The sequence below is a fragment of the Mustela nivalis genome, assembly GCF_964662115.1.
Source record: "Mustela nivalis genome assembly, chromosome: 1".
In the NCBI taxonomy this organism is placed as follows: domain Eukaryota; kingdom Metazoa; phylum Chordata; class Mammalia; order Carnivora; family Mustelidae; genus Mustela; species Mustela nivalis.
The window spans coordinates 209,446,850-209,591,028 of record NC_139020.1 but is presented as its reverse complement, the minus strand read 5'-3'; the positions used below and the strand labels follow the sequence as shown (position 1 = coordinate 209,591,028).

General features: G+C 40.1%; 3 protein-coding genes and 2 pseudogenes across 5 annotated transcripts; 2 read left to right on the top strand and 3 right to left on the bottom strand.

Moving 5' to 3' along the window:
• Nucleotides 1-8,795: 8,795 nt before the first annotated feature.
• Nucleotides 8,796-9,732, bottom strand: LOC309865739 (olfactory receptor 7G3-like; annotated as a pseudogene). The gene has a single exon. The product of its transcript is annotated as an olfactory receptor 7G3-like (transcript).
• Nucleotides 9,733-50,860: 41,128 nt separating this feature from the next.
• On the top strand, nucleotides 50,861-51,796 carry LOC309865740 (olfactory receptor 7D4-like; the record flags this gene model as incomplete). The annotated part of the gene is made up of 1 exon (XM_082732480.1): nucleotides 50,861-51,796. The coding sequence occupies one exon, from the start codon at nucleotides 50,861-50,863 to the stop codon at nucleotides 51,794-51,796; it is 936 nt and encodes a 311-aa protein (XP_082588606.1).
• An 11,821-nt stretch (nucleotides 51,797-63,617) lies between these two features.
• LOC309865829 (olfactory receptor 7E178-like) lies at nucleotides 63,618-64,538 on the bottom strand (the record flags this gene model as incomplete). The annotated part of the gene is made up of 1 exon (XM_082732676.1): nucleotides 63,618-64,538. The coding sequence occupies exon 1, from the start codon at nucleotides 64,446-64,448 to the stop codon at nucleotides 63,618-63,620; it is 831 nt and encodes a 276-aa protein (XP_082588802.1). The 5' UTR covers nucleotides 64,449-64,538.
• A 23,595-nt stretch (nucleotides 64,539-88,133) lies between these two features.
• LOC309843272 (olfactory receptor 7D4-like) lies at nucleotides 88,134-90,684 on the top strand (annotated as a pseudogene). The gene is made up of 2 exons: nucleotides 88,134-88,930; nucleotides 90,457-90,684. The product of its transcript is annotated as an olfactory receptor 7D4-like (transcript).
• Nucleotides 90,685-93,003: 2,319 nt separating this feature from the next.
• LOC309843266 (uncharacterized protein) lies at nucleotides 93,004-139,519 on the bottom strand (the record flags this gene model as incomplete). Its single annotated transcript, XM_082688594.1, is given in 6 exon segments — nucleotides 93,004-93,340; nucleotides 93,342-93,604; nucleotides 93,607-93,927; nucleotides 112,768-113,704; nucleotides 125,272-126,118; nucleotides 138,601-139,519. Coding segments are annotated over 6 exon segments (3,534 nt in total). The 5' UTR covers nucleotides 139,430-139,519.
• Nucleotides 139,520-144,179: the final 4,660 nt, after the last annotated feature.

The following is a 144,179-nucleotide window of genomic DNA, read 5'->3' as shown; positions in this document are numbered from 1 at the left end:
CAATTGCTGGGTCATAGGGCAGTTCTATTTTCAACATTTTGAGGAACCTCCATGCTGTTTTCCAGAGTGTTTGCACCAGCTTGCATGCCCACCAACAGTGTAGGAGGGTTCCCCTTTCTCCACATCCTCGCATCTGTCATTTCTTGACTTGTTAATTTTAGCCATTCTGACTGGTGTGAGGTGATATCTCATTGTGGTTTTGATTTGTATTTCCCTGATGCCGAGTGATATGGAGCACTTTTTCATGTGTCTGTTGGCCATCTGGATGTCTTCTTTGCAGAAATGTCTGTTCATGTCCTCTGCCCATTTCTTGATTGGATTATTTGTTCTTTGGGTGTTGAGTTTGCTAAGTTCTTTATAGATTCTGGACACTAGTCCTTTATCTGATATGTCGTTTGCAAATATCTTCTCCCATTCTGTCAGTTGTCTTTTGGTTTTGTTAACTATTTCCTTTGCTGTGCAAAAGCTTTTGATCTTGATAAAATCCCAATACTTCATTTTTGCCCTTGTTTCCCTTGCCTTTGGCGATGTTCCTAGGAAGATGTTGCTGCAGCTGAGGTCAAAGAGGTTGCTGCCTGTGTTCTCCTCAAGGATTTTGATGGATTCCTTTCTCACATTGAGGTCATAGGACAATTTTTATTATTAATTCGTTACTACTATTATGACTCATTTTTACATATATATTTTTAATTATTATATAGATAATTTTTTAACCTATTAACCATCACAGTGAGATGTCCAGTACATCAAATTCCATAATAACCTTCTAATCTGAACTTTTTGATACATACACCTGTGTTTTCCTTTTGCATTTCTATTTTTTTAATTTCTTTTTTTTAAATTTTAGTTTAATTTAGTCAAGTTTATTCCTTTTTTTAATTTTTATTTTCTAATATTCATATGTAGTTAAACTTCAAGGTAATCCCCTTTCCCCAATCAATGCTACCCCTATTGGTAAACCAATTCTTAACCCCCCTTTATCCTGGGAAAGTTGAGTCCTTTAACAAAGGTATCAGGATACATCCAGGAAGAATCAAAGCAACCTTCCTCGCTCACGCTGAGAATTTATAACCACTCTCCCATCTTTTTATTCACCAGAGTTTCTGTGCTTTTGTGTTTGTCCTGATAGTATATAAATCTTACACTTGGGGTTCTTTTTGACGAGGTTCTTCCTTTATTTGCATATACATATATAATTTGCATATATATGCATATATATTTTTTTTCTCTTGCCATATACTTTTATCAGTCTTTTTCTTTGTCTGTTTCTGTTTGTATACTTCATAAAACTTACCTTGGTGCCCATTTGGGCTGAACCTTCTCTTTTATCTCACCTTTCATTTCTGTCTCTCTCTCTGTTTTTTTTCTTTTCCTTTTCTTTTTTCTCTCATTTGGGTGGGGAACCCTTATTGCTCAGGGGTGTTCCAGGGTGCACCTTGACTGCACCACGGTCAATATATCCAGCTACACCCGTTCAGCCATCTCTCACCAAAATGACTAAGTAGAAGAATGCCCAACAGAAAAAAAATACAGAGGATGGGCCTTCTGAAACAGAGCTAATGGCTATCAACATAGACAATATGTCGGAAAGAGAATTCAAGCTAACAATTATCCAAGCAATAGCTAGGTTGGAAAAAGCTATAAGTAACCAAACGTAATTGATTAGGGCCGAACTGAAAACGACCAGAGATCATGTTTTCAATGTTAGGGAAGAGCTAAAAGCTACCAGGGATGACTTCACAATGGTCTCAATGAGTTCCAATCTAATCTAAATTCTCTCAAAGCTAGAGTAGCTGAGACAGAAGATAGAATTAGTGATCTGGAGGACAAACATGTAGAGTGAAGGGATCAGGAGGAAGCCTGGAACAAACAGCTTAGAAACCACAAAATCAGAATAAGGGAAATAGATGATGCCATGAGACATGGCATCCAACATCAGAACTATTGGAAACCCTGAAGGGGAGAAGAAAGAAAGAAGTCTAGAAGATATAGTGGAACAAGTCCTTCATGAAAATTTTCCGAATCTCATGAATGAAACGAGCGTTCATGTACTAGAGGCTGAAAGGTTTCCCCCCAAGATTACAGATTCTTGAAAGTCCTCGAGACGCCTAATAGTAAGAATGAAGAATTATAATTGTAGGTGGAACCACTTGAAAGCAACTAGGACAAAGAAGCTCCTTATGTACAGAGGAAAACCCATCAGAATAACTTTAGACCTGTCCACAGAGACCTGGCAAGCCAGAAGGGGCTGGCAAGATATATTCAGGGAACTGAATGAGAAGAACATCAGCCGAGAATACTTTATCCAGAAAGACTGACATTAAAAATGGATGGAAAGATAAAGAGTTTCCGTCTACGGCCATACCACCCTGAACGCGCCCGATCTCGTCTGATAAAGAGTTTCCAAGACCAGCAAGGCTTAAAAGACTATGCAACCACCAAGCCGATATGGCAGGAAATATTAAGGGGGGGGGGTTCTATAAAAGAGGAAAAAGCCTAAGAATAGCATTGAACAGAAATATAGAGACAATCTACAGAAACAAAGACTTCAAAGGTAAAACGATGTAAATAAAAACGTATCTATCAGTAATCACTCTCAATACGAATGGCCTAAATGCGCCCATAAAACGGCACAGGGTTGCAGATTGGATAAAACGACAGGACCCATACATATGTTGTCTACAAGAGACCCATTTTGAGCCTAAAGATACACCCAGACTGAAAGTGAAGGGATGGAAAAGCATCTTTCATGCCAATGGGCCTCAAAAGAAGGCTGGGGTAGCGATTCTCATATAAGACAAATTAGAGATACAGAAGGACACTACATCATTCTTTTTTTAAAATTAATTTATTTATTTTCAGCATAACAGTATTCATTATTTTTTCAGCACACCCAGTGCTCCATGCAATCCGTGTCCTCTCTAATACCCAAACCTGGTACCCAAACCTCCCACCCCCCACCACATCAAAACCCTGAGATTGTTTTTCAGAGTCCAGAGTCTCTCATGATCACCTACCCTTCCAATTTATCCCAACTCCCTTCTATCTCTAACACTACATCATTCTTAAAGGGACTATCCACCAAGATGATCTAACAATTTAAATATCTATGCCCCCAATATGGGAGCAACCAATTACATAAGAAAACTGTTAATCAAGATAAAGAGTCATAATGATATGAATACACTAATTGTAGGAGATCTTAACACGCCTCTCTCAGAAATAGACAGATCATCAAAGCAGAAAATCAATAAAGAAACAAGAGTATTGAATGACACATTGGACCAGATGGACCTCATAGATATATACAGAACATTCCACCCTAAAACAACAGAACACTCATTCTTCTCAAGTGCATACGGAACCTTCTCCAGAATAGACCACATACTGGATCACAAATCAGGACTCAACCGATACCAAAAGACTGAGATTATTTCCTGTACATTCTCAGATCACAATGCTTTGAAACTGGAGCTCAATCATAAGGAAAAGTTCAGAAGGAACTCAAACACCTGGAAGCTAAAGGCCACCTTGCTTAGGAATGCTTGGATCAACCAGGAGATCAAAGAAGAACTGAAACAATTCATGGAAACCAAAGAGAATGAAGACACTTCGGTCCAAAACCTATGGGATACAGCAAAGGCAGTCCTAAGGGGGAAATACATAGCCATCCAACCCCTCAAAAAAATTGGAAAATCCAGAACACACCAGCTGTCTCTACACCTTAAAGAACTGGAGAATCAACAACAAATCAAACGAACTCCACATATAAGAAGGGAAATCATCAACATTAGAGCTGAGATCAATGAGTTAGAAACCAGAGGTACAGGAGAATGTATCAATGAAACTAGGAGCTGGTTTTTTGAAAGAATCAATAAGATCGATAAACCATTGGTGACACTAATCCAAAAGAAAAGAGAGAAAGCTCAAATTCATAAAATTATGAATGAAAAGGGAGAGATCACAATGAACACCAAGGAAGTAGAAACAATCCTCAGAAGTTACGATCAACAGTTATATGCCAATATACCAATATGGAGACCGAAGTGTCTTTATTCTCATTGGTTTCCATGAATTGTTTTGGTTCCTCTTTGATCTCCTGATCAACCTAGATGAAATGGATGCATTCCTGGAAAACTATAAACTCCAAAACTCATACCAGGAAGAAATTGACAACCTGAATAGACTGATATCTAGCAACAAGATTGAAGCAGTGATCAAAAACATCCCAAAAAACAGGAGCCCAGGACCTGATGGATTCCCTGGGAAATTCTACCAAACTTTCAAAGAAGAAATAACACCTATTCTCCTGAAGCTGTTTCAAAAAATTGAAGCAGAAGGAAAACTTCCAGACTCTTTCTATGAAGCAAGCATTACCTTGATTTCCAAACCAGGAAAAGACCCTACCAAAAAGGAGAATTTCAGACCAATATCACTGATGAATACGGATGCTAAGATTCTCAACAAGATCCTAGCAAACAGGATCCAACAGCACATTAAAAAGATTATCCCCCATGACCAGGTGAGATTTATTCCTGGACTACAAGGATGGTTCAACATTTGGAAATCAATCAATGTGATAGAACAAATTAATAAGAGAAGAGAGAAGAACCACATGGTCCTCTCAAATGATGCAGAAAAAAGCATTTGACAAAATCCAGCATCCGTTCCTGATTAAAACGCTTCAAAGTATAGGGATAGAGGGAACATTCCTGAACTTCATCAAATCTATCTATGAAAGACCCACAGCAAATATCATCCTCAATGGGAAAAAGCTTGCAGTCTTCCCGTTGAGATCAGGAACAAGACAAGGATGCCCACTCTCACCACTCTTGTTCAACATAGTATTAGAAGTCATAGCAAAAGCAATCAGACAACAGAGAGAAATAAAAGGTATCCAAATTGGTAATGAAGAAGTCAAACTCTCTCTCTTCGCAGATGACATGATTCTTTATATGGAAAACCCAAAAGACTCCACCCCCAAACTACTAGAACTCATACAGCAATTCAGCAACGTGGTAGGATACAAAGTCAATGTACAGAAATCAGCGGCATTCTTATACAATAATAATGAAAATACAGAAAGGGAAATTAGAGAATCAATTCCATTTATTATAGCACCAAGAACCATAAGATACCTGGGAATAAACCTAACCAAAGAGGTAAAGGATATGTACTCAAGGAACCACAGAACACTCATGAAAGAAATTGAAGAAGACAAAAAAGATGGAAGACCATTCCATGCTCTTGGATCAGAAGAATAAACATTGTTAAAATGTCTATACTGCCTAGAGCAATCTATACTTTTAATGCCATTCCTATCAAAATTCCACCGGTATTCATCAAAGAGCTGGAGCAAATAATACTAAGATTTGTATGGAATCAGAAGAGACCCTGAATCACTAAGGATATGTTAAAAGACAAAAAATAAAATGGGGGGGCATCACGTTACCTGATTTCAAGCTTTACTACAAAGCTGTGATCACTAAAACAGCATGGTACTGGCATAAAAACAGACACATAGACCAGTGGAACAGAGTAGAGAGCTCAGATATGGACCCTCAACTCTATGGGCAAATAATCTTCGACAAATAAGGAAAAAATATCCAGTGGGGGGAAAAAAAAAGTCTCTTCGATAAATGGTGCTGGGAAAACTGGACAGCTATATGTAGAAGAATAAAACTCGACCATTCTCTTACACCATACACAAAGATAAACTCAAAATGGATAAAGGACATTAACGTGAGGCAGGAATCCATCAGAATCCTAGAGGAGAACATAGGTAGTAATCTCTTCGATATCAGCCACAGCAACTTCTTTCAAGATATGTCTCCAAAGGCAAAGGAAACAAAAGTGAAGATGACCTTTTGGGACTTCATCAAAATCAAAAGCTTCTGCACAGCAAAGGAAACAGTCAAAAAAACAAAGAGGCAACCCACAGAATGGGAGAAGATACTTGCAAATGACAGTACAGACAAAAGGTTGATATCCAGGATCTATAATGAACTCCTTTAACTCAACACCCACAAAACAGACAATCATATCAAAAAATGGGCAGAAGATATGGACAGACACTTCTCCAATAAAGACATACAAATGGCTATCAGACACATGAATAAATGTTCGTCGTCACTAGCCATCAGGGAGATTCAAATTAAAACTACATTGAGATATCACCTTACACCAGTTAGAATGGCCAAAATTAGCAAGACAGGAAACAACATGTGTTGGAGAGGATGTGGAGAAAGGGGAACCCTCTTCCACTGTTGGTGGGAATGCAAGTTGGTGCAGGCTCTTTGGAGAACAGTGTGGAGATTCCTCTCGAAATTAAAAATAGAACTTCCCTATGACCCTGCCATTGCACTCCTGGGTATTTACCCCAAAGATACAGATGTAGTGAAAAGAAGGGCCATCTGTATCGCAATGTTTATAGCAGCAATGGCCACAGTCGCCAAACTGTTGAAAGAAGCAAGATGCCCTTCAATGGATGAATGGATAAGGAAGATGTGGTCCATATACACTCTGGAGTATTATGCCTCCATCAGAAAGGATGAATACCCAACTTTTGTAGCAACATGAGGGCCTGGAAGAGATTATGCTGAGTGAAATAAGTCAAGCAGAGAGAGTCAATTATCATATGGTTTCACTAATTTGTGGAGCATAACGAAAAGCATGGAGGACATGGGGAGTTAGAGAGAAGGGGGTTGGGGTAAATTGGAAGGGGAGGTGAATCACGAGAGATTATGGACTCTGAAAAAAAATCTGAGGTGTTTGAAGTGGTGGGGGGTGGGAGGTCGGGGTACCAGGTGGTGGGTATTATAGAGGGCACGGATTGCATGGAGCACTGGGTGTGGTGAAAAAATAATGATACTGTTATGCTTAAAATAAATAAATGAAAAAAATATTACATTAACTGGATATCCAGTTGAAAATGTCATGCACATTTAAAATGTCTTAAAGTATTTAACATATGAAAATCCATCTGTGTAACTATTTATGTAAAAAAGCTTTTCCTAGTTCCTTGGCAATGTGAGCTTCAGTTTCTATGTCAGAGCTTAATAATCACAAAATTTGGTGCATATATTCAATAAATTTTTTATGAAGAATAAAAAAATAAAATAAGTTTTAAAAAATAAAAATAAAAATAAATTTTTAAAAAGACAATTAACACTAGTTTTCTGTAATTACCCCAACAGTTATTTACAAATGAAGAATTTGAGGCTGCTTAGAGATACTAAATATCCTGTTAAATGGTAAGGTTAGGGTTCAGACATTGGAATCTGCTGAGGCCAAATCTAGTGATCACCAAGAGGGTTTAACAGTCCTCAAATCAATGTAAGACATTTTTTGCTCTCAGTTCAGAAGAATCTACCCATTCTACCCAATCTGGCTTAACCAGTAAAGGATGATTTGCCCTCTCAGTTCCCTGTTGTCAGGAGTCTTTGGGGCCATTTCCTGGTCTTATCCTTAATCTCTAGGTTCAGGAAATTCCTCTCCTGGTCTGTGCAGATCTGGCCTCCAGCATGTTCACCTGGGGCTGTTCGGAGGGCTCAGGTTTGAATAGGGCCCCTCTCCTATGTGGCTCCATTGGTGCCCTGAGTTAGCTCTGGAGAGGCACTCAGCTAAATCTAATTTACCATAGCCTGTTCAATCCTCTCTAGCCAGTTTTTCCAAACCTGTCCTGCTGGTAATGGAGATCCTTCCCCTGTGCCGTCCCCCTCATTCCATGGCAGTATGAGCTATTGTAGTTAATAGGGCTAAAGGGAAGAAGAGTGTTCACAATCTCTGCACCTTTTCATGGCCAGTAAAGACTTTGGTGTCCCTCATGGATCATGATGGCTGACATGTACTGAGTGCTTATACCAGACACTGTTCTGAGCACCCTTAAGTGTAACATTTAGTCCCCACCAGAACACTTCAGGAAATGTATTGTCATCATTATTACAGATAAGGACATAGAGGCACAGAGATGTGACTTGTGTAAGATCACTCCACTGTTAATGATGGCATATTTGAGCCCAGATTCCTCTTGGTCACTGAATGCTGCCCTTCAAAATATGGCAAGTTCCATGAGATTTGGACTTGTAGGAAGCTGGTGGAGAGTTTTGATTTGAAGCCTGATTGTGAGAAGGAGTCGGGCACGTGAAGACTTGGCAAAGCGTGTACCAGGCAAGGAAGATGGCAAGTAGATTGTTTCTTACATGGATCAACAAAGGCCAGCATTCTCTTTCCCTTAAAATAGATACCACAATGAGTTTCCTAAAGAAGCTTATTATTAACATCCCAAGTATAGGTCAATGGCCACCACAAAAGCAAGATTCAGTATGTAAGATTTTATGGAGTGAGGGAGATCAGTATGAGACTGCCCAGATAGATAACGGTTTCCACACTGAGACCAGGGAGACCCATGGTCCAGCATTCCTGGTGCTAAAAGCCAGAATATAACTGAGAGGAGTAAAGTCGAATCAGTAATGTGAAATGCTTGTCACTCCTGCCCCCCTTCTCCCCAAAGCACTCCTCAATTTACCTTCTCCTCCCCTGATACTTGCTTACAGGAGTCTGTGTCCTGGAAATAACATATTTTCATGAGAAGTTTAGTTATTGGTTGACCATTCTTTTTCTTGCATGAACAGTAAGACTTTTGGCGTGCTGCTTCAAGCTTGTCTTCAGTTTAGGGATGTTTTTCTTCTAGTAAATCATGAGTAGTATTTATGTTTTGTCTTCAGATTACATACTCAGGAACACCAGCTATCAGCACTTTGGATCTCTGTTGTCTGTCCTTAGCTTTGGTTATCTCACTGAGAGTAAACGCCTCTCCTGAAAAGTCTTCTCAGAGCTCTTTTCATGTCCTTGTTCCTCAGACTGTAGATGAAGGGGTTCAGCATGGGGGTGATCACCGTATACATCACTGAGGCTATTGAGCCCTTTCTGGAGGGATGAGTTGTTCCAGAAGTGAGGTAGACTCCAAGGCCTACCCCATAAAACAAGGAGACAACCAAGAGATGAGACCCACAGGTGGAAAAGGCTTTATACTTCCCTGCCACCGATGAAATGTCCATTATGCAGGAAATAATTCTATAATAAGAAAAAAGGATCACAGTCAGGGGAATGACACCCAGCAGGCCAGTTACAAAATACAGCAGGATGTCATTGGCAAGGGATTCAGAGCAGGCAAGCTTGAGGATCTGAGTATGTTCACAGAAGAAGTGGGGATTTCTATCTCTTTGCAGAAGGACACCCTCAAAAACATCAAGCTTTGCAACAAAGAATATGTCAGGCAGATGAACCAAGAAAGCAGAAGCAGGAAACCACAAAGGCGAGGGTTCATAATGACTGTATAGTGCAGGGGATGACAGATGGCCACAAACCGATCATAGGCCATCATCATCAGTAGCAAATTATCTAGTCCAGCAAAAATCATGAAAAAACACATCTGGGTAAGACAGCCTTCATATGTGATGGTATTGCTCTGTGTCTGGATGTTCACTGGCATCTTGACGACAGTAGTGGAAGTGAAACCTATGCAGTGAGGGACAGGTTGGAGAGGAAAAAGTACATGGGCGTGTGGAGGCAGGAGTCAGAGTTGATGGCCAGGATGATGATAAGGTTCCCAAGCATGGTGACCAGGAACATGGATAGGAACAACCCAAAGAGGAGGGGCTGCAAGTCCATATCTTCTGAAAGTCCCAGAAGGATGAATTTCAAAACCACTGTTTGGTTCCCAGCTTCCATATGACTTATGGAAATTGCCTGGAAAGAGGCAATGTTAAAACAATGACAAAAGAAGAATGTGCCATTATATTTCAATCTCATGAGGTCTTGTGTCTTACATAAGAATTGTGGTTGTGATTTCTTTAGTTGACCAAAATCTCTTCAGTAACACCACCCCCCTTCCTGTTTTTATCACTACTACCAGGATCACCTCTTTAAAATGAATGTCCCAGGGCAGCCAGTAGGCTTAGTTGGTAGAGCATGGGTCACTTGATCTTGGGCTTATGAGTTTGAGTCCCACATTGAGTGTGGAGTTTGCTTAAAAATAAAATCTTAAAAAAATAAAATAAAGGGCTCCTGGGTGGCTCAGTTGGTTAAGCTTCTGCCTTCAGCTCAGGTCATGATCTTAGGGTCCTGGAATTGTGCCCTGCATTGGGCAGAGGGTAGACTCCCTGCTCAGCCCAGCCTGATTCTCTCTCTGCCTGACACTTTACCTGCTCATTCTCTCTCTCTCAAATAAAGAAGTAAAATCTTTTAAAAATTAAAATGAAACAAAACAAAATAAAAAAAAATGTTCCACACCATGTGGGGGTCTCCTTTATATCATCCCTCATGCATGGGTGTCCCACCTCGGCTGTATAATTCTTATGAGAGGTCCACTAGCCTCATGAGAATCTCCATTCTGCCTTGTGTTTGTGGTCTCTTTAAGTCCAGGGAAACAGAGAAGAAGGAGATCATCGAGACTTGCAGAATTTAGTAATATTTTTTGTTCTCATGCCGCTAACCAGTGTGTGCCTGGTATCTAGGAAGAGCACATTCTCTGTGCTGTTTGGTTCCAATAAGGATACTGTGCAAAGATTTTATAGATAATTATTTAATTATTACAGTAGCTCCTCCATTGCTGTCCTAATTTGTCCTTCTATCACCATTATAATGATCAAGGTACCACAATATACTTCAATTCCAAAGAGTAAATCAGACACCCTCCCCACCCCCGAACCATACATTCTAATTATTCTCTGCAAGTTCGTATTGTAGTTCCTTCCATTTCTTTAGGTTAGGACAACTCTGCTTTTTCTATTTCATTTTCATTTCATATCCCAATCTCTTAACACAGTATCTGGTACTCTCTGTATATTTTGGTTGAGTGAGTAACAGAAGAAATTTTCAGGGTATAGTAAAGACAATTCATAATCATAAAATCCTCTAACCAGGTAGAGACACCATTATCATGAAGGTTTTTCAACTGAAAATAAAGGGAATGCAGGCCCTACCTTTTATTTCACCTGTTTAAAAAAAAAAGTAAGAAGCCTTAGTTTATGTTTGGATATTAGGTCGCTGTGACAGGAGGGAGTTTCTAAACTCAGAGTCAGTTGTCTTCAATTTTATATACATTCAAAAAATGTATACAAAGTTCCTAAGCAGAATAGTGAAAGATTATAAAGAATTAGATCAGTTGTTTAAAGTATATACAATAAATTATGGTTTTAACAATAATACCAAATGATAGGGTGCCTGGGTAGCTCAGCTGGTGGGGCATCTACCTTCAGCTCAGGTTGTGATCCTGGGGTCCCAGGATAGAGCCCTGAAACGGGGCTCAGTGGGGAATCTACATCTCCCTCTAGCCCTCACCTTCACCCCACTCATGTTCTCTCTCTCAGGTAAAGAAATAAAATCTTTTTTAAAAAATAATACCCTATGACCCTGCAATTGCACTACTGGGTATTTACCCCAAAGATACAGATGGAGTGAAAAGAAGGGGCATCTGTACTCCAATGTTCACAGCAAATGGCCACGGTCACCAAACTATGGAAAGAAAACCAAGATGCCCTTCAACGGACGAATGGATAAGGAAGATGTGGTCCATATACACTATGGAGTATTATGCCTCCATCAGAAAGGATGAATACCCAACTTTTGTATCAATATGGACGGGACTGGAAGAGATTATGCTGAGTAAAATAAGTCAAGCAGAGAGAGTCAATTATCATTTGGTTTCACTTATTTGTGGAGCATAATAAATAACACGGAGGACATGGGTTGATAGAGAGGAGAAAGGAGTCGGGGGAAATCAGAGGGGGAAATGAACCATGAGAGACTATGGACTCTGAATAACAACCTGAGGGTTTTGAAGGGGCAGGGGGTGGGAATTTGGGTGAGCCTGGTGGTGGATATTATGGAGGGCATGCATTGCATGGAGCACTGGGTGTAGTGCATAAACAATGAATTCTGGTACACTGAAAAGAAATTTTAAAAATTAAAAATCAGAAAAAAAATTTTAAGTCATCACACACACACAAAATAATAATACCAAATGGCATTAAAAAGCGATTTGTGAAACCATGTCATTTATGACAATATGAATGAAACTGGAGGGTAATATGCTAAGAAAAATATGTCAGAGAAATGAAAATATCATATGATTTCACTTCTAGAAAGTAAGAAAAAATATCTAAAAAACAAAACAAATGAACAGAGAAAGAAACCAAGAACAAATAAGCAAATAAACAAAACTGAGACCCTTAAATACAGAAAATAAACTGGTAGTTGTCAGAGAGGCAATGGGGAGGTTGGGTGAACTAGATGAAGGAGACTATGAGGAACTAAATTCCAGTTATAGAATAAATAAACCTAGGAGATGAAGAATACAGCATAGGACATGTTACATACATATTATCACAAACATTATTACAATAGTGTTGTAATAATGTTGTAGGGTGACAAATGGTGAATAATACTTATTGTGGTGAGCAGTGAGTGATACATAGAATTGTTGAGTCAATATATTGTACCCTATAACTAATAGTGTGTTAATCACAATTTAAAAAAATACACTGGTATGAAGTTAGAAAAAAAAAGCGAATTAAAGTCTGAGAGAGGGAAAAATTATAAGGAAATATAAAAGTACAGTTTAATATATTATAAAACTTTTAAAAACATTATGAACTTATTACCCTCAACACCCAAAAAGCAACACAGTTTAAAAATGGGCAGAAGACATAAATAGATATTTTTCCAAAGAAGACATCCAGATGGCCAACAGACACATGAAAAGATGCTCAACGTCATTCATCGTCAGGGAAATACAAGTCAAAACTGCAATGAGATACCACCTCCCACCTGTCAGAATGACTAAAATCAACAACACAGGAAACACCAGGTGTTGGTGAGAATATGGAGAAAGGGGACACTCTCCTACTGGTCATGGAAATGCAAACTGGGACAGCCACTCTAGAAAGCATTATGGATGTTCCTCAAAAATTTAAAAATATAAATCTGGTTATTCACAGACCTGTACCCCTGGGGATAAAAATATATTTTATGTCTATAAAAAATAAAAAATTTAAAAAAAAAGAAAAAAAATTTAAAAATAGAGCTACCCTATGACCCAGCAGTTGCAACACAGGGTATTTACCCAAAGGATACAAAAATACTCATGCAAAGGGACACATGCCCCCTGGTGACTATGGCAGCATTATCAACAAGAGCCAAACTATGGAAAGAGCCCAAATGTCCATTGTCTGATGAATGGATAAAGATGTGGTGTATACAAACACTGTGATATTACTCAGCCATAAAGAGAATGAAATCTTGCCATTTGCAACAGCGTGGATGGAGATACAGTATATTACACTAAGTGAAAAGTCAGAGAAACAAATACTGTATGATTTCACTCCTATGTGGAATTTAAGAAACAAAACAGATGAATATGGGGAGGAAGAAAAGAGAGAGGCAAACCGTGAAACAGACTCTTAACTAAAGAGAACAAACTGAGGAGGCTGGGGGATGGGCTAAATGGGTAATGGGCCTTGAGGGCACTGGTGATGAACACTGATTGTTATATGTAAATGATGAACCACTAAATTCTACATCGAAAACTATTATTACACTGTACGTTAGCGGGGATTTAAGTAAAAACTCAAAACTACAAAAGAACTACAAAATAAAAAAAAAAAAAGCAGTAAGAAAAGGTTATATTGGCCAAAAAAGAGTTAGGTATGAGACTGTTGATAGCATTGCTGTTTATGGTATAGAATCACTGTAGAGTCCCCTGTTCAATCACATTATTTAGAATATTGGCATCGGAGTTCTGCTATTGGAGTAGAATATTTGTCAGGTGTTGCCAAGTTAGAGTATGCTGTTGGAAGCATTGCTGTCAGACATAATGTTTATAGTAGTGCATATTTTCAAAACCTAAACAGGACAGTTAGGAAACCTTAACTAACATAACAAAATGTCCATGGTAGAGTGGAACATAGAAAGAACAGAATGAAATGAGAAGACAAAAGAGACATTCACAGAACAGGGGCCATCCAGAGGTGAATTGTAATGGAAAGAAACTCACCAGAGTGTCCACCTTGCTTTTCCTGAGAGGTAAGAGTCTAGGGGCCTATTTTCTCTTTTTTTCCCTCTTTTCTATGTCTTCTTAATTTTCATAATGAGCATATATTACTTTGTGATTATAAAAAAAATTATGGAGAAATATATTCATATATTTGAGCAGATTTCAGGATAGCCCGTTCTTCTTCCTCTTCCCCTGGGCAGGTCAGGAACACAGTAATCCCTGAATAAAAGATAGCATGAGCCATTATGCCAGGTGGACAGAGGGAATGGAGTTTGGAAGAGGGAAGAAAGGGGAAAGCAGGAGTAAAAGAAACAAAAATCCAGAAATGAAACTAGGGGAAGAAGCTATAAAATAAAGATTCTCCAGAAACACAGAACCAACAGATCTGCAACCGGTATTTATAGGTGGAGCCTGAAGGCCTGAAAAATCAGAGCTGCTGGCATGGTTTCCGGTCTGAAAAGCCTGGCAGACTTGAGTTTTGCAAGGGGGCAAGCCAGCGAGAAGGCAGTCAGACAGACGGAATGATCTCTTACTCGGCCTTTTTGATCTCTACAGGCCTGCAGTAGCTCTGATGAGGCCCACCCACATCAGAAAGGGCAATCTTCTTTGCTCTATCTAGGGGTCTGAATGTCCATCTCCTGGACAGAAATACCCTCACACACACATATACCCAGAATTGACCAAATATTTCCCATCACAGAAGCGTATGGATTGTATCTGATGATTGCAACTAAAAGGTAACAGCCTGCAGAACTAAAACCTCTCCACTGGGATGCAACATTAATGAGTTTGATGGTGAACTGGGAATAATGTTCACCATCTGCAGGCCAGTGATGGAAGGTGGACGTGCTGATGTCTCCGGCAAAGTGCTGGAGATCCATGCTTTGATTCTGAGTATGTGCTCTCAGTTGTGGTGGTGGTGGTGGGGTGTGCATGTGGCAGGCATGCAGAATGAAAGATTCGATTTAGGGCCGATTCTTCAGATGTGAGAAGAATATAATTAGCCTAGATAGCAAATGCAAATTTGATTGCTTTGGGACTCCATGGATAGTAGGAAGAAAAATGAGAGGAACTTTGCCAGTAGGGGCATGGGAGACCTTCCAGGAGATAGGACATGAGGAGTCAGGAATGGGTAAGGATGGCTGTGATGCAAAATTTATCCTGAAGATCAGAATTTTGGGAGAATCTGGCTGTCTTTGGTATCAAAATGGCAACAAAAATTTTCACTGAACACCTTCACTCACCAGTGGGGCTTTAATTCAGGTCCTTATAGCTTCTCATATGGGCCACACATGGACTGGCACCCTCATTGCCCATTATGCAGGAGAGGTCAGCATGGTTCCCACCTCATCATTGTTCACATCTTTTAAAAGTCTTTCAGTGGCTCAGTATCCCTCCAAGGCAAGGTCCTAACTCCACTCCCTTCATGGTTTGGCCCCTGTCTTCTTGCTCTGGCCTCATCACTGATTCCCCCAATCCCCTCCTGTCTTCTGATCCATCCTTTGTATTAAGGAGGAAATTACCCAAAACTTTTAAATTACTCAAAAGGATGGCTGCATTTCTTTTGAACACTACCTTGAAGTATTGCAGAATGGGCCAACTTAATTCTCCCATTTAAAAAAAAAGATTTTATTTATTTATTTGACAGAGAGAGAGATATCACAAGTAGGCTGGCAGAGAGAGGGAAGCAGGCTCCCTGCTGAGTAGAGAGCTGGATGCGGGGCTCCATCCCAGGACCCTTAGATTATGACCTGAGCTGAAGGCAGAGGCTTTAACCCACTGAGCCACCCAAGCGCACCTAATTCTCCCATTTTCTGAGGGAACGTCCCTTCATTGGCTTGAGACCTGGACTGTGTGACATCAGTGCTAACACACAGGAGATTAATAAACTTCAAGTGATTTTTGTCTAGTAGAGATGCAAAATATTTCTGTTCAGCTAAGAAGATCACCCTAAAGGTTATTGTTCCTTGCCCTGTGGGACAATGAATCTCTATCTTGTAGAGAAGATAATGCCAAAAGCTACAGGGCTTTTTAAAAAAAGAATTAAAGATTTTATTTATTTATTTGAGAGAGAGAATGAGAGAGAGCATGAGCACATGAGTCAGTGGCAGGGGCAGAAGGAGAGGGAGAAACAGACTCCCTGCTGACCAGGGAGCCCCATATGGGGCTCCGATCCAAGGACCCTGAGATCATGACCTGAGGCAAAGTCAGACACTTAACGAACTAAGCCACCCAGGTGCCCCAATTTTTAAGAATTTAAACAAGGTGCCAGGGCCTCACATCATTTTTATGGCAATGCCCTATCCCCTTTTTATGAGCTCTTTTTTAAAAAATTATTTATTCATTTGAGAGAGAGAAAGAACATGAGCAGGGGGAGAGGCTGAAGTAGAGAGAGGAGCTGAGCAGGGATCCCAATGCGGCGCTTGATCCCAGGACCCTGAGATCGTGACCTAAGCCAAAGACAGATGCTTAACTGAGTCACCCAGGTGCCCCCAAAGCTACAGTTTTATTTTCCTGTATTTCTGCATCCAGCTTGGAAACCTCATTTCATTATTCCTTTCCTACCTATATAAATCCCTGTTCCTCAAATGCTCTGCAAACTAGCTTTACTCTCTCATTAATAAATAAGTCTTTGACAAATACTCACCATATATTTGTATGAGAGTCACATTTTTATCTATCGGAAACTAAGGCTTTGACATCAGATACTCGACAGTTCTTATGATTCTAGGTACATCCTATGCAATTTTGTAGCTCTGGACCGTTGCATTTACCTTCCCCTGGAGACTTCTTCCTGCCTATTCACCTGGGAAAGTCCTATGTCTCCTCCCGTGCTCTGTCCTGAAATCCTGAAATCTTCATTGACGCGCCCCAGGCAGTGCTGACCACTCTCTCTTTGCACCTCCTCTGTACCTTCTAGACACCGGCCACATGTGGGGCAAGCTGTCACAGTGCCTGCATGGGTTTGATCCTGAGGCTTTCATCTTCTCAGGGAAGCAAAGCATTGTAGTTTCCTCCTTATATGCGGTACCTAGCTCAGTGTTAGGCATAAGGGAGACACTTCCTACATGTGTCAAGTTCCCTCTAGAAAATAAAAGGGAGGGATGCTCAAGTGGGTAGAGACCGAGGGGGAGACCGAGAACTAAGAGGCAGCGAAAGGAGAACAGAGCTGGAGATGAAGTGAGGACATAAAGTGCAGTGGGGCTCTGACAGTCCTGTCCAGAGCCAGGGACTTTTTCTTGATTTGGGTGGGCTTTTCCTCTCTGCATTTCTACCTATGTGCCAGGAAAGCATGCAAGTGAAGTCTTCGGTCCTCGTCTTACCTCTTTGCCACTGCAGTTTCTGAGCAACGCTAGGGCAGCACAATGGTACTGCTGATGATTTGGGCTCTGTTATATTAGCTTCTCCCAATGGAAGACAAATAAGGGCAGAGAAGCAGGGACCACTAAGCATGGGGGCCCAGGACCAGAATGACACCTGGCTTGGCCCAAGGGCATTTCCTTCTGACAAGGGAGAGGCGACCCTGAGGTGAAGGGCACAGGAGGATTCTTTGGGGCTGAATTCCCTCCCTTCTCATTAAATAAATTGCTGTTTTGATTGTTTCTGGAGACTCCCCACCCCCTCTCAAGGGGCAGGGAAGTGAATTACTGCCATGTCTACACCCTGAGAGCAGAGTTGGAGCCACATGTAGGATCTGTACAACTTCCACCAGCCCCGGTTCCCCCCGCCCCTGGACATACATGCACGTCTTCCAGCCCCACTCCTCAGTCCCTACTGGGATGTTTTCTCCCTAAAATATTCCTCTCCTCTTGAGTGTGGCCTCCAGGGTACACAGCCTCCCTTAAGGAACATCTCACTTCATCTCCAGTTTCTTTACAAATCTAAGGATTGAGAAACATCTTTAGTCAAGTCTTTTTTTAAAGATTTTATTTATTTATTCATGAGAGGCCAAGAGAGAGAAGCAGAGGCAGGGAAAGGAGTGCAGGCTCCCCCACAGAGCAGGGAGCCCAATGCAGGACTCATCCCAGGACTCTGGGATCACCGCCTGAGCTGAAGGCAGATGCTTAACCCACTGAGCTACCCAGGCGTCCTGGAATAATTTTTTTAAATGTTTTTCCAGCATGATCTCATTTATATAAAGGCCCAAAATGGACAAAGCAAATCTCTGGTGATGGATGTTGGAATAATGATGATCTTGGGGAGTAACGTATATTTCTGGGGTGCTTGAATTGTTCCAGAGCTCAATCTTGTTGGCAGTATGCAAGTATAACCACCACAGAGCATCATCAAGCTGTATAAACTTATGATTTTTTTATTCTATCTGCTATATTTTAATTAAGACATTCACTTGAAAGATTTCCAGGACACACCCTTAGTTCACACATGCCCTCTTAAGTTACAGAACCATTATTCCTAGACAGATTTCAAGGATAATTTTGATTTCATCCCTTAATAATAACAAGATGCTGTTGATAGCAACTACTTTTTTAATGGGACAACACGTGTATGTAATTAACAGTAAAAATGAACTATTTTCACTTTTATGCCCTGGGTGGCTCAGACAGTTAAGAGTCCAACTGTTGATTTCAGCTCAGGTCGTGATCTCAGGGTCCTGAGATCAAGCCCCACGTCCTGACTCCTCACTCAGTGGGGAGTCTGCTTGAGATTCTCTCTCTTTGCTCTTCCTCCTGCTCTCTCTCTCTGAAATAAATAAATGTATATTTTTAATTTTTTAAAAGAATTTATTTATTTCTTTTGATGGCTGCATAGTATTCCATTGTGTATATATACCACATCTTCTTGATCCATTCATCTGTTGATGGACATCTAGGTTCTTTCCATAGTTTGGCTATTGTGGACATTGCTGCTATAAACATTCGGGTGCATGTGCCCCTTTGGATCACTACATTTGATTCACAGACCTGTACCCCTGGGGATAAAAATATATGTTTATAAAAAATAAAATATTAAAAAAAAGAATTTATTTATTTATTTGAGAGAGAGAGAGCACAAGTAGGCAGAGGTGCAGGCAGAGAGAGGGGGAAGCAGGCTCCCTGCTGAGCAGAGAGCCCGATGTGGGGCTGATCCCAGGACCCTGAGATCATGACCTGGGCCTAAGGCAGAGGCTCAACCCACTGAGCCACCCAGGCAACCCATAAATAAATATTTTATTTAAAATGAATATGCATCAATTTTAGAAGTCAGACAACTTCTTATATATATATATATATATATATATATATATATATAATATATCATTATATATTATATATATGTGTGTGTATGTATATATATTATATGGTATATCATATATATGCACTACAAATTCCCCACAACTTCACCAAATCACTCTTTCTATTATTTTCCATATTATTTTGCACACACTATATTATATATAGTATATATAATAAATATAATATATATTAATAATTATATATAAATAAAAATATATTAAAAGTTACCATTTTAACCACTTTTAGTACACAGCTCAGTGGCATTAGGTACATTCACATTGTTGTGCAACCATCCCCTCCATCCATCTCCAGAACTTTCTCATCTTTCCAAGCTGAGACTCTGTACCCATGAGACAATGACCACCCCCACTCCCTGCCCAACCCCTGGATCCTGCCATGTCCTCTCTGTCTCTCTGAATTTGACTACCCTAGGAACTTCCCGTAAGTAGAGTGATACAGTTTCTCTCATTTCAGGAGTGCCCTATTTCACTTAGAACAATGTCTCCAATGTTCATCCATGTCATAGTGTATGTCAGAACCTCTTCCTTTTTTAGGGTGAATAATATTCCCTGTATGTTTACACCACATTTTGTTCATCTGTGAGTCTCACAGTGGATACTTTAGTTGCTTCCAGCTTTTGTCTATGTGAATAAACTTCTGTGAACATGGGTGTATAACCAACAGATCTTTTAAAGCCTTTTTTTTTCCAGATTTGTTCTTATAACTTTGGTCAGCTGCAGGTATTGTCAGAAAATAAAGAGAAAGATTTTTTAGATGGATGATAAAACATATTTTTTCAGTTATCAAAATTTTGTTAGGAAAATATCAGGAAAAGTCTAAAAAGGATATTTTTAACATAGAAGTTTCAACTGAATAATTGTCCACAGTCTAAATAAAGACCTCAATGTGAGACAGGAATCCATCAGAATCTTAGAGGAGAACATAGGCAGTAATCTCTTCGATATCAGCCACAGCAACTTCTTTCAAGATATGTCTCCAAAGGCAAAGGAAACAAAAGTGAAGATGAACTTTTGGGACTTCATCAAAATCAAAAGCTTCTGCACAGCAAAGGAAACAGTCAAAAAAACAAAGAGGCAACCCACGGAATGGGAGAAGATATTTGCAAATGACAGTACAGACAAAAGGTTGATATCCAGGATCTATAATGAACTCCTTTAACTCAACACCCACAAAACAGACAAGCATATCAAAAAAATGGTCAGAAGATATGGACAGACACTTCTCCAATCAAGACATACAAATGGCTATCAGACACATGAGTAAATGTTCATCATCACTAGCCATCAGGGAGATTCAAATTAAAACTACATTGAGATATCACCTTACACCAGTTAGAATGGCCAAAATTAGCAAGACAGGAAACAACATGTGTTGGAGGGGATGTGGAGAAAGGGGAACCCTCTTCCACTGTTGGTGGGAATGCAAGTTGGTGCAGGCTCTTTGGAGAACGGTGTGGAGATTTCTCAAGAAATTACAAATAGAACTTCCCTATGACCCTGCCATTGCACTCCTGGGTATTTACCCCAAAGATACAGATGTTGTGAAAAGAAGGGCCGTCTGTACCCCAATGTTTATAGCAGCAATGGCCACGGTCACCAAACTGTGGAAAGAACCAAGATGCCCTTCCATGGACAAATGGATAAGGAAGATGTCGTCCATATACACTCTGGAGTATTATGCCTCCATCAGAAAGGATGAATACCCAACTTTTGTAGCAACATGGACGGGACTGGAAGAGATTATGCTGAGTGAAATAAGTCAAGCAGAGAGAGTCAATTATCATATGGTTTCACTTATTGGTGGAGCATAACGAAAAGCATGGAGGACATGGGGAGTTAGAGAGAAGGGGGTTGGGGTAAATTGGAAGGGGAGGTGAATCATGAGAGACTATGGACTCTGAAAAACAATCTGAGGGGTTTGAAGTGGTGGGGGGATGGGAGGTTGGGGTACCAGGTGGTGGGTATTATAGAGGGCACAGATTGCATGGAGCACTGGGTGTGGTGGAAAAATAATGATACTGTTATGCTGAAAATAAATTTAAAAAAAAAAGAAAAGAAAATTATATAAAACAAAAAAAAAGAATATCAGGCGACAGTTGATTCAAATTTTGAAAATATGCACATAATTTTCTTTAACTGAGTCTTGTGGTATGAGAGACCCTGTCCAATTAATGTTTTGATACATTTTTGTCTCAAAGAATTTCTAAATTTATTAAGTAATGTGTTCTGTTCATAGTCTAAAAATATGAATTCATGTCATAGGTTTTTTGAATCTTGCTATTATGAAGTTTTTGCTCTCTAAGACTATTTACTAAAAGGGATGAAGAAATTTCCCAGATATTATTTGAAGTCTTGTAGTTATGGTTCCAATGGCTGTTGGGTTATACCACTGAGATTACAAATGCTTGTTAAGTTTTATATATATACACATATGGTAGAAAGCTATTTATACTTGTTGACAGGAAATTTCATCTACTCACTAAAGTTGTGTTAATAATACATTTGACTTTGATTTCATCATTGCAGTTTTAATTTACTCAACTAATTAAAAATGATACATTTCACTTATAATTAAGAATAAATAATTTTTAAAATAAACAATTTATTCATTTTTAAATTTTTTTTAAGTAGGTTTCATACCAAACTCATGGCTTGAACTCATGAACCTGAGATCAAGACCTGAGCTGAGAACAGAGTCAATGCTTAACAAACTGAACCACTCAAGTACCCTTTATTAATTCATTTAAAAATATATGGCAGAACTTGTTTTTATGGTAAATCATGGAATATCAGCTGAATTTTTTACAAATCAACTGGAGTGCTTCCTTTGTCATTTATTTTCTCATGTCCAAAATGAACAAAAAAAAATACACGGTATTACCCTCCCTCTATTGAGAACATTCTTGACAGATGTAGAGGTCACTTTTCTGCACTCAAGAGGTCAATTTTCTCACTGCTGAGCCACCTTCCAGTCCCTGAATAAGCAGACTCCTCCCCACCCCTTCACCAAATCACTCTATCTATTATTTTCCATGTTAATAAATCCAAAGGACATTGTTCAGCCTTTACTACTTGACCTAGTGTCATCATTTTACACGGTTGATCCTCCCTCTCTTGAAGCAGGACTGTTTATCTACACACCGTGTTTGATACTATATTGCCTATATATTGCCTATATATATTGCCTATACAGTCACAGTATGGTCTCACGAGATTCACTGAGTCAGGTGCATCTTTCTTTCTTCTGTGTTACTTTGAGACGGGCCCTAAGTACTGTGGCTATGGGGAGATGGGTCTTTGCAGCAAGGACACATTCCTGAGGGGGAACCTCTTTTCCTCAAAGGCAAATCCATAGTGATGAAAGCTCTTCCAAGAAGGAATAAGCCCACGGGGGCTGAGAGATCCATCTGGCTCCAAAGATGCCTTCCTGGAAAACAGAATTAGCACACATGGGTCTGTTCTGCCACTTTCTCATTACCCCAAAGGTGTTGAATGACTTGAAGAATAGCCCATCAGAGGAACAATTTGCTTAATGAAGAGCAACGAGAAATCATCCCCCCAGGGACTCGAGAAAGTGTAAACACTTCCCTAGCATCCTCACCCATAGTTCAGTGACACCTGACCAGGAGGAGACCACCCGGGTGCCTCTCACGGATATGACTTGGTGACAGGTTCTGTCTCCCTGCTATACTCTGGTATAGAATCTGTCATCCACATCTAATAGAGGAGAAAGAGGTTGGACCAATATTTCTTTATGCAGTGCCAGCCAGTTGAGTCACACTGTCCTATTGAGTACTGGGTGTGAAAAGGAGGATTAAAAATCGGTTGGGGGAAGGAGGTAATAGGATAGATAATGACTCATGGCTGTTTTTTTTTTTTTAACCTCTGGAACTTATTTCCCTTGTTATTTTTGTCTTTTTGGATTCTGCTGCTACTATTTTCTGTTGCCGGCAGCTCTAATGGGCTCTCATTCTGGAAACTAGCGACTTCTCAGTGTCACTGGCATGGGCACTCCCTCAAGTGGACTCCTTTAAAGAGTTTCAAACCCACCTGATCATGGCTTCCTTGTGCTTCTCTAGTGTAGTAGCTCTCAAAATGGGGTTCCTGGAGTAGCCGCAGCAGCATCTCCTGGGAGCTTGATAGAAATTCATCTTCTGGGGCACCTGGGTGGCTCAGTGGGTTGAGCCTCTGCCTTCAGGCTCAGGTCATGATCTTTGGATCCTGGCATCGAGCCCCACATCTGGCTCTCTGCTCAGCGGGGAGCCTGCTTCCTCTCCACTCCCCCCCCCCACCTGCCTCTCTACCTACTTGTGCTCTCTCTCTCTCTCTCTCTCTGTCAAATAAATAAATAAAATCTTAAAAAAAAAAAAGGAAATGTTTTTTCCCAGTCCCTGCCCAAGACCTGCTGAAAGAAGCTCTGGGCAGGAGACCCAGAAATCTGTTTTAGCAAATCCTCTAGGTGATTCAAGTTCGTGCAATAATTGAAGAATCTCTGTCCAGAAGGATATCTGCGTCTCCACCCCACCACCACGACTTGGTTTCTGCCAGGTTGTATACACTCTGTGATTCATGAAATACATACTGAATGCTCCCCCCCTGCCGGGTGTTATCTATGTTGTCACTGCAATTGTGAACAGGCCTTTCTCTTGTCTTTCCTAACGGTTTTTTACAGATCCATAAGAGGTTAATGACACTGATTCATCCTCATTGTGTTTAAGTTGACTTTCTTCAGTGTTGCAGCAGCTGACAGCGGCCAGATTTGCTTCTGATTTCCTAATATATTGAATTCACTTTTCTGTCTTAGGGCATTTCTTTTGAATAATTGGAGACAATGTTAAATAATTACAACAACAGGCATCATTTCCCCTTTCAGCTTTTTGTTTCCTTGGTCTGTTTCTTAGGGTTTAATAACGGACCTTGGATTAACCCTTGCTTTAGCATAGCTATTCTTGATCACCTTTTGGCAGTATTCTTGATTCCCTGTGACTAAAATTTTACCCTGTTCCCTTCCCATCAGTAACTGTTAGATTTAATTAAATGTATTTTTATTTCTTTTGAAGCTATACTATTTTCTGCATCAATTGATTCATGCTCCATGAATCTTTTTCTTTTTCAGTTTGTTGCTTCCACAGTCAATATGAGATCAACCTTTAGCTTTCTAGTTTGTAATATATGTGATCATTTTTGGTTTCAGCCTTTATTCCACTTTCCATGATGTTTGAGTACAAAGCACGGGGAGAATGTGAGGAAAAGTAAATTTTGTAACATGTGATCTGAATTTGTGTGGTTTATGATTCATGGTGAGAGGGACAGATATTAAAGCATTCCATAAGTAAATGTGAATATATATAGTTATGATTTGTGCAGCGAAGAAAAATTCAGGAGACTATAAAGGCATGGATTAGGGAACTACACATGGTGGGCAAAGAGGGAGGGCTCAGAGAAGGCTCCTCTGAGGAAGTGATGTTTCCTCTGAGAAATAAGGATAGGGATGATCACAGGAAAGACAAAGGCATGCAAGAACCCTGGCAGGTAGGGCAGTACTCCACAGGCATGGTTAGGGGAAGAATCACAGCATTTTTAGAATTCCTAAGAAGGCAGAAGTGTTGGTGCTTCAGAAGAGAAGGGCTGGTGTAACCCTTAATAAGACTGGGAAGCTGGGAGAAACCAGCATTGACAGGCAAGCATGGAAAGGCTGCTAAAAGATGGAAAAATCTCAGACCAATCTCCCTTGCGGACACGGAGGCAGACAACCTCAAGTGAAAGCTCTTTCCAAGAGATTTGTGTTACTTCTGCCTGAGACCTAGAATGTCTTTCATCTAGGACCACGTTAGACTACTTCCCCTGGCTGAGGTTTCTAGGGAAGTGGGAATGTGGGCTCTAAACTGTGAATGGTCACCTCACCTGCAGTGTTCTTAGAAGTTTGACTCTTTCCTGACAAGATCTTATGGATGGGTTTTTATGTTGTCGGTTTGTTGTTTTGTTTGTTTCTTTGTTTGTTTTTGGTTTTTTTTTGGACTGTGCATTGTGTGAAACTGCTACTTTTTTTTTTACATTGTGAATAATTCTTTTAATGTGTTGTTGAATTCCATTTGCTAGCCTTTTTAAATTGAGATTTTTTTTACATCTATGTTCATCAGTGACATTGGTCTGTAATTCTCCTTTTTTAAATTTTTTTATTTTTTATAAACATATATTTTTATCCCCAGGGATACAGGTCTGTGAATCGCCAGGTTTACACACTTCACAGCACTCACCAAAGCACATACCCTCCCCAATGTCCATAATCCCACCCCCTTCTCCCAAACCCCCTCCCCCCAGCAACCCTCAGTTTGTTTTGTGAGATTAAGAGTCACTTATGGTTCGTCTCCCTCCCAATCCCATCTTGTTTCATTTATTCTTCTCCTACCCACTTAAGCCCTCATATTGCATCACCACTTCCTCATATCAGGGAGATCATATGATAGTTGTCTTTCTCTGCTTGATATGTTCACTAAGCATGATACGCTCTAGTTCCATCCACGTTGTCGCAAATGGCAAGATTTCATTTCTTTTGATGGCTGCATAGTATTCCATTGTGTATATATACCACATCTTCTTGATCCATGCATCTGTTGATGGACATCTAGGTTCTTTCCATAGTTTGGCTATTGTGGACATTGCTGCTATAAACATTTGGGTGCACTACATTTGTATCTTTAGGGTAAATATCCAGTAGTGCAATTGCTGGGTCATAGGGCAGTTCTATTTTCAACATTTTGAGGAACCCCCATGCTGTTTTCCAGAGTGGTTGCACCAGATTGCATTCCCACCAACAGTGTAAGAGGGTTCCCCTTTCTCCACATCCTCACCAGCATCTGTCATTTCCTGACTTGTTTATTTTAGCCATTCTGACTGGTGTGAGGTGATATCTCATTGTGGTTTTGATTTGTATTTCCCTGATGCCAAGTGATATGGAGCACTTTTTCATGTGTCGTTGGCCATCTGGATGTCTTCTTTGCAGAAATGTCTGTTCATGTCCTCTGCCCATTTCTTGATTGGATTATTTGTTCTTTGGGTGTTGAGTTTGCTAAGTTCTTTATAGATTCTGGACACTAGTCCTTTATCTGATATGTCATTTGCAAATATCTTCTCCCATTCTGTCAGTTGTCTTTTGATTTTGTTAACTGTTTCCTTTGCTGTGCAAAAGCTTTTGATCTTGATGAAATCCCAATAGTTCATTTTGCCCTTGCTTCCCTTGCCTTTGGCGATGTTCCTAGGAAGATGTTGCTGCGGCTGAGGTCGAAGAGGTTGCTGCCTGTGTTCTCCTCAAGGATTTTGATGGATTCCTTTCTCACATTGAGGCCCTTCATCCATTTTGAGTCTATTTTTGTGTGTGGTGTAAGGAAATGGTCCAATTTCATTTTTCTGCATGTGGTTGTCCAATTTTCCCAACACCATTTATTGAAGAGGCTGTCTTTTTTCCAATGGACATTTTTTCCTGCTTTGTTGAAGATTAGTTGACCATAGAGGGTCTATTTCTGGGCTCTCTACTCTGTTCCATTGATCTATGTGTCTGTTTTTGTGCCAGTACCATGCTGTCTTGATGATGACAGCTTTGTAATAGATCTTGAAGTCCGGAATTGTGATGTGATGCCACCAACTTTGGCTTTCTTTTTCAATATCCCTTTGGTTATTCAAGGTCTTTTCTGGTTCCATATAAATTTTAGAATTATTTGTTCCATTTCTTTGAAAAAGATGGATGGTACTTTGATAGGAATTGCATTAAATGTTTAGATTGCTTTAGGTAGCATAGATATTTTCACAATATTTATTCTTCCAATCTAGGAGCATGGAACATTTCTCCATTTCTTTGTTTTCCTAAATTTCTTTCATGAGTACTTTATAGTTTTTTGAGTACAGATTCTTAGCCTCTTTGGTTAGGCTTATTCCTAGGTATCTCAGTTTGGGATGCAATTGTAAATGGGATTGACTCCTTAATTTCTCTTTCTTCTGTCTTGTTGTTGGTGTAGAGAAATGCAACTGATTTCTGTGCATCGATTTTATATCCTGACACTTTACTGAATTCCTGTACAAGTTCTAGCAGTTTTGAGTGGAGACTTTTGGGTTTTCCACATATAGTATCATATCGTCTGCGAAGAGTGATAATTTGACTTCTTCTTTGCCGATTTGGATGCCTTTAATTTCCTTTTGTTGTCTGATTTCTGAGGCTAGGACTTCTAGTACAATGTTGAATAGCAGTGGTGATAATGGACATCCCTGCCATGTTACTGACCTTAGTGGAAAAGCTTTCAGTTTTTCTCCATTGAGAATGATATTTGCGGTGGGTTTTTGATAGATGGCTTTGATAATATTGAGGTATGTGCCCTCTATCCCTACACTTTGAAGAGTTTTGATCAGGAAAGGATGCTGTACTTTGTCAAATGCTTTTTCTCAGCATCTATTGAGAGTATCATATGGTTCTTGTTCTTTCTTTTATTGATGTGTTGTATCACAATGACTGATTTGCAGATGTTGAACCAACCTGGCAGCCCTGAATAAATCCCACTTGGCCGTGGTGAATAATCCTTTTAATGTACTGTTGAATACTATTGGCTAGTATTTTGGTGAGAATTTTTGCATCTGTGTTCATTAAGGATATTGGTCTATAGCTCTCTCTTTTGATGGGATCCTTGTCTGGTTTTGGGATCAAGGTCATGTTGGCCTCATAAAATGAGTTTGAAAGTTTTCCTTCCATTTCTATTTTTTGGAACAGTTTCAGGAGAATAGGAATTAGTTCTTCTTTAAATGTTTGGTAGAATTCCCCCAGGAAGCCGTCTGGCCCTGGGATTTTGTTTGTTTGGAGATTTTTAATGACAGTTTCAATCTCCTTTCTGGTTATGGGTCTGTTCAGGCTTTCTATTTCTTCCTGGTTCAGTTGTGGTAGTTTATATGTTTCTAGGAATGCATCCATTTCTTCCAGATTGTCAAATTTGTTGGCGTAGAGTTGCTCATAGTATGTTCTTATAATAGTTTGTATTTCTTTGGTGTTAGTTGTGATCTCTCCTCTTTCATTCATGATTTTATTTATTTGGGTCCTTTCTCTTTTCTTTTTGATAAGTCGGGCCAGGGTTTATCAATTTTATTAATTCTTTCAGAGAACCAGCTCCTAGTTTCATTGATTTGTTCTATTGTTTTTTTGGTTTCTATTTCATTGATTTCTGCTCTGATCTTTATGATTTCTCTTCTCCTGCTGGGCTTAGGGTTTCTTTCTTGTTCTTTCTCCAGCTCCTTTAGGTGTAGGGTTAGGTTGTGTACCTGAGACCTTTCTTGTTTCTTGAGAAAGGCTTGTACCACTATATATTTTCCTCTCAGGACTGCCTTTGTTGTGTCCCACAGATTTTGAACCATTGTATTTTCATTATCATTTGTTTCCATGAATTTTTTCAATTCTTCTTTAATTTCCCGGTTGACCCATTCATTCTATCGAAGAATGCTGTTTAGTCTCCATGTATTTGGGTTCTTTCCAAACTTCCTCTTGTGGTTGAGTTCTAGCTTCAGAGCACTGTGGTCTGAAAACATGCAGGGAATGATCCCAATCTTTTGATACCGGTTGAGTCCTGATTTAAGACCGAGGATGTGATCTATTCTGGAGAATGTTCCATGTGCACTAGAGAAGAATGTGTATTCTGATGCTTTGGGATGAAATGTTCTTAAAATATCTGTGATGTCCATCTGGTCCAGTGTGTCATTTAAGGCCTTTATTTCCCTGTTGATCTTTTGCTTGGATGATCTGTCCATTTCAATGAGGGGAGTGTTAAAGTCCCCTACTATTATTGTATTATTGTTGATGTGTTTCTTTGGTTTTGTTATTAATTGGTTTATATAGTTGGCTGCTCCCACATTGGGGGCATAGATATTTAAAATCTTCTTGTTGGACAGGCCCTTTGAGTATGGTATAGTGTCCTTCCTCATCTCTTATTATAGTCTTTGGCTTAAAATCTAATTGATCTGATATAAGGATTGCCACCCCAGCTTTCTTCTGATGGTCACTAGCACGGTAAATTCTTTTCCACCCCTTCACTTTAAATCTGGAGGTCTCTTCGGGTTTAAAATGAGTTTCTTGGAGGCAACATATAGATGGGTTTTGTTTATTTATCCATTCTGATACCCTATGCCTTTTGATTGGGGCATTTAGCCCATTAACATTCGGGATAACTATTGAGAGATATGAATTTAGTGCCATTGTATTGCCTGTAAGGTGACTGTTACTGTATATTGTCTCTGTTCCTTTCTGATCTACCACTTGTAGGCTCTCTCTTTGCTTAGAGGACCCCTTTCAATATTTCCTGTAGAGCTGGTTTGGTGTTTGCCAATTCTTTCAGTTTTTGTTTGTCCTGGAAGCTTTTAATCTCTCCTTCTATTTTCAATGATAGCCTAGCTGGATATAGTATTCTTGGCTGCATGTTTTTCTCGTTTAGTGCTCTGAAAATATCATGCCAGCTCTTTCTGGCCTGCCAGGTCTCTGTGGATAAGTCAGCTGCCAATCTAATATTTTTACCATTGTATGTTACAGACTTCTTTTCCCGGGATGCTTTCAGGATTTTCTCTTTGTCACTGAGACTTGTAAATTCTACTATTAGGTGATGGGGTGTGGGCCTATTCTTTTGATTTTGAGGGGCGTTCTCTGAACCTCCTGAATTTTGATGCTCATTCCCTTTGCCATATTGGGGAAATTCTCCCCAATAATTCTCTCCAGTATACCTTCTGCTCCCCTCTCTCCTTCTTCTTCTTCTGGAATCCCAATTATTCTAATGTTGTTTCATCTTATGGTGTCACTTATCTCTTGAATTCTCCCCTCGTGGTCCAGTAGCTGTTTGTCCCTCTTTTGCTCAGCTTCTTTATTCTCTGTCATTTGGTCATCTATATCACTAATTCTTTCTTCTGATTCATTTATCCTAGCAGTGAGAGCCTCCATTTTTGATTGCACCTCATTAATAGCTTTTTTTATTTCAACTTGGTTAGATTTTAGTTCTTTTATTTCTCCAGAAAGGGCTTTTATATCTCCTGAGAGGGTTTCTCTAATATCTTCCATGCCTTTTTCGAGCCCGGCTAGAACCTTGAGAATTGTCATTCTAAACTCTAGATCTGACATATTACCAATGTCTGTATTGATTAGGCCCCTAGCCTTCGGTACTGCTTCTTGTTCTTTTTTTTGTGGTGAATTTTTCTGCCTTGTCATTTTGTCCAGATAAGAGTATATGAAGGAGCAAGTAAAATACTAAAAGGGTAGTATGCTTTAACCAAATCAGAAGAGATCCCAAATTGTGAGGGGGGAGAAAGGGGATAAAAAGAGGTTCAAAAATAAAGAAAAAAAATTATAAAAAGAAAACGAATAAAGGAAAGTATAAAAAAGAAAAAATATATATTAGATAAACTAGTTTAAAAACGTTAAAAAAGAAAAGGGTAAAAATTTAAAAAAATTTTAGCAAAAGAAGAGAAAAAAATGAAAAAAAAATTAAATTAACTGTAAGAGTAAAAAATCACAGGGCTAAAGCCATGAGTTCCGTGCTTTGCTTTCTCCTCGTCTGGAATTCTGCTGCTCTCCTTGTTATTGAAACCACACTCCTTCATAGGTGAACTTGGTCTCGGCTGGATTTCTTGTTGATCTTCTGGGGGAGGGGCCTGGTGTAGTGATTCTCAAGTGTCTTTGCCCCAGGCAGAATTGCACCGCTCTTACCAGGGGCCGGGCTGAGTAATCCCCTCGGGTTTGCTTTCAGGAGCTTTTGTTCTCTGAGCACTTTCCATAGAGTTCCGGAGGACAGGAATACAAATGGCAGCCTCCTGGTCTCGGCTCAGAGGAGCCAAGAGCCCGGGGCCACGCTCCTCAGTGTGCCCTCAGAGAACAGCACCCAGTAACTCTAGTCTGCCTGACCTCCGGCCACGCTCTGAGCTCACCGAGCCTGCAATTGGTTCAAGGTAACCCCGAGCTGCGAGCTTACTGTCGGCTCTGTCTCTGTAGCTGCCTTCCCTGTTCCAATACCCACAAGCTCTGCGACACTCAGACACTCCCCGATCCTTCTGTGACCCTGCGGGACCTGAGGCCACGCTGACCCCACGTGGGCTTCACCCCGGTTTAGCCTCTGGAGCAATGTCCCTCAGCGGAATAGACTTTTTTTTTTTAAGATTTTATTTATTTATCAGAGAGAGAGAAGGGGAGAGAGCGAGCACAGGCAGACAGAATGGCAGGCAGAGGCAGAAGAAGAAGCAGGCTCCCCGCCGAGCAAGGAGCCGGATGTGGGACTCGATCCCAGGACGCCGGGCTCATGACCCAAGCCGAAGGCTGCTGCTCAACCAACTGAGCCACCCAGGCGTCCCAGCGGAATAGACTTTTAAAAGTCCTGATTTTGCGCTCTGTTGCCCCACCGCTTGCTGGGAGCCAGCCCCTCCCCCCGGGGTCTATCTTCCTGTCACTTTGGATTAACTTCTCTGCCAGTCCTACCTTTCAGAAAGTGGTTGTTTTTCTGTTTCTAGAATTGCTGTTCTTCTTCTCTTTGATATGCCGATGGATTTGCAGGTGTTTGAAATCTTTAGATAAGCTATCTAGCTGATCTCCTGCTAGTTGAAGTCGTCTCAGCTTACTACTTCTCCGCCATCTTGCCTCCTCCCCCGAAACTGCTACTTTTTAACTTTTAATTTTGACCTCATTTCAGATTGACAGAAAAGTTGGAAGAACAACATAAATAGCTCCTATGTATATCCTTGACCAGATCCCCCAAATGTTAAATTTTACCACCTTTACTTTTTCTTCAACCATTTTTCTCTCTTCCTCTTCTTCATATGTGTTTTCAGAACCATTTGTAAGTAAGTCACACTGCAGATATGGTACCTCTTTACCTCTAACTCTTTGGTATTCCCTAAAAACAAGGACATTTTCCTCACACAACCACAATACAATGATCAAAATCAAGATAGTAACTTTGATATAATACTACTACAAATTTACAGAACTCATTCCTATTTTGAAAATTATCCTGAGGCAAACGAAGGTCCAGGATCATGCATTTCTTGATTGACACATCTCTTAAGCTTCCTTTAATCTGGAACAGTTCTAGACTATCTTTGTATCTGATGACATTGGCATTTTTGAAGGGCACAGGTCAGAACTTGTGTAGAATGTCCCTCAATTTGGGTTTGTCCAATGCTACCTAGACTTTAGTTTGAAGTCCTGCTTCCTTGGCAGGAATCTCAGGGAAATAGCATTGGGTCCTTTCTGGTGCCTCCTATTAGGAGGTACATAATGTTTATGTGCCATTTTGAAGCTCCATAAACATGTGACATGATTACTATAAAATGGATGCTTAAGAGAGGTGGTTAGGATAAAAACAGAGAGGGAGGCAAACCATAAGGGACTATTAACTCTAGGAAACAAACTGAGGGTTGCTGGAGGGGAGGTCAGGAGGAGGAGATGGGGTAATTAGGTGATGGGCATTGAGGAGGGCACTCCTCAATTGACAGATGCTGGCGAGGATGTGGAGAAAGGGGAACCCTCCTACACTGTTGGTGGGAATGCAAGCTGGTGCAGCCACTCTGGAAAACAGCATGGAGGTTCCTCAGAATGTTGAAAATAGAACTGCCCTATGACCCAGCAATTGCACTATTGGGTATTTACCCTAAAGATACAAATGTAGTGATCCAAAGGGGCACATGCACCCGAATGTTTATAGCAGCAATGTCCACAATGGCCAAACTATGGAAAGAACCTAGATGTCCATCAACAGATGAATGGATCAAGAAGATGTGGTATATATACACAATGGAATACTATGCAGCCATCAAAAGAAATGAAATCTTGCCATTTGCGACAACATGGATGGAACTAGAGCGTATCATACTTAGCGAAATAAGTCAAACGGAGAAAGACAACTATCATATGATCTCCCTGATATGAGGAAGTGGTGATGCAACATGAAGGCTTAAGTGGTTAGGAGAAGAATAAATGAAACAAGATGGGATTGGGAGGGAGACAAACCATAAGTGACTCTTAATCTCACAAAACAAACTGAGGGTTGCTGGGGGGAGGGGGTTTGGGAGAAGGGGGTGGGATTATGGACATTGGGGAGGGTATGTGCTTTGGTGAGTGCTGTGAAGTGTGTAAACCTGGTGATTCACAGACCTGTACCCCTGGGGATAAAAATATATGTTTATAAAAAATAAAAAATTTTAAAAAAAAAGATAACAACAACAACAAAAATAAATAAATAAATAAATAAAAAGTAAGTAAGTAAATAACAAAAGGAACATTTAATTAATTAAAGTAATGCTAATTATTCAATTAGCATTGCTTTGCCTGTTTCCTGGCAGAATCAACAACTAAATGGGAGCAGAAAACCAAACAGTTTTTATTTTCCCAAGAATTTTCTTCTTGGGATTCTCTTCTTCAGACTATTCTTGTCCATATCCCTGGTCACAATCCTTGAAAACCTACTTGTCATTCTTGCCATCAGCTCTGGCTATGACCTCCACTCACCCATGAACTTCATCCTCTTTCACCTGTCTTTCTGATATTTGTTTCAATTCCACCATGGTTCCAGAAATGCTGGTGAACATCCATACAGAGAACAAAGCTGTTATGTTTGCAAGCTGTAACACTCAGATGTATCTTTTCATAGTGTTTGTGTATTTGGACATCTTCCTCCAGACCACCATGACCTATTGATGAAGTCCCAGAACCTAAGTCAGGTTCAGTGGGGTGAGGAGGTTCGGAGCCGACGACTAAAGAAAGAATTCTTAAGACGTCATTGGTGCAAAATGGTGGTTTATTAAAGCACGGGAACAGGAAGAGCTGCTGCCCCGGGTTGTGAGGGTAGGCATGTTATATACCCCGCGGTTGGGGGGAGGTGGTGAAGGGATGGGAGGTTTCAACAGAGTTTTCACATGTTAGGGAGGGCCTACAAGGTGCCGGGGGAAGTCCTTGCCCTTATGGCTTGATCAATGTCGTCTTTAGGTCAGGCATTAACATCAAGATAATTGGGAGATTCTTGGTGGGGTATTATGATCCTGCTGTCATTTACATTCCCTTCTACCTCAGTCTCCTCCAGTTTATGGTGGGAGGGAGACATTAGGGTTTCAGGAACCGAAAGTTATTTGCCTCTGGAAATTTGTGCTATTGATAAGGTAACCTCCCTGTTTAGGTCTCTAGGACATCTGTAGAGCAAGGGAGATTCCTGTTCTGCAGGATTGCAATCCCTGCAAGTTAACTATTTATCTTTTTATGGCAGTCAGGGGTGCCTGAGGAATGCTACACATATGGAGGGGAGCGGGTGAAGAGGGGGTGCAAGGCGCCAGCTTTTACTTTGTCTTCAGCCAGCCTCCTGCTCCCTCATCATTCCCCCCTGAACAATTTTGACCCTTAAATCTTTAAGGTGGTTGAAGGTGGAAGGTCTCATCTTCTGTAACTTCTTCCTGCTGAATAGGGATGTAGAGCTGTCACTACCTACTCGGGTCAATATTGATCAGGGCAGGAACGTATAAGGGAGTTACGAAAGGTGGAGGCAGCTGCAGCCGGCGCTGACAGTGAAGAGGCGTCTTCGCGTGACAAGGATCGTCTGTCATGGTGAAGTCATTGTAGCAATGGAGTCTCGGCACCAAGTAGAGAAACATGGAACAAAGCAACATATTAAGGTTAATAAGGCAATAAGAATGAGAAGCCGGAAAAGGAGATTTGGCCATAGCCCTTCCTCCAAACTAGGAACTTAACCAATCACTAAGAGAGAGAGAAGAATCTTGTAAGGCCTTAATCTGGGTATTCATATCCTTTATTAATCCTGTGACATTTTTGTGATAGTCTGGGATATACACGCAACATTCTGTCTTGATAATTGCACATGTGCCACCCTGGGCTGCTGTCAGGACATCTAAGGCCATCCTATTTTATAGGACTGCCTTGCGTAATTGTGAGACTTCGGTATTAAGTAGGGAGATGCTATTTAGTGAATCACTAAGTGCCTTTGTAGTGTATTTATTAAGGGCTTCTACATGCCACATGACATCCTCTAGTCCCACAGATGGAACAAAAATGGATGCTAAGTGATCATACCATTTAAAAACAGATCATTTTCCATCTTTTTACCCAATCAGTAGCAAAACATTCAGTAGCCTGGAGTACTATTATTTGGGAACACATTTCTAATGATAGCTATCCTCGATGTCATATGTTATTTGCCCAAGTACCATTCGTGTGATTCTTTTGTTCCCAGCATAAAACTGCCTTTTGACTGAGCCTTCCAATCAGTGTGGGTATGAACCACGAATATGTATCCCAGATTTGATATACACCATCTTCAGTATAGCGATAAGGAGGGTTTTGTAACTTAGGCCCATATTTGATTGGGGAGTTATGGCTTGATACCAATCCCCTTTCCTTCCAAATAGCTCTATGGGCATGTAGTACCAGGAAAGCATATTTGGAGTCAGTATAAATGTTAATTCTTAGGCTTTGGCGATTGCAAAGTGCTAGTGAGAACTATGACACACCTAGCTTTTCTTATTCTTTCTATGAAAACTACTGTCATCAGAAAACCAACTGTCATTCGTATTTTTAACAGGGGCATCTTAAATCTGGCCATATAGAGTAAGCAAGATCAATAACCTCTGAACATTTTTGCTCTATAGAGAAAGAAGTACAGTGGTCAAGTTCAGGCATACAGGTAACTAGGTTTAAAATTTGACAAGTTTTAAGTATTATTTCTGGCATATCTGTTAGTGTAGCCCAGTACTTAATAAGTCGGCCTCCATCATCCATTGGTGGCCTTTGGCTTCTAAGACAAATCTGTACCTGATGTGAAGTCATTACAGTCAGGGACTGTCCCATAGTGAACTTTAAGGCTCTTTTTATGAGGAGGGCTGATCTATGCTTAGCTAAAGCATCTGTTTGCAATTGCAACTCAACAGAGGTGGCCTCTAGGATAAATATGACTAAGGGATGAAACCAAAAAGAAGACCTTTGAGTGGTCCAGGCTTAACAATATCCTGATTACAGAGGATCACTGGCAAGTGAGAAAACTTTTCAAGAGATAAGGGGAGTCCCCCATGCATCATTTGATCCTATCATAAAGAAAGTGGGGTCATCCATTATCTCCACAAGTCCATAGTTAATCCTATGGAGTGTGATAGGCTGGCTTTTAGGCAATTTCATTATACTAGCCACACATAAGGTGTTAGTTAAGTTATATAATTGTAGGGGAATCGATCCCATTTTCTAGTTGTTTAATCATGTGTGAGGGGGTTCTACTAATATCCCCACAAAATAAAAAGCAAGAAGATCATCTAAATGAGCTATTGTGTAACTTCTCTGAAGTTTACCTCAAATTGTTTAGCTTAGGTAAACAAACATTTAAAGACAATCAAATCTAGAATTTAATATCCATAAAGGCATGTTACTAAAACATAATTTTTCTCTCTAAAGTAACCCTCATTTCCAGTGATAGCCAAATCAGAACTAATTCACTTGTGAAACAAGTCCAGTTTTAACAAACTTGGCCCATTATTTACATAAGCTCAGCAAGAACAGTGAGTGTGATCAATAGATCTTTTAGAATCTGCTTTGCTGGAATTTTGTATAAGGAATCTCTAGGTTGAACTTTTAGTAGCTTCTCCAGGCCAGAAGCCAAGCCCTGTACTTGCCATCAGGCATGCCTGCAATACCTGTTGATTTGGGCGAGTTCCTCTTCTGAGTCTCCGCAACTACCAAAGAGTGACATTCTTTACTCACCTGGTGAGGCTGCTGGGAACTCTGTAAGCAAGGTATCAGGCCAACAGTCCCAAGAGGCTTTATGGCTCCAGGTTTCATAAAGTCAACCTTAGTTCCTTAAAGCTGTCTGGTCATATCTGAATCTATGCATGTCTTTCTCAAATATGACATCCCAGTCAAAGCCTTGGTAAAATAACCAGTTTCCAATGGTGTCCGGTTACAAGGAGAACAGATTCTTATTGAACTTATGCAAATGACTGATTGCCATGGACGAAAGAATACTTAACTGAGACCTTTTGGTTTCAGAGGGTTCAGATAGAGAGAAAAGGTGAATGCTTTGAGCACTTTTACAAATGAGCACTTTTACATCTCTATAAGTTACAGATAACTAGGAGGGAGTATCCCTAGTCTGTAAGAGCAAACATTAGAGAGAACCAGCAATGTTTAAAGTAAGACAAAACATTAAGAGACACAACACTATAATCTTTTAGTTCATTTAGTCCCATGTTACTAATTCTGGTGAATGCAGCTTTAGTCAGTTTTGGAAATTTTTACCCATTTCAGTTTTAGGATTTTCAAGTATATCAAATATCTGTATTTGTCCTGAAAGTCCTTTATAAGAATCTCCTTGAAGATAAAACTCATTAAGAATAAGAGAATTAAAACAATTATAAATGACAAAAACTCAGAGTGGGTATGGTTAGAGCTAAAGAGACACGGGAGTTTACAATTTAGCTGCAAAGAAATCAGGTTATTTCTGTGATACATAACATTTCCATAATTACAGTATCAAGTGATGATCTCTCAAAACGTTAAAACTTTATGAAGTGCATAGAATCTCTAGAATAGTTATAGTATTTTCCCAAATGTAATCCAAGGTTTATCATTGGTTCAGTAGTACTTCATGAGCAACTTCACATACCAAGGAAAAGCCTGAGTTAAAGAGATTTACAATTTAAATCTTGTCAACATTTGCTAAAATCTTAGAAAGTTTTGAAGCACATGCCTAAATATAATTAGGGTTGTTAAACACCTGATAAAACTCATCATAGAAACTGGTTTTTCTGGGCAGGCAAAGAGAAAACCATTTACATTTTCTTAACAGCAGATCAATTGATCTAAGAAAACATTGTCCTTTTAAACAGAGACAATTTCAGTCTTGTACCAATGTACCTTTAAAACCCATTCATTTCAATCTTAATCCATTCTTGACCATAGCTAAAATTCCTTTTCTGAAGATTTCCCTTCACAAACCTTCTACAACTCTCCTTTGCATTCAGGTTTTGTCCCAAGCCATTTCCTTCCAAACAACCATCTCATTTAGGACGAAATTACCTTCCTTTACCTTCAACAAAATGTATTCCCATTTCTTAAATCTTTCTTACATATCTCCTACTTTCCTACATACAGTTTCCCTTTATTTCCATCAGTCTTAGTTACACTAAGCAGAACTTTGTATTCTTAGAAACACCTTTAGTTATTAACCAATTGTGAACTGTTACAACAGAATTCTTCAGGTGGCAATTTATGAATCAGTTAAGTGGAAAACAAGTTTACCAGCAGATTTAAATACTCTTAGTTTCTTTGCAGTAAGAAGTCAAAAGCCCAACCCTACATCCAGTAATTAACGACTTAGCACTTTATCCTGTTTGGTTAAGATATAGATGTCCACAATTCAATTCCATTTGTCATCCAAGCAAAACTTTAAAACTTTCAGGTTACCAAAGACTTTGAAAGCTACTTCAGCAATTACCCATTAGAATTTTGAGACAGACAATTAACCATCAGTTTAGTCATTTCGTTGCTAACAAATTTTAATAAATAACACAAGCTTATTTGACCTTCAGTAAACTTTGATAGAATAAAAGCTTCACATTTACTGCTGTTAACTTAAAATACAGGTCTTAATTAAACCAACAAACTTAACTTAGTTCCAATACTGATTTATGTTCCACCTGGACCCACTCCACTTTGAATGTTTACCTGAGATCTGGAGTGGGGGTGTTAGGTCCAGGGGGTGCTCTTCTTGCTCCTTGACAGTAGAGAGAGAAGGAGCCGTGGTGCATGATCTAGAAGCTAGTCATGCAGGCTGCACGCACGTTGGTGCAGAAACAGAAGAAGGGGGAAACAGAGGAAACAAAGTGCTGCCAGGAGGCAGAGAAAAGATTCCCGGTTTTAGAGCTCATAAGCCCCAACAGAGGAGCAGACGCCATGCTTTCCCACCAGCAAGGGGGGAGGGGTTAGGCAGTCCAAGTCAGGCCAGAGAACACAGGGAAACTTCCCCGAAACAAAGAGAGTTTCGGCAGCTGCTTGGGAATATTCCTTATGGTCTCTGTCTCGAGTTAGGCCAACCCCAGTTGGCTCCAGTTATAGCCATTAACACGGGAAGTGAGGGAGGGAGAAGCCCTCACATCTATTAGGAGAAACAGAAATAAATCCAGAGTCCCCTTTGCTAGGGATGGCCCAGCAACCTGGGTTTACTAGAAGAAGGCTTATTTACATAATTACCATCCAATATGTCAGGAGAAAGTTTACTAGCTGACTCATTTGGGCAAACACATTCCACAAAAGCCCCTTAGTCTGGGGTCCTGGTGTAGAGCAATGAAGGCCTAGGTCTGAGCAATGCAGGCACCCTAGGTTCATTTGTCCTGCTTCCTGCAGAGGAGATCTAACTGATAGATCCCACTGAGGCCGTGCAGTGTTACAGGAGCTCAGTCCTTTCCTAAGTCTTGCAATCCAAATTATTTCCAGTGGGTTAAAAGGCACCCCAAGGTAGAGTCCTTGGGAACTGAAGAAGCCTACTGAGGCCATGTTTCCAGAAAAGTAATGAAGGTCCATTACCAAATCCCCTGACTCCTGGGTGGCGTCCCACACAGGGATGTCAGAGGTTTTAGGTGTCAAAAGCAACCGGAGGTGTCCCTCAAAATACGCTATTGATCAACATCATGCCTTAAAAGGCCCTGGAGGGGTGCCGGCGTCCCTCCACTTCCCCGTTGCATCCCAGGCTAAAGATGGGTGCCTGGTGAATGGACTAGGAAACTGTGCCATGCCAAGCCATTGTCTGTCCTGAAGACTGCATACTGTTTTGCCATATTAACCCATGGAAATACTAGAAAAGTTTGGCAAGGGGAAATTACCCAATTTCATAGCTATAAGTAGTTTGTAGAAGACACTGACAAGAAACAGTAAAGTCTGAAATCCATCATGGTCTATGCGACATTCCAACATATGTGGCCATTGCAGCCAACTTCCCTAGGAAACAGTCCCCGGTTGCGTTTTAATTCAATCGGGTACTGATTTCGGCCGGCTCCCAGTGGAGGTCCCGTGGCCAGAAGTGGCTAGACCAGGGATGTGGAGGGGATCACATTAGATCAATCAGAAGGAAACTTCACACGGGAGTCTTAAGATTGGCAGCCGTCCTGGTGACTTAGGTGGCTGTCCCGTGCCCAAGAGAGACAACTTTCTATAAGAACAGGAATAGAGTGAGGCCATCAAGTTTCTGGGCCTTATTGCCATTCCAGCCAGGGTACTAGCTTACAACCAAAAGGCAGACGTTCTCCTCCCCATAGAGTAGCCATGGGCTAGAGGATTACAGCCTGAGCAATTGACATGCAAGTGTTCCAATAAGACCATACTCCTTGAAAAGCCCTGGAATGAGAATACAGGAAAAGGAGAGAAAGTACTCACCAATTTTGCACCGAAGCTCAGAGTCCAAATGTAAAGACTTATAAAACTCCTGGCTGGCTCGCCAAAAATGATGAAGTCCCAGGACCTAAGTCAGGTTCAGTGGGGTGAGGAGGTTCGGAGCCGACGACTAAAGAAAGAATTCTTAAGACGTCATTGGTGCAAAATGGTGGTTTATTAAAGCACAGGAACAGGAAGAGCTGCTGCCCCAGGTTGTGAGGGTAGGCATGTTATATACCCCGTGGTTGGGGGGAGGCGGTGAAGGGATGGGAGGTTTCAACAGAGTTTTCACATGTTAGGGAGGGCCTACAAGGTGCCGGGGGAAGTCCTTGCCCTTATGGCTTGATCAATGTCGTCTTTAGGTCAGGCATTAACATCAAGATAATTGGGAGATTCTTGGTGGGGTATTATGATCCTGCTGTCATTTACATTCCCTTCTACCTCAGTCTCCTCCAGTTTATGGTGGGAGGGAGACATTAGGGTTTCAGGAACTGAAAGTTATTTGCCTCTGGAAATTTGTGCTATTGATAAGGTAACCTCCCTGTTTAGGTCTCTAGGACATCTGTAGAGCAAGGGAGATTCCTGTTCTGCAGGATTGCGATCCCTGCAAGTTAACTATTTATCTTTTTATGGCAGTCAGGGGTGCCTGAGGAATGCTACACATATGGAGGGGAGCGGGTGAAGAGGGGGTGCAAGGCGCCAGCTTTTACTTTGTCCTCAGCCAGCGTCCTGCTCCCTCATCACTATGACCAGTTTGTGGCTATCTGCCACCTCTTACACAACATAGTCATTGTATGATCTGTTTTTAGCCAACTTAGATCTGACTATACACAGTGAGTCCATACCACATGGTAGGCACTCAAATATTTGTTAAATGAATGAAACCATATTTGAACCATGTTTTTTAAATAAATGCAGACTAAGAGGTTTATAGACTCATAGAAGTGGGAAAGAAATCCATGTCATCCATTTCACTTTTTAAAAATTTTTTTAAATATTTTTATTTATTTATTTGACAGACAGAGATCACAAGTAGGCAGATAGAGAGAGAGAGGAGGAAGCAGCCTCCCCACCCAGCAGGAAGCCCAATGCGGGGTTCAATCCCCTGGGACCATGACCTGAGCCAAAGGCAGAGAATTTAACCCACTGAGCCACCCAGGTGCCCCCACTTCGTAAAATTTTTAAATGAGAGGATGGATTTCCTTAAGCAAGACTGAATTCCCTGTAATGGATCCACTAATACCAAAGACTGTTTGGGGGAAGATAGATGAATCATTCTGTAAGTACATTATAGAACTTAAAATATACTCCAGTTCTCTCAGAACAAATGTGCCAATAATCTTTTTCTTTATTTCATTAAAAAAAATCAGTTTTTTAAAATTCCAGCATAATTAACATACAGTGTTATATTAATCTCAGGTGTATAATAGAATGATTCAAAAATTCTATACATCACTAAATGCTCATTACAATGAATGTACTCTTAATCCCCTCCCCTATTTCACCCATATCCCTCCCATCTTCCCTCTGACAACCACCAGCTTGTTATCTATATTTCAGAGTCTGGGTTTTTGTCTCTTTTTTCCCTTATTAGCTCTGTTTCTTAAACTCCACATATGAGTGAAATTATATGGTATTTGTCTTTCTCTGATTTCACTTAGCATTATACCCTCTAGATCTTTCACTGTTGTTTTAATGACAATATTTCATTATTTTTTTATGGCTCAGTAATAGAATTACCATATGATTCAGTAATTTCACTGCTGTGTATTTACACAAAGAAATAAAAAAAAAACACTGATTCAAAAAGATATGTGTACCCCTATGTTTATTCCAGATTTATTTACAATACCCAAGATATGGAAGGAATGCAAGGGCCCATCAATAGATGAATGTACAAAGATGTCATCTATATATACAATGGAATATTACTCATCTATAAGAAAAAATAAAATTGTGCCATTCCCCTTTTGTAGCAGCTATCCACCTCCTCAATGGAAGCTCACTTCCCCATTAGTGCTTACTATGGATTGAAAGTTTCTGTTCCCTCAAAATTCAAACATTGAAACCCTAACCCCCAAAGTGATGATATTAGGAGGTGGAGTCTTGGAAGATAATTAGGATTAGATAGCCATAAAGATAAAGCCTTCATGAATAGAATTAATATTCTTATGAGAAGCACAAGAGAATTTGTTTCTTCTCTCTGCCATGTGTGGATACAATGAGAAGTCAGCCATGTGCAACCCAGAAAAGAGCTTTCACCACAACTTGATTGTCCTGGGACAATCTCAGACTTCTAGCTTCCAGAACTGTGAGGAATATTTTTTGTTGTAAAAGCCACCCAGGTTATGATATTTTGTTGTAACAGCCCAAACTAAGACATCACTCTTCAAGTAGATGAAAGAATTTGTATAATCCATCCATTTTATGATACAATTTCCCAAATTAACCATATCCTTTCTATGAACTCCAATTTGTCCACTTTCCTATTTATCAAAATTGTTTTAAATAAAGCCTCCATATTTTTTATTCACAAATTGCATCTACACCAGGCTTTGCCTAAGGTAATGTTGTGATGTTAGCAATTTGAGACTTATTATCCTTCTTGAAAATAGTAATTATTTGTCTTAGGAATAGGTTCATGTTTCAAATTCAAAAGTTTTGAAAGTTTTCTATTAAAAAGTTTTGAAGACCATATGATAATTGACTCTATCTGCTTGACTTGTTTCACTCAGCATAATCTCTTCCAGTCCCATCCATATTGCTACAAAGTTGGGTATTCATCCTTTCTGATGGAGGCATAATAGTCCATAGTGTATATGGACGACATCTTCCTTATCCATTGGTCTGTTGAAGGGCATCTTGGTTCTTTCCACAGTTTGGTGACCATGGCCATTGCTGCTATAAACATTGGGGTACAGATGGCCCTTCTTTTCATGACATCTGTATTTTCGGGGTAAATACCCAGGAGTGCAATGGCAGGGTCATAGGGAAGCTCTATTTTTAATTTCTTGAGGAATCTCCACACTGTTCTCCAAAGAGGCTGCACCAACTTGCATTCCCACCAACAGTGGAAGAGGGTTCCCCTTTCTCCACATCCCCTCCAACACATGTTGTTTCCCGTCTTGTTAATTTTGGCCATTCTAACTCGTGTAAGGTGATATCTCAGTGTGGTTTTAATTTGAATCTCCCTGATGCCTAGTGATGATGAACATTTTTTCATATGTCTCATAGCCATTTGTATGTCTTTATTGGAGAAGTGTCTGTTCATATCGTCTGCCCATTTTTTGATATGCTTGTCTGTTTTGTGTGTGTTGAGTTTGAGGAGTTCATTATAGATCCTGGATATCAACCTTTTGTCTGTCCTGTCATTTGCAAATATCTTCTCCCATTCTGTGGGTTACCTCTTTGTTTTGTTGACTGTTTCCTTTGCTGTGCCGAAGCTTTTGATTTTGATGAAGTCTCAAAAGTTCATCTTCGCTTTTGTTTCCTTTACCGTTGGAGACATATCTTGAAAGAAGTTGCTGTGGCTGATATCGAAGAGATTACTGCCTATGTTCTCCTCTAGGATTCTGAGGGATTCCTGACTCATGTTGAGGTCTTTTATCCATTTTGAGTTTATCTTTGTGTATGGTGTAAGAAAATGGTCAAGTTTCATTCTTCTACATATAGCTGCCCAGTTTTCCCAGCACCATTTATTGAAGAGACTGTCTTTTTTCCACTGTATATTTTTTACTGTTTTGTCAAAGATTTTTTGCCCACAGAGTTGAGGGTCCATATCTGCGCTCTCTACTCTGCTCCACTGGTCTATGTGTCTGTTTTTATGCCAGGACCATGCTGTCTTGGTGATCACAGCTTTGTAGTAAAACTTGAAATCAGGTAACGTGATGTACCCCGTTTTATTTTTGTTTTTCAACATTTCCTTAGTGAATCGGGGTCTCTTCTGATTCCATACAAATTTTTGGATTATTTGCTCCAGCTCTTTGAAGAATACCGGTGGAGTTTTGATCAGAATGGCATTAAAAGTATAGATTGCTCTAGGCAGTATGGACATGGGGACTTAGAGAGGAGAAGGGAGTTGGGGGGGAATTGGAAGGGGAGGTGAACTATGAGAGACCATGGACTCTGAAAAACAATCTGAGGGGTTTGAAGTGGCAAGGTGGGTGGGAGATTGGGGTACCAGGTGGTGGGTATTATAGAGGGCAGGGATTGCATGGAGCACTGGGTGTGGTGAAAAAATAATGAATACTGTTATGCTGAAAATAAATAAATAAATAAATTTTTTTAAAAAGTTTTGAAAAGATAGACCATGCAAATTACCTATCTCATCCTTATTTTTAAAATTTTTTAAAAGATTTTACTTATTTATTTGAGAGAGAGAGAGCATCAGTTGGGAGAGAGGTGTGGAGGGATAGAGAGAAGCAGTCTCCCTGGGATGGAACTTGACCTGAGCCAAGGCAGATGCTTAATAGCTTAACCAAAAAGCCATCCAAGCGCCCCCAATCTTATCCCTATTAAGAAAGGAAGGAGAGAGGGAGGGAAAAAATTGAGTTTGTTGTTGGAAAGGTTCAGTTTGATGTACCTGTGGAGTACCCCACAAATAATTTCCACTAGCGGCACGGGTTGATCTCATGGTCTGTTTTAATGGCCTTAGTGGGAGAAAATTGGGTTACAAAGGAGCAGGTCAGAAAGACATTATGCTTGGTTCAGCCTTACTCAAGATCCTTAATTTCTCAGTGTGGCTCCCACTTCCTAAAGACAGTTCTTCCCAAATCCTGATGTTCATGTATCACAAATAAACTCTCATGGACCCTGTACACATGGCTGTGGGTCACTATCCAAATGATGATGGAGTGGAGAGTAAACTGGGGCTGGGTTGCCAACTTCTCCCTTCAGAATTATGGGGTTATTCTCCAGATTCAGGGAGTGAGGCCTTCTGACAGCTCCTAGCCTTTAGCCCTCTCAAGAGAATTGCCCTCACCTAAAGGAAGCTGACTCACTTACCCAAGATCACACCACTCGAATCTCTTGCTGTGGGAGCATAAATGCCTGAAAGCCATCTGTAACCAACACTCTTTGCTCTGAGGATGCTGCTGGCTGCTCCCACCCATGGACTGAACATAATAGGATACCAGTGTGTGCCAATGTCATGCTCAAACAATAACATTCATGACTAGGGTCAATTAACTCTGCCAAGATGGTGACTCCTCTTCCTGCCATGAGGGACCTCAAGTACCAGGCAATTGCATAACTTGAAGTTCTATGGGAATTTTTTCCATGTCTTTGCAAGTGCTACCCTTGTAGGCATCAAGAGCTCTAAAGCTGCTGAGGCCAGAGTTGAGGAGACCTGAAGCAAATACTGCCCACTCAGTTCACTGGGCATGACATTAGAGAGGGCTGCTTCTACTAACAAGCCTTGATTTCCAGACCTACATATCCTACACATCAGTGATACAGCACCTTATGATTGCCATTGATTTAGATTGTACATGCATCCTGTGAATTGTGTAGTCAGTATGTGTTGTGTACTCAAATGTCTGCAGTAAATATGATCACACTCTTTGAAATGATACGTGTTCCCTTATTTTACATTAAACAAAAATTTTGTTACCCATCCATACTCCATGATTTCCCATACCATGTTTTACCTCTATCCTTACCTTCCCTGACAAAATTTATAGATGGTTTATAGTGGCATCTGTATATCATCCATTCATCAACCCACTCTACCTGGATTGTTTATGACCCTCTCCCTCATGTTAGAGATGAAAAATGGAGCCCTCCCTAGCCTCCATGTCACCAGCAAATGTCAAGGGATACTTTCATTCCTCATTTGGTTAGTCCTTTTGACAGAACAAAAACTATTAACCACTCTGCTTTTCTTCAGGAATAACTTCTTTACCCCCATGACACTGCAGACACCAAGCGATCTTTGAAATCTTCAAAAACTTCTGAAGAGATGAACATCATGGAACATTCACTCCTGGGTTTGGTTCTCATAGGAGTTAAACATTCCTTGGGAGAAACCTTTCATTAAAGTCCAAAGAGAAAAGACTTTACCCTTGAAGAAAGTATCTTCATCTTGGTCAGCTGCTGTCTACACAGAAATAGCATTATCTGACATTTCCCCATTCTTTCATCTTTCTATCCTAAGGGAATGCAGAGAGAAGAACACCAGTAGAGCAATTTACTTAATGAGGAGCTCTAAGAACTTAACCTTTGAGATGATAATAACAGATCCCTGCTGCCCCTTTCCTATAATTCTCTGTTGTCAGCCTAGGGAAAAACCCAAAAGGGCTTCTCCAAGATAGACTATAGAGAAGTGAAAGCTTCATTGATGACCCTCAGAGAGGGTAGGATCATTGCTTCCCAGTCAGAGCTGGAGGAGTACGAGGGAAAAGGTTAAGAAGGTGGGCACTGGGCTTTATCTGTAAAATAATGAAACAGTCCCATATTTAGTTAGTCAACAAAACTGAAGTCGCTATATTTAGAAGTTGCTTTACATGCTACTTAAGTCAGTATTTTCTAGCTCTTGCTAAGTTTCCTTTTCTCTCTTTCAGAGTCTAGATCCTCTCTCCGGTAAGTTATTTTCCAGTGAGTGTCCTCCTCTTCTCTATTCTTACACATGAATTGTAGACTCCTGTTCAACTGTCTGTCCCACTATTTAGTCATTAACTACTCACTGAAGATCTCTAAAACACAAGGTATTGACTATTTTGTTCCTCCTCTGACTGGATTTTTCTATTATATCCCCTGACTTACTGAAAGCACTTAATAGTTCTATATTATTTTGTTTTCCTTTTGTATCCACTATATATCTACAAATTATGTCATTATTTCTGGCATTTGACAGGCTAATTTCCTTTTCTCATCAATCTCTTTAAATGTTCATGAGAATGTTGAATGATTAAATTTGGAATGGACTGCCTTGTCCTTTTCATGAATTTAACACAAATATTTCAGTATTTATTTTAAGATTTTATTTATTTATTTGATAGAGAGAGATCACAAGTAGGCAGAGAGGCAAGCAGAGAGGCAGGCAGAGAGAGAGAGAGGAGGAAGCAGGCTCCCTGCTGAGCAGAGAGCCCGATGCGGGACTTGATCCCAGGACCCTGAGATCATGACCTGAGCCGAAGGCAGCGGCCTAACCCACTGAGCCACCCAGGCGCCCCAACATTTCAGTATTTTAATGTAGAGTATTCCATTGGCTGCAATTTTCAACAGCTATTCCTCACTGGGTTAAGAAATTGTTCTGGGATGCCTGGGTGGCTCAGTCATTTAAGCTGCTGCCTTCGGCTGCGGTCATGACCCCAGGGTCCTGAGATGGAGTCTCGCATCAGACTCCTTGCTTGGCAGGGAGCCTACTTCTCTCTCTGCCTCTGACTGCCACTCTGCCTGCTTGTGCATGCGCTCACTCGCTTTCTCTCTCTCTTTCTCTCTGACAAATAAATAAATAAATAAAATCTTCAAAAAAATAAAAGAAAGAAAAAAATTGTTCTTAGTTTCCTCCTTAATGAGAAGCTCTATCCTGGAAACTAACTACAGGAATGGCTACTACATTTTCCTTTTTTTTTTTTTTTAAGATTTTATTTATTTATTTGACACAGAGAGAGAGAGAGAGACAGCAAGAGAGGGAATACAAGCAGGGGGAGTGGGAAAGGGAGAAACAGGCTTCCCACTAAGCAGTGAGACCCATGCAGGGGCCAATCCCAGGACCCTGGGATCATGACCTGAGCCCCCCAATACCCCCACCATTTTAAAATAATTTTATTTATTATTTTAGAGAGAGAGAGTACATAAGAGGGGGTAGCATCAGAGGGAGAACAGAATCCCTACTGACCAGGGAGCCAATGCAAGACTCCATTCTGGGACTCCACTCCGGGATCATGATCTGAGCTGAAGGCAATCACCTAACCACCTGAGCCAACCAGGCACCCAGCTGCTGCATTTTCTCAAATCCATTTTCTATTGTGATTATGCTTATGATTCCTCTTCATTTCCCTTTATTTGTGGTGAGCTGTTTTTGCAAACATCCTAGCATCAAACATCTTTCCATTCCTAGAATAGGTATGACTTGTTCATGATATCCTACTCTTTTAAGTAGGTATGAATGCATTGTGTTTAAACTTACTATTCTATTTTGTGTTCACATTCAGGTATACGATGAGCTTGAAGATTCCCTTTTTTGCATTCTAGTTGACGCTTTTGGTCTCAGTCTTTATTATACATCTAACATTTGCATGTGTTGAACAACTACTATGTGCAGACACTATGTAAGACCCTGGGAAAACAATGGTGAGCAAAAACAGCCTCCATTTCTAGCCCACAAAAAATATATTATATATCTAGATATCGATAGATATACATTATATATGTAATATATATATATTATTATGTAATATATATTATATGTAATATATATATATTATGTAATATATATATATAATTACTAACAGGATAGGCACATTAAGGAATTGTACAGGAAGCTCTCCATGTGCTCCTCACACACTCTGTCCCTCATGAACCTCACTGTCTGCTCTGCATCTCACTGGCCTCTTAAATCCCTTCCATTACCAAGCTCACCCAACTTGCGGAAACTGCAAATTCTATTCTTTCTGCCCAAAATGTGTCCCCTCTCCTTGTTTCTCTTAGTTAATTACCCATTCTTCCTCTAGCAGCTCAAATATTCATATTTCAGAGAAGTCTTTTATACCCACCATCCTAAGATAAACTGGTCCTCAGTGGTTCTGTTTTCTTTTTAATTAATTAGCATTCTATAGACATTAATAATATAAAAACTTTTTCTATTATCGAGATGTAGGCATTTATTTTCACATCTTAAATTTTCCTTTCAATTTTTAGGATGGTTTGATTTATAGAAGCTTTAAATATTTTTTATCAAATCAATCTTTTTTGCAATTAACTGTTCTGATTTTTAATGTTATACACTCCCACTTGTGAGCATGAACATACAGTATACACTCTCACACATGCTTTGTATTTCATTTTAATGATTTGTAATTTTCCCCTCTTCTTATTTACGTAGTCCATAGGCTTTTTCTTCTTTCTTGGAAGAATCCACTTGGCAGATGGTATCAGAAAGAGGAAAGCATAGGGGCTTCATTAACTAGAAGCGCTACATGGTAGTCAAAACAGGTGACATACCTGTGTGTTTATGATGATCAGAATTCCATCTTTGATGTCTGCCACAGTTTAAGTAGAATATTGATAAACGATAGCCATACAAGACAACGTTTTTGTAATGGTAAGAACAGAAGCCCACATTTGTCAAATGTCCTCTGTATGTCACAAGAACCACACTAGAAACATTACATATGTCATCTCATTCAATTCACTCCCCAGGCTTGCAATGCAGGGAATATTTACTACTCCCATAATAGAACTGAGATATCTGCAGCGACAAGAGATTATCAACTTTGTTAGGGTCACACAGAGAGTAAGTTGGTAGACCAAATGTTTTATTCCAGAAAGTCTGACTCAAGATCCCTTTTTCTAATGACAGTTCCATAATACTGTATTTGGGGACAGTTATTTACCAAAAAGTGATTGCCATAAAAGTAATACATTAATGAAAATAGTTATTTATTGACATGGTACTGTGCACAAAAGCATTTTGAATCGTTATTATAAAAAGGCAATAACACTAAACACATTTTTAGGGGAGAAAAGACATTTTGAGAGTTAACTATGACATTAGTAGGACACACCAGGTTGCAGAGTGAATGTTGTTTGAGTTGAAAACCTATCTTAATCATTAGGATAGGGTTATCAGAATAAAGAAAGTTATCAAAGATCTTAAATGTCTTCAATTATTTTGGAAGATCATCTCAAGGAAGAAACCAGTTTATATCCACAGATTTGAATAGAAGAATTAGAACCAGTAAGTAGCAGATAAAAAGAGATTTCCGCCAAGTCAAAGATAGTCTGAATGATTATGTACATTTAGAACAGAAATGGGCTACCACTTCAATGAGTGGATCACTGGCATTGGAAGGACTAATGAAGGATAAAGGATGTGATGCAAAATGGGATCAAAGGTAAATACTAGGAAGTGCCAGCTGGCTGTTCATTGAAGGTTGCTTTTGTCTCCTTCTCCAGCAAACACACCAGCTACATGGGAGCAGGAAACAAGACAGAAGTATCAGTGTTCCTCCTTCTGGGCCTCTCAGAAGATCCAGAACTACAGCCTCTCCTCTTTGGCTTGTTCCTGTCCATGTACCTGGTCACTGTGCTGGGAAACCTGCTCATTATCCTGGCTATCCTCTTTGACCCCCATCTCCACACCCCTATGTACTTCTTCCTCTCCAACCTGTCCCTTGTTGACATCTGTTTCACCTCCACCACCATCCCCAAGATGCTGCTGAACATCCAGGCACACAGCAAAGATATTTCCTATATAGGATGCATCACTCAGGTGTATTTTTTTATGGTTTTTGCTGGAATGGATGATTTCCTCTTGACGGTGATGGCTTATGACAGGTATGTGGCCATCTGCCACCCCTTGCACTACTCTGTCATCATGAACCCACGACTCTGTGTCCTCCTGGTTCTGATTTGTTGGCTCACCATTTTCTTGGTTTCCCTGATTCATATTCTACTGGTAGGGCAGTTGACTTTCTGTCCAGACACGGAACTTCCACATTTCTTCTGTGAACTGGCTCAGGTTCTCAAGGTGGCCTGTTCTGACACCCTCATCAATAACATCTGCTTGTATGTTGCCACTGCCCTGTTGTGCATGTTTCCTCTCACTGGGATCCTCTTCTCTTACTCGCAGATTGTCTCCTCCTTAATGAGGATGACCTCCACTGAGGGAAAGTATAAAGCATTTTCTACTTGTGGGTCTCATCTCTCTGTGGTCTCTTTGTTCTATGGCACAAGCCTTGGGGTCTACCTCACATCTGCTGTGACCCATTCTTCCCAGAGAAGCTCGGTTGCCTCAGTGATGTACACTGTGGTCACCCCCATGCTGAACCCCTTCATCTACAGCCTGAGGAACAAGGATGTGAAGGGAGCCCTGCGAAAGCTCAGCAGAGCAGCTTCATGTCCATGATGGGCCACTTGCCTCAGAACCAAGTGGACATTGGGGGCTGCAAAGGGAAATGTGAACTTGAATCTGTCTCCTTCCCTTCTCATAAACATGTTTGATTTATCCATTCCCCAAAGCTCCCATCAATTCTCTTTTATTTGTTTTTGTATTAGTCTCTCCTCAGCAAATCCCTCCAAAGAACTTTCTCAATTGTCTTCTCTATATGCTGTCCATAAAATTCCATGTTTGTCTAGCTTTCTTGTAGTCATTCTTAAGATTTCCAACTTTAGGCTTAAACTACCCGTCCTATTGTGCTACTGTGGTTGCCCCCAAAACTATCCTCTAAAACAATGAGGTACTTCACCTTCATTTATTTGTGTGCTTGTTTTCCCCACAAGAAATGGAATGAAATCATGCATGATCATACCAAAGTGTTTACCATATCAGAACTGTGCCTCTTTGTTCCTTCACATGTTTGACTTTACGTCACCTTGAAAATGTGTCCTGAAGACATTTCCCCTCATTCACCTGACTTCTCAAAAGAAGAGAGTGAAACTGAGTTAGATTATAACCTGGCTGGCTGACACAGAATTTCTATTCTACTTTTTATATGAACAGCGATGTGATTTTCAACTTCAAAATAAGAATCTAGATTTCCATGATTATATTCATAGCAATATGCTGCCTAGGAAACCTGAGATGTAGCTTCATTCCTTGTGATCCTTCCCCCTTTCCTTCCTTCCTCTCTTTCCTTCTTTTACTTGACTTTTATTTCTCATATATGCAACTTTAAGATGCACCCTCTAAGATCCTAAAACATGTGATGACCAATACAATAGAATAAGAGTTATTCTTTCACATGGTTTAATTTCTTTTTCTGAGACTCTCTGGAGGTGTCATCAAGAATGGTATTTACACACATGTAGAATGCATTCAGAACTTAGCTCATCTGAGAAGAATGTTGATAGAATTGAGTGTTCAGTGAAGGATGGAGTGGTAGATGCTGTCCACATTTCTCCACATTACCTGGGATCTCCCTACATGTCCACCGCATGACTGCCAAATGCCAGCCTCAGCCAGCACCAACTTTGCCCAATAGTTGTGGCAAAAGATATGCCCCAACAAAGACAGCCCTTGATGGAGAGTTACGGGGTTTATCATGTCTTTCACTCATTGGCTAGGATATTTCTGAGGTTTGTATTTTGTAGCATTATGCCCCAACAAAGACAGCCCTTGATGGAGAGTTATGGGGTTTATCATGTCTTTCACTCATTGGCTAGGATATTTCTGAGGTTTGTATTTTGTAGCATTTTCCAGAATTTCCCCACAGGATGAAAACTCTCTCATTCCCTGTGGAAGCTGACTTAATATAAAATTAACTGATGTATTTTCTTCCATGTGTCACTTCTCCTCTCTCTCTTGCCCACGTTCCATATTCCTTGCTCCTTCCAATAAAGTGCTTGCACATAAATTCTTGGCTCAGCATCGGCTTCTCTGTGAACCCAGAATAAGAAACTAAAGCAAGTGTTAAAGCCTATAATGTATCAAAACATCAGGAAAGGAGAAACTTTTGGAGAAAAAACAAAGGGAACTAAGTATTGAGAATATAATTAGGACGTAAAATTACTCAAAAATTAAAGTTTGTTAGAGAGAAAAGACTAATCTGATGTGGCTTCAATTCACTTTTATTCCATTAAGTCTAATCCATTGTGAATTTATTTTCTGCTATGTACACATTGAGGAGGGAACCAAATGATTGCAATACAGAGTGGTGAGCATAATAATATTGGTGTGTCAGATCCTGTTGAAAACAAAGATAAAAGTTTTCTACCCATCCTGAGGAATTTTAAAAAATTCTTTAAATTTTTATTTAAAAAGTATTTTTATTGGGGCATTTAGGTAGCTCACTTAAGCATCTGCCTTCAGCTCAGGTCACGATCCTAGAGTCTGGGATTGAAATCTGTATCAGGCTCTCTGCTTCCTCTTAGAAGGACCCTGATGATTACATTGAGTTGATCCAGATAATTCAGGGTATATTTCCCATCTCAAAATCCCTAACTTAACAGTACTTACAAAGTGCCCTTTGTCATCTAAAGTAACACATTCCCAAATTCTGAAGATTAGTACCTGGACATTTTTTAGAGGCTATTAATCAGCTTACCACAGGAGATGTGTGATTTAGAATTTGCCAACAATTAGTTGATAAGGCCTTGAGCTGAGGATATGTAATCTGTCACAGAACTCCTTGCTGATTTTCAGTAGGCATTATCATCTCATGGTCCTGTCTCACATAAAGATAAGGTTGCACTAGACAGGTGAACTTAGACAACAAGTGATAGGAGATAATTCCCTGATTCATCTGAACATAACCAAGCAGAGGCTCAGCTGGACACACACTAGATACTGGGACTCAAACACCATGAGGATTTCCTTTCAGGCTATCAGTTTTGGTTTCTCAAACTGGCCACTTTCAAACAGAGACATAGAGGCCAGAAGCTCTCACAACTCACACCTCACAGCTGTACTATTTAAGAATTGGAAAAAACCAAGATGCCCTTCAACGGATGAATGGATAAGGAAGATGTGGTCCATATATACTATGGAGTATTATGCCTCCATCAGAAAGGATAAATACCCAACTTTTGTAGCAACATGGACAGGACTGGAAGAGATTATGCTGAGTGAAATAAGTCAAGCAGAGAGAGTCAATTATCATATGGTTTCACTTATTTGTGGAGCATAACAAATATCATGGAGGACAAGGGGTATTAGAGAGGAGAAGGGAGTTGGGGTAAATTGGAAGGGGAGGTGAATCACGAGAGACTATGGACTCTGAAAAACAATCTGAGGGGTTTGAAGTAGCAGGGGTTGGGAGGTTGGGGTACCAGGTGGTGGGTATTATAGAGGGCACGTATTGCATGGAGCACTGGGTGTGGTGAAAAAATAATGAATACTGTTTTTCTGAAAATAAATAAATTGAAAAAAATTTAAAAAAAAAGAATTGGAATTACTTTGGCTACTCATGTCCCAAAAAGAAGAAAGGAAAGGAAGAAGGAATGAAGAGATGAAAGAAAGAAAGAAAGAAAGAAAGAAAGAAAGAAAGAAAGAAAGAAAGAAAGAAAAAAGAAAGAAAGAAAGAAAGAAGAAAGAAAGAAAGAAAGAAAGAAAGAAAGAAAGAAAGAAAGAAAGAAAGAAAGAAAGGAAGAAAGAAAGAAAGAAAGAAAGAAAAAAAGAATAACAGGGGGAAAATCTGAGGAAATTGTTCTGATCTGCACAAATATGTTCTCTTTCCAGCTTGGGCCAATCAACTGTGGTCAGCAAACAATGTTATTAGCATTGAACAACATTTATTGTTTACTGAGTTTTTACTGTGTCAGTCATATTTTTGCTTCAACCACTGCAAGGATAAATAGGTACAGGTGTATAGGAAGAGTGGGTTGTCCTATGTCAGTCATATTTTATGTCAGTCATATTTTAGCTATATGTCAGTCATATTTTAGCTTCGCTGCAAGGATAAATAGGTCCAGGTGTATGGGAAGAATGGATTGTCCTATTAAAAAGCCTGTTCATAATAAATATCATTGAGTACACATTAAATTTGTGAAGAAGGTGAATGCACATCTAGGGGTGGAGTGCTCTGGACAGATAGTAATGTTAATGGCAAAGACACTGAGGTGGGGCTTTCACTGGAGAGGATGTGGCTGGAGTGGAGAATGGGATCATAATGCAGGGGTAGCAGGAATACAGGTTTCCACAGGGATCATGTGAGTCTTTCCCTAACTTTGAAAAAATTTTGCTTTCATTTGTTCTGAGTGATGTGAGGAGATATTGCAGGGTTTTCGGGAGATGCATGACACCATAAGACTTAGGACTTCAAAGATCATCCTAGCTGCTGGGTTGAAAATGACTTTCAAGGTGTGAGGATGCCTGCTTGGGGCTGACAGCACCAAGCAGATGAGATACATATAGCTACAGCCAAGGTGGTGCTAGTAGTGTAAGGGTTGAGAAGTAGTCCTTAGGGCTATGCTCAGGAGGTAGAACCAAGAGGATATGTTGTCTGTAAGGACATGAGTATGAGATAAAGAGAGGAGTCAAGATTGGCTCCAGGGTTTGGAGCCTGAACCATGAAAGAATGGAATTGTATCCATTAAGATAGGGAAGGCTATGGTGGAATAAATATGAAAGGAAATTGGACATCAGAAGTTCAGGTTTTGAAAACTGAGAATGTTGAAATTAAGATATTGCAAATGGATAAATTTTATAGGATTCCACTTATATGAGGTACTAAGAGTAGTCAAAGTCACAAAGAGAGAAACTAGAATGGTGGTTGCCAAGGACTGGAAGAAGGGAGAAAATAGAAGGTTAGTGTTTAATGGATACAATGCTTCAATTTGGGAAGATGAAAAAATTCTGGAGATGGATGGTGGTAATGGTGGCCCAACAATGTGAATGCACTCAGTACAAGTGTGTAGGAATGTGCACTTCAAAACGTCTAAAATGGCACATCTTATTTCATATGAACCTAATCTAACCACAATAAAAAAATCAAGCAGCACAAAAGGAAAAAAAGAAAAAAATGAGATCTATTTTATAATGATACCTTCAATGTCATTATTAAAATAATACGGAATGATTGGGAGTTTTGATAAAATTTTTAATATTATTCCTATACTGTTTAGACCAGGGTTTCTCAGCCTCAACAAAAAATGACATTTGTGGTCTGTATTGTTTGTCATAGGAGGCTGTTCTCTAATTGTATGATGTTTAACAGCATCCCTAGATGCTAGCACTGTGTTGTGATAACCATGCTTTGTTTCAGAGGGGTCAAAATCAGGCCAGCTGAGAACACTGGAGTCAAACAATTCCATAAGTGTAGAGGTTGATGGAGTTAGCTTTCAAAGAGATGGGATAACAGAGAAGCAACATTTGGGGGAAGACAAAACATCTTAGAAAGAGGTTGAAGGGCCTGAAGAATACCCCATTAGCATCATTATTTTGGAAGACAAATGATTGGTCTGGTGATGTTCAGTCTGTGCAGATAGTTGTATAAGTCAACTATTTGTAAGGAGAGTGAGAGGTTCCTGTTGTGAGAGTCAAGTTAGGTAAGCAAATGCCTGGCTGAATCCTACCCAAAAGCTTCAGTTCTCATTACATGGGCCCCACCAGATGTATGTTCTCACTGAACACAATGCTATTCACCCCATTAGCCACCACTGTAATTAAATAATTACTTGTATAATTATTTTATTAATGACTGCCTCTTAAAAATCTTCACCTGAGCTTTAAATCCCATCCTTTTCTAACTTTGGGGGGAACTTATGCATCATTTGTCTTTTTTTAATCCCGTATATTCTGATGTCTGAATGTAATGTTATAATTTCCAATAACATGGGAATGTTCCACATGCCCATTTCCTTCAGTAGAAATATAACTCACTCATAGACCTGTACTCTCCTTGGGCATTGCTCCAAACCTCAGGTTTGGTCTATACATGCTACTTCTGTTTCCCTCATTGTTCACTGTCTGTTTAACCAACTAATCTGGAAATCTTTCCACCTCCATCACAATTTCTCTCCCTAAGGTCTGCAGAGAACTCAGGTGCCCAGTAAATTCTAAGGGGGTATTTTCACTCTTCAAATACTTGGTTTTTCAGGAGCCATGTCACTAATGACTGCATTCTGTTTCTTGAAATAGAGACCTTCTTTCTCATGCATTTCATTTTTGTTACAATGGGATTCTGCAGGTCAATTCTGCTGGGGTTTTTTGTGGGTTTGTTTGTTTGTTTGTTTGATTTTAATATTTTATTTATTTGAGATAGAGAGAGAGAGTGAGAGCATGAGCTGAGAGACAGGAAGAGCAAGAAGCAGGCTCCCCACTGAGCACGGAGCCCTATGTGGGACTCCTGGCATCATGACCCCAGCTGAAGGCAGCCTCTCAATGGACTGAGCCACTCAGGCACCCCGTCTACTGGGTTCTTTGTAACATTAACACATCCATCAGGGAGAAACTCCTAACTTTGAAATTAAATCCCATGAAGAAGGGGAGGCAAGAATTAGGGTAGTATCTTTTTTTTTTTTTAATCCCAAGAAAATAATGTTGGGTCCATAATCAAAGGAATGATTCTGATACAAAGCAAAAGTCAAGCAAAGCTTTATTTAGCACCAAGCATGGAGAATCAAACTGACCATTCGGGGCCACCTCTTACAGAGAGGGCGAACCCTCCCTGCCTCACAGACTAACTTTTATAGAGCACTAACTTTTATGTGAGCCTGGGCACACACAGGTGGCCAATGAGATTGTAACACACAGAAAACTGCACAGCCATGCTAGGTCACACACAGGTGGCCAGTTGAACTACAATTCACCCCATAGTAGCTTTTTGAACTGTCCTATCACCTTGGTCAGAATTGGCGCCCAAAAGGTGCCCAGAAGGCACCCAAAAGGCGGGGCCCACACTCCTTGGTATTTAGGGAGACAGTATGTGTGTCCCACTGATTGGATGTTTCTACTTGGCCTGAACAACCTTGTATTTGGGTTCTGTTACCTGGGACTGGTTTCCTGTACTGCTTTTAAGTAAGTCCCTGGGGGGGTTGGGCAGGGTCAGTTTGAGTTTTACTGTGTAAACAACAAAATGGCTGTTCAACCAAGATGAAGCTGCTCTGGCCCTTACAATAAGATGAATAAGATGGTGCTTATTTATTTATTTAGTTTTATTATTTATTATCTTTTATAGGACCATATATCCTTTGTAGGAAGGTAAAGCTTTTTTAACCTCCAGGAGCATGCTCTTGTTGACTGCCTGTGTTTGGATGTATCTAGTAAAGAAGGAATAAATGAAGGAAAGAAATTTGCCTCTCTACATAGCTATTTTCAGGGAAACAAAAGAGGAAGACAATTTCATTTCTATTATTCTTTTGATCTTAATTGTCTAAAAAGTACTATCTCAGTAGAACAATTTATTTAATGAGGTGCTCTGAGAATTCAGCCTGCAAGTTCCTGGAAACTTTGAATAAGCTCTGGGTGTCTCCAAGGCAGATCATGTTGGGCCTCCCAGAGACATGGCTGCTGGTGAATTCCCTGCCTACATCATCTCCTTGAAATTTCTGGGGGAAAGTCACTGTAGGAGAAAGAGCCAGGGAAACCAGGGATTTCCCTGATGCCATCTGAAAGAGTCCTGGTAGCCTAGTAAAGGCTCAGGGTGGGGTTGGGTGGAGGACATGTAAGCAGTGGAGAAAAACTTTTACTAGGCCAGAGCATTAGGGACACAAACGAGAGCCATGTCTTTCAAAGTGTCTCCAGATCAGCAGCGTCTGCATCTCCTGGGAGCTTGTTAGACACATAAATTCTTGACCTTCATCCCAGATCTACTAAATCAGAAACTCCAGGGTCAGGCCCAACCATTTGCATTTAATAAGCCACCCATGTGAATCTTATGCTAAAATGAAATCAGTGGCCTGAAGGGATTTGTTGAAATGCTTGATGATGGGGCTTGGGGCTGCTCCTTTGGAGGTTTGAGGGCTCTCCATCGCCAAAACCTTATATACAAACAATGATACATCTGTCTTTTGCTTTACAATGCTTCAATCCCCTCTCTTTGCCTTTGTTTGAATTATCAGAATGCTAGTAAAAGCTCATGGTTCATTGAAGCAGCCCTTGCATGCTCATTAGTCATTTCTTGATGTACCATGTTCAGTTGACCATTTCTCTCATTTAAAAATCATTATGATTTATCATTTTATTTTTTAAAGATTTTATTTATTTATTTGTCAGGGGTGGGGGGACACAAGCAGGGGGAGCTGCAGGCAGAGGGAGAAAGCAGGTTTCTGGCTGAGCAAGGAGCCCAATGCAGGACTCGATCCTAGGACCCTGGCATCATGACCTGAGCTGAAAGCAGGTCCAGCCACCCAGGTGTCCCACGATATATCATTTTAAAGATAAATCCTTATTTTTCTAGCTCCAGAGCCTGCATCCCCTCCCTTTTTCCCACATACACACCACCACCTACAGCAATGGCTATTAAAGATTATCAAATACATTTTCTGCCTATTAAACTGCTTTTTTGTCAATCTAAAATTGCCAGGAGGCAATAATGAAGCCAAAGTATGTATTTGGGAGCAAAGAATCGCAATTAGAGTACACAGATTTTAGTAGCAACCCAAATAGTGTTCCACCACCAAGAAAAAGTCAGGGTTTATTACAGCAAAAAGAGAATGCTCATTGCTTACAAGGAATTTTGATAGGTGTTGGTGGCAGAAAGCTAATCTTGGCTAAGGCTGTCACTAAGCAAAAGTGTATTTCTATAACATGTCACAGGTGTTTAGGCAGGTGTAAAAATCTTTGGAATTTTTACAATTCTACCTCCAAGGAGGAGTATAGCCCTTCTCCTTTTTTTGTTTGTTTGTTTGTTGTTTTTTTAAATTTTATTTTTTATTTATTTTCAGCATAACAGTATTCATTGTTTTTGTACCACACCCAGTGCTCCATGCAATCCGTGCCCTCTATAATACCCACCACCTAGTACCCCAACCTCCCACCCCCTTGCCACTTCAAACCCCTCACATTGTTTTTCAGAGTCCATAGTCTCTCGTGATTCATCTCCCCTTCCAAATTCCCCCAACTCCCTTCTCCTCTCTAACTCCCCGTGTCCTCCATGCTATTTGTTATGCTCCACAAATAAGTGAAACCATATGATAACTGACTCTCTCTGCTTGACTTATTTCACTCAGCATAATCTCTTCCAGTCCCGTCCATGTTGCTACAAAAGTTGGGTATTCATCCTTTCTGATTGAGGCATAATACTCCATAGTGTATATGGACCACATCTTCTTTATCCATTCGTCCATTGAATGGATTTTTCCCAGTTTTCCCAGCATCATTTATTGAAGAGACAGTCTTTTTTACACTGTATATTTTTTCCTGTTTTGTCGAAGATTAATTAACCATAGAGTTGAGGGTCTATATCTGGGCTCTCTACTCTGTTCCACTGGTCCATGTGTCTGTTTTTATGTCAGTACCATGCTGTCTTGGTGATAACAGCTTTGTAGTAAAGCTTGAAATCAGGTAACGTGATGCCCCCCCCCCATTTTATTTTTGTTCTTCAACATTTCCTTAGCGATTCGGGGTCTCTTCTGATTCTATACAAATTTTAGGATTATTTGCTCCAGCTCTTTGAAGAATACTGGTGGAATTTTGATTGGAATGGCATTAAAAGTATAGATTGCTCTAGGCAGCATAGACATTTTAACAGTGTTTATTCTTCCAATCCAAGAGCATGGAATGATCTTCCATCTTTTTGTGTCTTCTTCAATTTCTTTCATGAGTGTTCTGTAGTTCCTCATGAACAGATCCTTTACCTCTTTGGTTAGGTTTATTCTCAGGTATCTTATGGTTCTTGGTGCTATAATAAATGGAATCTATTCTCTGATTTCCCTTTCTGTATTTTCATTGTTAGTGTATAAGAAAGCCACTGATTTCTGCACATTGACTTTGTATCCTGCCACGTTGCTGAATTGTTGTATGGGTTCTAGTAGTTTGGGGGTGGAGGCTTTTGGGTTTCCCATATAAAGAATCATGTCATCTGCAATCAGATAGAGTTTGACTTCTTCATTGCCAATTTGGATACCTTTTATTTCTCTTTGTTGTCTTATTGCTGTTGCTAGGACTTCTAATACTATGTTGAACAAGAGTGGTGAAAGTGGGCATTCTTGTGTTGTTCCTGATCCCATGGAATGGGAGAAGATATTTGCAAATGAAAGGACAGAGAAAAGGTTGATATCCAGGATCTATAATGAACTCCTCAAACTCAACACACACGAAACAGGCAAACATATCAAATAATGGGAAGGAGATATGAACAGACACTTCTCCAATCAAGACATACAAATGGCTAGCAGACACATGAATAAATGTTCATCATCACTAGCCCTCAGGGAGATTCAAATTAAAACCACATTGAGATATCACCTTACACCAGTTAGAATGGCCAAAATTAACATAACAGGAAACAACATGTGTTGGAGAGGATGTGGAGAAAGGGGAACCCTCTTCCACTGTTGGTGGGAATGCAAGTTGGTGCAGCCTCTTTGGAGAACAGTGTGGAGATTCCTCAAGAAATTAAAAATAGAGCTTCCCTATGACCCTGCCATTGCACTCCTGGGTATTTACCCCAAAGATACAGATGTCGTGAAAAGAAGGGCCATCTGTACCCCAATGTTTATAGCAGCAATGGCCACGGTCGCCAAACTATGGAAAGAACCAAGATGCCCTTCAACGGATGAATGGATAAGGAAGATGTGGTCCATATACACTATGGAGTATTATGCCTCCATCAGAAAGGGCAAATACCCGACTTTTGTAGCAACATGGACGGGACTGGAAGAGATTATGCTGAGTGAAACAAGTCAAGCAGACAGAGTCAATTATCATATGGTTTCACTTATTTGTGGAGCATAACAAATATCATGGAGGACAAGGGGTGTTAGAGAGAAAAAGGGAGTTGGGGGAAATTGGAAGGGGAGGTGAATCATGAGAGACTGTGGACTCTGAAAAACAATCTGAGGGGTTTGAAGATGCGGGGGGTGGGAGGTTGGGGTACTAGGTGGTGGGTATTATAGAGGGCACGGATTGCATGGAGCACTAGGTGTGGTGCAAAAATAATGAATACTGTTTTTCTGAAAATAAAATAATTAATTTAAAAAATAGGTATTTCAATTTTGAAAAAAAAAAACTGATCAAGTTCTTTTTACTCTCCAGTTCAATTAAATCTTAATTGGTATTGGTGGTACTCACACATGAGGATTTTTAAAGTGTATCAGATGTTTCAAACATGAAGCCAAGATTGAGAACCAGTGGCATACATGCTCTCATACAACCTGCATCAATAGATTTGCTCAAAGCCCAAGTTTTAAGGGAAATAGACGTGACAGTGAAAATGGGTGAGAATATATTTCATTGTTTATTTAAATTCAATTAATTAACATACAATGTATGATTAATTTTTAAATAGAGATTAGTGAGTTATCAGGCTTTTGTAATTCTCAGAGCTCATTACACCATGTACCCTCCTGAATGTCCATCACCCAGTTACCCTATACCCCAAACCCTTCCATCTAGCAAACCTCAGTTTGTTTCCTTTTTTTAAGATTTTATTTATTTAACAGAGATCACAAGTAGGCAGAGAAGCAGACAGAGAGAGAGGTGGAATCAGGCTCACTGTTGAGCAGAGCACCAGATGTGGGGCTCAATCCCAGGATCCCGAAGGCAGAGGATTTAACCCACTGAGCCACCCAGGCACCCCATATCTCAGTTTGTTTCTTATCATTAAGAGTCACTTTTGGTTTGTCTCCCTCTTTACTTTCATCTGGTTTGATTTTTTTCTCTCTATTCTATGATCCTCTGTTTTGTTTCTTAAATTCCACATATCAGTGAGATCATATGATAATTGTCTTTCTCTGATTGACTTATTTCCCTTACCATAACACCCTCTAGTTCCACCCATATATTTTCAAGTGGCAAGATTTCATTTTCTGATGGCTGAGTAGTATTCCAGAGAATATATTATAGAAGATAGTTTGAATTTCTACAGGATACCCGGGTCATTGGTTACAAATACAGAGGATTCCACAGGTTAATAAGATTCAATTGTGCAGTGATTTTGCCATCCAGTACCAGAATATTCCCTTAATTCCATCCAAGGAGTACCAAGATAATCAATATTTAGATATGACAAATCAGGAGGAATGGGAACCATGAGCTACCAAATTATATGACCAAAGAGGCATCTTTGCCAATTCCATATGTTTAGTTTTGCAATCATTTATAGTTAACAGACAAAAAAAGTCCAAGACTAGACTGTTCTGTTAAGGAGCCTCTGCAAAGCTCTCTTGACGTCCCTGTTCCGCAGGCTGTAAATGAAGGGATTCAGCATGGGAACAACCAAAGCATACATAACTGAGGTCACTGCACCCTGCCTGGGAGAATGGGAAACAGCTGAACTGAGGTATACACCAAGAGCTGTACCATAAAACAAAATAACAACTGACAGGTGAGAGACACAGGTGGAAAAGGCTTTGTACTTCCCACCTGTGGATGGGACTCTCATAATGGAGGAAACAATTCGTGTATAAGAAAAAAGGATCCCTGAGAGTGGAACACCACCAAAGATGGCACCAATAAAATACATTAGTATGCTGTGGATGGAGGTATCAGAGCAGGCAAGGTGGAAGAGTTGAGGTGCATCACAAAAGAAATGATGAATTTCCACATTTGTGCAGAAGGTGAGTTGGGACACCATCAAACAATGAATCTGAGAGTCTAAGAGACTGCCAAAAAATGACATCAGGACCAACAAGCCACAGAGGCATGGGTTCATGATGACTGAGTAGTTCAGAGGGTGACAAATGGCCACAAACCGGTCATAGGCCATCACAGCCAGGAGCAGATTGTCCAAACACCCAAACAGGAAAAAAAAGGACACCTGAGTTAGGCAGCCTGCATAGGTAATAGACTTGCTGTGTGTTTGAATGTTCACCAGCATCTTGGGGATTGTCGTGGTGCTGAAACCAATATCAGCCAAAGACAGGTTGGAGAGGAAGAAGTACATGGGCCTGTGGAGTTGGGAGTCAGAGCTGATGGCCAGGATGATGAACAGGTTCCCAAGCACAGTGACCAGGTACATGAACAGGAACAGCCCAAAGAAAAAGGGCTCCAGTTCTGGATCATCTGAGAGGCCCAGGAGAAGGAACTCTGAGACAGCTGTTAGATTCTCTGCTTCCAGGCAGGTGCAACACCTCTCAAAAGAGAAGAGAGTATTGAATACACAAAACAAGTGTAGAGACACCCAGCTAAATGTGCCTATTTTGAGGCAAGCAATTTGCAATTGCCCAGGATACATCCCACTACCTTCAGCAACATTTCTCAATTGTAAACTCTTCTTAGAACTCTTTCCTTACTGCTGTCTGAGTTACTTACCTGTGTATATACATACACCCACTATGAAGATACTGAGCCAAAGAATGATAGAGAAACATACAAATATACAAACATAGAAATACCTAGTTATACTTGGCTTCAGAACTCATATTTGTTGCCAGTAAAAACTGAGTTTTCTTGCTTTCCCTGCATGATCCCATTCTCCTGCATTTCAGTTGCCCAAAGACAAACACTGTCATTAATGTGGTAGATGTATTTTCCTTTCAATATTTCCATAATATTATTAGTATTGATTTATGCATCCATAAACAGTTTTCTTAAAAATGTACTTAATACTATAATAATACACATATTGTTTCCTGAGTTCTCACTTACCACAAGAATGTGTTTTAAGTGTCTGTGAAATATATCCATCTATTTAAAGCACTTCAAAAGTGGCATAGTATTACCTGAAAGACGAACTTTAAGATCTCTTAATTTCTTATTACCCTTTTTTAAATTTTTATTATTTATTTATTTTCAGCATAACAGTATCATTATTTTTTCACCACACCCAGTGCTCCATGCAATCTGTGCCCTCTATAATACCCACCACCTGGTACCCCGACCTCCCATTACCCTTTTTAAAAAAAATATTTATTTATTCTGAGAGACACACAGAGAGAGTACAAGCCGGGAGAGGTAGAGGGAAAGGGAGAACTTTAAGCTGACTTCACACTGAGCCAGGGCCCAATGTGGGGTTCCATCTCGGGACTCTGAGATTGTAACCTGAGCCAAAATCAAGAGTTGGACACTTAGCTGACTGAGCCACCCAGGTGCCCCTTATTAGAATATTCCTAATAAAATTCTTGTGCCCACCTCTGTATTACACAAATGAGAATTTCTATAATATATAGGCATAAAAGATGATAACATTCTAAAAAATCAATATAGGTATGATTTTACTATTTATTATCTACATTTGTTTTCCTAATAGAAAGTATAGACAAAATCAACTTCATGTTTTTATTATCAAGGTATAGAATTAGAAAGGTCCCCAAAGTCTCTGTTCCAATGATCTTTCCATGATAAACCCAGAGGAGAATACCTATCTTGGATAAGGAATAATATTTTTATATAACTGATTTCCAAAATAGGCTGCAAAATGCATTACTATTCATAAAAAAATCTTATGATCTATAATATTCATGTAGTAAAGGCCCCAGTAAATCACTTATCCAATTTCCCTAATCACAGGTGAACTCACAGAATCCCAAGAGAAGGAATTCTTGGTCCTGTTTCTGTTTGCTCATCTGGAACTAAAGCACGTTTGAAAAGAAAGCAACCATTCTACACTGGTGTAGTGCACAGAGCCCCGGGATGGGAATCAGACTAAACATGGAGTTTATGTCAACATCCCAACCTCTCTGTGCTGTTATCCTCCATCTAGAAATGGGGAGAACATCAACCATATCAAGATATGTATGGCCTCTAAAAGAAGTTTGCACTGAATAAATATTAAGACATGGTTTGTAAATCAGAATAGCATTGTTATTGGAATGGTGGGTTTATGGGTGAAACCCAATCCTAAGAAAGGTTTAATGACTTTTATTTTATTATATATCAGGTAGAAGCCTGTCATGTCCCAGGAAATTCACTCAAGAATGCATGGAAATCGGGGTGCCTGGTGACTCATTGGTTAAGTGTCCAACTCTTGATTTCGTCTCAGGTTATGATTGCAGGTTTGAGGAATCAAGTCTGGCACCCACTTGCTCTCCCTCTCTAAAAAGAAATAAAAAGAGAAGAAAGAAAGAAAGAAAGAAAGAAAGAAAGAAAGAAAGAAAGAGAGAGAAAGAGAGGGTGGAAATGGTAAAATGTGTCTCAGTTGATTGCAGTAAAATTTGCCTCCCTTTCTATTTTTTTTTTTTGCCTCCCTTTCTCTTTTTCTCTATTTAATTTTCATCTTCTTTATGGAAATCTCCAGTAATTTTCAAATGAAGAGTCTATTAAGTGGAAAAAGATCGGTCTCTTAGAAAATCTGTGGAATAGATCCACTGTTTTATTTTTCATCTAGATCTATGAAACATCATTGGAAGGAAGCAAAGCACCCAGGGCATGGAACCCATGCAGTCTATTCTCTGTCTCTGAGAATCAAAGAAGGGTCCATTCAATATTTAACAGAGATCACTGGTGCTCTTGGAGCCTACACTGTTCCAAGCAAAGTCTAAGCTCTGAGAAATCAGAAATGACTGTGATTTAGTTGCTTCCCTCCAAACTCAGTATCTACCTGCATAACGACCAAAAAAAAAGTTCTCTCAGGATATAGGGAAAACTGGACCTTCTGATCACAGTATATTTTAGGTGGATAGATGGTGCTTAGCCTTTGTAATGACAATAACAACCACAATAATACCTAAAATTTACCTTATCCTTACTATATGCATCTAACATATTTAGTCACATGTTCAGTGCTCATCCTAATTCTTGCTCAGTATAGTTGTAGAAACTGGCTCAAAGACATTAAGAACTCACCCAGTGTCATACAGATGAAAGTAGAGCAGATACGATTCAGAATTTAGTGGTGGGTCTCTGAGGTGCATGAACTGACTTATTTGTTTTGTTTCCCTGCACTTCAGAGAGTTTAAGCAGAAGTCCAGAGGTCCTTTCCAAAATTGCTAAGATAGTCTTGCAACAGTTTTTTATCTCCTAAGAATGGAATCTAACATATTGACCCATATCTCCCTTAGAGATCAAGAGGGTCTAAATTTAAAAAAAAAAAAAGAGGGCCTAATTTATAGGAATGGGGGAGGAAGTGGAATATGAAGCAAAATCTGAGAGCTGAGATGAGAAAGAGAGCTACCCTGATTGTCATGAGCTGACTCTTTATGATCTCTACCTTCATCTCAGCCTTCTTTTCTACAGTTGATGCAGCAGGTGACACTAACGGCTCTCTGGTGTCTTATAGCATGAACAGCCAAACAGGAAGAGCCCAGCAAGGAGAGGTCTTTGCCTGGAGTAACAGGAAAGAGAGGTGAGAATTGGATAGGCAGGAGAGAATACTGTCTGGGTAGCCTGTGAACAGTCTCACTGTCTGCATTCAAACCTGAATTCATCCCCTGTCTACCCCAGGATCTGGAAAAACTTAAAAAGCTTCTGCATAGCAAAGAAAACAATCAACAATACTAAAAGGCAACTATGGTATGGAAGACGATATTTGCAAATGCTATATCTGATAAAGGGTTAGTCTCCAAAATATGCAAAAAACTTATGAAACTCAACACCCCAAAAACAAATAATCCAACTAAAACATGAACAGAGGACATGAATAGATAATTTTCCAAAGAAGACATACAGATGGCCAACATTGCTCATCGTCAGGGAAATGAAAATCAAAGCTACCATATTACTTCACACCTGTCAGAATGGCTAAAATCAACAATACAAGAAACAAGAGTTGGTGAGGATGTGGAGAAGAAGGAACAGTTGTGTTCTGTTGGCAAGAATGCAAACTGGTGAAGCCACTCTAGAAAACAGTATGGAGGTTCCTCAGAAAGTTAAAAATAGAACTACTCACTACAACTATACCAACAGGTGTAAAAATCTTGCATTTTTTGCAATGTAATTTTTTACCTCATATGAAAAATGAAGCTTTGCTGTGAGTACAAAGTTGTTATAGATAAGGTGTAGCTATGGACTTGAATATAATTTGGGGAAAAGCAAAGTCATGTGACAAAGAAAAGGCAAGTTAATAGTCTAAAGCTGGGGATTTTAATACAAGTAAAGGATGGTTTGATCATTTTAGAACAAGCCTGAACTTAAGAAAAAATATCAAGACAACAGGAGAAGCTTTTGATTTTGATGAAGCGAGTTTACCAGCTAAAAGCAGATGAGTTCCCAAACACCATTAAGAAAAGATGTCTGCCTAAACAGATTTTAGTGCAGATGAAAAGTGCCCTATTCTCGGGTTGGGGGGAGGGTCACAAAGGACATTTGTAAGTAAGGAAGAGAAGCAAACACTGGAATTTGAGGCAGGAAGGGATAGATGAACTCTACTGTTTAGTTAGGTTTATGATCAGGACTGCCTTTATCTGTTGGTATAGTTGTAGCGACAGATTGACAAATGTCCCTTTCCTTTTTTTTTTTTTTTTAACAGTGGTCCTTACTTTAGATTCATTTATTTTGAAATGGTGGGCAACTGCGGCTACAGACCTCAACTATGGTACATATCAAGCAATTCAACATTTTCTTGTAATGTCAAACTTCTCTATGCTTCTTGAAATGGGTCCCATGATGTTATTCAAAGTTTATGATATTGCACTAAACACAATGAAAAAGAGGGGAGAACTGCAAAGAGGTCACTTTTTTCTGGGATATGCAATTTTCTGGAGAGATGAACTGCTCACATGGAGATGATTAGTGTCACAGGACATTTTAAGCATATACTCGCAATACTTGAGCTCACTGCAATAGCAACAGGATGTGGGGGCCAAATTTTTACAGTAGTACAGTACGAACTATGGTTAATTTTATGCAGTTATGCTTTAATACAGCATCTTTGAATTGTTTACATTTCTCTATATTTCAAATAGTGCCATTTAAGTCTGTGTTTGTGTGCATAAATTTTAATAATTGGGTGAGCCTGGTGGTGTGTATTATGGAGGGCACATATTGCGTGGAGCACTGGGTATGGTGCATAAAAAATGAATTCTGGAACACTGAAAAGCAGGGGGGTGGGAGGTTGGGGTACCAGGTGGTGGGTATTATAGAGGGCATGGACTGCATGGAGTACTGGGTGTGGTGAAAAAATAATAAATACTGTTTTTCTGAAAATAAATAAATTAATTTTAAAAAAAGAAAGAAAAAATAAATTTAAAAAATAAATAAAACTTTAAAAATTTTTTAAAAAATAGAACTATTCTATGATCCAGTAACTGCACCCCTGGATATTTAAAAGACAAAATAATATTGACCTATGGGGCACCTGTCTGGCTCAATTGTTAGGGGTCTGCCTTGTGCTCAGGTCATGATCTCTGAGTCTTGAAATCAAGTCCTGCATCAGGCTGCCTGCTCAGCAGGAAGCCTGCTTCTCTCTCTCCCACTCCGCTGCTTGTGTTACTTCTGTTGCTGTCTCTCTCTCTCTGTGTCAAATAAATAAATAGCATCTTTTTTAAATTAATTTATTTTCAGAAAAACAGTATTCATTATTTTTTCACCACACCCAGTGCTTCATGCAATCCATGCCCTCTATAACACCCACCACCTGGTACCCCAACCTCCCACACCCCCGCCACTTCAAACCCCTCAGATTGTTTTTTGGAGTCCACAGTCTCTCATGATTCACCTCCCCTTACAATTTACCCCAACTCCCTTCTCCTAACACCCCTTGTCCTCCATGATATTTGTTATGCTCCACAAATAAGTGAAACCATATGATAATTGACTCTCTCTGCTTGACTTATTTCACTCAGCATAATCTCTTCCAGTCCCGTCCATGTTGCTACAAAAGTCGGGTATTCGTCCTTTCTGATGGAGGCATAATACTCCATAGTGTATATGGACTACATCTTCCTTATCCATTCATCCGTTGAAGGGCATCTTGGTTCTTTCCACAGTTTGGCGACCGTAGCCATTGCTGCTACAAACATTGGGGTACAGATGGCCCTTCTTTTCACGACATCTGTATCTTTGGGGTAAATACCCAGGAGTGCAATGGCAGGGTCATAGGGAAGCTCTATTTTTAATTTCTTGAGGAATCTCCACACTGTTCTCCAAAGAGGCTGCACCAACTTGCATTCCCACCAACAGTGGAAGAGGGTTCCCCTTTCTCCACATCCTCTCCAACACATGTTGTTTCCTGTTATGTTAATTTTGGCCATTCTAACTGGTGTAAGGTGATATCTCAATGTGGTTTTAATTTGAATCTCCCTGAGGGCTAGTGATGATGAACATTTATTCATGTGTCTGCTAGCCATTTGTATGTCTTGATTGGAGAAGTGTCTGTTCATATCTCCTTCCCATTATTTGATATGTTTGCCTGTTTCGTGTGTGTTGAGTTTGAGGAGTTCATTATAGATCCTGGATATCAACCTTTTCTCTGTCCTTTCATTTGCAAATATCTTCTCCCATTCCATGGGATCAGGAACAACACAAGAATGCCCACTTTCACCACTCTTGTTCAACATAGTATTAGAAGTCCTAGCAACAGCAATAAGACAACAAAGAGAAATAAAAGGTATCCAAATTGGCAATGAAGAAGTCAAACTCTCTCTGTTCGCAGATGACATGATTCTTTATATGGAAAACTCAAAAGCCTCCACCCCCAAACTACTAGAACTCATACAGCAATTCAGCAACGTGGCAGGATACAAAGTCAATGTGCAGAAATCAGTGGCTTTCTTATACACTAACAATGAAAATACAGAAAGGGAAATTAGAGAATAGATTCCATTTATTATAGCACCAAGAACCATAAGATACCTGGGAATAAACCTAACCAAAGAGGTAAAGGATCTGTACTCGAGGAACTACAGAACACTCATGAAAGAAATTGAAGAAGACACAAAAAGATGGAAGACCATTCCATGCTCTTGGATCGGAAGAATAAACATTATTAAAATGTCTATACTGCCTAGAGCAATCTATACTTTTAATGCCATTTCGACCAAAATTCCATTGGTATTCTTCAAAGAGCTGGAGCAAATAATCCAAAAATTTGTATGGAATCAGAAGAGACCCCGAATCGCTAAAGAAATGTTGAAAAACAAAAATAAAGCTGGGGGCATCACGTTACCTGATTTCAAGCTTTACTACAAAGCTATGATCACCAAGACAGCATGGTACTGGCATAAAAACAGACACATAGACCAGTGGAACAGAGTAGAGAGCCCAGATATGGACCCTCAACTCTATAGTCAATTAATCTTCAACAAAACAGGAAAAAATATACAGTGGAAAAAAGACAGTCTATTCAATAAATGGTGCTGGGAAAACTGGACAGCTATAAGTAGAAGAATGAAACTCAACCATTCTCTTACACCGTACACAAAGATAAACTCAAAATGGATAAAAAGACCTCAACGTGAGACAGGAATCCATCAGACTCCTAGAGGAGAACATAGGCAGTAATCTCTTCGATATCAGCCACAGCAACTTCTTTCAAGATATGTCTCCAAAGGCAAAGGATAAAGCAAAAATAAACTTTTGGGACTTTATCAAAATCTTTTTTAAAAAAAAATACTGATTCAAAGGGATACATGCACACTGATGTTCATAGCAGCATTTTCAACAACAGTCTTATTGGGAAACTGTTGGGAAACAGCCTAAGTGTCCATCGACTGATGAATGGATGAGGAAGATGTGCTGTATGTATACAATAGAATACTAGCCAGCCTTCAAAGGAATGAGATTTTCAATGGAGCTAGAGAGTATTATACTAAGCTAAATAAGTCAGTCAGAAAAAGATACTACCATATTATTTTACTCATATGTGGAATTTAAGAAACAAAACAAACTAGCAAAGGAGGAGGGGAAACACAGAGAGAGGAAAACCAAGAAACAGACTCCTAACAAACTGATGGATACCAGAGGGAAGGTGGGTGGGGGGATGGGTGAAATAGGTGAAGGTATTAAAGAGGGACTTGACCTGATGAGTGCTGGGTGATGTCCGGAAGTGTGGAATCAACATATTGTACAAATGAAACTAAGAGTATACTGTATGTTAACTAACTGCAATTTATTTTATTATTACGTTAGTTACCATGCAGTACATCACTAGTTTTTGATGTAATGTTCCCTGGTTCATTATTTGCGTATAACACCTAGTGCTCCGTGCAACACATGCCCTCCTTAAAACCCAACACCAGTCTATCTCATCCCCCAGTCCCTCCCTTCTAAAACCCTCAGGTTGGTCCCTGGAGTCCACAGTCTCTCATGGTTCATGTCCCCTCTGATTCCCACCCCTCTTCATTTTTCCCTCCTTTCTTCTAACTGGAATTTAAATAAAAACTTTTTTGAAAGGTGAGCTGGACACAAAAATAAATAAATAAAATCAGGAAGTGAAAAAAAAAATCTCCTCCTATCCTTAACTCTGAAATGATGATAATACATTTGGCTGTCTCTCCGGGGGTGGCAATGCAGATAAAAGTTTGCAAACTACGTAGAAAATTCATCTCAGTGTCTGTCACATGGAGTCCCAAGCTAATGGTTTGCAACATTGTGTTTACTGATATCATTTCCTTCATCACCATCATCATCACCTTCATGACCATTTGGAGGACTTAGGGAACAGTTAAAAAGGACCTCTTTCCTGTTCTGATGGGATGATGCCAGGAGAGATAGAACTAGCATGAGACAAAAACAGAAATCTAAATAAGAGTGCTAGAGTCCTTACCAGAACCAACAACACTAGGTCTTCATAGGGCTTTGCGTTGAATCTTTGCTTTGGTCCCCTCCTGTCTGGCTATCCCAACTGTCCCAGTGGTATGATGAGGAGGGAACAATGCTCTCTCTCCCTGTCCCTCCTGCATTCAGGCACTCCCACTGTACTTCCTACTCACTGTTCTGTACAGTGTCTCTGCTGGAGGAAGATGTAGGATTGCAGAGCTAGCTGCCTCTCCCCTGCCTGGAGCGGGGTGAGGACTGAGGCTTTGTTTCCAGGACTGGCAGGAAGACAGATGCCGGTATGGGTGTCTTCAAGCAGATGGCTCCGGGAGGAGGAGACACATGTATGGAGACCACTGACCTGGGACTGACAACTAAAAGGCTGGAAGGAACAGGCTGATTGTTTACAGTTGAGGGCTCAAAGCACTTGGCACATAATTAGCCAGATTGGTCCATGTTCTCCAAATCTCTAAGGACTTGCTATTATTAATTGATGGAAAGACGTGAACGCACTGGGATGGGGGGCGGTATCTAGACCCCCTCCTCTTCTCCAGAAGAAGCTGACTTTTGTTCCTCATTTCTTACTTCAAAGTTACTTATCTCATCGTAAAATTCAGACACTTTTTTTTCAACTACAGAGAGCAACGCATGACTTTTATATCTGTACAGCCACTGACTTAATCAAATAATTTAGAGATAATTTGGTCTTCTATACCATAAATCTTATTGAATTTCTATTTTCTCAGTTAAAATTTATGTCTCTAAGGAGAACTTTCAGTTTTTCTGTCTATAGTCCTGGTTTGGGGCTTGGAATTTATGCATTGGAGATATGGTTTTTTTTTTTTTTTTTTGCTGTTTTGAAAGACAGCTCAGGTTTTAATTTCTCTGTTCAGTGATGTGTGTTATTATGTTAGACAACTGTTCATTTTTACATATTTATCTTGTGACTTGATCCCTTGCTTAAATACTTCAGGGATTATTTCTCAGAGACCTCTACATTCAAAATGTGGATCATCTCAAGGCTTGGATGGGGGACAAACTCAGAGTTTGATTTCTCATTCACTGATGTGAAGAAAACTTCAGTATTCACCCAATTAAATTGAGTGTGTAAGAGACTGTGCTTATGTATGTGTACATAAATGACCAAGGAAAATTATAGAGAGCCCAAATGACCAAATGACAGGAGTATAGAGGATTGGAGAAGGAGGTGTGAGTGTTGAGATGTTTTAGAATCCTTGAACAGGAGGAAAATCGTATTAAACTGAAGTCACTAGTGAGTTCTAGTGGCCACTTGCGTCAGAGGGTGAATGGGTACACTCCTTGTTCAAAGTTGCTGTTGTGAGTGAGTTTTTACTTTGGTTGCATGTTATTTCGATGGCTGGTTGATGGCTATTATAGGGATGAGGAGGAAGAACAGAGCACCCACTCTTAGATACCATAGGACTTTCCAGAACCACACTGTTTAGTGACACGGTTACCAGCTGGAGGTGTACCAATGGATGCCTCCAGGTACTAGTAGACTTTTACCATGAGGTATCGATTTGTTTTCTCCTACCTGGTTCCAAAACTCCAGAGCTTCCACCTTCACTCAGCCTAGACAGATCCTTTCTGAATCCTTCTTTGCCACCTTCATTTGTTGGGGAACACGTCCTGTTTCTTCAAAAGGACCTGTCCTTCTTCTTTCTTCACCCCCATCTGTGGTTCTTAAAAGATATTTTCAAGAGTGAAGAGTCCATGTTGCCTGGTATCCAAGGTTATGGTATATAAAGACGCAGGTGGATAAGGGGAAAAGAGAATCACACAGGACGATCCACATTCAGTACCCCCTTGACATTCTACACTTTTGCTCTTGGAACATCCTGGGAGACACTAAAACTGGAAGTCCCTTTTTGTTTTTTGTTTTTTTGTTTTCTTGTTTTTTGACTGTTTCTTTTGCTGTGCAGAAGCATTTGATTTTGAATGAAGTCCCAAAAGTTTTTTTTTTTCATTTATTTAATTTCAGCATAACAGTCTCATTTTTTTACCACACCCAGTGCTCCATGCAATCCGTGCCCTCTATAATACCCACCACCTGGTACCCCGACCTCCCACACCCCTGCTACTTCAAACCCCTCAGATTGTTTTTCAGAGTCCATAGTCTCTCATGATTCACCTCCCCTTCCAATTTACCCCAACCCCCTTCTCTCTAACTCCCCATGTCCTCCATGATATTTGTTATGCTCCACAAATAAGTGAAACCATATGATAATTGACTCTGTCTGCTTGACTTATTTCACTCAGCATAATCTCTTCCAGTCCCGTCCATGTTGCTACAAAAGTTGGGTATTCGTCCTTTCTGATGGAGGCATAATACTCCATAGTGTATATGGACCACATCTTCCTTATCCATTCATCTGTTGAAGGACATCTTGGTTCTTTCCACAATTTGGCAACCATGCCCATTGCTGCTATAAACATTGGGGTACAGATGGCCCTTCTTTTCACGACATCTGTATCTTTGAGGTAAATACCCAGGAGTGCAATTGCAGGGTCATAGGGAAGTTCTATTTTTAATTTATTGAGGAATCTACACAAGTCCTCCAGAGAGACTACACCAACTTGCATTCCCACCAACAGTGTAAGAAGGTTCCCACTTTTCCACATCCTCTCCAACACATGTTATTTCCTGTCTTGCTAATTTTGGCCATTCTAACTGGTGTAAGGTGATATCTCAATGTAGTTTTAATTTGAATCTCCCTGATGACTAGTCATGATGAACATTTTTTCATGTGTCTGATAGCCATTTGTATGTCTTCATTGGAGAAGTGTCTGTCCATATCTTCTGCCCATTTTTTGATATGCTTCTCTGTTTTGTGTGTTTTGAGTTTGAGGAGTTCATTATAGAGCCTGGATATCAACCTTTTGTCTGTCCTGTCATTTGCAAATATCTTCTCCCATTCCGTGGGTTGCCTCCTTATTTTTTTGACTGTTTCCTTTGCTGTGCAGAAGCTTTTGATTTTGATGAAGTCCCAAAAGTTCATCTTCGCTTTTGTTTCCTTTGGCTTTGGAGACATATCTTGAAAGAAGTTGCTGTGGCTGATGTCGAAGAGATTACTGCCTATGTTCTCCTCTAGGAGTCTGATGGATTCCTGTCTCACATTGACGTCTTTTATCCATTTTGAGTTTATCTTTGTGTACGGTGTAAGAGAATGGTCGAGTTTCATTCTTCTACATATAGCTGTCCAGTTTTCCCAGCACCATTTATTGAATAGACTGTCTTTTTTCCACTGTATATTTTTTCCTGTTTTGTCGAAGATTATTTGACTATAGAGTTGAGGGGGTCCATATCTGGGCTCTCTACTCTGTTCCACTGGTGTATGTGTCTGTTTTTATGCCAGTACCATGCTGTCTTGGTGATCACAGCTTTGTAGTAAAGCTTGAAATCAGGTAACGTGATGCCCCCAGCTTTATTTATGTTTTTCAACATTTCCTTAGTGATTCGGGGTCTCTTCTGATTCCATACAAATTTTTGGATTATTTGCTCCAGCTCTTTGAAGAATACCAATGGAATTTTGGTCGAAATGGCATTAAAAGTATAGATTGCTCTAGGCAGTATAGACATTTTAATAATGTTTATTCTTCCGATCCAAGAGCATGGAATGGTCTTCCATCTTTTTGTGTCTTCTTCAATTTCTTTCATGAGTGTTCTGTAGTTCCTCGAGTACAGATCCTTTACCTCTTTGGTTAGGTTTATTCCCAGGTATCTTATGGTTCTTGGTGCTATAATAAATGGAATCTATTCTCTAATTTCCCTTTCTGTATTTTCATTGTTAGTGTATAAGAAAGCCACTGATTTCTGCACATTGACTTTGTATCCTGCCACGTTGCTGAATTGTTGTATGAGTTCTAGTAGTTTGGGGGTGGAGTCTTTTGGGTTTTCCATATAAAGAACCCACGGAATGGGAGACGATATTTGCAAATGACAGGACAGACAAAAGGTTGATATCCAGGATCTATAATGAACTCTTCAAACTCAACACACACAAAACAGGCAATCATATCAAAAAATGGGCCGAAGATATTAACAGACACTTCTCCAATGAAGACATACAAATGGCTATCAGACACATGAAAAAATGTTCATCATGACTAGCCATCAGGGAGATTCAAATTAAAACTACATTGAGATATCACGTTACACCAGTTAGAATGGCCAAAATTAGCAAGACAGGAAACAACATGTGGCGTAGGGGATGTGGAGAAAGGGGAACCCTCTTCCACTGTTGGTGGGAATGCAGGTTGGTACACCCTCTTTGGAGAGCAGTGGAGAGATTCCTCAATAAATTAAAAATAGAACTTCCCTATGACTCTGCAATTGCACTCCTGGGTGTTTACCCCAAAGATACAGATGCCGTGAAAAGAAGGGCCATCTGTACCCCAATGTTTATAGCAGCAATGGTCACAGTCACTAAACTATGGAAAGAACCAAGATGTCCTTCAACAGATGAATGGATAAGGAAAATGTGGTTCAAATACACGATGGAGTATTATGCCTCCATCAGAAAGGATGAATACCCAACTTTTGTAGCAACATGGACGGGACTGGAAGAGATTATGCTGAGTGAAATAAGTCAAGCAGAGAGAGTCAGTTATCATATGGTTTCACTTATTTGGGGAGCATAACAAATATCATGGAGGACAAGGGGTGTTAGAGAGGAGAAGGGAGTTGGGGTAAATTGGAAGGGGAGGTGAATCATAAGAGACTATGAACTCTGAAGAACAACCTGAGGGGTTTGAAGTGGTGGTGGGGTGGGAGGTTGGGGTACCAGCTGGTGGGTATTATAGAGGGCACAGATTGCATGGAGCACTGGGTGTGGTGAACAAATAAGGAATACTCTTGTGCTGAAAATAAATAATTTATTTAATAAATTAATTAATTTTAAAAATACCTTTAAAAAAAAAGTTTTGAAAGTTCCTATCTCATAGTTCGTGTGATTGCACTTGGGTATCAGGTCTCTTCCTTAAGTAGGGACATGGAATCATTGACAAGACATTGGACTAATTTATTCACCTCTTCTGGCCTTTCTTCCTCTTCCTAAAACAAGTAGCTTTGTCCCTTCAACTTTAATGATGTGATGATTCCAACCCTGTTCCCTTTGACTCAGTTTTGCCTGCCTTAAATCTATCTTTAACTCCAGGCACCAGGGAAAATTGTGATTTGGATCATGTTACATGTCACAGGTCCTACATGGCCCCTCTCCTTTACCCATTGTTTTTCTCAAGGTTCCCAGAGATGTGGTCCCTGTTCATCTCCAACCTCATTCTTCACTGTTCCCATGTCCCACTTTGTGCTTCAGCAGATTGCTAAGAGCACTCTGTCCCAGGCTGCTTTTTGCGTATGGACCTTTTCCCTTGCTGCCTTCTGTGCCAGATAAGACCAGACTCAATCATTAACCTAGAGAACTGCTTGCCCAGGGATCTCTTCCTCCAGGAATGCTCCCCTGACTCCATCACTTCAGGCTAAATTTGGGGCTCCTTTCTGTACTTCACTTTGCAGACTGCCTTTATCTTAGCATTTAACTCACTGTATTACAATATCGGGTTTCTGCATCCATTAATGTCCCTGACGTGGGGTTCCTCAAGACAAAACCACTTCATTAATTGTTTTATCCCCAACAGCTAACACTTAGCCTATCCCAAAGATGCCCTTCTTGCTCTGGACACTAGAAACAGAATAGAAACAGAAAACAAACATGTATTTGGTACATGAATAAAGGGAAAAGTATAGGTTGGAAGATGGCGGGGAAGTAGGAGGAAACGCCCTTTCAACCTGTACCCCAAAGTGAGCTGATTACCTACCAAAGAACTCCGATCACCCATGAAATCAGCCTGAGATCAGCATTATACACGTCTGGATCTCTACAGGGGCAGAAGACGCCAGTGGGCAGGTAAAGCGGAGTGGGAATGGAGGACTGATATCGGAAGATAAACAAAAGTGGGAGAGAGCCACCAGAGGCAACCGGTTGGAAAGTAATACCCCAATATGAGCGAGAGTGCCCTGCATCTGGGGACCAGCATTAACTTGGAGACTGGTTGAAAGCACTACAAAAGAGCAAAGGATTGCAGGGGGAAATTGTGGGAATCAGGGTGGCTAGGGACAGGGGCTTAAGTCCCCGGTCTCAGGACAGCCTCCCCGGCGCTGAGGCAGAAAGAGTGCGGTGGAGAAACCAGGTCTTGGTCCCTAAGCCGCCAGCGTTTCCCTAGAATGCGTGGGTTCTAGCTCCTGTGAGGGGATGAGAGCCACGCCGGTTGGCAGAACGCGCGAGCCCTACCACAAAGCTTGAGATATGCGCGCATGTCCCTCATGCTTCCCTGAGTTACAAAGGCCCGGCCAGCGCTCTTTGACCCGTGCCATTGTTTCAAAGCCTAAGCCATGGGCCCCAAACTCTCCTCTGACAGAGGTGCGCAAAAGCCCAGCCTGGTGCTTATGTACCTGCGCCCTGTTCTCAGTGCCTGAGACGTGCGCGCGACCCATAGCCGCCTCTGAAAGAGGTGCTCACAAGCCGGGCACTCCTAGCCCTGGCCAGTGGCAAAATCTCAGTGTGCGATTACTGCTTGGAACCTCTCTGGCGGTCGGGAGCTCCCAGACAGCTGCCACTGCCTGGCTTTGGGTACAAGCAAAAGATACTGGGCCCCCAGGGTCTGCAACTTGGAACCTTCTCTGCCAGTGGCCAAGGGGGAACTTATTTAGGCTCTGCACCCAGACTGAGGCTTCTCTCTGAGAGGGAGATCAGGGTGAGGTTTGTTTTCCTCTAAAACTACAAAAACCATCAAAGGCGGTCAAGGTGAGAGAAAAAAAAAAAAAGTGAACAAGCATAAAAACCACCAGAGAACAAAAGCCTGAAAAAAAACAGTTTCCTCAGAGTCCACCTTCTTGAGGGGGACAGGAGGACTTAACACAGGAAACATCATTGACTGACAACTCACGTAGCAGGCCCCTCCCCCAGAAAACAAACCAAGAAAGAAAAAAAAGAGAGAAAAAAAAAAAAAAGGACTACAAGAGAACAACCACTACTTCATAGGAAAACTTGTATTGTTCACTTGTTCCCACTATTCCAGTTCTTTTTTTTTTTTTTTTTTTTTACACATAGGTAATTTTTTTTAACCTATTTACCCTCACAGCAAGCTGTACAGTACATCAAATTCCATAATACCTTTCTAACCTGAACTTTTTAATACATACACCTATGTTTTTCTTTTGCATTTTTATTTTTTGAATTCCTTTTTTAAAATTTTAGTTTAGTTTAGTCTAGTTTATTCCTTTTTATTTTTATCCTCTAATATTCATATAGAGTTAAACTTCAAAGTAATCCCCTTTCCCCAATCAATACTACCCCTATAGGTAAACCAATTTTTAATCCCTTTTATCTTAGGAAAGTTGAGTCCTTTAACAAAGATATCAAGATACATCCAGGAAGAATCAAAACAACCTTCCTTGCACACATTGAGAATTTATAAGAACTCTCCCATCTTCTTTCACCAGTGTTTCTGTGTTTTTTGTGTTTGTCCTGATAGCATATAAATTTTACACTTGGGGTTCTTCTTGACGAGGTTCTTTCTTTATTTGCATATATATTTTTTCTCTAGTCATATACTTGTATCAGTCCTTTTATCTCTATTTGTTTGTCTACTTCATAAATCTTACCTTGGGGCCCATATGGGCTGAACCTTCTTTTTCATTTTCCCTTTCTTTCCTGTCTCTCTCTCTCTCTCTCTTTTTTTTCTTCTTTTCTTTTTTTTTTTTTTTCTTTTCTTTTGTCTCTCCTTTGGGTGGGGAATCCTGATTGCTCAGAAGTGTTCCAGGGTGCACCTTGATTGCACCACAGTTGATACATCCAGCTACATCTGTTCAGTCATCCCCCACTAAAATGAGTAGGAGGAAAAATGCCCTACAGAAGAAAAATACAGAGGATGGACCTTCTGCAACAGAGCTAATGGCTATCAACATAGACAATATGTCAGAAAGAGAATTCAGGCTAACAATTATGGCAATAATTGTTAGGAAATATTGCCTTGGGAAATATTGCCTATTTCCCAGGCAATCGCTAGGTTAGAGAAAGCTATGGATGACCAAACGGAATTGATTAGGGCCGAACTGAAAACGACCAGACAGGATGTTCACAATGTTAGGACGGAGCTTAAAGCTACCAGGGAGGAGGTTCACAATGCTCTCAATGAGTTCCAATCTAATCTAAACTCTCTCAAAGCTAGGGTAACCGAGACAGAAGATAGAATTAGTAATCTGGAGGACAAACAGATAGAGAGAAAGGATCAGGAGGAAGCCTGGAACAAACAGCTTAGAAACCACGAAAACAGAATCATGGAAATAAATGATGCCATGAAGCGTTCCAAGGTCATAATTATTGGAATCCCTGAAGGGGAGAAGAAAGAAAGAAGTCTAGAAGATATAGTGGAACAAGTCCTTCATGAAAATTTTCCCAATCTCGAGAATGGAACCAGCGTTCATGTACTAGAGGCTGAACAGTCTCCACCCAAGATTATACATTCCAAAAAAACATGACGACACCTGATAGTCAAATTGAGGAATTATAATTGTAGCTATAATCTCTTGAAAGCCGCCAGGGCAAAGAGGCTCCTTACGTACAAAGGGAAGCCCATCAGAATAACGTCAGACCTGTCCACAGAGACCTGGCAAGACAGAAGAGGCTGGCAAGATATATTCAGGGAACTAAATGAGAAGAACATGCAGCCAAGAATACTTTATCCAGCAATACTGACATTCAAAATGGATGGAGAGATAAAGAGTTTTCAAGACCAGCAAGGCTTAAAAGACTATGCAACCACCAAGCCGACACTGCAGGAAATATTAAGGGGGCTTCTTTAAAGGAGGAAAAATCCCAAGAATAGCATTGAAAAGAAATATAGAGACAGTCTACAGAAAGAAGGACTTCAAAGGTAACTCAATGTCAATAAAAACGTATCTATCAATAATCACTCTCAATGTGAATGGCCTAAATGTACCCATAAAATGGCACAGGGTTGCAGATTGGATAAAGCGACAGGACCCATACATATGTTGTCTACCAGAGACCCATTTTGAACCTAAAGATACACCCAGACTGAAAGTGAAGGGATGGAGAAGCAGTTTTCATGCCAATGGGCCTCAAAAGAAGACTGGGGTAGCAATTCTCATATCAGATAAATTAGACTTCAAACTAAAGACTGTAGTCAGAGATACAGAAGAACACTACATAATCCTTAAAGGGACTATCCACCAAGATGATCTACAATTGTAAATATCTATGCTCCCAATATGGGAGCAGCCAATTACTTAAGAAAACTGTTAATCAAGATAAAGAGTCATATTGATATGAATACACTAATCGTTGGAGATCTTAACATGCCTCTCTAAGAAATAGACAGATGATTGAAGCAGAAAATCAATAAAGAAACAAGATCATTGAATGACACATTGGACCAGATGGACCTCATAGATATACACAAAACATTCCACCCTAAAACAACAGAATACTTATTCTTCTCAAGTGCACACGGAACCTTCTCCAGAATAGACCACATACTGGGTCACAAATCAGGACTCAACCGATACCAAAAGACTGAGATTATTCCCTGCATATTCTCAGATCACAATGCTTTGAAACTGGAGCTCAATCACAAGGAAAAGTTCCAAAGGAACTCAAACACCTGGAAGCTAAAGACCACCTTGCTTAAGAATGCTTGGATCAACCAGGAGATCAAAGAAGAACTGAAAGAACTCATGGAAACCAAAGAGAATGAAGACACTTTGGTCCAAAACCTATGGGATACAGCAAAGGCGGTCCTAAGGAGGAAATACATAGCCATCCAAGCCTCCCTCAAAAAAATTGAAAAATCCAGAATACACCAGCTGTCTCTACACCTTAAAGAACTGGAGAATCAACAACAAATCAAACCAACTCCACACATAAGAAGGGAAAGGTTACAGCTGAGATCAATGAGGTAGAACCAAAGATACAGTAGAACATATCAATGAAAATAGAAGCTGGTTTTTTGAAAGAATCAATAAGATCGATAAACCATTGGCCACACTAATCCAAAAGAAAAGGGAGAAAGCCCAAATTCATAAAATTATGAATGAAAAGGGAGAGATTACAAAGAACACCAAGGAAGTAGAAACAATCATCAGAAGTTATTATCAACAGTTATATGCCAATAAGCTTAGCAACCTAGATGAAATGGATGCATTCCTGGAAAAATATAAACTACCAAAATTGAACCAGGAAGAAATCAACAACCTGAATAGACCGATATCTAATACGAGATTGAAGCAGTGATCAAAAACCTCCCAAAAAAACAAGAGACCAGAACCTGACGGATTCCCTTGGGAATTCTACCAAACCTTCAAAGAAGAAATAACACCTATTCTTCTGAAGCTGTTTCAAACAATTGAAGCAGAAGGAAAACTTCCAGACTCTTTCTATGAAGCCAGCATTACGCTGATCCCCAAACCAGGAAAAGACCCTACCAAAAAGGAGAATTTTAGACCAATATCACTGATGAATATGGATGCTAAGATTCTCAACAAGATCCTAGCCAACAGGATCGAACAGCACATTAAAAAGATTATCCACCATGATCAGGTGGGATTCATCCCTGGGCTACAAGGATGGTTCAACATTCACAAATCAATCAATGTGATAGAACAAATTAATATGAGAAGAGAGAAGAACCACACGGTCCTCTCAATTGATGCAGAAAAAGCATTTGACAAAATCCAGCATCCGTTCCTGATAAAAACGCTTCAAACTATAGGGATAGAGGGAACATTCCTGAACCTCATCAAATCCATCTATGAAAGACACAGCAAATATCATCCTCAATGGGAAAAAGCTTGCAGCCTTCCCGTTGAGATCAGGAACAAGAAAAGGATGTCCACTTTCACCACTCTTGTTCAACATAGTACTAGTAGTCCTAGCAACAGCAATAAGACAACGAAGAGAAATAAAAGGTATCCTAATTGGTAATGAAGAAGTCGAACTCTCTCTGATTGCAGATGACATGATTCTTTATATGGAAAACTCAAAAGCCTCCACCCCCAAACTACTAGAACTCATACAGCAATTCAGCAATGTGGCAGGATACAAAGTCAATGTGCAGAAATCAGTGGCTTTCTTATACACTAACAATGAAAATACAGAAAGGGAAATTAGAGAATAGATTCCATTTACTATAGCACCAAGAACCATAAGATACCTGGGAATAAACCTAACCAAAGAGGTAAAGGATCTGTACTCAAGGAACTACAGAACACTCATGAAAGAAATTGAAGAAGACACAAAAAGATGGAAGACCATTCCATGCTCGTGGATCAGAGGAATAAATATTGTTAAATGTCTATACTGCCTAGAGCAATCTATACTTTAATGCCATTCCGATCAAAAATCCACTGGTATTCTTCAAAGAGCTGGAGCAAATAATCCAAAAATTTGTATGGAATCAGAAGAGACCCCGAATCACTAAGGAAATGTTGAAAAACAAAAATAAAAGTGGGGGCATCACGTTACCTGAGTTCAAGCTTTATTACAAAGCTGTGATCACCAAGACAGCATGGTACTGGCATAAAAACAGACACATAGACCAGTGGAACAGAGTACAGAGCCCAGATATGGACCCTCAACTCTATGGTCAATTAATCTTCGACAAAACAGGAAAAAATATACAGTGGAAAAAAGACAGTCTCTTCAATAAATGGTGCTGGGAAAACTGGACAGCTATATGTAGAAGAATGAAACTCTACCATTCTCTTACACCATACACAAAGATAAACTCAAAATGGATAAACGTGAGACAGGAATCCATCAGACTCCTAGAGGAGAACATAGGCAGTAATCTCTTCGATATCAGCCACAGCAACTTCTTTCAAGATATGTCTCCAAAGCCAAAGGAAACAAAAGCGAAAATAAACTTTTGGGACTTCATCAAAATCAAAAGCTTCTGCACAGCAAAGGAAACAGTCAAAAAAATAAGGAGGCAACCCACAGAATGGGAGAAGATATTTGCAAATGACGGTACAGACAAAAAGTTGATATCCAGGATCTATAATGAACTCCTCAAACTCAACACACACGAAACAGGCAAACATATCAAAAAATGGGAAGAAGATATGAACAGAAACTTCTCCAATCAAGACATACAAATGGCTAGCAGACACATGAAAAAATGTTCATCATCACTAGCCCTCAAGGAGATTCAAATTAAAACCACATTGAGATACCACCTTACACCAGTTAGAATGGCCAAAATTAACAAAACAGGAAACAACATGTATTGGAGAGGATGTGGAGAAAGGGGAACCCTCTTCCCTGTTGGTGGGAATGCAAGTTGGTGCAGCCACTTTGGAGAACAGTGTGGAGATTCCTCATAAAAATTAAAAATAGAACTTCCCTATGACCCTGCCATTGCACTCCTGAGTATTTACCCCAAAGATACAGATGTTGTGAAAAGAAGGGCCATCTGTACCCCAATGTTTATAGCAGCAATGGGCATGGTTGCCAAATTGTGGAAAGAACCAAGATGTCCTTCAACAGATGAATGGATAAGGAAGATGTGGTCCATATACACTATGGAGTATTATGCCTCCATCAGAAAAAACGAATACCCAACTTTTGTAGCAACATGGACGGGACTGGAAGAGATTATGCTGAGTGAAATAAGTCAAGCAGACAGAGTCAATTATCATATGGTTTCACTTATTTGTGGAGCATAACAAATATCATGGAGGACAAGGGGTGTTAGAGAGGAGAAGGGAGTTGGGGGAAATTGGAAGGGGAGATGAATCATGAGAGACTATGGACTCTGAAAAACAATCTGAGGGGTTTGAAGTAGCAGGGGTGTGGGAGGTTGGGGTACCAGGTGGTGGGTATTATAGAGGGCATGGATTGCATGGAGAACTGGGTGTGGTGAAAAAAATAATGAATACTGTTTTTCTGAAAATAAATAAATTGAAAAAATTTAAAAATTAAAAAATTTTTAAATAAATTTTTAAAAAAGGAAAAGTATAAATGACAAATGGTTGTATCCTCCACTTTTAATTTCTAACCTCTCGACCTAACATAACATGTTTCTGATGTGTGGGAAACTCTTTCTTAATTGCACGCTATTCCTCATTTCCATCACCCATTTGAATCACAATCCAGCCCCTATAGGAAATGAAATTGTTTTCCTCGATTCTAATCCAGTTGATGATGTTAATGCACACAACACACTCCAGGAAATAACCAGAGTTGTGGGCATTTCCTGTGCATTCTCTGATATACTGCTCAACAGAACAGATCAGAAGGCAAGAAAGTAAGCCACATTTAATAGAGGTCAAGGGAATATTTTACAAACTCTCATACTTTAAAGTTGAGTCATGGTCCTCTCACCAGAACTCAGCAGAGATGATTGCAAACTGCTCACCCCACCAAGGGTCCGAACAAAGATGTTCATTCATAGTTAAACAATTTGCCTCTGATGTGATCATTTTTATCATTCCAGAGACACTATCTGCTTTGGGGTTTTTGTGAGTTTTCTCTATTTGAGATCAAATTGGCATACAACATTATATTAATTTCAGAATACAACATAATGATTCAATATACTGCACATATAGGGGTGCCTAGTGGCTCAGTTGGTTAAGTGTCTGCCTTCAGCTCAGGACATGATCCCAAGGGTCCTGGGATTGAGCCCCACATCAGGCTCCCTGCTTAGTGGGGGCCTGGTTCTTCCTCTCCCTCTGGATCTCCCCCTGCCTGTGCTCAATCTTTCTCTCTATCAATCTCTCTGTCAAATAATTAAATAAAATTATACATATATATATTTATAAAATATAGCACATATAATATTTGATGAATTACCAAAATAATTCCTTCCAGTTAACATCTGCCACTATATAGTTACAAAAAAAAAACTTTTTCTTGTGGAAAACTTTTTTAAGACTTTATTAGTTTATTTATTTGACAGAGAGAGCGAGAGCACAAGCAGGGGGAGTTGTAGGCAGAGGGAGAGGAAAAAGTAGGTTCCCCGCTGAGCAAGGAGCCTGATGCTGGACTTAATCCCAGACTCCTGGGATCATGAACTGAGCCCAAAGCAGACACTTCACTGATGAAGCTACCCACCTAGTGATGAGCACCACTGAGGATATGACTCAAAATTCTGTTTGTGACCTTAGTAGTATTTTATCTTATGGTACTGAGGTTATGATGGTACTGATCCTATGGTACTTGTGGTACTTATGGTACTTATGGTACTGAAATGTTTGAAACTGTCACACCTATGTTTTCATTAGAAATTTTTACCAATACTTAATTCATAGATGAAAGATATTTTTGTCAAGCAATAATAATGTCCAGGAAGCATCTGGCCCTGGCCCTGCAGGATGTTGATGGCTCCTGGTACACTAAGTGTTAAGAATTTGTTCATGTGGTTTATTATTTCACAAGAACATTTTCTTCTTCTTCCTTTCATTTTTCTTGAAGAGTAAACCTACATTCTGTTCATCTTGAAATAGTCTATCCAGATATTTGAGAGACTCTCAAATTTTCTCACCTCTGAAACATATTTATCTGACCCTTTTTTGGGTTCCAGACAAGTTGAACAATCCAGATTAAGTTACTGAGGTTCACCAGACCTCATGTTCCACATTTGTTTTAGAGTGATTTTGGACCACTTTATCGCTAAGATCTAACAGTGTCCTTAACTTTTAAATTTAATGATTCTAGATAAATAGGATAAATGAGTGTCCCAGAGATCAATGGGCAGGGGCTGATCAACATTATTAACTATTGCATGTAATGAATAACAGAATGTAGGATTCCTAAACGTTGTAATGTTAAGGCTATTATGCACAGCACTTCACTCCAAGAAACAAAAATAGTAGATTCTGGAGTCTCTCTACTGCCTATTTCATGGTCACTCCCTGCTTATATCGTCTAGCTGATGAGTTGGCAACTTGGAAGCAAGAAATCAAACAAGTGCTTCAGAATTTTTACTCCTGGGATTTTCCAAAGACTCAGTGCCTCATTCCCTTCTCTTTGGTCTGTTCTTGTCCATGGACCTGGTCACCGTACTTGAGAACCTGCTCATCATCCTGGCCATCAGCTGTGACTCCTACCTCCACAACCCCATGTACTTCTTCCTCTCCAACTTGTCCTTTGCAACATCAGTTTCTTCTCCACCATGGTCGCTAAGATGCTGATGAACATCCAAACACAGAGCAAATCCATCAGCTATGCAGGCTGCATCACCCAGATGTATTTCTTTATAGTTTTTGGAGATATGGACACTTTTCTCCTCACTGGGATGGCCTATTCCCGATTTGTGGCCATCTGCCACCCCTTGCACTACCCAGTCATCATGAACCCACAGCTCTGTGGCCTCCTGGTTCTCATATCCTGGTTCATCAGCTTGTCATTCTCCCTGACCGAGAGTCTGTTGATACTACGGCTTTCCTTCTGCACCAACTGAGTAATTCCACTCTTTTACTGTGAACTTTCTAAGGCCCTCACGCTTGCCTGCCCAGACAAATTGATCAATCGTACCCTGCTATATATCATAACTAGCCTTCTTGGCATCATTCCCTTCTCTGGGATCCTTTTCTCCTATACCCAAATCACCTCCTCAATCCTGAGAATCCCACCAACTAATGGGAAGTACAAGGCATTTTCTACCTATGCATCTCACCTGTCTGTGGTTTCTTTATTCTATGGGACAGGCCTTGGTGTGTATCTCAGTTTTGATGCATATTCCTGGAGGGGCATGATTGCCTTGTTGATGTACACTGTGGTCACCCCAATGCTGAACCCCTTCATCTACAGCCTATCGAACAGGGGCGTCAGGAGGGCTCTACAAACAGTTTTGGGGAGAACAATCTACGTTCAATGATATGAATGCTTGCTCTGGGTTTTTGAACTGACAGGAATAGCAGCCATTGGCTAAAGAAATTCTGCCTCTTGGTGACATTAAGTTTTACTTCTCACCCATCCTTCATAAGTGACTTTGCTCAGAAATGCTTTGTGAGTCTATTTTCTGATGTACCTTAACCTCTTATGTTGGCTGCTCTGTTATCCTCACTCCTACTCTCCACATCCCCTCCTTTTACATTCCTATCACTACACCTCAGCTTGGATTTCCAATCCAGAGCCACTTTAAGTACCAAATCAGAATAGTTGCACGAGGGTTATGAAATAGTGCATTTTATCAATAACCATTGCTAGTTCCTTACAGTAAAGGCTGCAGTAGGTGTCTAGAACACAGGAGTGAAGTGGGGAAAAAAGACAAAAATCTTTGCTCTCATAAAGCATAAATCCAGGATCTCAGTTTCTCTGATCACATTATAAGTCCAAACAGACTATATACACTGATGGATAAATTATTTATTTGGTTATTAGCAAGGCTGAACTTTTCTCCATATGCTTATTGAGTGCATTTCCAAACAACTCTGAGTTTGGGTTTCCAGAGTCCTTCAGCTTTTCAGTGGGTGCCTGCTGCCCCCAGGAAGACTGCATGAATGAATGCTCCCATTCCTCTTCTCCTTTCCTTGAATTTTCCTATTCCTGAGCTTAGTGTTGGGCTTGTATTTCAAAGAATATTATGGGCCACTTCAACTACCTTGGAACTCTTTTTAAATTTTCTCAAAAAAATGTTATTAGTAACAAGGTGTCTCACACGGAGTTCCTTGTGAAGCAGACAATTAGACAATGATTAGCACACAGGATGTATACCATGCAGTGCTCCTGGAATCAACAACTGGGCAAGGGCAGATGTGTATTAAGGAATTTGGCCTCCCAGCTCCCAGGGGTAACTTTTAAACACTTGAAATTTCCCAGTGATCTGGAGTGATTGGCTATTCATGGAGGGCCTCATAGAACACAACTCATAGTTTATGCTAATGAAATGAATCAGGATGAGGGTTGGCCATGCCAAAGGGACCAAGCATGTGAAGAAAATGCTGGAGCTTTGTGGAAAGAGATATCAGCCCCACCTTAGGAGGGAGGCTTGAGCTCAGCCATATAGGCCATATTTCAACTAATCATATCTACATAGCAAAACCTCAATAAAAATTTTGGACACTGGAACTCATATGAACTACCTGGCTTGTAACAGTCTTTGAGTATTGTCACCAATATTGTCCCAGGAAAAGGTAACGGGTCTGAACTCCAAGGAAGGAAGACAACAAAAGGCTTCACATATGGGATGTTCTAGACCTTGTATTATGTGTATCTTCCTTTGGCTGAATCTAATTTGTATCTTTTTGCTGTAATAAAACTGCAATCATAGTATACTGATTCTTGAGTTCTATGAGTTATTCGAGTTTGTCATCAAATCTGAGGCAATCCTCTCAATTTGAATCATTCTAGCAAATTATTGAACATGAAACAGTTCCCAAATTTGTATTCAACTGGTCTGATGTGACAGTGGACCTAGAGACCCCTGAACTTGTGGCTGGTGTGAAAGGGGAGGGCAATCTTGTGGTTGGCAAATTCTTTGCAACAAGGAAGAACATTGGAAAAACTCGAGCCAAACTGGAGTCCATCAAAGACCTCCAAAAACCATCAGGTAGCTCTGGAGTTAAGATGATGTCTTAGAGTTGGCTGGAATTGGGGCAAAGGGTATAAATTTTACACCCCCAAATCAACCAGTTATCAGATGTGGGTTGCCCTAGGAAGGACGCATGACCTTGCTGAGGCAGAACTCTATAGTGGTTGATTGCCAAGGGTTGAGAAACACCCAACATTTGAAGCAACATGTCCCTTATTACTGACAGGAGATCTTTGTTGTTGTTGTTGTTGTTGTTGTTGTTGTTGTTGTTGTTGTTTAATATTTTATTTATTTATTGGACACACAGAGATTACAAGTAGACAGAGAGACAGGCAGATAGAGTAAGGGAAGCAGGCTCCCATCTGAGCAGAGAGCCTGATGTGGGGCTAGATCCCAGGACCCTGGGATCATGACCCCAGCTGAAGGCAGATGCTTTAACCCAATGAGCCACCCAGGTGCCCCTGTTGTTATTTTTAATTGTGGAAAAATGACATAAAATTTATCATCTTAACCATTTTTAAGTGTATAGATCAGTAGTAGTAAGGACATTCACAACCATCACTACCATCTATCTCTAGAACTTTTCTACCTTCCCAAACTGAAACTGTCCCATTAAACACTAATGCCCCTTTTCCCTACACCGGCTCCTGGCTCCCACCATTCTACTCTCTGTCTCTGTGAATTTGACCACTATATGCCTCTTATATAAATGGAAGTACACAGTATTTGTCCCTTTGTGTCTAGTGATATAATATAACTGGGGAGAAATTAGATGGAGTAGGAAGAACAATCATCAGGAAAATTGGGATCACCTCTGTTCTGTAGTTTCTCTCCCATCTATTCCTTGGGAATTGTACACCCCAGTTTTCCTAGGGAAGTTCCAGGAAACTTGATAACTATTTATTCAAACTCAATATTAATAGTGTCTCATTTCAGCTTCAGAAGGAAATTCAATAGTTATCCTATTCACCAAGAAATCTGATCAAGATGGGGCTCTGGGAGGCCTAGTCAGTTGAGCATCTGATACTTTTTTTAATTTATTTTTTATTTTTAGCATAACAGTATTCATTATTTTTGCACCACACCCAGTGCTCCATGCAATCTGTGCCCTCTATAATACCCACCACCTGGTACCCCGACCTCCCACCCCCCGCCCCTTCAAAACCCTCAGATTGTTTTTCAGAGTCCGTAGTCTCTCATGGTTCACCTCCCCTTCCAATTTCCCCCAACTCCCTTCTCCTCTCTATCTCCCCATGTCCTCCATGCTATTTGTTATGCTCCACAAATATCTCAGCTTGGGTCTTGATCTCAGGGTCGTGGGACAATTCCCATGTTCGCCTCCATGCTGGGTGTGAAGCCTACTTTTAAAAAATCTGATCAAGATTATTAAGGCACAAAAATGTATTAGATGTTTTGGACCTTAAGGTAGGTAACATTCCTGAACTTCATCAAATCAATCTATGAAAGACCCACAGTAAATATAATCCTCAATGGGAAAAAGCTTGCAGCCTTTTGAGATCAGGAACATGACAAGAATGCCCACTTTCACCACTCTTGTTCAACATAGTATTAGAAGTCCTAGAAACAGCAATCAGACAACAAAGAGAAATAAAAGGTATCCAAATTGGCAATGAAGAAGTCAAACTCTATCTCTTCACAGATGACATGATTCTTTATATGGAAAACCCAAAAAACTCCACCCCCAAACTACTAGAACTCATAGAGCAATTCAGCAACATGGCAGGATACAAAGTCAATGTACAGAAATCAGTGGCTTTCTTAAGGTAGAATTTAGATCCTCCTAACAAATGTTGGTGGGTGGGGGGAGTGGAATCAGAGGAAAATAACAAGATGGGGCACCTGGGTGTCTCAGCTGTTTACTCTGCCTTTCCCTCAAGTCATGATTTCCAGGTCCTGGGATCAAGCCCCATGATTGGCTCCCACCTCAAGAGGGAGCCTGCTTCACCCTCTGCCTGTCCCACTGCTTGGGCTGTTTCTCTTGAATGAATAAGTAACAAAAATTTTTAAAAAGAAAAAAAACGAGAGAGAGAGAGAGAGAGAGTTATAATTATCTTTCAATGATAGAAACAAGACTGCTCATGACCAAGAGTTTTGGGTAATGCATAAAGAAAGTGAGAGGGGTACAGATATAAATAATCCTGCAGGGACTATGATTTAAATGGGGAGTCCAAAATAATTCCCCAATTCCATTAGAGCTATGCTAACAGGAATAGTTGTATAAACAAAATCAGAGATCCATATAGGTATATATGCCATGTGGCTGCAGATTCAGAATTTCGTGTTGTTGTTGACTTTCTGCATTTTTCAGTTCTATGAACCCAGAAAGAATAAAGAAAATGCTGATACTAGACTGTTCTGCTGATCATACCCCACAGTGCCCTCTTGATGTCCTTGTTCCTCAAGCTGTAGATGAAGGGGTTCAGCATAGGGGTGACCACAGTGTACATCACCGAGGCCACTGCACCCTTCCTGAGGGAGGAGGAGATGGATGAACTGAGGTACACTCCAACGCCCGTTCCATAAAACAAGCAAACAACCAACAGGTGGGAGCTACATGTAGAAAAGGCTTTGTACTTCCCACCTGTGGATGGGACTCTCAGAATGGAGGAAACAATTCGTATATAAGAACAAAAGATCCCTGAGAGGGGAACACCACCAAAGATGGCTGTGGATGGAGGTATCAGAGCAGGCAAGGTGGAAGAGTTGAGGTGCATCACAAAAGAAATGATGAATTTTCACATCTGTGCAGAAGGTAAGTTGGGACACCATCAAAAAATGAATCTGAGATTCCAAAAGGCTGCGGAAAAATGACATTAGGACCAACGAGCCACAGAGGCATGAGTTCATGATGACTGAATAGTTCAGGGGATGACAGATGGCCACAAATCGGTCATAGGCCATCACAGCCAGGAGCAGATTGTCCAAACACCCAAACAGGAAAAAAAAAAGGGCACCTGAGTTAGGCAGCCTGCATAGGTGATAGACTTGCTGTGTGTTTGAATGTTCACCAGCATCTTGGGGATTGTTATGGTGCTGAAACCAATATCAGCCAAGGACAGGTTGGAGAGGAAGAAGTACATGGGCATGTGGAGGTGGGAGTCAGAGCTGACGGCCAGGATGATGAGCAGGTTCCCAAGCAAGGTGACCAGGTACATGGACAGGAACAGCCCAAAGAGAATGGGCTCCAGTTCTGGATCATCTGAGAGGCCCAGGAGAAGGAACTCAGAGATAGCTGTTAGATTCTGTGGTCCCAGGCAGGTGGGACACCTCTCAAAAGAGAACGAGTATTGAGTAAACAGAACAAGTGTAGAGACACCCAGCTAAATGTGCCTATTTTGGTTCAAGAATTCGCACTTCCCATCGTACATCCCAGTACCTTCAGCAACATTTCTCATTTGTAAACTCTTCTTAGAACTAATTCCTTACTGCTGTCTGAGCTATTTACCTGTTTCTATATATATCCACTATGAAGACACTGGGCCAAGAATGTTAGAGAAATATACAAACATAGAAATACCTAGTTATACTTGGCTTCAGAACTCATATTTGTTGCCAGTAAAAACTGAGTTTTCTTGCTTTCCATGCATGATCACATTTCCCAGAATTTCAGTTGCCCAAAGACAAACACTGTCATGAATGTGGTAGATATATTTTTTTCAGTGTTTACATAATATTAGTATTGATTTGTGTATTCATAAACAGTTTTCTTAAAAACTTACTTAATACTCTAATAATACACATATTGTTTCCTGAGTTCTCACTTACCGCAACAATGCTTTAAGTGTCTGTGAAGTATATACATCTATTTTAAGCACTTCAGAAGTGGCATAGTATTACCTGAAAGATGAACTTTATTATCTCTTAATTTATTACTACAACATTCACTTTTTTAAAAAAATATTTATTTATTCTGAGACACACAGAGAAAAAGACTACGAGCAGAAGGAGGTAGAGGGGAAAGGAGAACCTTTGGCTGTCTTCACACTGAGCACAGAGACCAATGAGGGGCTCCATCTCAGGAGTCTGAGATCATGACCTCAGCCAAAATCAAGAGTTGGACACTCAACTGACTGAGCCACCCAGGTGTCCCTTATTACAATATTCCTAATAAAAATCTTGTTCCCACCTCCGTATTACACAAATGAGAATTTCTAAAATATATGCATAAAATATGAGAACATTGTGAAAAATCAATATGTACAATTTTACTATTAATTATCCTTTTGTTTTCTGAATGGAAATTATAGGAAAAATCAACTTCATGCTTTTATTATCAAGGTATAGAATCAGAAAGATCCCCAAAGTCTGTGTTCCAATGGTCTTTCCATGAAAAACCCACAGTAAAATACCTATCTTGGATAAGGAATAATATTTTTATATTACAGATTTCAAAAATAGGCTGCAAAATGCATTACTATTCATAGAAAATCTTATGATCTATAATATTCATGTAGTAACGGCCACAGTCAAACACTTATCCCAATTCCCTAATTCACAGATTCTGTGGTTCCACACAGGTCGGACAACTCTCAAAAGAGAAGAGAGTATTGAAAAAACAAGTGCAGAGACACCCAGCTAAATGCACCTATTTTTTTTTAAGTTTAAAAAGATTTTTATTAAAGTGCACTTTACATACAATAAATGCACATATCTTAAGTGTACAATTTGATGAAATTTGACAAATATATACACACATATAACCCATACTGCTATTAAGACAGAACATATTTGTTAACCCACAATCTCTTTTGTGCTCCTTGCCAGCCAATTGAACTGTTGACCCCACCACCTATTTTGATTCAAGCAATTCGAGCTTCCCAGAGTACATCCTATTACCTTCAGCAACATTTATCAATTGTAAACTCTTCTTAGAACTCTTTCCTTACTGGTGTCGGAGCTATTTACCTGTTTCTATTTATACCCACTATGAAGACATCGAGCCAAAGAATATTAAAGAAACATACAAATGTACAAACATAGAAATACTTAGTTATACTTGGCTTCATACTTTGTTGCCAGCAAAAACTGAGTTTTCTTACATTCCCTGCATGATCCCATCCCCCTGCATTTCAGCTACCCAAAGACAAACACTATCATGAATGCGGTAGATGTATTTTCATTTCAATGTTTCCATAATATTAGTATTGATTTATGCATCCATAAACAGTTTTCTTAAAAACTTATTTAATACACATATTGTTTCCCGAGTTCTCATCACAACGTGTTTTAAGTGTCTGTGAAGTATATCCATCTATTTCAAGCACTTCAAAAGTGGCATAGAAAGACAACAACCAAAGACAAAGAAAAGTGGCACCTGAAAGACAAACTTTATTATCTATCAATATCTTATTACAATATTCCTTTTTTGGAAAAATTATTTATTTATTCTGAGAGACGAATAGAGAAAGAGAGTACAAGCAGGAGAAGTTAAAGAGAGAGAGAGAACCTTAACTTGGCTTCACACTGAGCACAAGCCCAATGAGGGGCTCCATCTCAGAACTCTGAGATGGTCACCTCAGCCAAAATCAAGAGTTGGACACTTAACTGACTGAGCCACCCAGGGTGTCCCTTATTAGAATACTCCTAATAAATTCTTGGGCCCACCTCCATATTATACAAATGAGAATCTCTATAACATATAGGCATAAAAGATGATACATTGTAAAAAAAAAATCAATATATGTACAATTTTACTATTAATTATTTACATTTGTTTTCCTAATAGAAGGTAAAGACAAAATCAATATCATGCTTTTATTATCAAGGTATAGAATCAGAAAGATCCCCAAAGTCTGTGTTCCAATAATCTTTCCATGATAAATACACAGGAAAGTGCCTATCTTGGATAAGGAATAATATTTTTATACCACAGATTTCCAAAATAGGCTGCAAAATGCATTACTATTCATTGAAAATCTTATGATCTATAATATTCATGTAGCAAAGACCCCAGTCAACCACTTATCCCAATTCCCTAATTCACAGATGAACTCACAGAATCCCAAGACAAGAAATTGTTGGTGCTGTTTCTGTTTGCTCATCTGGAACTAAAGCGTGTTTGAAAAGAAAGCAACCATTCAACACTGGTGGAGTGCACAGAGCCCTGGGATGGGAATCAGACGGAACATGGAGTATATGTCAACATCCCAACCTCTCTGTGCTGTGATTCTCCATCTAGAAATGGGGAGAACATCAACCATAACAAGATATGTGTGGCCTCTAAAAGAAGTTTGCATCCAATAAATACTCAGTCATGGTTTGTAAATCAGAGTTTGCATTGTTACTGGAATGATGGGTTTATTGGTGAAACCCAATCCTGAGAAATGTTTAACAACTTTTATTATATATAAGAGAGGTAGAAGCCTATCATGTCCCAGGAAATTCATTCAAGAATGCATGGAAATTGGGGTGCCTGGGTGACTCCATTGGTTAAGTGTCCGACTCTAGATTTTGGCTCAGGTTATGATCTCAGGTGTGAGAAATCAAGTCTGGCCACCACTGCCTCTCCCTCATTAAAAAAGAAAGAAAGAAAAGAAAGAAAGAAAGAAAGAGAGAGAGAAAGAAAGAAAAAAGAAAAAGAGAGGGTGGAAATGGTAAAATGTCTCTCAGTTAAGTGCAGTAAGCTTTGCCTCCCTTTCTCTTTTTCATCTTTATGGAAATCTCCAGTAATTTTCAAATGAAGAGTCTATTAAGTGGAAAATGGCAGGTCTCTTAGAAAATCTGTGGCATAGACACAGAGAAGCACTGTTTTATATTTCATCTAGATCTGTGAAACATCATTGGAAGGAAGCAAAGCACCCAATGCATGGAACCCATGCTGTCTCTGTCCCGTTTCTGAGCACTTAAGAAGGGTCCATTCAATATTTAACAGATATCATTGGTGCTCTTGGAGCCTACACTGTGCCAAGCAAAGTCTAAGCTCTGGGAAATCAGAAATGACTGATTCAGTTGCTTCCCTCCAAACACTTAGTATCTACCTGCATAAGGACAAAAAAAAAAGTTCTTTCAGGATCTAGAGAAAACTGAACCTTCTGATCACAAGATATTTTAGTTGGATAGATGGTGCTTAGCCTTGGTAATGACAATAATAACCACAACAATACCTAAAATTTACCGTATCCTTACTATATGCATCTACCATATTTAGTCACATGTTTGGTGCTCATCTTAATTCTTGCTCAATACAGTTGTAAGGACTGCTTAAACACATTAAGAACTCGCCCAGTGTCATATGGATGAAAGTAGAGCAGATAAGATTCAAAGGTAAGTGGTGGGTCTCTGAGGTGCAAGAACTGACTTGTTTGTTCTGTTTCCCTGCACTTCATAGTTTAAGCAGAAGTCCAGAGGTCTTTTCCAAAATTGCTAAGATAATCTTGCGACAGTTTTTTATCTCCTAAGAATGGAATCTAACATATTGACCCCATATCTCCCTTAGAGATCAAGAGGGCCTAAATTATAGGAATCGGGGAGAATATGGAATATGAAGCAAAATTTGAGAGCTGAGGCAAGAAAGAGAGCTACCCTGAATTGTCATGAGCTGACTCTTTATGATCTCTACCTTCATCTCAGCCATCTTTTCTACAGTTGATGCAGCAGGTGACACTAACTGCTCTCTGGTGTCTTCTAGCAGGAACAGCCAAACAGGAAGAGCACAGGGAGTGGAGGTCTTTGCCTGGAGTAACAGGAAAGAGAGGTGAGACTTGGATAGGCAGGAGAGAATACTGTCTCAGAAGCCTGTGAACAGTCTCACTGTCTGCATTCAAACCTGAATTCATCTCCTGTCTACCCCAGGAAAAATTTTAAAAGCTTCTGCAAAGCAAAGGAAACAATCAACAACACTAAAGGCAACTATGGAATGGGAGACGATATTTGCAAATGCCATATCTAATAGAGTTAGTACCCAAAATATATAAATCCTAAAATTTGTATGGAATCAGAAGAGACCCCAAATCGCTAAGGAAATGTTGAAAAACAAAAAGAAAACTGGGGGCATCACATTACCTGATTTCAAGCTTTACTACAAAGCTGTGATCACCAAGACAGCATGGTACTGGTATGAAAACAGACACATACACCAGTGGAACAGAGTAGAGAGCCCAGATATGAACTCTCAACTCTATGGTCAAATAATCTTCGACAAAACAGGAAAAAATATACAGTGGAAAAAAGACAGTCTCTTCAATAAATGGTGCTGGGAAAACTGGGCAGCTATATGTAGAAGAATGAAACTCGACCATTCTCTTACACCGTACACAAAGATAAACTCAAAATGGATAAAAGACGTCAATGTGAGACAGGAATCCATCAGAATCCTAGAGGAGAACATAGGCAATAATCTCTTCGACATCAGCCACAGCAACTTCTTTCAAGATATGTCTCCAAAGCCAAAGGAAACAAAAGCGAAGATGAACTTTTGGGACTTCATCAAAATCAAAAGCTTCTGCACAGCAAAGGAAACAGTCAACAAAACAAAGAGGCAACCCACAGAATGGGAGAAGATATTTGCAAATGATAGTACAGACAAAAGGTTGATATCCAGGATCTATAATGAACTCCTCAAACTCAACACACACAAAACAGACAATCATATCAAAAAATGGGCAGAAGATATGGACAGACACTTCTCCAATAAAGACATACAAATGGCTATCAGACACATGAAAAAAATGTTCATCATCACTAGCCATCAGGAAGATTCAAATTAAAATTACATTGAGATATCACCTTACACCAGTTAGAATGGCCAAAATTAGCAAGACAGGAAACAACATGTGCTGGAGAGGATATGGAGAAAGGGGAACCCTCTTCCACTGTTGGTGGGAATGCAAGTTGGTGCAGCCTCTTTGGAGAACAGTGTGGAGATTCCTCAAGAAATTAAAAATAGAACTTCCCTATGACCCTGCCATTGCACTCTTGGGTATTTACCCCAAAGATACAGATGTGTCGGGGACTGCCTCTGGCCAGGAACGTCCCCGCCATTACAAGAAGGCGCTTGGCTCACTGCTAGCAAAATACGCTGCAAGTATACAATGAACTTTCTGGTGAAGCCTGCCTAAAGGAGGACATAGTTATTGGCTGTATCAAATTTAATCAGCATAGTAACAGGACTCTCATTGGCTCTCCCCATTGCTTGGCCCCTTATTGGTCACCCTGCTGTATATAAGCTAAGGAAGTTGATTAAATAAACAGAAATGAAGCATTAACACCATAGCAGGCTCATTGTCGTCCTTGCGGGCCGATGGTGCTGAGACCCGGGAAATATTAAGAAAAATAGAAAAACCTTGCAAGGGAGAAGTCCGCAGGTAAGCCGGGAAGGGACCACGATCAAAGTGGTGGGAATCTTGTACAAGACCGCAATAAGAAGCGGGGCGGCCTTAGAGCCAGGATTTAGCAGCGAGTATACACGGAACAGCCATTAGGTTGGTATTCTAATTATGGGATCTGAACTGTCAAAGTCGAGGTTAGAGGGTTCCCTAAAGGACCTTCTAAAGGCCAATGGCACGCCATTAAAAACGAAAACTGCTAGGACATTCTTGAATACAGTTAAGACAATGGCGCCTTGGTTTCTGGACGAGGGCTTGCTAAATATACCCCAATGGGACCAGTTAGGTGAGGATTTTAAGAAGAGGGATAAAAATAAACCATTGCCACCGGGAACTTTAGTTATATGGACTCTAGTCAGAGGGTGCCTGGGAGGATATAAGCCGAAATGTGACTCAGCTATTCAGGAGGGCGCTGAGGCACTTGAGGAAGTGAAAGAAGAACACTCATCTCTTGTTTCATAAAGGAGTAGTTCTAGCGAAGGGGAAGAAGAAATGTCGGGGGAGAAGCTAGAGTAGAAGTTTAAATTAAAACCAGACCCTCCCTGTTCAGCAGTGACCCCTAATGCTCCGCCTCCTTACAATCCCCTGGCTGGGGAGATAACATGTAAATGTCATCCCTCTGCTAATGAGGATTGGAAGGCCACATGGAGGGGGGCCAATAGCAGCTCGATTTTCCCAGTTCTAGAGGACCAAAATCATCAACGGTATCACCAGCCCTTGGACTTTAAATTAGTTAAACAATTAAAGGAAGCGGTCATGCAGTATGGCCCTCAGGCAGCATTTACTATTTCTCTAGTGGAGTCCATAGCAGGCATGAATTTAATCCCCGAAGATTGGGGGAATTTAGCAAGGGCAGCCCTCTCTGGAGGGCAATATTTGGTCTGGAAGACAGCATGGCAAGAGCATTCCCAGGATGTTGCACGGCGTAATGCCATGGCAGGCAATCCACAATGGAATCTGGATATGCTTATGGGCATGGGGCCATACACTGGTAAGCATGACCAACTGCAATACAACCCTGCTGCTGCCACTACCAAAGCATGGAAAACCCTCCAGGCCAGTGGGGACTTGCAGGGTCAACTATCTAAGGTGATACAAGGACCAAATGAAGCATTTGCTGATTTTGTTGCAAAATTGATGCAAACAGCTGGGAGAGTATTTGGGGATGATGACACAGCCATGCCTCTAATTAAACAACTGGCCTATGAGCAAGCCAATAAATGGTGTAAAGAGGCCCTTAGGCCATGGAAGGCTAAAGATTTAAGCACATACATTAAGGTATGCAGGGATATTAATGACAGTGTTATTCAAGGACAAGTACTTGCTTCAGCCATTACTCAAGGCCTTCAGGGCATTCAGCTATTCCAACGTAAGGGCGCTAAAGGAAATTCTGAGGAATGCTACAAATGTGGAGCTCAGGGGCACTTTAAGCGAGAATGTCCTGACAGCAAGGGTCCCCCAACAGTAAAGCAACCTGGCATATGTCCTAGGTGTGGCAAGGGTACACACTGGGCGAATGAATGTCGCTCAGTAAAAGATATCCACTACCCCCAAGGAATTCAAAAAACGGGAAATGGGGCCCATCACCCCAGGGCCCTCAAATGTATGGGGTGCTTCAACAGGTAGCCCACACGCATTACCCGCCGACGAGCCAAGGCGGGCTACAAAAGGAAGTGCCGGATTGGACATCCGCGCCACCACCAGACTTGTACTAACCCCCGAGATGGGAACCCAGGTGATGGAATCGGATTTTAAGGGCCCACTGCCTGTGAACACTGAAGGCCTGTTATTAGGGCGTAGCTCCACAGCCCTTGCTGGATTAATAGTACACCCCGGAGTAATTGATGCTGATTATACAGGTATAGTCAAAATATTAGTGTCTTCCCCTCGTGGCATTACAGTTATCAGTCCAGGTGATAAAATAGCACAAATTATAGTGTTACCAAGCTGTCATAAACTATTCCCCAACACAGAAAAATCCCGTGGACAGAGGGGTTTTGGCTCCACTGACCCGCCCCTCGCATGTCTAACACTTGGAATGGAGGATAGACCTCTTTATTCTCTATGGATCAGAAAAAAAATTTATGGGCCTTCTGGATACCGGGGCTGATCATAGTATCATTAATGAAGTTGATTGGTCAAAAGATTGGCCCCTACAAAGGGCTGATCAAACCCTTAGAGGCCTAGGGGTTGCCCAAAGTCCTATGGAAGGATGATGAAGGTCATAGCGGCCTGGTTCAGCCATATGTACTTAAGATCCCTATATCTCTCTAGGGAAGAGACATTCTTACTCAATGGACCTAAATTTGACTACTGAAGCCTTTTACAGTGAGAAAGCTCGAAACCTCATGACTAAAGCTGGATATTCAGGTGTTGGAGGATTAGGGAGGAAAAATCAGGGTATTACAAATTCAGTACCCCTAAGTAATTATACCTCTGGGATTGGTGGACCGGGGTTGGGTTTTTCATAGGGGCCACTGAGCCTTTGAAAATTCAATGGCACAATGACAAGCCTGTGTGGGTTTCTCAGTGGCCCCTTCCCAAAGAAAAATACGAAGCAGCCCACACATTAGTGTATGAACAACTTGTTGCAGGACATATAAAGCCTTCCACTTCACCATGGAATACTCCTATCTTTGTCATTAAGAAAAAAATCAGGTAAATAGCGGTTATTGCATGATTTGAGAGCAATCAATGCCCAAATGGTTATCATGGGATACCCTTGGTATCTGCCCTCCCCTCGAGTTGGCCTTCAATTGTTGTAGATATCAAAGATTGCTTTTTTTCTATACCATTACACTACAGTGATACCCCCCGATTTGCATTTACCATACCCACTATTAATCATTCTGGTCCTGATCAGCAATTTGAATGGACAGTTCTTCCTCAGGGTATGGCTAACAGCCCCACAATGTGTCAACTTTATGTTGATCAGGCCTTGCAAAAGGTCAAGGAACTCTATCCTTCCGTTTTGGTATACCACTATATGGATGATGTACTACTTTGCAATAAACAGGAAGAACAGCTTGAAAAGGCCCTTGTTTCCCTTTTAGAATATTTCAAACAGTTTGACTTGAATATAGCCCCAGAAAAAATCCAAAAAACATCTATCAAGGACTATCTGGGCACTAGACTTGATGATACTAAAGTTAAACCTTTAAAGGTAACCCTACGAACAGATAAATTAAAAACATTAAATGATTTTCAAAAACTCCTGGGAGATATTAACTGGATCAGGCCATACCTAAAACTCACTAATCAGGAACTACATCCCCTGTTCGAGACATTGAAAGGAGACTCTGACTTGAACTCCCCCCATATTTTATCTGAACAAGCTCGAGAAGCTGTTAAATTGATTCAAAATAGACTTGAGACTGCCCAAGTTGATAGAATTAATTACTCTGAAACCCTATATTATTGTGTTCTTGCAGTAGAGCACACGCCCACTGCTGTTTTTTGGCAGGACGGTCCCATCTCCTGGGTCAATTTAGCTTACTCTCCAGGAAAAGTTCTCCCATGGTATCCCAATGCCATAGCTAAAATCATATTGAAAGGACTAAAACTTAGCATCACTGCATTTGGCAAACAATCTGACGTCATCCTAACTCCCTATACACAAGAACAGTTAACTTGCTTAGCAGCATGTGACAATGATTGGGCCATTACTATGACTATCTCAACTGCAAAATTTGACAATCATTACCCGGCAAACCCATGGCTGCAATTTAGTCTTACTCACCCATTAATTTATCCAAGGGTTATACGTCAATCACCTTTGGATAATGCAAAACTCGTTTTTACTGATGGTTCTAAAAATGGGGTGGGCACTGTGGTTACCCAAGATAACACTTGGACATTTTTATTTCAAAGCTCCTCCCCTCAAATTACAGAGCTATTTGCAGTCATTAAAGCCTTTCAGTTGTTTCATGATACACCTTTTAACTTGTTATCAGACAGCAAATATGTTGTCCAAGCTGTCTCCATCCTGGAAAACGTAGGTCACATCAGCACCAAATCCACCATTACAGAAACTTTAAAGAATCTCCAACAAATTATATGGGACAGAAAGGTACCCTTTTACATAGGGCATATCAGGGCACATACGGCTCTCCCCGGCCCCTTGACGGAAGGCAATCGCACTGCAGACATGTTAACCAAAGAGCAATTTATCTTCACTTTAATGGAAAATATTCAACAAGCAAAACAGTTTCACAAGCTATTTCATGTTAATGCTCTTACTTTCAGACTTAAATTCAACATAACTAAAGCTCAAGCCAGGGACATTGTAGTCTCTTGCAAAAACTGTGTTATCCTCCTGCCATCCCCCTCCTTAGGAGTTAACCCACGAGGCCTGTTACCCAACCATATATGGCAAATGGATGTTACTCACATCCCTGAATTTGGTAAATTAAAATATGTGCATGTTTCCGTGGACACATGTTCTGGTGTCATATTCGCCTCTATCCATGCTGGGGAAAAATCCAAAGATGTTATTTCCCACTGCCTTCAAGCCTTCGCCGCTTGGGGTAAACCTCGACAAATAAAAACAGACAATGGACCTGCATACACCTCACAAGTATTTCACAGTTTCCTTACTCAACTAAACATTACCCTAAATCATGGTATTCCATACAATCCTCAAGGACAGGCCATTGTGGAACGTGCCCACTTAACCATCAAACAAACTCTTTTAAAACAAAAAGGGGGAATAGGGGACACGTTCCGGTCCCCTAAAGACAAACTAAATACAATTCTATTTATTTTAAATTTTTTGACGCTCAATAAAAACGGTCAAGCAGCAGCTGAAAGACATTCAGCCTGTATCGATTCTTCCCCCAAGCCCTTAGTTTTTTGGAAGGATATCCTTACGGGACAATGGAAAGGCCCGGATCCTGTATTAATCTGGAGCAGAGGCTCCGTTTGTGTTTTCCCACAGAACAAAGAAGTGCCAATTTGGATTCCAGAGAGATTGATCCAGAAGGCCCCTGAGAACGAGGATGAGGACAGAGGAAGCCATGATCCTCCTACTGTCGTAGGGGACTCTGATATTCCTAATTCCCCCAACGGCGACACGTGAATTATGGGCTATTCTGAAGGCTTGGCCCTATCCTTTACCTTTAACTAATTCTTCCTTTATCTTACCCCCATTCTTCACTAGCTGATATACTGAGTGTTGGTTCTATTGTTCCTTTTTCTGCGCTTTGTGTTACCCCTGTAAAATTCTCTCAATTTAATAAGGCCAGCAATTCCTCCCAACAGCTCTCTTAGTATTTGCAGGGTCCTTGGTATGACGATTTTCAAAATTTCACATGAATCCTTCTGGCTGAGATAACTCGAGTAAATAGTATGCGTGTGCAACCAGCTTCCCTTCCAGAGCTATTTCCAACATTCAGCAATATGTTCCAGTTCACCAAACAATGGGCTGGTACAATTGGTCATCTTGTCCTCCTCCTTATTGGCATTCTGCTTCTATTCAGAAACGTTCACCAATGGAGAACATAGCAGCGAGAGCAGAGCCAAGCTATAGTACAAGCCTTTATGTCAATAGAGGCTGGGACATCTCCCCAGATATGGCTAAGCATGCTAGATCAGTAGTCAAAGACGGGTAAGATCAGTAGAGAAACATAGCAACCTAAGACAGGACAGAGATCATCGATATCTTGTGTCTGATGATGGGTAAGGATGTTTTCTGCTACTGATGACCTAAGACAGGCACGATCTCTGCCATAAAACAAAAAAGGGGGAGATGTCGGGGACTGCCTCCGGCCGGGAAAGTCCCCACCACTACAAGAAGGCGCTTGGCTCACTGCTAGCAAAATACGCTGCAAGTATACAATGAACTTTCTGGTGAAGCCCGCCTAAAGAAGGACATAGTTATTGGTTGTATCAAATTTAATCAGCATAGTAACAGGACTCTCATTGGCTCTCCCCATTGCTTGGCCCCTTATTGGTCACCCTGCTGTATATAAGCTAAGGAAGTTGATTAAATAAACGGAAATGAAGCATTAACACCATACCAGGCTCATTGTTGTCCTTGCAGGCCGAGGGTGACACAGATGGAGTGAAAAGAAGGGCCATCTGTACCCCAATGTTTATAGCAGCAATGGCCACGTTCGCCAAACTGTGGAAAGAACCAAGATGCCCTTCAACGGATAAATGGATAAGGAAGATGTGGTCCATATACACTATGGAGTATTATGCCTCCATCAGAAAGGACGAATACCCAACTTTTGCAGCAACATGGACGGGACTGGAAGAGATTATGCTGAGTGAAATAAGTCAAGCAGAGAGAGTCAGTTATCATATGGTTTCACTGATTTGTGGAGCATAACAAAAAGCATGGAGGACATGGGGAGTTAGAGAGAAGGGGGTCGGGGTAAATTGGAAGGGGAGGTGAATCATGAGAGACTATGGACTCTGAAAAACAATCTGAGGGGTTTGAAGTGACGGGGGTGTGGGAGGTCAGGTACCAGGTGTTGGGTATTGTAGAGGGCATGGATTGCATGGAGCACTGGGTGTGGTGAAAAAAATAATGATACTGTTATGCTGAAAATAAATAAATGAAAAAAAAGAACTTATGATACTCAACAGCCCAAAAACAAATAATCCAATTAAAATGAACAAATAATTCAAGAAAACTATTGTATCTATTCAAATATGAATAGATAATTTTCCAAAGAAGACATACAGATGGCCAACATTGCTCATCGTCAGGGAAATGCAATCAAAACTACAGTAAGATATTACTTCACACTTCTCAGAGTGGTTAAAATCAACAATACAAGAAACAAGAGTTGGTGAGGATGTGGAGGAAAAGGAACACTCATGTTCTGTTGGCGGGAATGCAAACTGGTGCAGCCACTCTGGAAAACAGTATGGAGGTTCCTCAGAAAGTTAGAAATAGAACTACCCTATGATCCAGTAACAGCACTAGTAGGTATTTACAAGACACAAAAATATTGATCCATGGGGCAACTGGGTGGGTCAATAATTAAGCATCTGCCTTCTGCTCAGGTCATGATCTCTGAGTCCTGAGATCAAGTGCTGCATTCTCTCTCTCTCATTCCCCCTGCTTGTGTTCCCTCTCTTGCTTTCTCTCTCTCTTTCTCTCTCTGTCAAATAAATAAATAAAATCTAAAAAAAATTACTGGTTCAAAGGGATACATGCACGCTGATGTTCATAACAGCATTATCAACAACAGTGTTGTTGGGAAACAGCCCATTCATCATCGACTGATGAATGGATAAGGCAGATGTGCTGTATGTATACAATAGAATACTAGTCAGCCATCAAAGGAATGAGATTTGCAATGGAGCTAGAGAGTATTATACTAAGCAAAAGAAGTCAGTCAGAAAAAGACTAACTACTACCATATGATTTCACTCATATGTGGATTTTAAGAAACAAACTAGCAAAGGAAGGGGGGGGGGGAGAAAGAGAGAGGAAAACCAAGAAACAGACTCCTAACAAAGTGCTGGTTACCAGAGGGGAGGTGGTTGGGAGGATGGGTGAAATGGGTGAAGGGATTAAGGAGGGACTCGTCCTGATGAACACTGGGTGATATATGGAAGTGTTGACTCAACATATTGTACAACTGAAACTAATAGTACACTGTATGTTAACTAACTGCAATTTATTTTTTTATTATGTTAGTCAACATGCAGTATATCACTAGTTTTTGATGTAATGTTCCATGGTTCATTATTTGCATATAACACCCAGTGCTCCGTGCAATACATGCCCTCCTTAATACCTACCACCAGGCTATTCCATCCCCTACCTCTTCCCTCTAAAACCCTCAGGTTGTTTCCTGGTGTCCACAGTCTATCATGTTTCAACTCCCCCCTGATTCCCACACCCCTTCATTTTTCCCTCCCTTCTCCTAACTGTAATTTAAACAAAAAAAAATTTTTTAAAGGTGAGTGTGGTACAAAAACAATGAATACTGTTATGCTGAAAAGAAATAAGTTTTTTTTTTTAAAAAGGTGAGTTGAACAAAAAAATAAATAAATAAAATCAGGAAGTGAAAAAAAATAATATGCTCCTATCCTTAACTCTGAAATGATGATAATACATGCTGCTATCTTTCCGGGGGTGGCAACGCAGATAAAAGTTTGCAAACTAGGTAGAAAATTCATCTCAGTGTCTGGCACATGGAGTCCCAAGCTAATGGTTTACAACATTGTGTTTACTGATATCATTTCCACCCTCACCATTATCATCACCTTCAGGACCATTTGGAGGACTTAGGGAACAGTTAAAAAGGACCTCTTTCCTGTTCTGATGGAAGATGCCCAAGAGAAAAAGAACTAGCAAGAGACAAAAATAGAAATCTAAATAAGAGTTCTAGGGTGCCTGCCAGGACCAACAACACTAGGTCTTCACAGGGTTTGGCATTGAATCTTTGCATTTTGGTCCCCTCCTGTCTGCTTATCCCAACTGTCCCAATGGTTGCTGAGGAGGGAACAATGCTCTCCCTGTCGCTGCTGCATTCAGTCACTCCCACTCTACTTCATACTCACTGGTCTGTACTGTGTCTCTGCTGGAGGAGGATGGAGGATGGCAGAGCTGGCTGCCTCTCCCCTGTCTTTAGCGGGATGAGGACTGAGGCTTTGTTTCCAGGACTGGCAGGAAGACAGATGCTGGTATGGGTGTCCTCAAGCAGATGGCTCGGGGAGGAGGAGACACATGTATGGAGCCCACTGACCTGGCACTGACAACTAAAAGGCTGGAAAGCACAGGCTGATTGTTTACAGTTGAGGGCTCAAAGCGCTTGGCACATAATTAGCCAGATTGGTCCATGTTCTCCCAATCTCTAAGGACTTGCTATTATTAATTGATGGAGAAAAGTGAATGTACTGGGTCGGCAGTAGTATCTAGACCACATCCTCTTCTCAGGAAGAAGCTGACTTCTATTCCTCATTTCTGACTTCCAAGTTACTTATCTCAACGTAAAATTCAGACGCATTTTATTCAACTACAGAGAGCAACATATGACTTTTATATCTGTACAGCCACTGACTTAATCATGTAATTTAGAAAGAATTTGGTCTTCTATACCAGGAATCTTTTTTTTAATTAAATTAATTTATTTATTTTCAGAAAAACAGTATTCATTATTTTTTCACCACACCCAGTGCTCCATGCAATCTGTGCCCTCTATAATACCCACCACCTGGTACCCCAACCTCCCATCCCCCACCACTTCAAACCCTCAGATTGTTTTTCAGAGTCCATAGTCTCTCATGATTCACCTCCCCTTCCAATTTCCCCCAACTCTCTTCTCCTCTCTAACGCCCCTTGTCCTCCATGATATTTGTTACCAGGAATCTTATTGAATTTCTATTTTCTCAGTTAAAATATATGTCTCTAAGGAGAATTTTCTGTTTTTCTTTCTATACTCCCAGTTTGGGGGTTGGAATTTGTGCATTGGAGATATATGGTTTTTGCAGTTTTGAGAGACAGCTCAGGTTTTAATTTTTCTATTCAGTGATGTGTGTTATTATATTAGACAATTGTTTATTTTTACATACTTATCTCATGACTTGATCACTTGCTTAAATACTTCAGTGGTTATCAGAGATCTCTACATTCAAAATTTGGATGATCTCGAGGCTTGACTAAAAGACAAACTCAGAGTTTGATTTCTCATTAACTGATGTGAAGAAAACTTCCATATTTACCCAATTAAATTGAGTGTGTAAGAAATAGTGCTTATGTAGGTGTACATAAATGACAGAGGAAATTTTTAGAGAGCCCAAATGACAAAATGACAGGAGTATAGAGGATTGGAGAAGGAGGTGTGAGTGTTGAGATGTTTTAGAATTCTTGAAAAGGAGGAAAATTATATTAAACTGAGGTCACTTGATAGCAGGAAGAGCCTATCCAATACTAAGTTCATTGTCAGTGAGGTTGGCAGCCTATTTGCTTAGTATAAAGACAGAGCAAATTAAACCCGTTGTTAGCATTTCCAAAAGTCCAGATTGCTACCTCAGAAACTATGTGCAGCATCTGTAAAGGAACAACTGGTATGTACATGGGCTCCTGGATGTGTAGCAGAAGATGGAAGGACCCAAAGATGACTGATCATGAGAGAAGAAAGCATGGTGACAAAGTGGAATCCTAATGAGGGGGTTACTAGTGAAAGAAATGATCTCTCCTTTGCTGAGGACATGGTCCTTCACTATCCTTGAGTAATGAAAATGAGGATCAGAGTTAAATTTATCCATAATGGCTTAGGTGACTTAATCTACAGGCACAATTAGAACCACACAGTCACTGGAAATATCACCACTACTTGAAACCTCAACTGTGTACCCTTGACCAAGAGATATCATTACAATAACCTTTTTTTAAAAAATTTTATTTATGGGGCACCTGGGAAGCTCAGTGGGTTAAGCCTCTGCCTTCAGCTCAGGTCATGATCTCAGAGTCTTGGGATTGAGCCCCACATTGGGCTCCTTGCTCGGCGGAGAGCCTGCTTCTCCCTCTGCCTCTGCCTGCCTCTCTGCCTGCCTGTGCTCTCTCTCTCTCTCTCTCTCTCTGACAAATAAATAAATTTTTTTAAAGATTTTTTTAATTTATTTTTTATTTTCAGCATAACAGTATTTATTATTTTTGCACCACACCCAATGCTCCATGCAATCCGTGCCCTCTGTAATACCCACCACCTGGTACCCCGACCTCCCACCCCCCGCCCCTTCAAAACCCTCAGATTGTTTTTCAGAGTCCATAGTCTCTCATGGTTCACCTCCCCTTCCAATTTCCCCCAACTCCCTTCTTCTCTCCATCTCCCCATGTTATAGAAATGTTATTGTTATTGTTATTGTTGTTATGTTTATTGTTATAGAAAACTCATATCTCCTCCTTTCTGACCTCTGATCACTTTGAGATGTTCAGAGTTTGACCATGAAGAACAAACACATGCAAGTTATTTTTGGATGAAAGTTCTGACAAAATTCAAAACTCCTCCACCTTGGCTACACATTAGATTGACCTGGAGTGCTGTTAAAAAATCAGTCAAGTGTGGAGAAAGGGGAAACTTCCTGCATTGTTGGTGGGAATGTAAGCTGGTGTAACCACTCTGGTAAACAGCATGAAGGTTCCTCAAAAAGTTGAAAATAGAGCTACCTATGATCCAGCAATTGCACTACTGGGTATTTACCCTAAAGATACAAACATAGTGATCCGAAGGGGCACGTGCCCCCGAATGTTTATAGCAGCAATGTCCACAATAGCCAAACTATGGAAAGAACCAATATGTCCATCAACAAATGAATGGATAAAGAAGTCGTATATATATACAATGGAATACTATGCAGGCATCAAAAGAAATGACATCTTGCCATTTGTGACGACATGGATGGAACTAGAGGGTATTATGCTTAACAAAATAGGTCAATTGGAGAAAGACAACTATCATATGATTTTCCTGATATGGGGAAGTGGAGATGCAATGGCGTGGGGCACGGGGCAGTTAGGGGGTAGGAGAAGAATAAATGAAACAAGATGGGATTGGGAGGGAGACAAACCATAAAAGATTCTTAATCTCACAAAACAAACTTAGGGTTGCTGGTGGGAGGGGGATAGGGAGAGGGTGATGGGGTTATGGACATTGGGGAGGGTACGTGCTATGGTGAGGGCAGTGAAGTGTGTAAACATGGCGATTCACAGACCTGTACCCCTGGGACTAATAATACATTATATGTTTATTAAAAAATTTTAAAAAATTTTAAAAACCAATCAAGTTATTTTTACTCTCCAGTCCTATTAAATCTTAATTGGTTGTGGTGGGACTCAGGCATGAGGATTTTTAAAGTGTATCAGATGTTTCAATCATGAAGCCAAGATTGAGAACCAGTGACATACATTCTCTCACATAACCTGCATCAATAGATTTGATCAAAGCCAAAGTTTTATGGGAAATAGACATGACAGTAAAAACGGGTGAGAGAATATTTTCTTTTTTATTTAAATTCAATCAATTAACATATAATGTATAATTGATTTCAGAGATAGAGGTCAGTGAGTTATCAGTCTTAAGTAATTCTCAGTGCTCATTACATCACATGCCTTCCTGAATGTCCATCACCCAGTTACCCCAACCCCTCCCCTCCAGCAGCCCTCAGTTTGTTTCTTTTTTTTTTTAAGACTTTATTTTTTTATTTTTTTTAACTTTAAAGAAATTTTTTTTATTTGCAGCATAACAGTATTCATTATTTTTTGCACCTCAGTTTGTTTCTTATCATTAAGAGTCTCTTATGGTTTTTCTCCTTCTCTGATTTCATCTTGTTTCATTTTTAACTCTTTTCTATGATACTCTCTTTTGTTTCTTAAATTTCACATATCAGTGAGATCATATGATAATTGTCTTTCTCTGATTGACTTATTTCCCTTACCATAACACCCTCTAGTTCCACCCATACATTTGCAAGTGGCAAAATTTCATTTTTTTGATGGCTGAGTAGTATTCCAGAGAATATATTTTAAAGGACAGTTTGAATTTCTACAGGATACCTGGGTCATAGGTTACAAATACAGAAAATTCCACAGGTTAATAAGATTCAATTGTGCAATGATTTTGCCATACATAGAGTCCCAGCATATTTCCTTAATTCCATCAAAGATGTGCCAAGATAAGCAATATTTAGATATGACAAATCAGGAGGAATGGGAACCATGACTACCAAAATTATATGCCCAAAGAGGCATGTTTGCCAATTCCATATGTTTGGTTTTGCAATTATGTATAATTAACAGACAAAAAAAGGAGTTGAAGACTAGACTGTTCTGTTGAGGAGCCTCTGCAAAGCCCTCTTGACATCCCCATTCCGCAGGCTGTAAATGAAGGGATTCAGCATGGGAACAACTAAAGCATACATTACTGAAGCCACTGCATCCTTCCTGGAAGAATGTGAGACAGCTGAACTGAAGTACACTCCAAGACCTGTTCCATAAAATAAGCAAACAACTGACAGGTGAGAGCCACAGGTGGAGAAGGCTTTGTACTTCCCACCTGTGGATGGGACTCTCAGAATGGAAGAAACAATTCGTGTATAAGAGAAAAGGATCCCTGAGACTGGAATACCACCAAAGATGGCACCAATAAAATACAGGAATAATTTATTGGTGGAAGTACCATTACAGGAAAGTCTGAGGAGCTGAGGAATGTCACAGAAGAAATGAGGAATTTCCACATTTATGCAAAAGTTAAGCTGTGACAACATGAGGCAGTGAAGCTGAGAGTCCAGAAGGCTGATCAAAAAAGACACCAGAATGAGCAGGCTACAGAGGCGGGCATTCATGATGACTGGGTAGTGCAGAGGATAACAAATAGCTACAAACCGATCATAGGCCATCACGGTTAAGAGTACACTGTCCAAACATCCAAAAAGAATAAAAAAAGACAACTGAATCAGGCAGCCCATATGAGAGATAACTCTGTTATGAGTTTTAATGTCCAAAATCGCCTTTGGGACCGTGGTAGAAGTGAAGCCGATGTCAGCCAGGGACAGGATGGAGAGGAACAAGTACATGGGGGTGTGAAGACGGGAGTCAGAGCTGATGGCCAGGATGATCAGTAGATTCCCTACCATGGTGACCAGATACATGGACAGGAACAGGTTGAAGATTACAGGCTGCTGTTCTGGATCATCTGAGAACCCCAGGAGGAGGAATTCCAAGACACTTGTTAGATTCTGGGGTTCCACATAGCAGAGACAGCTTTTGGGAAATAAATGAGAGGGTTTTTTTTAAGATTTTATTTATTTATTCAAGAGAGAGAGAGAGAGAACCAAGAGACAGGAGGGTCAGAGGGAGAAGTAGAGTCCACCCTGAGCAGGGAACCCAATGAGGGACATGATCCTGGGACTCCAGGATCATGACCTGAGCCAAAGTTAGTTGCTTAAACAGTTGAGCCACCCAGGCACCCAAAATGAGACTTTAAGTAAAGGAAACAAGTATACTGGTACCCATCAGTGTGTCTATAATTTGGATTCAGGCAATTCATTAATAAAGTATTCACACTTGAGGAAAATCTAGCAAAATTTCTCAGTGGTGGCAACACATTCTTCCTAGAACTATTTTCTCATTGCCTTTGCTCCATTCACCTATTTCAAAGTGCATCCACCATGGAAAGACTGGGCTAAAGAAATAAGAAGGTACAGATGGCCCTTCTTTTCACAACATCTGTATCTTTGGGGTAAATACCCAGGAGTGCAATTGCAGGGTCATAGGGAAGTTCTATTTTTAATTTCTTGAGTCACCAAACTATGGAACCAAGATGCCCTTCAACGGACAAATGGATAAGGAAGATGTGGTCCATATACACTATGGAGTATTATGCCTCCATCAGAAAGGATGAATACCCAACTTTTGTAGCAACATGGACAGGACTGGAAGGGATTATGCTGAGTGAAATAAGACAAGTAGAGAGAGTCAATTATCATATGATTTCACTTATTTGTGGAGCATAACAAATAGCATGAAGGACATGGGAAGATAGGAGAAGGGAGTTGGGGGAAATTGGAAGGGGAGGTAAACCATGAGAGACTATGGACTCTGAAAAACAATCTGAGGGTTTTGAAGGGGCGGGGGGTGGAAGGTCAGGGTACCAGGTGGTGGGTATTATAGAGGGCATGGATTGCATGGAGCACTGGGTGTGGTGCAAAAATAATGAATACTGTTATGCTGAAAATAAAAAATAAATTTTTAAAAAAAGATCTCATTATAAGAAAAAAATTTGCAGCTATGTATGGTGATGGATGTTAATTGGATTTGTGATGATCATTGTGCAACATGTGTAAATTATGAATCATTATGTTGTACACTGAAACTAATATAATTATATGTCAATTATATCTCAATTCAAAGAAAAAAACAAGGAAGCAAACAAGTCTGGATTCTTCCTCCTTTGGTGACATTGAGACATTAAACCTCATAAGCAATGTAGAAAGACCAATGTAGAAAGCCTGCAATGCTCTCTCTAGACAGGAAGGTCTTCATACAAGGAATAAAACTTTTTATACCCTCCAGTATGTGTGGCATTATCAGACTCAACATCCTGAATAGAAACCCATCGTATTTCTGCAGAGTGTTCTATTTGATGCAGATGATGAGTGGGTCTTGAGACGATGACCATCACCACACAAGGTCTTTCTTCTCCTGCTCTGGCCTACTACTCACCGGCTCTTCTGCCTGCTGGCAAGTATGAAGTCTGCAATCTCGACTGGGCTGTGCTGTGATGAATTTCTTAAGCCCTTCCAATCTTTTCTTATAGATCTAAATTACCTAATTTGGAAATTTCAATAATTATTCGGCTGTTAGAGACAAGAAATGGGATTGGGTTTTTTTCTTAATGTGGCCCTGGGTCTTGTGTCTTGTCCCAAACCTATCCATATGTCTTCGAATGGAGCTGTAACGGACACTGGAGTCAGGGAAAGGCTTTTACCCTAACTGGTTGTGTGTTTCAACCAAGCATTGTCCTCCAAGGCTGTTCAGGGGAAACACTGTGCAAGATCTAGGTCCATTAGGTGGTTGTTCATGAAACAATGTCATTGGAAGAGAAAGAGAGGGAAAAGTGGAGTGAGAAAAAGAGGGAGGAAAGAATGAGGATAAAAGCAGTCATTGTGTGTCTTGCTGAGGTCTGCATTCCTAAAAATAAGCTGGGACCTTTCAATACCTCTGCTGCTCCTGTTGCCCCAGTTTTGCTGCAACAAAGATCCAGATCCCCGGGCTTATAGGGAGAAACATATGTAGTACCTCAGTATTACAGTAAAGGGGTTAATTCAAACCTGATTTAAGCACAGGGTATATAAACCCTAAGAAATAATCACCATCATGGAGGACATCCCTCACCCTGTAGATCTGGCTTGAAGCTCTCTGGAGAAAGAAATTTACAAATATGAGCAAGATAGAGATGACCCAGGGCGCCTGGGTGGCTCAGTGGGTTAAGCTGCTGCTTTCAACTCAGGTCATGATCTCAGGGTCCTGGGATCGAGTCCTGCATCAGGCTCTCTGCTCAGCAGGGAGCCTGCTTCCTCCTCTCTCTCTCTGCCTGCCTCTCTGCCTACTTGTGATCTCTCTCTGTCAAATAAATAAACAAAATCTTTAAAAAAAAAAAAAGATAGAGAGGACCCCCTTGAAATATATCCAGGGATAAAAAATAAAGAAATGGGGTGAAAAAATAATGAATACTGTTATGCTGAAAATAAATAAATTAATTTTTTAAAAAAATTAAGAGAAAGAACGACACTTGCATATGAGTAAGGAAACAAAAAACTGAAACAGAGGTAGACAATTTAACCCAGATGAAAGTCTGAAATGTATTAAAATTTCAAGAACAAAAAATATAAAGTGCTTTTGCATCTCTTCAACATCGGTTCTGAATTAACTTTAATATCTACTGAAATGCACCAATTGACAAACCTCCATATCCTCATCACTACTGGGCGTTGAATTACAGTAATAGGTGGGTATCCCACTAAACTTAAACAAGATGTCCTGTAGAATCTTGGGGAGGTTCTTGAACATAAGAACAGAGAACAAATATGTCCTCATCTTCACCACTGAAACTATTACCTTGCCCTCAAAGACCACACACAGTGGGCATGAATACTGACCTAATGAGTAATAAATTAAAATTGAATTAAGTCTTTGGTACTCTATACATAAAACCCACCCAGTTTTTCACCTCTTGTGTTTCTCCTTTACTTTTACACAGAATATTTCATTTCTGAAACTCCTGGTCAGTAAATGTGTGGTGCTTTCCCCCCACACTAAGCAGTTGTCTACATTAGCTGGAAGTCCTACAATTTAACTCAATTCGGACACTACCTGCCAGGAGCAACAAATCCCACAGGATATCTCACAAGACTGCTCCCACCCCACTTCAGATGCCAATCACAAGTACTAGGTCCTTCGTGCTCTAGCTAACTTCTGTCCAATTTGGCTACAAAACTGAGGGTTCCTGTGGCCCCTTCTTCAGGGTTTGATGAATTTGATTTGTCAATCTGGAAGAGTGCCTGGAGGGAAACCACTGAATCCCATTCATCAGTCATACTGGACATCCTTGGAAGAAATGAAAGCTCAGATGGGAAAGCCCCCAGTGTATATAGAAGCCATATGGACTACACTGGGTTCCTGTGAACTAACAAAGGGTAATCAATATGGTGTGTGTGTGTGTGTGTGTGTGTGTGTGTGCGCGTGTGTATACATATATATGTATATGTATGCATGCATATATATGCAAAGCTGAAACTTTATTTATATATATATTTATATATAATCTATATATAAGTATGTAAAGTTTTAGCTCAGAATATATAATATATAATTTATATATATAAACAGATATATATTAGTTGCTTACACTGTGCCAACCACAGTGGAGGTACTGAGGAATCAGAAATGAATGAGGCTCAGTTATTTCCCTGCTGACATTCTGTCTGGAGTGACCTAGAAAGATAAAGGAAATGTAGGCTGCATGTTGGTTGCTTTTGGGGGATTTTTTTGTTTTAATATTTTATTTAAATAAATAAATAAATAAATTTATTTAAATAAATAAAATATTTTTATTTAAAATAAAAAATTTTACTCTACCAAATTTTACTACATTACCCCCCACATATTATAATTTCACTAATACACAAAATTGAGATATTTTACATTCTTTTCTGTACCTTTTCAAAATCTGGCACTTTCTACTGACAGAACATCTCAATTTGGACCTCCCACATTTCAGTGGTTCATTAGCTGCATGAAACTAAATTGTATGGAAAGACAGTGCCTGCACCCTGTACCTTGTGAATAGAGTCTTGCTACTCAAATCCAAACCTGACTTCACCCCCTTTTTATTCCAGGACCTGGTAAAAATTAAGTAAGAATGCTGTCCTTTTCTCCTCAACAGTGCAACTCTATCTTGGGGGTGATTATGCAAATGAAAATTAAAAAGCTACATAGCACAAAGATCAGAGCCCAGCTGAGGAAACCCTCAATAAAGTCTTATATTATGGTTTACTGTCCTCATTACCATCATGATCACCATCTCATCATATTCACCATCATTTTGGAGTGCTTAGGGCAAAGTTTGGAGAGGTCCATCTCCTGCTGTCCTGTGAGTGATGCATATGGAAGCCAGAAATGGTGTTATTGGAGGAAAGCAAGATTCTGAATGAGAGTTCTGAAATCCCCATCAGGAAAAAGAACATAAAACTCATGGTTCTCTGAGCTGAAACTTTGCATATTGCTGCCCTCCATCTGGCCAGCCCCAACTCGTCTAACTGATGAGGAAGCAGTTCCCGGCTGTCCCTTTTCCATCCACCATCTCCCTGGGAACTCACTGGTCCATGCTGTACCTCTGCTGGGTCATGACTAGGAGTTCGGATCCACCCCAATTTCCTGCCTGGTGAATGATGATGGCTGAAACTTTGTCTTCAGGAGTGGCAAGAAGACAGGCTCAGGCATGAATCCTGTTATGCAGGTGATGACTCTGGGAAGAGAAGACAGTATGCGGCCTAACAGTGCTTATAACCAGGAAGGCTAGAGGCACTGGTTATTTATTTATTCCTGTATGACCTTGGGAGCTCAATGCACAGAGCTCATAATTAGCAAAATCAGTGCATGTTATCCCAATCTCTAAGGACTTCCTAATAACAGAAGAAGAAAAGAGAAAAGTGAATGTATTTTAAAGGGTCTGGGCCCTTTCTCTTCTCAGGAGAAAGCTCATCTGTACACTTGCTTCTGACTTCCAACTTCGAAGATCTTAACACAAAGTACAGAGTCCCTTTTTGTTTTCAGTTTAATATAAGACTTTTTGACTTGACATCTGCAAATCCATTAAATCAATCACATAAATTAGGGAGAATTCAGTCTTCTATAACAAGAATCAGAAACTATTTCCATCTTCTGAGTTAAGATTTATGTTTTAGAAGGAACTTCCTATTTCCCTTTTTAAAGTTTTTTCCACTTATTTAAATGACAGTCCAAGTCCTAGGTTTTCTTTCACTGATGTAGATATGTATTTAGAATATTAATTTTTATATGTTTATTTATAACGTGCTACTTCTCTTTTTTTTGGAATTTGTTTTCAGTGTTCCAAAATCTATTGTTTATGCACCACACCCAGTGCTCCCTGCAGTACATGCCCTCCTTGATATCCACTAACAGGCTTATCTATCCCCCATCCCCCTCCCCTCCAAAACCCTCAGTTTGTTTCTCAGAGTCCACAGTCTCTCATAGTTCGTCTCCCCCACAAATTTCCCCCAACTCACTTCTCTCCATCTCCCAATGTCCTCCGTGTTATTCCTTATGCTCCACAAATAAGTAAAACCATATGGTAATTGACTCTCTGCTTGACTTATTTCACGTGGCATAATCTCCCCCAGTCCCATCCATGTTGATACAAAAATTGGGTATTTATCTTTTCTGGTGGAGGCATAATACTCCATCGTATATATGGACCATATCTTCTTTATCTATTCTTCGATTGAAGGGTACCTTGGTTCTTTCCACAGTTTGGCGACTGTGGCCATTGCCGCTATGAACACTGTGACACAGATGGCCCTTCTTTTCATTGCATCTGTATCTTTGGGGTAAATACCCAGTAGTGCAATTGCAGGGTCATAGAGTAGCTCTATTTTTAACTTCTTAAGGAATCTCCACACTGTTTTCCAGAGTGGCTACACCAACTTGCATTCCCACCAACAGTGTAAGAGGGTTCCCCTTTCTCCACATCCTCTCCAACACATGTTGTTCACAGTCTTGTTAATTTTGGCCATTCTAACTGGTGTAAGGTGGTATCTCAATGTGATTTTGATTTGAATCTCCCTGATAGCTAATGATGTTGAACATTTTTTTTTGTTTTAATTAATTTTTTATTTTTTATAAACATGTATTTTTATCCCCAGGGGTACAGGTGTGTGAATCACCAGGTTTACACACTTCACAGCACTCACCAAAGCACACACCCTCCCCAATGTCCACAATCCCACCCCCTTCTCCCAAATCCCCTCCCCCCACCAACCCTCAGTTTGTTTTGTGAGATTAAGAGTCACTTATGGTTTGTCTCCCTCCCAATCCCATCTTGTTTCATTTATTCTTCTCCTAACCACTTAAGCCCCCATGTTGCACCACCACTTCCTCATATCAGGGAGATCATATGATAGTTGTCTTTCTCTGCCTGACTTATTTCGCTAAGCATGATACGCTCTAGTTCCATCCATGTTGTCGCAAATGGCAAGATTTCATTTCTTTTGATGGCTGCATAGTATTCCATTGTGTATATATACCACATCTTCTTGATCCATTCATCTGTTGATGGACATCTAGGTTCTTTCCATAGTTTGGCTATTGTGGACATTGCCGCTATAAACATTCGGGTGCACGTGCCCCTTTGGATCACCACGTTTGTAACTTTAGGGTAAATACCCAATAGTGCAATTGCTGGGTCACAGATCAAAACTCTTCAAAGTGTAGGGATAGAGGGCACATACCTCAATATCATCAAAGCCATCTATGAAAAACCCACCGCAAATATCATTCTCAATGGAGAAAAACTGAAAGCTTTTCCACTAAGGTCAGGAACTCGGCAGGGATGTCCATTATCACCACTGCTATTCAACATAGTACTAGAGGTCCTAGCCTCAGCAATCAGACAACAAAAGGAAATTAAAGGCATCCAAATTGGCAAAGAAGAAGTCAAATTATCACTCTTCACAGATGATATGATACTATATGTGGAAAACCCAAAAGACTCCACTCCAAAACTGCTAGAACTTATACAGGAATTCAGTAAAGTGTCAGGATATAAAATCAATGCACAGAAATCAGTTGCATTTCTCTACACCAACAGCAAGACAGAAGAAAGAGATATTAAGGAGTCAATCCCATTTACAATTGCATCCAAAACCATAAGATACCTAGGAATAAACCTAACCAAAGAGACACAGACTCTATACTCAGAAAACTATAAAGTACTCATGAAAGAAATTGAGGAAGACATAAAGAAATGGAAAAATGTTCCATGCTCCTGGATTGGAAAAATAAATATTGTGAAAATGTCTATGCTACCTAAAGCAATCTACATATTTAATGCAATTCCTATCAAAGTACCATCCATCTTTTTCAAAGAAATGATGTTGAACATTTTTTCATGTGTCTGTTAGCCATTTGTATGTCTTCTTTGGAGGAGTGTCTGTTCATATCTTCTGCCCATTTTTTGACAGGATTATCAGTTTTTTGAGTGTTGAGTTTGAGGAGTTCTTTATAGATCTTGGATATCAGCCCTTTGTCTGTAGTGTCATTTGCGAATAACTTCTCCCATCCGTGAGTTGCCTCTTTGTTTTGTTGACTGTTTCCTTTGCTGTGCAGAAGCTTTTGATCTTGATGAAGTCCCAAAAACTCATTTTTGCTTTTGTTACCTTTGCCTTCAGAGACATGTCTTGAAAGAAGTTGCTGTGGCCAGTGTTGAAGAGGTTATTGCCTATGTTCTCCTCTAGGACTTTGATGGATTCCTGCCTCACATTGAGATCTTTTGTCCCTTTTGAATTTATCTTTGTGTATGGTGTAAGAGAATGGTCGAGTTTCATTCTTCTATACATAGCTGCCCAATTTTCCCAGTACTATTTATGACGAGACTGTCTTTTTTTCCCTGTATATTTTTCCTGCTTTGTCGAAGATTATTTGACTATACAGTTGCTACTTCTCTTAAATAAACAAGAGTATCTCACAAGATTGCAATCAACGTGTCATCCAGAACTACAGTCCTCTCAAACTTTGACTGAGAGAAGACCTGTTTCCAAGCCCACTCACATAGCTGTTGGAAGGATGGAGCCCCTTGAGGGCTGTTGGCCAGAGGCATTCTTTAATTCTCAGCCACATAGGTCTTTCGTGGAAAGCCTTCACATCACGGTTGGCTTCCATCAGAATAAGTACATAGGTGACAGAGAAACAATATACAGGAAGATAAAAGCCAGAGTCTTTCTGCACCCTAATCTCAGAAGTGACATCCCGTCACTTTTGCCATGCTGTGTTAGTTGGAAACAAGTGACTAGCCTAGGACACACTTAAGGGGATGAGTCTCCACAATGGCATAAATATAGGAGGTGGAAGTCATTGGGAGCATTAAAATCTGCCCACCATGCCACCCTCGCCCTTTATCAGGACATTGATCTCTAAATACCACGAGACTCTGGAGATATCTCTCTGCTTCCCAACGTGGTCTACAATGCATTATACTAAAGGCTCTCAACAAAATTCCCCTACAGAAGATCTGACATGTAGGCAGAAATTGCCTCTGATGTGGCATTTCTGCAGATCCCACGATGTTGATTTAGGACATGTAGTCGGAAGAAGAATATGCAATGTCTCTTCTACCACCAAGGTCCCTCCCTTGACATTACACCAAGTTATAGCCATTCTATGCTGAAATTCAACAAATGTCAGTGGTTTATGATTTCTGTAAATCATTCTATAAATCATTTCTGTAAATCATTCTAAATGATTTCTGATTTCTGTAAATGTTGTGGTTTATGATTTCTGTAAATCGAGAAGAATTCATTTTCCCCAGACTGTATTTTCTTTATATTACTTTGTGTTCACAAATCCTAATATTTAGATAAATGTGATTTGGGCCTGTGGGGCTTTTGCTGGTTGACAAAATAAATTGTATGCAAATGATGTTCCCTTGACATATATACCTACACACACAATGGAATATTATTCAGCTATAAGAAAGGGCAAATTCTGCCATTTGCAACAGAGATGGATTTTTTTAATTTATTTTAGCATAACAGTATTCATTGTTTTTGTACCATACCCAGTGTTCCATGCAATCCGTGCCCTCTATAATACCCACCAACAGAGATGGATGTTAAGGGCATTGTGCTAAGTGAAATAAGTCAAAGAAAGACAAATATTGCATGATAGCTCTTATATGTGGAATCTGAAGCAGCCAAACTCATAGAAACAAAAAGTTAAAAAGTGGTTCCCTTGGCAGGGGGAGGGGAGTAGGGATATGTTGGTTAAAGGGTACAAACTTCCAGATATAAGATAGATAAGTTCTGTGGATCTAATGTACAGCATGATGATTATAGTTGACAATACTGTGTTATATATTTAAAAGTTGCTAAGAAAGTAGATCTTTGGGGCACCTGGGTGGTTCAGTGGGCTAAAGCCTCTGCCTTTGGCTCAGGTCATGATCCCAGGGATCGAGCCCCACATCAGGGTCTCTGCTCAGCAGAAAGCCTGCTTCCTCCCTCTCTCTCTGCCATCCTCTCTGCCTACTTGTGATCTCTGTCTGTCAAATAAATAAATAAAATCTTTTTAAAAATGAAAGAAAGTAGATCTTTAATGTTCTCATCACAAAAAAGAAATGGTAATTATGTGGCATAATGGAAGTGTTAGCTAACTCTATGGTAGTAATCACCTTGCAATATATTAGGGCACCAAATTGACACATTGTACATCTTAAGCTTACACTATGTTGCCTATAAATATTTTCAATAAAGTTGAAATATAAATATATCAACCACAGGGTAGATGATGATGATGATGGATCTATATTTACTTGGTTCTTACCATGTGCACATTGTCTATTTTTTTTAGGTTTTATTTACCTATTTGACAGAGAGAGAGATCACAAGTAGGTAGAGAGGCAGGCAGAGAGAGAGGAGGAAGTAGGCTCCCCACTGAGGGGCTTGATCCCAGGACCCTGAGATCATGACCTGAGCTGAAGGCAGAGGCTTTTACCCACTGAGCCACCCAGGCGCCCCTGCACATTGTCTTTTTAATCTTAGAATTCTTTCAGCTAAATATCATTTAAAATGAAGGATTAGAGGCCAAAAAATTATTAAAAATATATCCCAGGGGTGCCTGGATATATATATATATATATATATATATATATATATATATATATATAATCTCCCAGAGCACTCAGGCAATGAGTTAAAAGATCTGATTTTGCAAATCAGATTTTGACCACAAAGCCTATATATTCAAACCATACACTGGACTGTTATTATATTGATTATGACAGTTTGCCCTTATTGATCTGCTACTACATGCTAAGTCATGTTATGTTCAGCACATTTAATATATCTTCTCAATCAGCCTTTCATTTAAGCACTCTTGTTGTCATAACTCTATAGATAAGAAATTTAAATAGAAAAATGTTATGTACCATACTCAAAGCCACACATCAGGTTACTTATAAATTACTGGGACACTTATTTAAATTAACTTCCTTAATGTTATAATAAGATTTTCCATTTGATGGAAACTACCATCTGATTGAACCATGGCACAATTATTTACAATTACTGCATGGCCTTGGAAGATAAGCTCTATTGCACCTCATTTACTGAGAATTCTAAGGCTCAGAAATGAACTTTGAGTTACTAAAATTTCAAATTTTTGAGCCCATATTTGAGCAGTGGAGTATTTTCCTATCTCACATTTTTTTCTATTATCTGTTTCCTATTCTTTTTTTTATTTCTTTTCAGTGTAACAGTATTCACCATTTTGCACCACACCCAGTGCTCCATGCAGACGTGCCCTCCCTAATAACCATCATCTGGTTCCGCCAACCTCCCACACACCCCCACCCCTTCAAGACCCTCAGGTTGTTTTTCAGAGTCACAGTCTCTCACGGTTCACCTCCCCTTCTAAATAAATTGTTTTATTGCTCATAAAAAAAATAATAATAATAAGGGAGTTATGTTTTGCTAACAAAAATACAAAGGAAAATAACAACATCGGGCACTTGGGTGGCCCAGCTGTATACTCTGCCTTTGGCTCAGGTCATGATCTCCATGTCCTGGGATGAAGCCCCATTTGGGCTCCCACCTCAACAGGGAGCCTACTTCTCCCTCTGCCTCTTCCCCTGCTTGGGCTGTTTCTCTCAAATGCATAGGCAAAATATTTTTTTAAAAAGGAAAAAAAAATGAGAGAGAGAGAGTTATGATTATTTTATAATGATAGAAACAAGAGTGCTCATAACTAAGAGCCCTTGGAAATGCATAAGGAAAGTGTGAGGGGTACAGATATACACATAATCCTGCAGGGACTATGAATTAAATGGGAAGTCCAAATAATCCCCCAATTCCATTAGAGCTATGCTAACAGGAACAGTTGTATAAACAAAAAGCAGAGATCCTTATAGGTATATATACCATGTAGCCACAGATTCAGAATTTCTTGTTGTTGTTTATTTCCTGCATTTTCCCGTTCTACGAACCCAGAAAGACTAAGACAAATGCCGATATTAGAATATTCTGCAGATTGTCCCCCACAGTGCCCTCTTGATGTCCTTGTTCCTCAGGCTGTAGATGAAGGGGTTCAGCATAGGGGTGACCACAGTGTATATCACCGAGGCCACTGCACCCTTCTGGAGGAAGGAGGAGATGGATGAACTGAGGTACACTCCAAGGCCCGTTCCATAAAACAAGCAAACAACCAACAGGTGGGAGCTACAGGTAGAAAAGGCTTTGTACTTCCCACCTGTGGATGGGATTCTCAGAATGGAGGAAACAATTTGTGTATAAGAACAAAGGATCCCTGAGAGGGGAACACCACCAAAGATGGCACTCATAAAATACATTAGTATGGTGTGGATGGAGGTATCAGAGCAGGCAAGGTGGAAGAGTTGAAGTGCATCACAAAAGAAATGATGAATTTTCACATTTGTGCAGAAGGTAAGTTGGGACACCATCAAAAAATGAATCTGAGATTCCAAAAGGCTGCCAAAAAGTGACATCAGGACCAACAAGCTACAGAAGCATGGGCTCATGATAACTGAATAGTTAAGGGGGTGACAAATGGCCACAAACCGGTCATAGGCCATCACAGCCAGGAGCAGGTTGTCCAAACACCCAAACAGTATAAAAAAGGACACCTGAGTTAGGCAGCCTGCATAGGTAATAGACTTGCTGTGTGTTTGAATGTTCACCAGCATCTTGGGGATTGTCGTGGTGCTGAAACCAATATCAGCCAAGGACAGGTTGGAGAGGAAGAAGTACATGGGCATGTGGAGGTGGGAGTCAGAGCTGACGGCCAAGATGATGAGCAGGTTCCCAAGCACTGTGACCAGGTACATGGACAGGAACAGCCCAAAGAGAATGGGCTCCAGTTCTGGATCATCTGAGAGGCCCAGGAGAAGGAACTCTGAGACAGCTGTTAGATTCTGTGGTTCCAGGCAGGTGGCACACCTCTCAAAAAAGAAGAGAGTATTGAATAAACAAAACAAGTATAGAGGCACCCAGCTAAATGCACCTATTTTGATTCAAGCAATTCGCACTTCACAGCGTACATCCCAGTACCTTCAGCAACATTTCTCAATTGTAAACTCTTCCTAGAACTCTTTCCTTATTGTTGTCTGAGCTATTTACCTGTTTCTATTATACCCATTATGAAGACATTGAGCCAAAGAATGTTAGAGAAACATACAAATATACAAACATAGAAATACCTAGTTATACTTGGCTTCAGAACTCATATTTGTTGCCAGTAAAAACTGAGTTTTCTTGCTTTCCCTGCATGATCCCATTCCCCTGCATTTCAGTTGCCCAAAGATAAACACTGTCATGAATGTGGTAGATGTATTTTCATTTCAATGTTTCCATAATATTAGTATTGATTTATGCATCCATAAACAGTTTTCTTAAAAACTTACTTAATACTATAATAATACACATAATGTTTCCTGAGTTCTCACTTACCACAACAATGTGTTTTAAGTGTCTGTGGAGTATGTACATCTATTTCAAGCACTTCAAAAGTGGCATAGTATTACCTGAAAGATGAACTTTATGATCTCTTAATTTCTTATTACAATATTCCCTTTCTTAAAAAATTATTTATTTATTCTGAGACAAACAGAGAAAGAGAGTACAAGCAGAAGGAGGTAGAGGGAGAGAGAGATCCTTAAGCTGGCTCACACTGAGCACAGAGCCCAATGAGGGGCTCCATCTCAGGACTCCGAGATCATGACCTGAGCCAAAATCAAGAGTTGGACATGTAAATGACTGAGCTATCTGGATGTCCCTTATTACAATATTCCTAAAAAAAATTCCTGTGCTCACCTCTGTATTACACAAATGAGAATTTCTATAATATATAGACATAAAGATGATAATATTGTGAAAAATCAATATATATACAATTTTACTATTAATTATCCTATTGCTTTCCTAATAGAAAATATAGACAAAATCAACATCATGTTTTTATTATCAAGGTATAGAATCAGAATGGTCCCTGAAGTCTGTGTTCAAATGGTCTTTACATGATAAATACATGGGAAAGTACCTATCTTGGATAAGGAATAATATTTTTATATCACAGATTTCCAAAATAGGCTGCAAAATGCATTATTATTCATAGAAAATCTTATGATCTATAATATTCATGTAATAAAGGCCCTGGTGAACCAGTTATCCCATTTCCCTAATCACAGGTGAACTCACAGAATCCCAAGAAAAGGGATTGTTGGTCCTGTTTCTGTTTGCTCATCTGGAACTAAAGCACACTTGAAAAGGAAGCAACCATTCTACACTGGTGGAGTGCACAGAGCCCTGGGATGGGAATTAGACTAAACATGGAGAATATGTCAGCATCCCAACCTCTCCGTGCTGTTATCCTCCATCTAGAAATGGGGAGAACATCATCTATATCAAGATACGGGTGGCATCTAAAAGAAGTTTGCACCCAATAAATACTCATTTATGGTTTGTATATCAGAATGGCGCTGTTACTGGAATGGTGGGTTCATTGGTGAAACTCAATCCTACGAAAGTTTTAATGAGCTTTACTTTATTATTTATCAGGTAGAAGCCTATCATGTCCCAGGAAATTCACTCAAGTATGCATAGAAATTGGGGCGCCTGGGTGACTCCATTGGTTAAATGTCCAACTCTTGATTTTGGCTCAGGTTATGATCTCAGGTATGAAAGATCAAGAGTGGCCCCCACTGCCTCTCCTTCTCTAAAAAAAAGAAAGAAGAAAGAAAAAGAGAGGGTGGAAATGGCTAAATGTGTCTCAGTTAGGTGCAGTAAGATTTGTCTCGATTTCTCTTTTTTTCCTCTTTTAATTTTCATCTTTATGGAAATTGCCAGTAATTTTCAACTGAAGAGTCTGTTAAGTGGAAAATGATAGGTCTCTTAGAAAATCTGTGGCATAGATACAGAGAAGCGCTGTTTTATTTTTCATCTAGATCTATGAAACATCATTGGAAGGAAGCAAAGCACCCAATGCATGGAACCCACGCTGTCTCTGTCCTATTTCTGAGAACCAAAGAAGGGTCCATTCAATATTGAACAGAGACCACTGGTGCTCTTGGAGCCTACACTGTGCCAAGCAAAGTATAAGTTCTGGGAAATCAGAAATGACTGTGATTCAGTTGCTTCCCTCCAAACACTCAGTATCTACCTGCATAAGGACCAAAAAAAAAAAAAGTTCTTTCAGGATCTAGGGAAAACTGAAACTTCTGATCACAGGATATTTTAGTTGGATAGATGGTGCTTATCCTTGATGACAATAACAACCACAACAATACCTAAAACTTAACTTATCCTTACTATATGCATCTACCAATTTAGTCACATGTTAGATGCTCATCTTAATTCTTGCTCAATACAGTTGTAGACATTAAGAACTCGCCCAGTGTCATATAGATGAAGGTAGAGGAGATAAGATTCAGAATTAAGTGGTGGGTCTCTGAGGTGCATGAACTGACTGGTTTGTTGTTTCCCTGCACTTCAAAGAATTTAAGCAGAAGTCCAGAGGTCTTTTCCAAAATTGCTAAGATAATCATGGAACAGTTTCTTATTTCATAAGTATAGAATCTAATATCCTGACCCTATATCTCCCTAGAGATCAAGAGGGCCTAAATTATAGGAATGGGGGAGAATGTGGAATATGAAGCAAAATCTGATAGCTGAGGCAAGAAAGAGAGCTGCCCTGAATTGTCATGAGCTGACTCTTCATGATCTCTACCTTCATCTCAGCCATCTTTTCTACAGTTGATGCAGCAGGTGACACTAACTGCTCTCTGGTATCTTCTAGCATGAACAGCCAAACGGGAAAAGCACAGGGAGCGGAGGTCTTTGCCTGGAGTAACAGGAAAGAGAGGTGAGACTTGGATAGGCAGGAGAGAATGCTGTCTGGGTAGCCTGTGAACAGTCTCACTGTCTGCATTCAAACCTGAATTCATTCCCTGTCTACCCCAGGAAAAAATTAAAAAGCTTCTGCAAAGCAAAGGAAGCAATCAACAACACTAAAGGCAACTATGGAATGGGAGACGATATTTGTAAATGCTATATCTGATAAAGGGTTAGTATCCAAAATATGCAAAAAACTTATGAAACTCAACACCCCAAAAACAAATAATCCAATTAAAACATGAACAGAAGACAGGAATAGATAATTTTCCAAAGACATACAGATGACAAACATTGCTCATCATCAGGGAAATGCAAATCAAAACTACAGTAAGATATTACTTCATACCTGTCAGAATGGCTAAAATCAACAATACAAGAAACAAGAGTTGGTGAGGATGTGGAGAAAAAGGAACACTCATGTTCTGTTGGTGGGAATGCAAACTGGTGCAGCCACTCTGGAAAATAGTATGGGGGTTCCTCAGAAAGTTAAAAATAGAACAACCCTATGATTGAGTAACTGCACTACTGTGTATTTAAAAGACAAAAGAGTACTGATCCATGGGGCACCTGAGTGGCTCAATTGTTAGGCATCTGCCTTCAGCTCAGATCATGACTCTGAGCCCTGAGATCAAGTCCTGCCTTAGGCTTCCTGCTTAGCAGGAAGCCTACTTCTCTCTCTCCTTCTCCCATGGCTTGTGTTCCCTCTCTTGTGTTGTCTCTCTCTCTTTCTCTCTCTGTCAAATAAATAAATAAAATCTTTTTTTAAAAAATACTGTTTCAGGGGTGCCTGGGTGGCTCAGTGGGTTAAGCCTCTGCCTTCGGCTCAGGTCATGATCTCAGGGTCCTAGGATGGAGTCCCGCATCAGGCTCTCTGCTCAGCAGGGAGCCTGCTTCCTCCTCTCTCTCTCTGCCTGCCTCTCTGCCTACTTGTGATCTCTCTCTGTCAAATAAATAAATAAAATCTTAAAAAAAAAATACTGTTTCAAAGGAATGCATGCACCCTGATGTCCATAGAAGCATTTTCTTTTTTGTTTATTTTTTTTTTAGGATCAGAAATTTAATTGCATACAATATAATGTTGAGTTAATCCAAAGTAACTGAATATCCAAGGTCAGCCTACTTTGGAGACAGAAGCTAGTCAGCAAACATTTTATATCCAAATTCATATCATCATGGGTGATATTATCATAGAGCATATAATCACAGGGCATTACTGTACTAATGCACATAGTGGTAGGGTTAATACTAATATTTACATAGTTATGATTGTATAATTATTCATGGATGAGCCAGAGCAAGCTTAGTTTGTTTCCTTTTGCCCCCTTCAGAATGATACTTTTGTATAATAAAAGTGAGTTGCTAGAGAAAAAAATACAAATAACAAAGACGTACTATGCAAACTGTAAGCCCACTGATGGTGTGTTAGTGTACCACAGTGGGGTCAAATTGCTGCAAAACTTTGACTACTCTCAATTTCCTTATTTCTTTTTTTTTATTTTTTTTTCATTTATTTATTTTCAGCATAACTGTAGCATTATTTTTTCACCACACCCAGTGCTCCATGCAATCCGTGCCCTCTATAATACCCACCACCTGGTACCCCGACCTCCCACCCCCCCGCCACTTCAAACCCCTCAGATTGTTTTTCAAAGTCCATAGTCTCTCATGATTCACCACCCCTTCCAATTTACCCCAACCCCTTTCTCTCTAACTCCCCATGTCCTCCATGCGTTTTGTTATGCTCCATAAATAAGTGAAACCATATGATAATTGACTCTCTCTGCTTGACTTATTAAAGACATACAAATGGCTATCAGACACATGAAAAAATGTTTATAATCACTAGCCATCCGGGAGATTCAAATTAAAACTACATTGAGGGGCGCCTGGGTGGCTCAGTGGATTAAGCCACTGCCTTCGGCTCAGGTCATGATCTCAGGGTCCTGGGATCGAGCTCCACATCGGGCTTTCTTCTCAGCAGGAGCCTACTTCCCTCTCTCTCTCTGTCTGCCTCTCAGCCTACTTGTGATCTCTCTCTCTGTCAAATAAATAAATAAATAAAAATCTTTAAAAAAAAAAAAAACTACATTGAGATATCACCTTACACCAGTTAGAATGGCCAAAATTAGCAAGACAGGAAACAACATGTGTTGGAGAGGATTTGGAGAAAGGAGAACCCTCTTACACTGTTGGTGGGAATGCAAGTTGGTGCAGCCTCTTTGGAGAACAGTGTGGAGATTCCTCAAGAAATTAAAAATAGAACTTCCCTATGACCCTGCCATTGCACTCCTGGGTATTTACCCCAAAGATACAGATGTCGTGAAAAGAAGGGCCATCTGTACCCCAATATTTATAGCAGCAATGGCCACGGTCGCCAAACTGTGGAAAGAAACAAGATGCCCTTCAACAGATGAATGGATAAGGAAGATGTGGTCCACGTACACTATGGAGTATTATGCCTCCATCAGAAAGGACGAATACCCAACTTTTGTAGCAACATGGACGGGACTGGAAGAGATTATGCTGAGTGAAATAAGTCAAGCAGAGAGAGTCAAATATCATAGAAGCATTTTCAACAACAGTGTTGTTGGGAAACAGCCACAGTGTCCATCGACTGATGAATGGACAAGGCAGATGTGCTGTATGTATACAATAGAATACTAGTCAGCCATCAAAGGAATGAGATTTGCAATGGAGCTAGGGAGTATTATACTAAGCAAAAGAAGTCAGTCAGAAAAAGACTAACTACTACCATATGATTTCACTCATATGTGAAATTTAAGAAACAAAACAAACTAGCAAAGGTGGGGGGGGGGAGAGGGGAAAACCAAGAAACAGACTCTTAACTATAGAAAACAAACTGATGGTTACCAGAGGGGAGGTCGGTTGGAGGATGGGTGAAAAAGGTGAAGGGATTAAGGAGGGACTTGTCCTGTTGAGCACTGGGTGATGAATGGAAATGTTGAATCAACATATTGTACAACTGAAACTAACAGTACAATGTATGTTAACTAACTGCAATATATTTTTTTATTATGTTAGTCACCTTGCAGTGTATCAGTAGTCTTGATATAATATTCCATGATTCGTTTGTCTATAACACCCAGTGCTCCATGCAATACATGCCCTCCTTAATACCCACCACCTGGCTAATCCATACCTCCACCCCCCTCCCCTCTAAAACCCTCAGGTTGTTCTTGGAGTCCAGTCCCTCGTGGTTCGTCTTCCCTCTGATTCCCACCTCCCTTTTTTCCCCTTTCTTCTCCTAACTGGAATTTAAATTAAAAACGTTTAAAAGGTGAGTGAAATAAGTCAAGCAGAGAGAGTCAATTATCATATGGTTTCACTTATTTGTGGAGCATAACAAATAGCATGGATGACATGGGGAGTTAGAGAGAAGGGAGTTGGGGGAAATTGGAAGGGGAGGTGAACCATGAGAGACTATGGACTCTGAAAAACAATCTGAGGGTTTTGAAGGGGCAGGAGGGTGGGAGGTCGGGGTACCAGGTGGTAGGTATTATAGAGGGCACGGATTGCATGGAGCACTGGGTGTGGTGAAAAAATAATGAATACTGTTATACTGAAAATAAAAAATAAATTTTTTAAAAAAAGGTGATTGTTTTTCAGAGTCTATAGTCTCTCTGAAAAACAATCTGAGGGGTTTGAAGTGACTGGGGAGTGGGAGGTTGGGGTACCAGGTGGTGGGTATTATAGAGGGCACTGATTGCATGGAGCACTGGGTGTGGTGAAAAAATAATGAATACTGTTTTTCTGAAAATAAATAAATTGAAAAAAATTTTAAAAAGAGATGGAAACAAAAAAATAATGAATACTGTTATGCTGAAAATAAATAAATTAATATTTTAGAAAAGGTGAGTTGAAGGCAAAAATAAATAAAGAAAATCAGGAAGTGAAAAAAATATTATGCTCCTATCGTTAACTCTGAAATGATGATAATACATCTTGCTGTCTTTCTGGGAGTGGTAATACAGATAAAAGTTTGCAAACTACATAGAAAATTCATCTCAGTGTCTGGCACATGGAGTCCCAAGCGAAAGGTTTATAACATAGTGTTTATTGACATCACTTCCATCCTCGCCATCATCATCACCTTCATGACCATTTGGAGGACTTAGGGAACAGTTAAAAAGGACCTATCTCCTGTTCTGATGGGAAGATGTCCAGGAGAAAAAGAACTAGCAAGAGACAAAAATAGAAATCTAAATGAGAGTGCTAGGGTCCCTGCCAGAACCAACAACACTAGGTCTTCATAGGGCTTTGCATTGAAACTTTGCATTTTGGTCCCCTCCTGTCTGGCTATCCCAACTGTCCCAGTGGTCAGATGAGGAGGGAACAATGCTCTCCCTGTCCCTCTTGCATTCAGTCACTCCCAGTGTACTTCCTACTCACTGGTCTGTACTGTGTCTCTGCTGGAGGAGGATGGAGGATTGCAGAGCTGGCTGCCTCTCCCCTGCCTGGAGCTGGGTGAGGACTGAGGCTTTGTTTCCAGGACTGGCAGGAAGACAGATGCCAGTATGGGTGTCCTCAAGCAGACAGCTCTGGGAGGAGGAGACGCATGTATGGAGCCCGCTGACCTGGGAATGACAACTAAAAGGCTGGAAGGCACAGGCTGATTGTTTACAGCTGAGGACTCAAAGCACCTGGCACATAATTAGCCAGATTGGTCCATGTTTTCCCAGTCTCTAAGGACTTGCTATTATTAATTGATGGAGAGAAGTGAATGTACTGGGTAGGGGGGTGGTATCTAGACCCCCTCCTCTTCTCAGGGAGAAGCTGACTTCTATTCCTCATTTCTGACTTCCAAGTTACCTATCTTATCGTAAAATTCAGATGCATTCTTTTCAACTACAGAGAGCAACATATGAATTTTATATCTGTACAGCCACTGACTTAATCAAGTAATTTAGAGAGAATTAGGTCTTCTATACCAAGAATCTTATTGAGGGTGCCTGAATGGCTCAGTGGGCTAAGCCTCTGCCTTCGACTAAGGTTATGATCCCAGGGTCCTGGGATCGAGCCCCACATTGGGCTCTCTGCTCAATGGGGAGACTGCTTCCTTCTCTCTCTCTGTCAGCCTCTCTGCCTACTTGTGACCTCTGTTTGTCAAATAAATAAAATCTTTTTTAAAACTCTTAATGAATTTCTATTTTCTCAGTTAAAATGTATGTCCCTAAGGAGAACTTTCTATTTTTCTTTCTGTAGCCCTGGTTTGGGGTTTGGAATTTATACATTGGAGATGTAAGTTTTTTGCTGTTTGAGACACAGCTCAGGTTTTAATTTTTCTGTTTAGTGATGTATGTTATTATATTAGACTATTGTTTATTTTTACATACTTATCTGGTGACTTGATCGCTTGCTTAAATACTTCAAGGGTTCTAGAGATCTCTACATCCAGAATGTGGGTGATCCCAACTTGGCTGGAAGACAAACTCAGAGTTTGATTTCTCATATACTGATGTAAAGAAAACTTCAGTATTTACCCAATTTAATTGCCTGTGTGTAAGAAATTGTGCTTATGTATGTGTACATCAAAGGCAGAGGAAATTTAAGAGAGCCCAAATGACCAAATGACAGGAGTATAGAGGAGGTGTGAGTGTTGAGATGTTTTAGAATTCTTGAACAGGAGTAAAATTGTATTAATCTGAAGTCACTGAATAGCAGGAAGAGCCCATCCAATACTAAGTTCATTGTCAGTGAGGTTGGCAGCCTATTTGCTTAGTGTAAAGACAGAGCAAATTAAACCAGTTGTTAGCATTTCAAAAAGCCCAGGTTACTACCTAGATACTATGTGTAGTATCTATAATGGAAAGACTGGGTTCCTGGGTGTGTAGCAGAAAACAGAAGGACCCAAAGATGATTGATTATGACAGAAGAGAAGAAAGCATGGTGACAAAGTGGAATCCTAATGAGGGGGGTTACTTGTGAAAGGAAAGATCTCTCCTTTGCTGAGGACATGGTTCTTCACTATCCTTGAGTAATGGAAATGAAGATAAGAGTTAAATTTATCCATAATGACTTAGGTGACTTAATCTACAGATGTAATTAGAACCACACAGCCACGGGAAATATCACCACTACTTGAAACCTCAACTGTGTAGCCTTGACCAAGAGATATCACCTTTTTATCCTGAGCTCACTCTGCAATTTCCCCATTGTATCTCACTCACAATGCAGATTTCTTCCCTTGTCAGTCAGAGTTCAATCAAGAAAAGAGAAACCACACTTGTTATTTTAAAGAAGGTGATTTTAGTATAGATATGATTAAATGCTTCTGTGAAAGTCACAAAAGTAAAAATATGGTAACAGAGCCATTACAGCAAGATGTAATGACAACACCACAAGCAAAGAGGCATGGGGGAAAGATTGGGCATTAGTGCATGTGATCTTTATTACAATTATTAGAAGAATTTAAGAGAAGCCAGATGGAAAATCAGAGCAGTGCTTTAAAGATTTCCAGCCCCTACCACAGCATCACAACTTAAAGTATTAAAGGGTAAGTTTGGGGCAGAAAACAATAGCTTAATTATCCAGCACAATGAACCAGTTGTAGAGTGTAGCAGGTAAAGGTAGGCTAAAGTATTACCAATAATATGAGGGGAAAAACAACATTGGCTATTTTTGTAGAAAACCCTTTCATATTTCCTCCTTTTTGATCTCCAATCACTTTGAGATGGTCAGGGTTTGACCATGAAGAACAAACACATGCAAGTTATTTTTGGGTGAAAGATCTGATGAAATTAAAGAGTCCTCCACCTTAGCTGCACATTAGACTGACCTGGGATGCTGTTAAAAAACGGGTCAAGTTCTTTTTACTCTCCAATCCAATTAAATCTTTTTTTTTTAAAGATTTTATTTATTTATTTGACAGACAGAGATCACAAGTAGGCAGAGAGGCAGGCAGAGAGAGAGGAGGAAGCAGGCTCCCTGCTGAGCAGAGAGCCCGATGCGGGACTCGATCCCAGGACTCTGAGATCATAACCTGAGCCGAAGGCAGCGGCTTAACCCACTGAGCCACCCAGGCGCCCTCCAATTAAATCTTAATTGGTGATGGTGGAACTCATACATGAGGATTTTTAAAGTGTATCAAATGTTTCAAACATGAAGCCAAGATTGAGAACCAGGGACATATTCTCTTATACAACCTGCATCAATAGATTTGATCAAAGCCAAGGTTTTACGGGAAATAGACGTGACAGTTAAAATGGGTAAGAATATACTTTATTTTTTATTTAAATTCAATTAATTAACCATATAATGTTTAATTAATTTTGGAATAGAGATCAGTGAATTATCAGTCTTATATAATTCTCAGAGCTCATTACACCATGTGCCCTCCTGAATGTCCATCACCCAGTTACCCTATACCCCAAACCCTGCCCTCTAGCAAACCTCAGTTTGTTTTTTTTTTTAATTAAATTAATTTATTTATTTTCAGAAAAACAGTATTCATTATTTTTTCACCACACCCAGTGCTCCATGAAATCTGTGCCCTCTATAATACCCACCACTTGGTACCCCAACCTCCCACCCCCCGCCACTTCAAATCCTCTTTTTTTTTAAGATTTTATTTATTTTTTTTAAAGATTTTATTTATTTATTTGACAGAGAGAAATCACAAGTAGATGGAGAGGCAGGCAGAGAGAGAGAGGGAAGCAGGCTCCCCGCTGAGCAGAGCGCCCGATGCGGGACTCGATCCCAGGACCCTGAGATCACGACCCGAGCCGAAGGCAGCGGCTTAACCCACTGAGCCACACAGGCACCCAAGATTTTATTTATTTGACAGACAGAGATCACAAGTAGGCAGAGAAGCAGACAGAAAGAGAGGAGGAAGCAGGTTCCCTGCTGAGCAGAGCACCCAGTGTGGGACTCAATCCCAGGACCCTGGATTCTTGACCTGAGCCAAAGGCAGAGGCTTTAACCCACTGAGCTACCCAGGCGCCCCAACCCTCAGTTTGTTTCTTATCATTAAGAGTCTCTTATGGTGTGCCTTCCTCTCTGATTTCATCTGGTTTGATTTTTTTCCACTCTTCTTAGATCCTCTGTTTTCTTTCTAAATTCCACATATCAGTGAGATCATATGATAATTGTCTTTCTCTGATTGACTTATTTCACTTACCATAACACCCTCGAGTTCCACCCATATATTAGCAAGTGGCAAGATTTCATCTTTTTGGTGGCTGAGTAGTATTCCAAAGAATATATTATATTTTTTCTTGGTTTTTCTTCTTTTTTTTTTAATTTTTATTTATTTATTTATTTTCAGCATAACATATTCATTGTTTTTGCACCACACCCAGTACTCCAGGCAATCCGTGCGCTCGCTAATATCCACCACCTGGTTCCCCCAACTTCCCACCCCCCACCCCTTCAAAACCCTCAGATTGTTTTTCAGAGTTCATAGTCCCTCATGGTTCACTTTCCCTTCCAATTTCGCCAACTCCTTTCTCCTCTCTAACTCCCCCTGTCCTCAAAAAATGGGCAGAAGATATGAACAGACACTTCTCCAGTGAACACATACGAATTGCTATCAGACACATGAAAAAATGTTCATCATCACTAGCCATCAGGGAGATTCAAATTAAAACCACATTAAGATATCACCTTACACCAGTTAGAATGGCCAAAATTAGCAAGACAGGAAATAACATGTGTTGGAGAGGATTTGGAGAAAGGGGAACCCTCTTACACTGTTGGTGCAGCCTCTTTGGAGAAGAGTGTGGAGATTCCTCAAGAAATTAAAAATAGAGCTTCCCTATTCCCCTGCCATTGCACTCCTGGGTATTTACCCCAAAGATACAGATGGAGTGAAAAGAAGGGCCATCTGTATCCCAATGTTTATAGCAGCAATGGCCACAGTCACCAAACTGTGGAAAGAACCAAGATGGCCTTCAATGGATGAACGGATAAGGAAGATGTGGTCCATATACACTATGGAGTATTATGCCTCCATCAGAAAGGATGAATACCCAACTTTTGTATCAACATGGACAGGACTGGAAGAGATTATGCTGAGTGAAATAAGTCAAGCAGAGAGAGTCAATTATCATATGGTTTCACTTGTTTATGGAGCATAACAAATACCAGAGAATATATTATAAAAGACAGTTTCAATTTCTATAGGATACCTGGGTAATTGGATACAATACAGAGGCTTCCACAGGTTAATAAGATTCAATTGTGCAGTGATTTTGTCATAGAGAGAGTCCCAGAATATTCCCTTAATTCCATCCAAGGTGTACCAAGATAAGCAATACTTAGATATCACAAATCAGGAGGAATGGGAACTATGAGCTACCAAGATTATATGACCAAAGAGGAAGCTTGCCAATTCTATGTTTGGTTTTGCAATTATTTATAATTAACAAACTAAAAAAAAGTCGAACAACTCCATGTTTGGTTTTGCAATTATTTATAATTAACAAACTAAAAAAAAAGTCGAACAGAATGTTCTGTTGAGGAGCCTCTGCAAAGCTCTCTTGACATCCCTGTTCTGCAGGCTGTAAATGAAGGGATTCAGCATGGGAACAACCAAAGCATACATTACTGAGGTTACTGCACCCTTCCTGGGAGAATGTGAGACAGCTGAACTGAGGTACACACCAAGAGCTGTTCCATAAAACAAGCAAACAACCAACAGGTGGGAGCTACAAGTAGAAAAGGCTTTGTACTTCCCACCTGTGGATGGTACTTTCAGAATGGAGGAAACAATTCGTGTGTAAGAAAAAAGGATCCCTGAGAGGGGAACACCACCAAAGATGGCACCCATAAAATACATTAGTATGGTGTGGATGGAGATATCAGAGCAGGCAAGTTGGAAGAGTTGAGGTGCATCACAAAAGAAATGATGAATTTTCACATTTGTGCAGAAGGTGAGTTGGGACACCATCAAACAATGAATCTGAGAGTCTAAGAGACTGCCAAAAAATGACATCAGGACCAGCAAGCCACAGAGGCATGAGTTCATGATGACTGAATAGTTCAGGGGGTGACAGATGGCCACAAACCGGTCATAGGCCATCACAGCCAGGAGCAGGTTGTCCAAACACCCAAACAGTATAAAAAAGGACACCTGAGTTAGGCAGCCTGCATAGGTGATAGACTTGCTGTGTGTTTGAATGTTCACCAGCATCTTGGGGATTGTTGTGGTGCTGAAACCAATATCAGCCAAGGACAGGTTGGAGAGGAAGAAGTACATGGGCGTGTGGAGGTGGGAGTCAGAGCTGACAGCCAGGATGATGAGCAGGTTCCCAAGCAAGGTGACCAGGTACATGGACAGGAACAGTCCAAAGAGAATGGGCTCCAGTTCTGGATCATCTGAGAGGCCCAGGAGAAGGAACTCTGAGACAGCTGTTAGATTCTGTGGTTCCAGGCAGGTGGGACACCTCTCAAAAAAGAAGAGAGTATTGAATAAACAAAACAAGTATAGAGACACCCAGCTAAATGCACCTATTTTGATTCAAGCAATTCGCACTTCCCAACATACATCCCAGTACCTTTGGCAACATTTCTCAACTGTAAACTCTTAGAACTCTTTCTTTACTGCTGTCTAAGCTATTTACCTGTTTCTATATATATCCACTATGAAGACACTGAGCCAAAGAATGTTAGAGAAACGTACAAATATACAAACATAATAATATCTAGTTACACTAGACTTCAGAACTCATATTTGTTGCCAGTAAAAACTGAGTTTTCAGAGTCCATAGTCTCTCATGGTTCACCTCACTTTCCAATTTCCCCCAACTCCCTTCTTCTCTCTATCTCCCCATGTCCTCCATGCTATTTGTTATGCTCCACAAATAAGTGAAACCATATGATAATTGACTCTCTCTGCTTGACTTATTTCACTCAGCATAATCTCTTCCAGTCCCATCCATGTTGCTACAAAAATTGGGTATTCGTCCTTTCTGATGGAGGCACAATACTCCATAGTATATATGGATCATATCTTCCTTATCCATTTGTCCATTGAAGAACAATCTGAGGGTTTTGAAAGGGTGGGGGTGGGAGGTCGGGGTACCAGGTGGTGGGTATTATAGAGGGCATGGATTGCATGGAGCACTGGGTGTGGTGCAAAAATAATAAATATGGCTATGCTGAAAATAACTAAAAAATAAATTTTAATAAAACTGTTTTCTTGCTTTCCCTGCATGATCCCATTCCCCTGCATGTCAGTTGCCCAAAGACAAACACTGTCATGAATGTGGTAGATGTATTTTCCTTTCAATGTTTACATAATATTAATATTGATTTATGCATCCATAAACAGTTTTCTTTAAAACTTACTTAACACTATAATGATATACATATTCTTTCCTGAGTTCTCACTTATCAGAAGAATGTGTTTTAAGTGTCTGTGAAGTATATCCATCTATTTCAAGCACTTCAAAAGTGGCATAGTATTACCTGAAGGACGAACTTTATGATCTCTTAATTTCTTATTACCCTTTTTTAAAAAATATTTATTTATTCGGAGAGACACACAGAGAGAGTACAAGCAGGAAGAGGTAGAGGGAGAGAGAGAACTTTAAGCTGACTTCACACTGAGCACAGAATCCAATGTGGGGCTCCATCTCAGGACTCTGAGATCGTGACCTGAGCCAAAATCAAGAGTTGGACACTTAGCTGACTGAGCCACCCAGGTGTCCCTTTTAGAATATTCCATCATGCTTAGCGAAATAAGTCAAGCAGAGAAAGACAACTATCATATGATCTCCCTGATATGAGGAAGTGGTGATGCAACATGGGGGCTTGAGTGGGTAGGAGAAGAGTCAATGAAGCAGGATGGGATTGGGAGGGAGACAAACCATGGGTGACTCTTAATCTCACGAAACAAACTGAGGGTTGCTGGGGGGAGGGGGTTTCGGAGAAGGGGGTGGGATTGTGGACGTTGGGGAGGGTATGTCCTTTGGTGAGTGCTGTGAAGTGTGTAGACCTGGTGATTCACAGACCTGTACCCCTGGGGATAAAAATATATGTTTATAAAAAATAAAAAATTAAAAAAAAGAATATTCCTAATAAAATTCCTGTGCCCACCTCCATATTACACAAATGAGAATTTCAATAATATATAGGCATAGAAAAGGATAACATTCTAAAAAAATCAATATATGTATGATTTTACTATTCATTATCTACATTTGTTTTCCTAATAAAAGTATAGACAAAATCAACTTCATGCTTTTATTATCAAGGTATAGAATTAGAAAGGTCCCCAAAGTCTCTGTTCCAATGGTCTTTCTATGATAAATCCAGAGGAGAATACCTATCTTGAATAAGGAATAATATTTTTATATCACAGATTTCCAAAATAGGCTGCAAATTGCATTACTATATATAGAAAATCTTATGATCTATAATATTCATGTAGTAAAGGCCCCAGTAAATCACTTATCCAATTTCCCTAATCACAGGTGAACTCACAGAATCCCAAGAGAAGGAATTCTTGGTCCTGTTTCTGTTTGCTCATCTGGAACTAAAGCATGTTTGAAAAGAAAGCAACCATTTGACACTGGTGGAGTGCACAGAGCCCCGGGATGGGAATCAGACTAAGCATGGAGTTTATGTCAACATCCCAACCTCTCTGTGCTGTTATCCTCCCTCTAGAAATGGGGAGAACATTAACCATATCAAGATACATATGGCCTCGGGCGCCTGGGTGGCTCAGTGGGTTAAGCCGCTGCCTTCGGCTCAGGTCATGATCTCAGGGTCCTGGGATTGAGTCCCGCATCGGGCTCTCTGCTCAGCAGGGAGCCTGCTTTCCTCTCTCTCTCTCTGCCTGCCTCTCCGACTACTTGTGATTTCTCTCTGTCAAATAAATAAATAAAATATTTTTTAAAAAAAAAAGACACATATGGCCTCTAAAAGAAGTTTGCACCGAATAAATATTCAGTCATGGTTTGTAAATAAGAATAACATTGTTAATGGAATGGTGGGTTTATTGGTGAAACCCAATCCTAAGAAAGGTTTAATGACTTTTACTTTATTATATATCTGATAGAAGCCTGTCATGTCCCAGGAAATGCATTCAAGAATGCATGGAAATTGGGGTGCCTGGGTGACTCGTTGGTTAAGTGTCCAACTCTTGATTTTGTCTCATATTATGATCACAGGTTTGAGGGATCAAGTCTGGCACCCACTTCCTCTCCCTTTCTAAAAAAAATTTAAAAAGAAATGAAAGAAAGGAAGAAAAGAAAGAAAGAAAGAAAAAAGAAAGAGAGAGAGAGAAAGAAAGAAAGAAAGAAAGAAAGGAAGAAAGGGTGGAAATGGTAAAATGTGTCTCAGTTGAGTGCAGTAAGATTTGCCTCCCTTTATCTTTTTTTTTTTTGCCTCCCTTTCTCTTTTTCTCTCTTTAAATTTTCATCTTCTTTATGGAAATCTCCAGTAATTTTCAAATGAAGAGTCTATTAATAATAATTAAGTGGAAATGATAGGTCTCTGAGAAAATCTGTGCCATAGATACAGAGAAGCATTGTTTTATTTTTCATCTAGATCTATGAAACATCATTGGAAGCAAGCAAACCACCCAAAGCATGGAACCCACACTGCCTCTGCCCTGTTTCTGAGAACCAAAGAAGGGTCCATTCAATATTTAACAGAGACCACTGGTGCTCTTGGAGCCTACACTGTGCCAAGCAAAGTATAAGCTCTGAGAAATCAGAAATGACTGTGATTCAGTTGCTTCCCTCTAAACACTCAGTATCTACCTGCATAAGGACAAAAAAAAAGAAGAGTTCTCTCAGAATCTAGGGAACACTGAACCTTCTGATCACAGGATATTATAGTTGGATAGATGGTGCTTAGACTTGATAATGACAATAACAACCACAACAATACCTAAAATTTACCTTATCCTTACTATATGCATCTACCATATTTAGTCACATGGTCAGTGCTCATCTTAATTCTTGCTCAGTACAGTTAGAAACTGGCTCAAAGACATAAAGAACTAGTTCAGTGTCATACAGATGAAAGTTAGAGCAGATAGGATTCAGAATTAAGTGGTGGGTCTCTGAGGTGCATGAACTGACTTGTTTGTTCTGTTTCCCTGCACTTCAGAGAGTTTAAGCAGAAGTCCAGAGGTCTTTTCCAAAACTGCTAAGATAATCTTGCAACAGTTTTTTATCTCCTGACTAAGAATGGACTCTAACATATTGACCCCATATCTCCCTTAGAGATCAAGAGGGCCTAAATTATAGGAATGGGGGAGGAAGTGGAATATGAAGCAAAATCTGATAGCTGAGGCAAGAAAGAGAGCTGCCCTGAATTGTCATGAGCTGACTCTTTATGATCTCTACCTTCATCTCAGTCATCTTTTCTATAGTTGATGCAGCAGGCGACACTAACTGCTCTCTGGTGTCTTCTAGCAGGAACAGCCAAATGGGAAAAGCACAGGGAGCGGAGGTCTTTGCCTGGAGTAACAGGAAAGAGAGGTGAGACTTGATTAGGCAGGAGAGAATACTGTCTGGGTAGCCTGTGAACAGTCTCGCTGTCTGCATTCAAACCTGAATTCATTCCCTGTCTACCCCAGGATCTGATAAAACTTAAAAAGCTTCTGCAAAGCAAAGGAAGCAATCAACAATACTAAAAGGCAACTATGGAATGGGAGACGATATTTGTAAATGCCATATCTGATAAAGGGTTAGTATCCAAAATATGCAAAAAACTTATGAAACCCAGCACCCCAAAAACAAATAATCCAATTAAAACATGAACAGAAGGGATGCCTGGGTGGCTCAGTTGGTTGAGCGGCTGCCTTCGGCTGAGGTCATGATCCCAGCGTCCTGGGATTGAGTCCCGCATCGGGCTCCTTGCTTGGCGGGGAGCCTGTTTCTCCCTCTGCCTCTGCTGCCACTCTGCCTGCTTGTGCTTGCTCGCTCTCTCTCTCTCTCTCTCTCTCTGGCAAATAAATAAATAAAATCTTAAAAAAAAAAAAAAACATGAACAGAAGACATGAATAGATAATTTTCCAAAGAAGACATATAGATGGCCAACATTGCTCATCATCAGGGAAATGCAAA